Here is a 137,847-nt window from a genome sequence, read left to right on the forward strand (position 1 = left end):
TTTATTAATTTACCAAACATATATGTTAATATGCATCTTTTGATGCATGCTAAACCTTTAGAACATTTATTAATACAAAAGTTGGTATAAAAGAAATGGTCTATCGTATTTTTAAAAGGATGGTACCAAAGACTAATTTCAAAAACATAGATTTGAATTTATTAAAGCGTTATAATACTCTATTTGCAATTCGACATTTAGCAGATGGTGGTATTGATCCAAGATTTAATAGATCTTGTATTGGATTTACAAATTCAAATTTTGGACAATTATTTTTAAATTGGTATGTTACAGAAGATAAATATTTAACTGAAGCAATAATTGAACAAAATCAAGACGATGATGATGATACAAAAAGTAAGTATTTTATTTATTTTATTGCATATAGTAGTACATATTTGATATTTATATTTACTAATCTTTTAATTTAGTTATATCTCCAGTAAACTTTATTTCCAATATTTCTTTAAAAAAAAGAATATCAAAGCAGAAACGTGATAAACTTCTTTTAACTTTGCATAATTTTAAAACTGAATTATTTTTATCTTATGTGAATATAAAGTTTGAGGCGGCACTTATAAACTCTTCAATTAATTGGTACAAATTTGCATCATATATGATTAAAGAAAATGGTATCCTTTTAAAAGTTCACCTACATCTAAGGTTGCTTGCCGAAACCTGTTTGGCCTAATGCTGAAAGGTGAAACCTCTTATATAGTGCCAAAACGCTGAAACACCGAAACTGCAAAATCTGTCAAAATTGTGAAACTGCTGAAACATGCCAAAACCTTTATAATAGGTTTCTCCGTAGTTTCAGTATAGTTGATCATAAGATTTGCATATAATTACGCCAAGTTACACCAATTAATAATATAATTTAGATAATCAAATAATCTACAGATAAAAGATTAAACTTCAATATTTTACCGTCATCTTAGTTCTTTTAAGCTTTATCTAGTGTTAGAATTTTCATTTCTAACTCCTATATTAATATTATGATATTACACGTTTTTGCAGTTTTTTTTAAGGGGCTTATATTCATTAAAGGAAAATGCGTAACATACATTTAATAAACCAAATTCCGTCATCTCCTTTAACACTGAACTAAAGTTTCTTTTACTTTCTTCCGTTTTCTTAATAATAAAATTAATAATAAACTGTTTCAAATGACTGATCACATAGAAGATTCACCCATTAAAAAGAAAAATAGAGGAGGTTGGCCACCTAATAGCATTTGGGAAGATATTAATAAAGGAGAAGCTGTTGGTTCTGGCAAATTTGCTGCCTCCTGCAAGTACTGTAAAAATATATAGTCACGCGATGAAGTTTCAAAGCTTGAAGAGCATCTTTCAAACCATTGTCCAGATACGTCAGCAGCAGTTGTTAGAAGGTATATGACTAAAGTAATGGAATGGCAAGATAAGTCCAAGTCATCCAAAAAAAAAATACTTTGAAAATCAAAGTAATATAGATGATTACCATGATTCAACAGAGCTTAACAAACAAAGATGTACACGAATTAATCGTGCATTAGTTAAATTTTTTATTGTGTGCAGAATTGCGTTTAGAATAGTGAAACATCTCTTTCTCATCAATTTTATAAAAGAGCTTAATACCAGGTACAATACACCAACAAGAGAAGTATTAGTAAATTAACTACTTGAACGTGAATTAGCTTAAGTGAACTTTAAAGTTAATTCTAAGCTTGAAAAGGAAACGAATTTAACGTTAGGTTTGTTAAATTAAATAGGCTATCATATGTGATTTTTATTTAATCTTACTTACTATATAATATTAATTTATAATTTAGCCTTTGATGGTTGGACGTCTGGTACACATTGTTCAATTTGGAACTTCATTGTAATGACTTCGTCACGTAAAAAATATCTTTATCAACTTTTTGATTTGTCTGAAAATTCGCACACTGCAGAATATTTAGTTACGGTAATTGAAAAGGTTATAGAAGGTATTGGAGAAGATCGAATATGTGCTGTAGTTTCTGATAATGCAGCCAATGTTTGTAATGCATGAAAAATTATACATGAGAATCATCCAAAAATTGAGAATGTGTGATGGCTTGCACATTATATCAACTTAATTGCATGCGACATCGTCAAGGAAAAGTTTGGGAAATGTTTATTAAAAAGTGTTAATATTTTGACAACCTTTTTTAGAAGTTCTCATCAGGCTAATGCAAAACTTGCTCAAATAATTAAAGAAAAAAGAATTAGTGGAAGAGGATTAAAATTATATTGCAAGACACACTGGACTACTGCTAGTGAATCCATAAATTCAGTAATAAATTTGGAATCAGCACTAGAAGAAATGGCCAGCGATCACGATAAAGTGCTAACAAATGACAAAATAAAACTGATTATTCAATCAAGAAATTTTTTTTCAAATTTACGAGTTCTTGGATTTGTTCTGGATTCTCTAAGAAAAGCAGTACTTTCATTAGAATCGAGAAGAGCTACACTTGCAGATTATTTCCTGAACTTGGCAAGACTTGCAGCTATATTAAAAAGTTACCCAAATCATTAAATCCTGCATTCTGAAGTCATTGTATCAAAGTAATAAATGAAAGATTTGATGAGTTCGATGATGATAAGTATATTACTTGTTTTTTTATGGATCCCAGATTTAGAAACGCGCCACTTAAAAAATGCGCCCTCATGAGAATTATCAAATGTGCAGCTTCAATCAGAAAAAATTTAGGTTTCAGCCGTTACGAAGCTAAAACTTTATGTAATCAAATACAGAAATATATTAATGAGCAAGAGCCATTTGACTTAGATATCAGTTTTGCTAAAGATAATCCCGTAAATTAGTGGAAATATATTAATACCAAACCAGAACCAGATGTCCTGCTAAAAATTGCAAGTTATCTATTTGCAATATGTCCTAACTCAGCAACTTGTGAATGTGGATTTTCGACTTTAGGATGGCTATTTCATAAACATCGCTTAAATCTTAATGTGGATAAACTAGGACCCCGGACATCACATATATAACTCACATTTGAGTTTTAGCAAATTCAATCAAAATTAGGTTAAACTCATAATTTTAGATAGAGCAAATTAATTGAAAATTAATTAATAGTCATAATTATGAGTTTTAGCAAATTGTGTTGATTTTACAAAGTCATATTTTATATTTGAGCAAATTGATACTTTTTTTTGAATTTAACTTATCCTTTTTTTTTAACTTTTATTAATAATATTTTTAAAAATATTAGTTTTAGGGTCCGGATTATATTTTGGCCAAAATTAAGCATAATGCAGGCCAAAAACTGTCTGATTAGTTTTGCAACATTTTTTTATTTTCAGTTTTTTTGCGATTATCTTGGCATCCAGTGATCTGATTTATGCAGATTTTTTTTTAATTTGTAAAGCTCGATGAGGGCTACAAAATGAAAAAAAGTTCGCATAAATTGGACTACTGGATGCCGAGATAATTACAAAAAACTTGATTTTTTTTTTGAAATTTAGGCCAATTTGCTAAAAAGTTACACTCATATTTTGAGTTTTAGCAAATTAATATAGATTTAAAATGTGATAATTTGATTTTTAGCAAATTAGGTCTATTTTAGCAGGAGCAAAAAGTGCTAAATTCATGCAGATCAGTTATGAGTTATATATGTGATGTCCGGGGTCCTGATAAACTAGAATCCATGTGCAAATTAATTTTGTATTGGAAATCCAATTCAAAAACTGAAATTGGATTTTATGGAATTGATCAAAAAAAGAATACTCGTCTTAGTGATGATGAGATCAATATACGTATTGCAAGTAAGCTTTTGAAAAGATTTGACGATATAATATAATGAAGGAAGTCTTTCTACTTGAGATTAACTACAAGCGGCGAAACAATACCCGAAGACAATTGCCGTATAGTAATCGAAAGTTTATGGATTGATCAATTTGTTAATTTATCGTATGATTCAATTACTAGTGATATTCCAAGAGATATATTGGATAATTCAGATGAAAATAATGCAGAAGATGATGAAGTTAATGATAGTGGTAATAACAAGAGAGCTGGGAAAGGTGACTATGATTATGATATAGATGATGTATTAGGTATGGATGACAGTGATAATAATGATGATAATTATAATGATAATGAAAAATAATAATAATGACATATGGGCTGATCGTGCTCATCTCACTAAATAAGTTTATGTGATGTTGACGAGTTGTACCACCTAAGATCGTGAGTTGTACCACTAGTATACCACCCAAAAATGTGTGATAAAAAAAACTCCCACCAAAAAAGTATTAAAAACGCATGAAAAAAAAAGAAATCTAATAACCGTACAGGACATAACCTTTTCGCTATTAAAATTGCAAGTTCAGATCAGTTTCATTTCAAAATTAACAAAATTACGAAATATTATAAAAAGTAGTCTTATACAAACCTTTATAAATAGTTGCACTTAAAACGAAGTTTAGTCACATTTTATAAAAGAATTGCACCATGGTGAGTTAACAATAATATAATTATTGTTAGATTTTTACTAAATGTCTTATAATTTATATAGGTCGCCAGAGTTTTTTGTCATGATTATCCTAATAATCCTTACATAGATGCCTTATACTCTATCAGAAATATTCATTCAAGATATAAAATAATAGCACTTGGATACTATCCACAAAATATTAAATATATGTAAAAAAGTAGTAGGAGCATCGTTCAATATCAAATTCCAGATGGATACATCATAGAAACGGAAGCTGCAAACAAAGCAATACGTTGTGAAATGAAATACATCTCGGTAAATAAAGTGAGTGATGATCTTAAACTAATAAACGTAATTTGTTATCTGTTATATAACAAAATCATTTATTAATGTGAACAAGGTTTTATACACTATAACATGAAAAGAAAAACAGGCAGAATATTCAATATCTAGTGAACGATCAGCAAGTGGGGCGATAAATGCTTTTTTAAAGGTAAATTTTTAGAAATTAGAAATTATTTAATGTATTATTATGTTTAACTATAATTTCTAAAAATATTAAAAACGTAACATCTATTTTTATAGAGAATTAGCCAAGAAAATTCTAGACTTTCTGGGATACATGTTTTTGGATTAGATATTGAAATATTACATCAAGTATGAACTGGAGAATTAACTATAGCAAAAACTACTAATATTAACAAAAGAAAGCAACCCCTTAGTGAAGTATCAGTATTACAACAAAATAAACGATATGCATCATTTGGGAGAGATGCTCACAAGAAAATCAAACAACTTATTTTATAACATCGGATGATTTCAGAGTCTGAGGAGCCAATTCACTTATGTAATATGGAATTGGAATATGAAGATCATATTATTAATATAAAATATAATCTATTATTAGATCATATAAAATTAGATGCTTATGTGCGTGCCTGTGATGAAGCTTTATTAGGACATGATGGTTACCGAAGGCTTGCTGCTGTAGAAGCATGATTGACACATGAATATCAAGTTGCACAAAGAAGAATAGAAATTACAAAATTAATCAATGAACAAATACCAATCAGAACAATTAATCTTAATAAAGAGGTTAATCAACTTGATGATGATGATGAATATCAAAGCAATCCTGATGGAATTATGGTTGATGAACAAGAAATTGGTAATGGTGTTTATCGATCTATTAGAAATCTTCTTCAAATATTTATTCCTATTTGGAATGAATCAAATCCTCCAATTCTTCAACCAGGAGATACAATTAATTTGAAACTTGGTGAAGATGGTAGAAATGTGGACTGCAAACAGAATCATGTGATGTTAATTATTTGTTTATTAAATGAAAAAGATGAAGTATTAAAACCAGATCATCAGTATAGGTAGTATTAATTTTGTAATTTTTTAGAACATTTATTAAATAATGAGAAATTAGTATTTGCCTTTTTATAGATAAAGAAAAATATGAAACATTAGCTAAAGTTGGAAATCTATTTAAGTATCAGCTCCAAGATCTTCAAAAAAATGGAATTTCTGTTGATGGTATGCATTAGCCAATTGAATTATATTTTTTCTGATGACTGGAAATTTATGTACAATATAATGGGATTAAATGCACTAAATGCAAAATATTTTTGCCTATATTGTGATTGTGAAGCAACATCAGGAAATTTTATAGCGCGAAAAATTGCGTAAGTTTACGATTTTGTAAGTTTACGAAAGTTTATGGCATAATATTTCGAAAAATTTCAAAATATTACGTAAGTTTACAATTTCGTAAGATTTATGTGATATTACGGTTAAAATATTACGTGAGTTTTCAATATCGTAAGATTTACGCAATATTACGGTCAAAATATTCTGCAAATTTACGAAACTGTAAACCTGCGTAATATTACAGTTGAAATATTTCGAAAATTTACGAAACTGTAAACCTGCGTAATATTACGGTTGAAATATTTCGAAAATTTACGAAACTGTAAACCTGCGTAATATTACGGTTAAAATATTTCGAAAATTTACGAAACTGTAAACCTGCGTAATATTACGGTTGAAATATTTTGAAAATTTACGAAACTGTAAACCTGCGTAATATTACGGTTAAAATATTTTGAAAATTTACGAAACTGTAAACCTGCGTAATATTACGGTTGAAATATTTCGAAAATTTACGAAACTGTAAACCTGCGTAATATTACGGTTAAAATATTTCGAAAATTTACGAAACTGTAAACCTGCGTAATATTACGGTCAAAATATTCTGCAAATTTACGAAACTGTAAACCTGCGTAATATTACGGTTGAAATATTTCGAAAATTTACGAAACTGTAAACCTGCGTAATATTACGGTTGAAATATTTCGAAAATTTACGAGATTGTAAACTGCATATGCAGTAGAACGTATACAAGGGGCATGTGATACTATTGAATAATCAAAAATAATATAAACACCTTTTCTTTTATATAAACACCTTTTTTTTTAAGTTTGGGAAAGCAAATTTATTTTTATTTACGAATTTTTTATTATTTACAATTTTTATGTTAAAAATTAAAGTAAATTCTAATTTTTATTATAACTTAATAAAAAAAATACACATTTGATACTTGTTCGCTACTATTTTATAAAATAGTACCCAGGCTGTACGGCGTGGACGTCAGTATCAGTCACAGCCCAAAAAACGTGAGTCTCCAGCCGATATTTGGTACGGACTGGGCCTAGCTACTCACTTAATAAATAATAAAAAAATAAAAATAATTATCTTCTTCTACGATACGTAGGTAAGTTTCTCCTTGCCCTACGATCATCACGCGTGACTAAAATTGATCAAATTTATCAAATTTAAAACATGAACGTAAATATTAATTATAAATTTTATTATAGTATAATTACCCGGCCTCTCCCAAAATCTCGTTCTAAATTCGCGATAATATCTTGCGCCGGTACGCGTCCACAGCCGCCGCCCAGGGTTACCATTACGATAAAGGACATAGTTCTAAATATCAAAATCAGTTTGAATATTCGGTAAATACATTTAATTTATATGAATGTAATGTTATTTATTTACTTACATGGTAATCCCTGACGAGGTTCCTCCACTTTTGGCTGCACTGTTACCCGGAAACCTCGTTCGAAATATTCTATTTATTCTGATTCAATTAAATGGATTGGTTAATTTGAATTTAAATTCTTTCTTAAAGAAATTATAGATATTAGTCATATGAACCTATTGGCAACAGAGTCCCAAAAATCTTGGCGGCTTCTACCATTAATATTGTGGTAGGCGCGGTTTCTGTCTCGGCGTATGTCAACAAGTTCGTCCATCATAGCCCAGTTCCAATAGACGTTATAGTGGGAACGACGACGTGTGTGGCGAGGCATTATTAGTAATTTGATTTTGGGATGAGTAAAAATTTGAAAGAAAGTCGTAAAATGTCACTTTAAATAAAATTTGAACAATACCTCTTTGGTTTGATTTTATTTCTCGTTTCAATTAAAATTTAATTTATTAGACTTTTCATCATTAAACATATTAATTAAATCTCATGCGGATATGGATTATCTAAATATAAATATCATGATTCTAAATATAAATATAAATCACTTAATTTATTTTAATTTTTTTTTAAAAAAAAAATCTTAGTTTGATTTCAATTAAAAATAATTAAAAATCATGTACATGATTTCAATTAAAAATAATTAAAAATCATGTACATGTTTTGGTTATTTAAATATAAATATCAATATATTATATTTAAAAATAAACCAATTTATTATTAGCACATTCTATTGAATTTTAAAAAAATCAATTTTTTTTTTAAAAAAAAAATCATCAATATATCATATTTAAAAATAAAACAATTATATTCTGATTAAATATTTTGCGTACATTTCTTAAAAAAATCATAAAAAAAAATCTTGTACGTCGTACATGCAATTACTAAATATCATCCCCTTGTGATAAATAAAAAATTACGCAACACAAATTCAACACAAACTCAACACAAATTTAACAAATTTAACGAAATTTGGCCAAAATTAATAATTTTTTACCAGAATTATCAACACAAATTGAACACAAATTGAACACAAATTTCAGTCACGATTTATTTATTTCACACCCGTGTTGTTAATAATTAAATAAATAAATCTGCATTTTATTTATGATATGGGAAACGTGACCATAAATTCTTTAAGGATATAATTTTATTAAAATAAATCAAAACTCCTATATCAAGTGACTAAAAAATATATTTATTTACGAAATATTCATTTTGTTTATCAAATCGGGGTACTATGTGAACGACACCATGTATAGACTCTATAGCTACAAAGTTATATAATTCTATCAATTTTAAGTGAGGACATCCATATAAATATGGGTTCCTTTTAGATTTAAAATCGTACCATTGAATTAATGCGAGATTTAGCGGTGGGTCTGTTAATACTTCTGCTAACAATAAGGCCTATAATAATAAATATTTATTAATACTTTATAATAAATTATTACATAAATTGGAAAAATACCTGTCCATAACAAAGTCCTTTGTCTGATATATAATCATTTGATTCTTCAGAATCCATTGAAATAGCTATGTCGCTAAACCATACTTTATTATGATACCTGTTTGTGGCATGCATTATGGCACCATTTTCCAGTATTACCGATCCGTATATGTTTATTCGGGTTTCACCAATAATTGTGAACCCATCAAGTAAATCTAGATATGAATCCAGACAACTTATAAATCTAGCAAAACCGGTCTGCATTTTATTGTCTACGGAATCTTTTTTTTCATTAAAAAATGTATTTGCATCTTGTAAAGAGAAATCAAAGAGTCTTGCAGAAAATTTACAAGTGCGAGGTGTTTTTGCCGGATTCACTGAATGTTGAGACATTCTAATAGATATTGCTTGACGTTTTATCTATTAATTTAATTTCCATCTTAAGTTATATAATAAATATATACAATAAATAAATTTCCAAATACTTACAGTTCGTAAAAGCTGAGGTTCGACATCTTTTTTATTGCTAATTCGGTAGGGTATTTTAACGAAATATTTGTGGAGACTTTCGTAAGTTTCTGTGGTATAGCCATTTATTGCGCCATAAGATCGTATTGAGTCAATAATGTGATAAACCCATGAATGCAATTTAGGCAACTTCAAATTGGAAGGAGAAACAAATTTAAAAGCCTTGACAAACATCCGCGCCCATCTACGTATTGCATCCTAAAATTTAAATGTTAATTTAATTTATTTAATTTAAATTTTCGATTTTACTAAAATTTTAATACATACATTAAATTTCTCCAAGTCACTTTCACTAAATTCTTCATATCTACTTAAAATATACATTTCATTCCAATATTCGTACAATTTCACAAGATCATCATTATTTACAAAATTATCTACTTCGTTATTATTTTCATCATATAAATTATCAATAACAAATATCATGACTTTCATCAAACTTCGATATTCATTAGCAGTTAATCTTGCAATTGACTGCAGTCCATTGGAAAAAATTTTAATGGCGGGAAACCGTGGAATTGCTGCTAGACGGCGATCTACTTCTTCAACTAATTTATTACCATTAACATGTTGCAATTTTAAGATATCGCACGTGAAGATAATTTGATAACGAAATAAACCCAAATCTAAATGATGCATTCTGTCAGGAACAGTAGCCAAGTAGATATTTATATTCCTTGATAATATAAATATTTATAATTAATATATATATATGTTATTATAATTATTTCTACTTTTGCATACTTACGGCAAATCCCAAAAAAAATTAGGTACAGATTCTATGCAAACAGATTTTTGTGTATCATTTTCAAAATATTTACGCATTTCATCATGAGTTCTTAGTATTACATCATTAACCGATAAGTTTATATTTGCAAGATTGTCCCTTTTAATTAAACAGGAGTGACATGGAAGGCTTGAATTGGAGGATTTATAAACTAAACAAAAACTTGCGGCTTCTGGCCAATCTGCAATAATAGTTGAAACTCTAGGATAAAACCAGGTATTTTCATTATTTATAAAAAGGTCTATACCATCTTTTAATAAAATAATTGGTTCTAGTAAATGACGTAAAGATTTATGAAAGGTATCACGAACCAGATCTTTATTTGCAGCTTCTAAAATTGGTAAATATCCCAAAAGTTGCTTTGCATCCTGTTTATTACGACGCCATATTGGGATATTGCCTAATGAAATATATATTGGATGCAATTGACTTTTTCCTAATGTATCTGTAGTTGTTGCATCTGAATATAAAATAATTGATAATAATTTGGAACCAGTAGGTAAGGATTCTTGCGTAGTTTTCCACCATTTTCCAGTGTTTTGTTCACTGTAAATACTTTCTCTATTATACTATAAAATAATATAAATAAATTAAAATAAATATTATTTAAATTATTGAATTAACTAATATTTACTATTTACCTCATAGTTTTCGTAAGATAGCGCAAAATTTTGTGTTATGTCAGGAACAGTTAAGATATTTTTGATGCACTGTATTAAGTTTTGATAATAAAGAAAATAATCTTTATCCTTATGTTTTGTTATAAGAACTTTACTAAATTCTAAATTAGAAAACTTCATATTATTCATAAATGCTCGTCCCTGTTCAATATTTTTTGGTAATGGTGATTCTGTAAGATTTGAATGTTTATTAAAAAAACGTATTATTTCATTACCACCTTTATTGTTTATTTTATATTTCGTTACTAATAACATTAGATCTTTATAAGCATCATTAGGAAATTCTGTGCAAGTTTTGGTATTGAGATTTTTGGGTTCTTCAAAAATTTCAGGCTCTTCAGATGAATCTAATATATTTTCAAAGTTACTATCTTCAAGGCTCATCTCTGATATTGCACTTCCAATACTGTCAAATGACATATTTTGTACATTATTATCATCATCCACCTAAAATTATAAACCAAAATGAGTTAGTATAATTTGAGCTTTTTCTTTAAAAAGAATAATCTGGAATAACATAATTACCTCAACTTTATCATTTTCATATTCACTACTTAGATTACTTCGTATCCATTTCACTGCTATATTTTTCACTATCATTATTATCATCATCATCTTCTACTTCTACTTCTACATTTTTTAAGCATTTTTGGGCGTGTTGAGTATATGCAAAGCGTTGACTGAATATTCGCATACAAAGGGGGCATTTGAAACTCATATTACTAAATTAACGCGTCAAATTTGATGAAAAGTATCAATTCACTATTTAATTTATATGAGATTATGTGTGCTAATAAAATTATATTGCAAATTCATTGTAAAAATTTAATGAATTAATTGAATGGATTACAATTGATTGAGTTATTTGAATAGACACGACTACGCAAATTTACGCATTAATGAATGGAACTGGCTGTAAGAATCTGGTGGCTAATATCGCGGAATCATTCGCAATTTTACGCATTATAGCAAAATTTAAAATATGCGAAACACTCAGCAATTTTGCTGTCGGGAACTTGCCGAGTTCGTGGGTTGGCAAATCTAAAAATAAATGTAACAAGTCTATGATGTACCATATAAATATTGTTTATTATTTTATTTACTATTTCAATTTGCCGGCAACCTGCCAAGTGAATCTGACAGCAAAAGTGCTGAGTGTTTCGCATATTTTGAATTTGCTGTAACGGGCTGTAAGAATTCGGATGGCTTATTCAATCGGCTAATCATCTGATAATCAGCCGCAAATTTATTGGCTTAACACGGCAAATCACTTTTACAATAATGGACGGATGATCAGCCACAAATTTATGCGATAATCAGGTTATAAGCGCTCAAGATCACTATCAATCTGATCAGCCAAATGAGTTCACTGGCTGCAACTTTTTTTTCCATGCATAAAAGCTCCCCAACATGCGTAACATGTTATTTTTTTATAAATTGGATTTGATTAATATTTCGATTGTACTATGTGCTTTTACGAGAGTTTTTTTTTAAAGTTCTCTTATGAAAGTGTTACAATATTTTTTCGTAATATCACGATGCAAAATTTTTGCATTAGTACATTCATTTTTCGTAATATTTCGCATTAGTTCATCCATTTTTCGCAATATTTCGCAAGTTTTTTTTCTTTTTTAGTATAGAATGGCGGAAATTACCTTATGACAGCTTGCCTCCTTTTTCTGAATTTCTGATTCATGTATTTCCCCCTTTTTCCTCATCCTTTTCGAATTTTCTAGTTCACCTTTTTCTCATATATTTCCTCTTTTTTCTCATATATTTCCTCCTTTTTTCTCATATTTTCGTTTCAAATTTATTATCATAATGGCTACAAAGCGTGGCGAGAAACGAAGAATTGACGATAATGAAAGATTTTCAAAACGTAGTACTGAGGGTAGCGAAGCTGAGAAGCGAGTGAGAATATCCGATGATAGTGTTGATGGTATATATGACATAATATGTATCATATTCTTTATAAAAGAAATTATATAATATATAGTTAAATTATATTTTATTGTTAAAGTTAATAAAAAAACAATAGAAAAACTATTAAGAACCAATTCGCAGATAATTTCTAAGCTTGAAGTTCTTATCACCGGACAAAAAAATCTCGAAACCCGTCTCTCGAGCATAGAAAAAAAGCTCAACGATAATAACAAAAATAATAATAATACAATAGATCCGGAGTATGTAAAGGTAATAAAGATGAATATTATTTAATGTAAACCTGAAATGCTAACCTCGTTTGATTAGGGGAGCTCGTTAAGAAGGTGTCGAAAATTTTATTTGAAAATTTTGTTTATCCTTCGCAAGACGAGTACAAACTCGCTACCAAAAAATATTTAAAAGACGAAAATCCGGAATTTATGCGCCAGTTCAAAAAAAATCAATGGATTATTTTTTTCGAAAAAAAAATTGCCCCGACTGTAAGTTAAAGCAATTATGAATTTTATTAAATTTCATACTAACATTTTTTTTTAATAGTTAGTACAACAACATAGAAGCATACGAGGGATGTTCGCGTCTAGAGTTAAAGACGTTATGTATTCTGTTTTCGAAGCGACTGGGCATAAATTACCGTCTATTAACACTCAGGCTAGTCCGTCAAAGATTCAGGAATGGAAGAGTAAGGCGGAGGTGAAAAGATGTTACAACAACCTATTTAAAAAGGTTAAAGATGGGGGGCAACCTACGACATATATGTCGCTGATAATTGATAAGTTGCGAAAAGAAAATAAAAATCCCTCAAAAACACAAATAGCGTATGCGATTAGCATATGTGAAACGTACTTAAATCCTAATAATCAAAACATTCAAATGAGCGAAAGTATAATGAAGTCGAAGATAATCAACAACTTAGTAAGTTTTTAATTTACAATTTGCAAAATGTGAATTATTTGAATTACAGTTTATTTATTTATTTATTGATTTTTAGCAAAAGTTGGAAAATAGGGATAAATTTACACATTCGGACGATGATTCTCATGATGGTAATGATGTAGACGATGGTGGTGATAGAGCAGCTGACGATAGAGCAAGTGCGGCTGATGATGGTGTGACTAACGATGGTAGGCCTAACGACGCGGTGCGTTAACGACGATGCGACGCCAACGACGGCGCGGCCAACGATTAGCTACAAGGCCAACGATGGCATAGCTGACGATGATATACTTTCTATTGACTCTTATAACACGGAGGAGGAAGGTCGGTATGTAAATAGTTTATTAGAGAATTATGGGTTGCATAAAAAATAAATATTATTTTTTATATATATCACACGTAATAGCATTTTTTTTACCATAATTAATATAGTTTTAATAAATAAAATGGTTATTAATTCTTAACAACACGGGTGTGACATAAATAAATCGTGGCTGAAATTTGTGTTCAATTTGTGTTCAATTTGTGTTGATAATTCTGGTAAAAATTTGTTAATTTTGGCCAAATTTCGTTAAATTTGTTAAATTTGTGTTGAATTTGTGTTGATAATTTTTAATTTATCACGAGGGGATAATATTTAGTAATTGTGCATATACAATTTCTGTGATTTTTTAAAATGCGGATTTCCGTAATTTTACGATATCGTATTTTCTGGCCAATCAAATTAGGCTGATCCTTGCATGTGATTTAATCATTTAATCATTTAATCACGCACGCGTTTTTGTCTTATTTATTTTTGTTTCTTATTTCTTTATTCTTTTGTTCAATATTTTTAATTTTTTTGTCTCTTCTTTCTATTATTTCTTTAATTATATACAATATATTTACATATATTTCATAATTTATTGCTTTGCAGGTATAGAAATATTTGTTTATTAATACTAATTATTTTCATTTTTTTTTACCTCTTTGTTATTTTGTATCGTAATACTAACAATAATATCCATGTTTCCTTTATTCCTTTTTACTTGTACTTTAATACTAACGATACTAACAATACTAACAACATGTTTATTTTTTCCTTTCTCTTTATTTCTTTATTCTTTTGTTCAATTACTTTGCAGGTATAGAAATATTTATTTATTAATACTAATTATTTTAATATTAACGCGTTTTTTTTTACCTCTTTGTTACTTTATGTCGTAATACTAACAATACTATCTACGTTTCCTTTATTTCTTTTTACTTGTACTTTAATACTAACGATAATATCCATGTTTCTTTTACTCCTTTTACTGTTTCTTTAACTCTTTTTACCTTAATACTAACAATAATAACAATATTTCTTTTATCTTTATATCTAATATTAACGTTACTATAGCTGTTTCTCTTCTTTTTACGTCTAATAATATTGTTACTCTACTCTTTCTTTTTTTTACTTTTATGTATTCTGTATATATTAATAAATACTTGTAATTTTTTATGATTATATCTAATAAAACATACATTATATAAACTTATAGTACAGAAAATGAAGTATTATTTATCGAAATATTTTGAAATATTACGAAATATTAAGTTGTGTAAAATCACAGAATATTACGAATCGTCAAATTATGGAACATTACGCATCATAGAATTTCGAAATATTTTAAAAAGTTGCGAAGTATTACGCAGTAAAATTACGGAATATTACAAATCGTAAAATTACGAAGCCTTGCATACAGTAATATTTCGAAATATTTTAAAAAGTTACAAAATATTACGCTTACGCAAACTTGCGGCGGGTCTGAAAACTTACGAAATATTATGTAAAATTACGAAATATTGCGAACCGCAAAATTACGGAATATTACAAATCGTAAAATTACGAAGCTTTGCATATCGTAATATTTCGAAATATTTTAAAAAGTTACAAAATATTACGCTTACGCAAACTTGCGGCGGGTCTGGAAGCTTACGAAATATTATGATGTGTAAACTTGCGCAACTTTTCGCACTATATAATTTCCTGATGAAGTAATCATTGAAATGTAGATTTATGTTGGCCAATTAATAAAAATATAAAGTGTAAGTGTAAACTTATTAAAAATAATTTATGTTAAATTAATTATAAACATTATTTTAAATTAATAGGTCAAAAAAAACCACCTTTATTTCCTGCTATTAAGCAAGAAAATTACATTTCAGACGAATTACATCTATTATTACGTATTTCAGATGTGTTAATGGAATGTTTTTTAATGATTTATTCAAAAAAAAGGAATTTGAACGAGAAATTAAAAATCAAATAGAACAAACCATGAAGTCAATTAAAGTTCATTTTGAATTTTTTAAATCAAGATCAAATAGTGGCAAGTGGAACTGGACTTCATTAATGGGGCCTAACAAGAAAAAGGTTTTGCAATATTTTCCTATTGTTAATTTTATTTCAGGAAAACGCAGTGAAAAAATTCAAAAACTATAGTGTGATTTTTATGATTTATACTTAGTTTTGAGAAGTCCTAATCTAACATATTCAGAAATTGATAATTTCGAAAATAAAGCAAAGCAATGGATTAAATTGTTTTGTCAGCCAAGTCAGGGGCAAATGAACTCAGCATCACAAATATTGGGTTTATATAGAAAAGAGGATGTTACCTCTTATATGCATACTTTTTCCTAACACATTCCAGAATTTTTGTGAAATTTAAAGGAAAAAAATATGTGATTGCGGGTTTTTTCTACTTCAAGCATTGAAAAAAAAACCATAATCAGGTATATCACTTTTATTTTTTTTTTAAACCATTTTGTTTGACTAATTACGTTATCTCTATTTTTATCTATAAATTTTAGGTTAGACTATTTTTTTGTGGAACAACTATGGGTGGCGGAACTAGAGGAAAACCTGTAGTAATGATATTATGGAGTTTGAAAATCGTCAGTTATATTATTTAATAAATAATACGCTGCAAGAAATTCTGATGCGACATATTGATGCAGGGGATAAAGAAAACAAAGACTAAAAGTGGAATTTACTTACTCTGATTCATATCTTGAAGTGACCAAGGTAAAATGTAACGGAATTTCTTCTTAACAGGCTGTTTTAAATTGTTGGATAAAGATGATGTATCTTCTTGAAATATTGAAAATTGTGAATTTGGTATAGGTGTTTGGTTTATGTTACTAAATAAAAAAATTATAAATAAATGTAAATTTTTTAAAAAAAAATAATAAACTCATTACTTTTCTTGAAATTCTCCAGAGTTCGTAATAAAATTACATATCATTCTTTCTAATGTGAACTTTCTATTATTTTCTAATAATACCGTCTGGCTCCATATAAATTTAACTTGATACGTATTTTCATAATCTTCAAGTAAAACATAACCTTTAGTATTAGTTAAAGGATTTTGTCAGAAACTCTACTGATCATAGTGAAGTATTTGCTTAAGTCTGTTTTCTCCTGTTAACCCCAAAATAACATTGATATTTATGTTTAACAGAACTGTATTTGAACTTTTCTTCATCTTTAAATAGATATACAAATATGTTTTCTGGAAATGTTTCGATTGAAAAGCATTTTTTCCCAATGGCATATTGAGAAAAACCTAGTTTTTTTTAATAAGAACTATAAAGGAGTTAATGTATTGAGATATTTGTTTCGAAGTAAGACGAGGAAGAGAATAGATTATTTTATTGTGCGAATGTTTATTTCTTTCGTGAACGAAAAATTTTTGATAAGTTGTAAAAGCTTTAAAACGAAGCTTACAGCAAATAGACAACGAGTTTTCCATCAGGACGCAAAAAACTACTGTACAATGATTACTGAATAAATATCGTATAGTACATGCAATAATAACATTGTTGATCTGTGTAACAAAATTGAGGAGGAGTCAAATTGGCCCATATGAGAAATAATTACAATAGTTAATCCAATGAGAATTAATTCTAATATCATGTGATTTAAATAATGATACTATTTAGGAAATAAATGATGTAATTATGCAGGGCAAAATATTTGCAGTTAACATATAATTATGCAGGCAATTGTAATTTTATATTATATTTTATAACATTGCAATTTAATTAAGGAATAAGGATAAGCATATTTTATTAGAATCAATAAGTTTTAAGGATTTTGTTAATTAAATTTATTACATTAAATCAATAAATTTTAAGAACTGCGTTACAAAAAAAAATTTAGAACTGCGTTAATTAAATTTATTACATTAGAATCAAAACTGTGTTTATTTTGTTATAAATACTTTAATTATGTAAAATGTTATTATGTTCATCAGTTCATGTTTTAAACATTATAATAAATTTTAAAATTAGTATAAATATTATGAAATTTGAAGTATATAGGATTTTTTTTTCGCAATTCAAAACCAAATTGTATTTTAATTTTCAAATTATATTTAATTTTCAAGTTACGAAAAAATCATAAAAATAAAAAATGGCAGCATTAGTACCTTTTGTTTCACCGCTACACCAGCATTCCAATGAACGATTAATGCTGCGAGGCAATTAATCGCAGAGCGAAGAAATTTGCATCAGCAATTCGAAAGAATTGCAAACCGTCACCATGTAAATGCATGGACAATAATAGCAAATAGGGTGTTCACTGCAACCAGATTTGCAGTGACACCCAGGCAATGCTCTACAAAATGGAATGTCCTCAAACGAGGTTATGAAAACCTAGAGTTCTGATTAGTTTAGTTCGGTACAGTTTTTGCCAAAACTGAAACTGAACTGAATTGATCAATAACGGTATTGCTAATTACAAAAACTGATCGGTTTTAGTAATCATAAATACTGTTACCGCAGTAATTACCGAAAACCGAACTGATTTACCGATTTATTATCGGTTCAGTTTTAAAAACGTTTTGCAACGTTTTTATTAAATTATCAAAAAAAAAACGTTGCAAAATGTTTTTTTAAATTAAATTAACAAATAAAAAATGTTTTGCAACATTTTCTATTAAGAATGTTGTGAAACATTTTTTTAAATAAATGATCAGTGTAAGGCTATAAAAATTTTATTTTCTGAGTCTTGCGTTATCCAACTAACACTTCATTAAATAATATTATAAATACCCTTTGCGCTCAAAATCTTTATAGCTATATGTGGTCTGACAATAGAACCTTACTCACGGTTCTTTTTTGTGGGTTTAGTACTTTCTGATTATCTTAAAATGAATGCTTCAAAAAACACCAGCTTACTTTATTTTATTACAAAAATTTTTATTATCATTTATTAGTAGTTTAGCAACATATGTACTATATATCCCTATAAGAAATCTGTATATGGAATGGATACGTTTTGTATACATTTTATGTACGTTTCTATAGATTCTGTATACAAATTCCGTATATTTAATAAGAAATTCATTTTTGAACATTTTTTTAAAAAACTAACGTATACGAAATGTATACAGAAAAAATTAATAATGCGGAATGTATATGGAATTTTTAAACTTAATATTTTAGAAAATAATTTTACAATCATTCCGTATCATATCACGTGATCACGTGATTGTTTATTATGATACGTTTTTTTGTTTTTTATATAAACCCTTAACAATTACTTTGATCTTCCTTTTTGTCTTCAGTTTACTTTCTTTTGTCTTTTGTTATTTTGTTTTTTTTTTTATTTTAAAAAATTTTTCTTTCTTCTTTCTTCGTCACCTCCCTTTAAAAAGAGATTTTTTTTTTGTCACTCTCCTTTAAAAAAAATTTTTTTTTTCATCACTCCTTTAAAAAATTTTTTTTCATTACTTTTCTTTTTAAAAAAAAATTTTTTTCGTCACTCCTTTAAAAAAATTTTTTTTGACTTTATCCTTTTATTTCCCACTCACCACCCTTTCCTTTTTTTTTTAAAAAAAAATTTCTTTCTATTCTTTATAAGAAATTTTTTATTTTTCTAACTTTGACATCCTCCCTTTTTTTTAAAAAAAATTTTTTTAACTTTCCTAACTTCATCACCCATCTTTTTAAAGAAAAATATTTTTTTGATTTGTTCTTTTATTCCCCACTCACTACCCTTTCTTTTTTATATTATCTCTTTTTTTTCATAGGCCAACAGATTTTTTTTGAAAGTTTCTTTTTTCTTTTTTTTGTAAATTAGTTTGGGAGTCCTTTTCTTTTTGTAGGATGGTACAGGATTTTTTTCTTTTTTAGGTCAGTTCAAATTTTCTTTTTTCTTTGTAAGTTTGGTTCAGATTCTGGATTTTTTCTTGTAAGTTGTTTTGGTTTCTTTTCATCAGACGTTTTATGATTCTTTTCTTTTATGTAGGTCAGACATTTTAGAGTTCTTTTTCTTTTTTGTAAGAATACTGACCCTTGGTGACTTGGACGATTGCAGATACTATATGAGGGTGTTTTGGTTTCTTTTTAGGTTTTTTGACTCTGAATAAACCTGAACATATTATAGATAATTTAGGTTGCAATAGGTGGTTTTAATAAGGAAGGGAATTTTAATAATGTATTTAATATATTTGTATTTGTTTAATTTTTAATTTATATTTAATTTAATAAAGTAGAATTAAATTTATGTAAATACAACTATAATAAACTGTAATATAATGGTAAATTCAGTAACCAAATCGTATAAATTTCATGATAAAATCAGTGATCAAATCATGTAAATTCCATACGAATCCCGTGTAAATTCCGTATCCAAACCATATTTTTAGTGATACGGAATTGTGCATTTTTCCGTATCCTTTCATGATACGTTATTTCTAAGGAAAAAAAATCGTATAAAAACTTTATAAAAACGTATCCGATTTTTTTATAGGGTATACGTACAGTATATAAAATACTACAAGGTAATAAAGCAAATTGTTAAAATTAAATTAAAAATAAGAAGTTCTGTTCCCACCAATACAAAAAAAAACAAAAAAAAGAATAAAAGAGAAACCCTCAAAACTCCTACTTGTCAACTTTCTCATTACTTATGTTGGAAACGTTTCTCATTAAATAAATATAAAAAAAACCCTTTCTTTTCCCTTTTCTTTACAACATGCATGCAGGAGTCAAGTTAGCACTGTGTAAGTCTAATTCATCTTGGCCAACATTTCCTACAAAATAGAAGCAAACAGAAACGTTAAAAATGCTTCTTATTAAATAAATCTACTCATTCCCTTCCCATTATGGCATTATCTGTAAGTCCAGTCTTAAAAAACAATTCTAAATAGCGTTCATAATGTTTCTATAAAAAAGTTAGAAAAAGAACGTTAGCAGCATTCTCAAAGTCAGTTCTACTTCAAACTTAAAAAATTAGAAGCAAAAATGGAACTTACCAAATTTTCATTATACATTTGAGTATTATGAAATTTGCCGTGCACCTTATTTAAAATTTTTTTCATTTTTTGTGGTTTATTTGAGGTAACGTTATTAATATCATGATCTACATAGATAGATTTCCACCCATTAAGGCCATTATTACTTGATTGGCCGATCTACACCTAATTACGATAGTAAACAAATTTTTTTTTAAAAAAAAATATTCTTTTTTTTTTGATTCTTGGAAATAGAGATGGGTAAGTGTCTCTAAAAATTTTTTTGTTTTTTATGTAAGAACATTTATTAACATTCTTTTATTACTTTTTTTTATAGATTTCAGCCGGAACTTAGAAATGGAGACGGTGAGTATTTTTAAAGGTGAAAGCGAGTTTTTTGGGGGGTTTCTTATATAAGAACGTTTATTAACGTTCTTTTACTTTTTTCCTTTTACAGATTTCGGCCTGAGAACTTGAAAATGAGGATCAGTAAGTGTTTTTAAAGGGGAAAGCAGGAGGAGATTTTTTTGTTTTTTTTTTATGTAAAAACGTTTATTAACGTTCTTTACTTCTTTTTTTTGTAGATTTTAGCCTGCAACTCAGAAATGGAGACCGGTGAGTATTTGGAGAGTAAAGAGTTTTTTTTGTTTTCTTTATGTAAGAACGTTTATTAACGTTCTTTTATTTCTATTTTTTTGTAGATTTCGGCCCAGAACTCAGAAATGGAAACCAGTGAGTAATTTAAAAAAAGGAAGTGGTGGGTTTTTTTTATTTTATTTATGCAAGAATATTTATTAATGTTCTTTTACTTCCTTTTTTTGTAGATTTTAGCCTGTAACTCGAAAATGGAGACCGGTGAGTATTTAGGAAAGTAGGAGGGTTTTTTTGTTTTTCTTTATGTAAGAACGTTTATTAACGTTCCTTTACTTCTTTTTTTTGTAGATTTTAGCCTGAAACTTGGAAATGGAGACCGGTGAGTATTTCTAAAAGGGGAAGTAGGTTTTTTATATTTCTTCATGTAAGAATGTTTATTAATGTTTTTTTACTAATTTTCACTGGTCAGAATAGTCCATTTTGGCAAAATTTTAAATTGTTGAATGTTGGACAAAATTCGGTCTGACCTTAGCCGATCAGTACCAAAAAAATCGGCAACTAATTTTATGGATGATTTGCACTGTAACGCCTGCCACTTGCAATTAGAAATTGGCAAAGTTTCAGAATTAGTTGAAAAAAATCGGCTGTACATATCAATAAAATTTGAACCTGCCATGCAAATGAAATTCATCATAAACAATCGACTATTCGTCTAAAAATTGATATTAATTTAAATTGCCAATTTGCAAAAATAAATAAAATCGATCATAATAATTTTGACGAAATTTAGAAAATTTAAGTTTTAAAACAGCGATTTTATTTCGATTGATTTACCAATTATTTTAATTAAATCAATTAATTCGCAAATATTTCCTACAAAAATAGTAAAAATTTCCTACGAAAATAATACTAAAATAATACAAAAATAATAAAAATTTTCTACAACAATAATACAACAATAATACAAATATAATACAAAAATAATATTAAAATAATACTAAAATACTAAAATAATACTAAAATAATAAAAATTTCCTATAAAAATAATACTAAAATAATACGAAAATAATGAAAATAATATGAAAATAATACTAAAATAATAAAAATTTCCTATGAAAATAATACTAAAATAATACGAAAATAACAAAAATAATACGAAATAATTTTTTTTTTTTTTTTTTTATGTTTTAGGAGACATCAGCATAGCCGGTTCACCAGAGCTACATGGAGAAAGCACTACAACTAAAGTTGCAGAAATGCACTCCTACTGTTGAGCGACAGCTAACCAAGCACCTACTCTAATTATTTAGAAGTAACCAGATGTACATCCCCCCCCCTACCCCTATATACTACACTGGGAAGACGAGCCAAGTTTATACCCACACAAGAATGGATCGTAGTGTAGCAGGATTTCTGACACAGTTATACTACCCACTAGCGCCCATCAGAAGTAAGCAACCACCCACATACGGCAGATATAATGGAGCAGACATCTAGAAGTCCTTCCACGATGGTTAGCTTAGAGGTACTGCAATACTAAGACTACTAATATGGCCTCATTCAAAGCCCACTACAGGCCGCGATTACCATACCAGCCCACCATAGTTGTAAATCCCCCAGTAGTAATAGTAGTGACTACCAGGACAGTAAGCTGCTAAGGGTACTGGGATCACCCCTTTATTATAAGTAACCAACCCAGTTACTCAGGGATCACCTACCAGTACGTCAAATTCACTGAGAAATCGAACCTTACCTTAGAACCTTATATACCTGTGAGCCTACGAACGTCTCCAATCAGCCTAAACCTATTAGAAGGTAAACTACTGCTAAGACATTGCACTTGAGACTTTACCATCTATAAAGACCATCTAGCGTAGTAAACTCTCACAGTAAAGTTTACCACACCCTTAGTGGTATCGTAGAGTGACCACCAAGACAAGAGCTCACCCAGATGGTATGCAAGCAGTGACCATCTAAACAGGACAATAGGCTTCCCAATGGCCTCATAGGGAACGCTAGGAAGACATCATGACCTTTTGTTGAAATATGCCGCTAACTGGTACATACTAATTCACCATGATGCAGTCCAGCCTACACTAATCTCTGTACCTTCACACTATTGGTAGTAGTGTCTGCAGTAAAATTCTTTTAATTTCCGTGATCGGCGGAATTGAACCTGCGACCTCACCATACTCAGGCTTCACGAGGGGACTCACAGACTAACCAATGAGCCAAGGGTGATCAACCCTCTAATAATATGAAATAATACTAAAATAATACTTAAATAATAAAAATTTCCTATAAAAATAAAAAAATTCAATCCACAATTCCACAAAAAAACCCATAATTTTCAAAAAAAAATCCAAAAAAACTGACGAATTCACAATCTTTAAATTTGAAAAAAAGTTAGTATAACAAAAACTCAAAACAAAAATTAAAGTACAAATTTATACCATTTGTCTGTTTCATCTTCCATTTCTGGCAATTCTTCCACTCCAATTGGTTCCAATTCTTTCACTCCCATTGGTTCTGATTCTTCTGTTGGTTCTAATTCTTCTATTCCCGTTGGTTCTGAATCTTTTATCACCTCTATTTCGTCCATCTCCACCGACACTTCCACATCTTCCGCCATTATTAGATTCTTCATCATTTGAATTGGCATTTCTGGCTCAAAAAAGTCGGTATCAGCCAGCGTATTCTGCTCTACGTAGGTCCAATTTGGAGCACCTCATGGATGAAGACGATATTATATATCTCATCATCCTAATTTCGCGTTTGTATCAGTTGTGCAGATTGAAGAGAGAAAGCGTGTTGGTCCAAGATATTTCGTAATAAATCTATTAACTATTATTAGAAAAAAAATCAATCCTATTACGAAAAAAATAAAACAAATAAAAAATAAAAAATAAAAATACGACAAATAAGTTATTGGACCTCTTCAGATCTTCAAGACGGATTATAAACATTGATATGTCTTTTACCTTCTGGTTGCTCCTCATCCAATTCAGAATACTCTGGAGAGTAATATCGGTTGTCGCTTAAAACATTCAAAAGTTCTTTTCGATCATAATTCTCCAGTTTTTCGTCATTTTTATCAAAAAGCGATTTTGCGCCTTTAACTCGACGTGCTTTTTTCTATATTTAAAGTTTTGACGAATGATGAGATTTTTTTTTTGAAATAATAAAGAAATTATTTACCTCATTTAACCGATTGTTTTGATGTAGACGACAATTATCTTTGTCTAAAGTGCTGCGTTATTTATATAACAAACGCACTCTGCGATGTTTATGTAAAGCGGTAAGCCAAGACTTGACTTGCCTGTATCGTAAGTATACCTTGGCTTCATCGTTTCAATTAGTCGAGGTATAATCTGTCGAAGAATTTCATTATTCGACTCACTGCTAAACTTTTCATCGTATATTAATTCTAGTTCAATCAGAAAAGTTTTTAAAATCGTCTTCATTTCAGCCTAAATTGAATAAAATATCAGTTTAGCGAGCGTTAAAAGTATACATTGAAAGAGGATTTTTGGATAAACCCTAGCTTCTTTTTCATCTACTTCCATTTCATCTCCAGAATCGCACACCGTATTTTTTCCTTTCCTACGCTTTGTTAGTCATTGATCCTCTTCAAATTTGATATCTTGAAGGTCAGATGAACATCAGTGACGTAAGCCGTTATTTTCCTGGTTAAGTATATTGTTATACGATTGTAATTGGCCGACATCTAGCCATAGGTCACGCAACTCGCTATTTGCATTATCAAGTTGCTGATTTAATTTATCGATTCTTCCCGTAAGTAGGCATTTTCTTCTCAGAGATCAACCATTTCTAAAAAAATGTTAAAGTCGACCAGAACTCTAAAATGAATACAAAAATCAATTGTAGCTCACCATTTACATCTCTAGTCCAATTACTCCTATAGGTTTTGGTACGAATAATCAGCGTTAATTCTCTATGGTTAACATTACTCCTATAATAAGGTTCGGTGCGTGTTGGCGTTAATTCCCTATGATGGATATTACTCCTATGAGGTTCGGTACGTGTAAATAGAGTTAGTTCTCTTTGTATAGTTACATTACGAATTGGTGGTACTATCCTGCTTTGTTAGTACAAGCTGGATGGTACTACTAAACGAAATGGCCCATTATCTTCTGAAGTTTCTGGTATCAACGTTTACTTTTGAGTTCTGGTAGAGCCGGAAGCTGCAGATTTTTGCTGTTTTGTCACTTGCTTTTGGGTTCTGGTAAAGCCGAAAGCTGCAGATTCTTATTGTTTCGATGTTTGCTTTTGGGTTTTAGTAGAGCTGAAAGCTGCAGATTCTTGTTGTTTTGACGTTTGCTTTTGAGTTCTGGTAGAGCCGAAAGCTGCGGATTCTTGCTGTTTTCATCACTTGCTTTTAAGTTCTAGTAGTGCCAGAAGTAAGGTTGCTTGTTTAAACCTCTTCAAAATCCTACGATTAGTTTCGTCAAAATTTTACTATAGATTTATTATAGTTTCAGCAGAGTTTCGGCAGTTTTGGCATTTATAATAAGTTTCGGCAGTTTCGTCTTTCTCCAAAGTTTCGCCAGTTTTTTAATATAACTTTAATATAGTTTCGGCAGAATTTCGCTTTTCGGCGAAACGCCATTTTGCTTCAGCCCCTAGGTTTCGGCAAGCAACTTTAGCCGGAAGCTGCGGATTCTTGTTATTTCAACGTTTGCTTTTGGGTTTTGGTAGAGCCAGAAGCTGCAGATTCTTGTTGTTTTGACGCTTGCTTTTGGGTTCTGGTAGAGCCAGAAGCTGCAGATTCTTGTTGTTTCGATGCTTGCTTTTGGGTTCTAGTAGAGCCAGAAGCTATGGATTCCTGTTGTTTCAATATTTGCTTTTAGGTTTTGATAGAGCCGGAAGCTGCAGATTCTTGTTGTTTTGATATCGACGTTTATTTGGAAGAATCGGAACTTGCAGATTCCTGTGCTGAAGTTTGTTTGTGAGACTCTTGACGATTTTTTTTGACACTTTTTTTTCCAGATCGTTTTATTCTTTATAGTAGATTTTAATAAACAGAAGAATAGTAAAATTAGTAAATAAAGTAGAACTTTCTTTCAAAATGATGAAAAATATTGTTCGATTTATATAAAAGTTACGTTTGACGATCAATATAAAAATGTATTGCAAGTTTTATAAAAATTACGAGAATTGTTTATTGAAAAAATAAAATTATTTTTGCGAAAAAAATTCGATTGATGGAGCTTTATAAGCAGATTTTATAAAAATTACGAGAATCATTTATCGAAAAAATAAAATTATTTTTGTGAAAAAAATTCAATTGATGGAGCTTTATAAAATTCAAAATTCAAAATAAGCTTCCTGGGAAAAAGTTTATTTGATAAAAATAAAACCGAAATTTGATTTAAAAGTTAATTAATTGTTAAAAAAAGTTTAATCGAAATTAGACTTTTATTACTTTTATCAAATCAATTACTAACGGATCAAATTTAACCGAAATTTTTAAATTAAAAAAATTCTCATGATTGAAAATTTAATTAATCAAAATCTTGAAATTAAACTTTTATCAAATCAATTACTAACGGATCAAATTTAACCGAAATTTTCAAATTAAAAAAAATTTCATAATTGAAAATTTAATTAATCGAAATCTCAAAATTAAACTTTTATTAAATCAATTACTAACGGATCAAATTTAACTGAAATTTTCAAATTAAAAAAATTTCATGATTGAAAATTTAATTAATCAAAATCTCAAAATTAAACTTTTATTAAATCAATTACTAACGGATCAAATTTAACTGAAATTTTCAAATTAAAAAAAAAAATTTCATAAAATTTTAATTTTAAGAGAAAAATTGACTTCATTTGTCAAAATTTCATTAAATTTTAAAGTACATATTAATTATAACCAATTCTTTGTCAAATTTTATAAAACATGACTAGAAGAAGATCGATTAATCAAATTATGAATTCAGAAAGGATAGCAAACCGACTATCTTCTAGAAGGTTTAGCAAAAAAAGAACCAAAGTCCCTTGTTATTGTGACAAATATAATGGAAAACTGGTTATATTACGAACCAAAATGCTTTATAAAGCGGCGGAAAATACAACTGACTCGAATCTTAATAGTAGTTTGGCAGGACCGGAAAAACTATATATAAAGGTCACTGGAAAAAAATCAGAAAATCATATGAATGCGAACCATCTTATGATTGGTCAATTGGCTATTTATTCACATGTTTCCGCTCCAAAAACAGAAAAAGGAAAGATCTTCACTCAAATTTTCTTATTCTTGCGAACCAACACGTGACTTTTATTAATTATTTTTACAGTGACCTTTTTGAAAATTAAATATGGGTTCGAACCAAGAAAACCGGTGACCTTTATTAGTAGTTTTCCCGGTCCTAGTTTGGCTTCATTGTTACTAATTAATCAAGAAGAAGATTCGACAATAACTTCGTTAGAAGAAAATCTGATAAATAAAGATATTTTGATATCTCCATTAAATGAAGAAATTTCGGTAATTACTCCTTTTGAAGAAGATTTGACAACAATTTCATTAAATGAAAAAGATAATTCAACAACTCCAGAATACAATGAAAACGAATATATTTTTTTACCTCGAAACTGTACAAGAAGCTACGCAAATCGCCCACAAATTATGCTCGAACATTCAGGAACAGAAAATTTGAGCAATTCTGATTATGAACAACATACTGATACTTCTTCTTCTTCTGATGGCAATGAGTCAGATGATGAAACTTTTGCCGATACTTTTGAAAATTATTCACCGCCAGATTTTAAATCATATCAAGAGGAAGAAAAAATGACAATCAATGATAAATTTTCATGGATTTTATTGTGGATAATGACCTTTCGAAAAAGGTTCAATCTCCCTGAAACAGCAATTGAATCTCAACTAAAATTCATGAAAATAGTGTTAAAAAAAATTGGCGGAGACATTTACGATAGCTTTTCTGACTCTCTATATCTGGTAAGAATTCAACTTGACCTGAAAGATCATTTCCATAGTTTCGTGCCATGTCCAAAATGTCATAAATTATATAATAAGACAGACATGGACGAAATTCAAAAAAATAACAGTATTGGTATCATAAGATGCAGTCACGTCGAATTTCCAAATTCGGTGTCTCAAAAGACGAAATCGTGTTAAACGGTCTTGGCTGAGAGAGAGGTTAAAAAGCCAGAATTAATATATCCGTTTGTACCAATTCATCAACAATTGGAAGTTCTATATCGTCGGCCTCACTTTGAACGGTTACTTCGACATTGGTCAAATTGTCGATGATTCGATAACATACTGACCGATATATATGACGATCAAATCTGGAAAACATTCAGAGAAACTGACAATGAAAATTCAGCCAAATTTTTCTGACCAGAAGTAACCGATTCACATCTAGGACTAATGATAAACCTTGATTGGTTTCAGCCCTACGATAGTACATTTTATAGTATCAGAGTAATTTACGCAGCTATCTGTAATTTATCCCGTGATATTTGGTTCAAGCGCGAAAATTTGCTGGTTCTCAGTCTACTACCAGGACCAAACGAAGTAAGCTTGCACAAGATTAATCATTATATTGCGCCTATTGTCAATGAATTAGAGTTACTATGAAGTGGAATAATTTTAAATCGAACATTTGAATGCCAAAATGGGAAAAATATTTGTGCAGCTTTAGTACTAATTTCATGTGATATTCCTGCTGCTTAGAAAATATGCAGGCATATTTTAGCTTTGGTTTTTTGCCATCAGTATATAAAACGAGCAAATTATGAAGACTACCAATATAATTTTGCAGGTATGGAAGATATGGAGAATTGGTTTATTACTTGCGATTCGACCGAACATCGTTGGAATGCTCTTGCATGGCGAAGTTGCAATTCCACCAATTCAAGAAAGAATTTCGTTAATGAAAAAGGGGTTAGATGGTCAGAGTTACTTCGATTGCCGTACTTTGACCCATTTCGTTTTATTATTATAGATCCAATACACTGCTTATTCTTAGGAATTGCGAGGTGGATAATGAAGAGGATTTGGATCGACGAGGGTGTTTTAACTCTGAACGATCTAAAGAAGATTCAAGAAAAAATGAATCAATTCAAAGTACCGGCTGATTTGGGATGAATTCCCAGAAATATTGAGTGCAGAGAAGGGTTTTTGAACTATACAGCCGATCAGTGGCGAATTTTCTTTATGATCTACGTAACTACCTCATTGTGGGAATATTTACCGTCAAAAGATCAAAAAATTTTGACATATTTTGTTAGAGTTTGTTCTATTTTAGTAAGCCGAATTTTAGAAATTAAATTAATGGAAGAAGCCCATGAGAGGCTAATTAAAATAATTAAGCTTAGGCCACTCCAATTTAATAGTTTGTTTAACGTACCCCATCCCCCTCATTTTTGAAAATTTTTTAAAAATAAACAAACATATGTTATATCACGTGACTTATAATAACATCACCGATCTGTATAATATTTAAAAGAATTTCTTTCCAGTATAATTGAATCTACCAAAGAAAATGGTATAATTAATAAAAGTAATATATGTAAACTTATTAATTGCATTATCTGTAATAAATTAAAATGTATTTTTAGTAAAAATGCATTGAGTGATAAAGAAAAAACTATGTTTATTTTTAAATGTTTACTTAATTTGACCCCCTCCTCCCCTTCAATTTTTATATAAAGTTAGGACGTTAAACAAACTATTAAATTGGAGCAGCCTTATTGAAGTACACTATGGAAGAGTAAAAATTACGCTTAATCTTCACCTTTCGCTCCATTTGTGCGATTGTTCAAATGATTTTGGTCCATTATATGCATTTTGGTGTTTTTCATTTGAACGTATGAATGGAATACTTGGTAAGATATTCTTTTTTTTTACTTTTTTACTTTTTTACTTTATTCGGACATTGTTAGTCTTATTTTTAATAATTTTTAAGGCTCGTTGCCAACAAGTAATAGACAAATTGAACCAGAAATAATGCGTCAGATAATGAATGATAATCGAATTGGAGATATCATTAGTTCTGACATTCAAACGAAAGGTTTAGAATTGCTTGAAGATTGACCCACAACTGGTTCAATATTGGCTGCGGACTAATTTTCTTCAGATGAACTAGAGCGGTTTTGGCTAAATGCTAAAAACATATAGGAATCGACTATTACTGGATTCGAGCCGTTTCCTGGAGAAATGCTGAAGCCTAGTTCTGAAGCAATAATGACCGAATCAATGCTTGAACTGATGGTTGCTTTTTATAATGCTACTTATATTGAAACGTACAAGTTTCGCAAACTAGCAGATGAAATTATCCAAGATTCTATAATAATTCGAGTAAAGATAAATCAATTTGGAAGATGCTGAATTGGTTCCGAAGTATTTAGTTCCGCAATGTCAGTTCAACATACAAAAAGCTCGTATGTCCTAGCCAAGTTTATAACTAGTGATGGGGAAGTCAACAGTTATCCTGGACAAATTCAATACTTCTTCAAACATACAGTCAACTTGCCAAATGGACAAATAAAACATAATTTGGCATATATTCGTTGGTATCGACCAGCTAGTACGAGTGAAAGTCGATATTATTTTCATATTGATGATGAAGACGAGAGCTGTAACGTCGAGTTGTGGAAATCTGAATTTTATGATGAAAGCTGCGACTGTATTATTCCTGTACAGAATATCCTTTGTCGATTTATACCATCAAAATATCAAATTTCTACTCGGAGTAATGCTATTGAATATTTGGCGATTAATCCAATTAATCGCAAACTCCAAATTCGTTAATAATTAAGTGTTTTGATAAAAATCGGCTGAATTATTTTTTTTATTTTTTTAAAACATTTTTATAATTACTTGACGAGAGACATGTTTATTAGACGAAATTTTATTTTTACGAAAAGATTCTTTTGTAGTATTTTTATTATAATTACTTGACGAAAGACAAGTCAAAATTCATTTACAATAAAATTTTCGTTAATGATTATGCACTGAATATAAATAAACAATGTAAATAAAGTATAAAATTCGAATTAAAAAATAATGTTTTTACCATATAGCAAAATTGTGTCGATTTATGTAATCAATCGGTAAAATTTACTGAACAACCTTAAAGAAACAAGTTTTCGTATAACAATCGGTATAAGTCGATTTTTCACCAAAAGACTGAATGAGTTTTCATTTAACAATCAGTATTAGTCGATTTGTGATTAATTTTACTGATTTTTGTTATTGGTCAAAAAATGTGACAAATCATATGACCAATCGGCAAAATTTATGCCAAAAGCTCTTAACAGTCGAAAGTTTTGATTTTGACCAGTGTTTTTTTGTAGATTTTAGCCCAGAATTCAGAAATAGAAACCAGTAGGCAGTGGTGAGTATTTTTAAAGGGAGGAAGCGGATTTTTAATTTTTCTTTATGTAAGAATATTTATTAACGTTCTTTTACTTTTTTTTGTAGGTCTAATCCAATTTTAATTAATACTAATAAAAAATGGCTTTAATATATTAAACCCGTCATAATTATTGTTAACCAAATGACTTGTTAAATGTTAAATAAACTATTTATTAAAATACATTATGTTAGTAAAAATAATGTGGAGAAGTATATAAATTGAACGTTTTGCAACGTTTTTAGTAAATTATCAAAAAAAAACTTGCAAAACTTATCAAAAAAAAAGTGAAAAGTTCGGCAAATCAGTTCGGTAAATTTACCGAAATGATCAGTAAAATTTACTGAAACTGACCAGTAAAATCTACCGAAATGATCAGTAAAATTTACTGAAACTGATACTGAAAGTATCAGTTCGGTAATTCAGTTCGGTAAATTGCAAAACTGATACCAAAACCGAAATTACCAAAACTGATCGGTAAATTTACTAAAAGGTTTAGTTTAGTAAATCAGAATACCGAAACTGTTTCAATACCAAAACCGATCGGTTTAGTTCAGTAATTATCGAAACCGATCAGAGCCCTAATAATGCTGAAGTCCAAAGCTGAAATCCCTAAAAAAAGAAGAAAAAAGAATACTAGTAGTATTCCTGAAACCTAAAAAAAAAGCAAAAGAGAAAATACTTACAATGCCAACTGAAAGTCCAAAGCTAAAATCCTTAAAAATGAAAAAAAAGGAAAAAAAATGTAACATTAGCAGAAATATATATATGCATTAGCAGTGCACAAAATTCGGTAACGTGTCCCATATGACATGTTGCAGGTGCAATAAAAAATAAAACCCATTGTAAATGTAGCAATTTCATGTAATGTATTTTTTTAAAACTTTGCAATATTACATACAATAAAAATATGATATTTTGATGCAAATAATGCTTTATTTTTCCGAAATAGAGTACAATATAATGAAATAAATGAAATATATGATATGCTTTTAAAGGTCATTTCTTTTTGCTATTTATCAAATTTCTGAAATAAAATATCCACCCACTTAATCCTTTTCTATTTTCAAAACTTTCTTTATCACTTTCACCTGTATAAACCATATAAAAGATTTTAACAAATTTTTGTAAAAGAACGAGAATTAATTTTGGATCTATATTGTATTATTCTGAAGCAAACTTTGCAACGTACCAAACTTTGGCCATATGATGATAGTGATTTCATTGCACCACAGAATATTAAGAATGGGAAATCTAGATCATGGGTATCTGTAAACCTGAATGTAAAAAATTGATCTATGTCAAATTGAACAGTTGTGATAAAAAGATTAAGTAGTAAGATTATAAAGATTATAAGTGTTTTGATAATGATATTGTAATAAAATATAAGAGTACAGTCAACTCTCCATAAATGCACCCCCCTTGGGACTAGGTATAAGTGTGCATTTAGAGAGGGTGTGCATTTATAGAATTATCACGTGATTTAATTATATAATGATTTTAATGAATACTATATTTATTTATTATTATTAAGAAATCTAAAAATCAATACAAAAATAAACCTATCTAAAATATTTATTTATAGTAGTTTGCTGCATTAAATTAATTTGTTCTCTTTTAATAAATTTCTCAATTTTATCCATTAATTTCATATAACCACTTGCATTATTCTCTTGTTGAATTAAAAATGTGTGTACAGTTTTTAAGCTTTTCAATGCTTCGTTAATGCAAATAGTTTCTACTTCGGTACTATCATCTACTTCATCTGGATGATCTGCATCTGACCCACTTTTAAATAATCTTGCAATCTCTGAAATAATTTGATCTTCTGGAATTAAATAAACTATATTTTCATCAGGAATAGTTAAAAATTCCTTTACTTGCATTCTGTTACGAAGATTAAGAGCTTCAATTGCTTTACCAAGCTCATCATCGATGCCATCTTTATAACATCAGGAAATTTGTTTAGGCATAATTTAGTGTAATATTTCAAAGGTGGTGTAAAATTTCAAAATATTACACAAAAACGTAATATTACAAAAGTTTATGCTCTTAAATTTAAATAATTATAGTAATTTAAAAATATCTTGCTATCTACTGATCCAATCAAGACGATCTATAGCTCATTGGAATCAGCTCATCAAGACGAATCGAATGGTGGTAAAATCGCATCTTTATGTTTGATAAATGGCTTTCTATTAATTTAAAACTTTATTGTATACTATAGAGCGTTTTATCAACTGTGGAAATGTGATTTTACTACCATTCGATTTGTTTTGATGAGCTGATTCCAATGAGCTATAGATCGTCTTGATTGGATCAGTAGATAGCGAGATATTTTTAAATTACTATAATTATTTAAATTTAAGAGTGTAAACTTTTGTAATATTACGTTTTTAGTGTAATATTTCAAAATTTTACACCACCTTCGAAATATTACACTAAATTACGTCTAAACAAATTTTCTGATGAAATGTCATCCAAAAAAAAAGTATTGGGAAGAATTTCAGTATGATTCCAACAATTTTGAATAGTATCGGCTGAAATTTCATCCCAACTTCGAATAATGTACTGGATTGCTTGTAAAACATTCATTTTTAAATCTTGTACAAGCTGGCCCGCTTCAACTTGCTTTAACATCCACCTAAAATAAAAAAAGTTTAATAATTGATTTATGAAAATAATAAAATAATAAATTAAAAATTTATAATAACCTAATATGATAATGCCTATAATGCTTTTTAAAAGCCATAATTATTTCAGCATCCATTTGTTGAAGTTTTGATGTTGTGTTAGGAGGTAAAAAATAAACATCAACATATAAAAGTGTTAGATTTTTTAGCTTATGACTTGAACAATTATCAAGTAGCAATAAAACACGCTGCCTCCATATTTTTGGCCAACTTGACGATCAAATTCCTGAAGCCACTTTTGAAAAATAGTCGTCAGCATCCAAGCTTTACTGTTGCTTTGGTAAGTCATTGGTAAATTGTTAATATTAACATTTTTAAAGCATCGTGGTTTTGCAAATTTACCAATTACTAAAGGATTCAACTTATGAGATCCATTAGCATTTCAACATAATGCAATAGAAAGGTGTTCCTTATTTTTTTTACATCCTGAAAGGCGTTTTGAAGCTAACATTCGATCTGGTTCTAATCTAAAAAATTATATAAATTAGTGTGAAATAAAAGAATGCATTTTATAAATTTTAAAGTAATATATACCGATAAAAAAGCCCAGTTTCGTCCATATTATAAATTCATTCAAGAGGGTATTCTGCACATTTATTTCGTAATAATGGTAAAGCTTCAGCAATAGCATTATCATCAGCAGAATCTGCTTCTCCTTGAAGCTTTATTTGACGAATATTATTTTGATCTTTAAACTTTCGAAGCCAGCTAGAAGAAAATTGTAATGTTCCTTCAGGGACATTTAATTCATCAGCTAATTGTTTTGCCTTTTCAACTAGTATGCCATCACTTAAAAATTGTTCTATGCTGATAAGTTAATACAAATTCCTTGAGGGCAAGCTCAAGTTCCGGAACAACAACAGCTTTATGACGTTTTGCTTCTGGATTAATAACTTCTACAGCAAGTCATTTATCTTTACTTTGTAAAATTCTTGTAATTGTAGATTCGTCAACTCTAACTCCCCACTTTTTTTCAATCCAATCTACATATTGAGACCGAGTCTTTTTGTTATCACGAGCATAAAGACAAAACTCATATTTTTGAAGATTCGTCAAGGAAACTTTTTTTTTTTTGGCATATTATTGCTAAAAAAAGTTAGCAGTTAATCAAATTACGCGTACTGCGTTATACATGCCACCCAAATTATTTTGAACTGCCATAATTATAAGTAAAATCCCAAATTCAATTATGACATCCCAAATTATTTTGGCACTTTACATAGTAAATTATATATAAACCGAATGAATTATGGCATCCCAAATTATAATTATGGCATCCCAAAATAATTTGGGCAGCATGTATATACTGCGTGTACTGCGCATTATTATATAGTTTTAATTTGATCAACAGTACATGTTTATTTAACTCAAGTTTAGCAATTTTTATCGTTACAAATGAGTAAATAAAGGTTTTTCCAATGATTGAAATTTCGGAATTTGCTCATCAAGTTATACAAAAATCACGTAAGTGCATTTATAGAAAATTTTATTACATGTCCGGACTGAGAAAATTATTGCACATGTAAAATATAGAGGGTATACATTTAGCATTAAGTTCCCAGCTTGAGACCGAACAAAAGGGTGCATTTATAGAGGGTGTGCATTTATGGAGAGTACATTTATGAAGAGTTGACTGTATCACTAATAATTCTCAGTAGAAAATTAATAATGATGGTAAACAATGTAAAAGTTTCTTAAAGATACATGACAAATACAAAAGGTAAAACAAGTAAAATACACGAAAAGTTTACTACAAAAAAAAACTAACAAACAAATCATACAAAAACACAATACTTCAGATAATACAATCTAAATTCTCTGTTAGATCTACTCAGGTGTTAACAACTTTATTCAAAAGAAAATATTGCCTTATATATATTTACATTTTCACATATGACAGTTTGAACTTATCAATGTTATCCTATTAAGCTATTATACAATCAATCAATTGTCCTTTTCTTATCACAATTATCTGTAAAAACCTTTCTATTGCTATTTCGTATAAGTTCCATGTGTTTATATGATTCATCAACTATGTAAATTTCAAGAAACTTCTCTGGCTAAACTAATAAAGCAATTTTCTAAGGTTATAAATATTAAACTGATACTTTATAATTGAATACTTATGAGTCAAAAGCAATAATAATACTAAAAGTGGTTAATTAATGTAAGTAACTAAATAAAATTAAAATATACTAGTCTACTAGCCGTTAAACCCGTTGCTTTGCAATGTCAGATAAACATACATGTGATCGGTACGATGGTTAAATGTTATACGCGATTTTATACAGTCTTTTGGGTGCACAGGTATAAATTTGTAGTCTAAACGTTACAGATACACAGGTATAAATTGTAGTCTAAACGTTATGGGAACACAGATATAAATATGTAATCTAAACGTGACTGTCACACAGGAAAACAATTATTATATAGTAGATAGATAGATAGATTATAAGAAATGTAATAAACTCAGCCATAGGATTTCTGCGCACTACATCATGTGACTTGTTCGATTTCCATGGGTAACCCTAACAATAATCTTTAATTAATTCTATCTTAAGAAAAAGTTTGGTAACACTATCCATATGTAAAGATCAACCTGGCACACATTTCAGAATGCTATACTAGTTATGGTAAACATTAATTTGGTAATACAACACTCACAATTAGTAATTTATCTTACATTCCCATGAAAAAAGAAAATTCATGTATGATATTATGGCACGCCGGACTGGACAGATGTTTAAACGTAAAAGCTAAATCATTTGACGTTTAAGGTTAACTGCGAAATTCAAATGATTTGCTGTACCGACAATTTGTTTGACTTTATAGTTAAATTCTTTGCCAATACTGTCAAACAGTTTGGCGATATGAAAATAATTTTTCATATTTGGTTAAAATTCAAATGGTGCAATTTAAGTAATAATTTTCTTTTTAAAAGTCTCGTGAAATCCTATTTCCTTTATAGGAAATTTGTTTATAGATTTGCAAATACTTTGGAATTAATGGCAAATGCTTTGGGAATTAATGACAAATGCTTTGGAATTAATGACAAATGGTTTATATTTAACGCCAAATGTTTTGTACTCCAAAGTCAAATGATATGGTGTTAACGTCAAATGATTTAGCTTTTACGTTAAACATCTGTCCAGCCTGGCGTGCCATATGAAATAGGCAAGTAGCCTAGAACATAAGTCATTACATTTCCATACTTAGTCAAATACAACCCCGTATGACCAAAAAATTTGCGTAACTGTTAATTCACTTTTTTTAATAAATACCCTCGGAGAATCAAAATTCTAATGAGAAATGATTAATCATTTTTTTTGAACACTAATCATTTTTTTTGTGTACTGATTCATTTTTTTGTGTACTGATCATATTACCACAGAGTCTATTTTATTATTAATCATGATGAATTCGGAAAGGTTTTTACAAGTATATATATATCCTCAAAATTTCTCTCACACTAAAAAACTCCTAAAAATTCTTTTTTTTACGGAATTATCTCCCAAACGAAATGGTGGTGTCAATAAATTGTTTACTCCTAGGAAAGACTTCTTTTCATAATACTTTTGCGGTTAATCTTGTTAATGATAGCGACATTTGTGGTTCTTTGGTCAATATTAATAATTTAAAGATTTCAGACCTCAAGTATCTAATCTATAATGAGATTAATCATGATATTAAGTTTAATTATCAGGACATTGACCTTTGGAAGGTTGACATCACTGAAAATGAGGGAAACAAGCTTAAACATGTTACTACCGAAGATGATATTAAAAAAAAGCTTGGAGGCAAGAAGTTGGTACCCATCCACTCAGTTAAGAAACATTTTTTGGAACAATTGCTTGTAGATGAGAACATTCACGTCATCGTACAATTGCCCGCTGCTGCTGGTAAGTGTCTCCTAATACTTTACCTCTCGAATAAGAAATTTGCAGTAACAAGATATTGAGTTTGGCTAGATACATTTTTTTTCATATCAAATAATAATTTTGTTTTTTCTTAAAAGTTATCATAGAATCTTTTTCTATGGTCATGGAAAAGATATTAGAAAACGTTGCTAGATCAAGTGATAGAACACCTGGTTTCTCTAGTAGTATACCTCTAAAGGAACGAAATATGGAATCAGCAATAAAATCAATCTCCAAAAATTTCAAACAATCTTTTATACGCCACAAACTGTTGCAAAACAAACCCTTCAATTTCTTGTCTGTTGTGGAGCTCCTGGTATTGGTAGGTCATTTTTATAAAGTATTGACATTTAATGCTTGTAATTCATCAAATTAATACTAATTGTAAACTAGGTAAAACTCGCTATGGACTTGAATTGTTTAACCATTTAAAAAACAATTCAGAAAAGGTTTTAGTAGATCTACACTCTCAGCCTGTTCCCGATCCTGATTTTTTATCAATTTACTTGATTTTGGACAAGATGTGGAGCTGGATTGCTATGATAACAATTTGACTGCTGATTCTGCAATTGCTTTACGTATTGCTTATAAATTCTTTGTTGTTGATGAATCGTATCAAATGCAATTTAATGTTTTCCGTCAAAAAATTTACGACCATTTCAAAGTGAATAGCACAATTGAATCTTTAACGAAATTTGAGTCAACCATAAATCTTAACAATGTAATTCAGAGCATTTGTATGTCTCGTCAATTAAACGATAATCGAACTCTAGTTATTCTCCTCCATATTGATGAAATTCAAATAATGTTCAATTATGAAAAATATTGGATGAGAAAGGGATTTACCAAGCGGTTATTACACAGGTTGGCCCTATATATGTTGGATAATAAAACTTTTATCCAAACATTTCTATCTGGGACAGCATTACAGGATGTTGTCAAGTTGAAGGAACCAACAAGCTATAATTTTAGCTATATTAATTGTCCTCTTCTCTCAATGGGTGCTTGTATAGAAATTGTAAATTATTTCGCAGTTAGAGAAAATGTTACAAATTACCAGTGGACTCTTGATCGATCATTTATTAAAATTCTAGATGATGCCCGTGGTCTTCCACGTGCAATCGAATATATTCTTGAGGAAATTTTGGAGAGAAACTTGTTTAAGAATCATAAGAATCATCCCTGGAATCTAACCGGTTTCTTCATCAAAATTGCGACGAGGTTAGACTTTAGGTATGTTAATACAAAATAAAAATACTCGTCAATTATTAATCCTTTCAGTCACTTGTATTAATCACATTTTTTTTTATTGCTCAGCTACAATATAACGACATTTGTTAAAGAACATAAAGATCTTGCCCTTACTTTGCTTAAAAATTGTTTGAAAAGTGATTCTATCGAAAGGACACATAAAGTGTTGAAAAGTGATGATAATTCACTAACTTATGGTGAACTAGAAAGAGATAAACACATTATCCTGGAAGATGTAGATGGAAAACTTTTTATTGCTATGCCAGTATATTTCATTCATTTATACAACACCACACTTAATCTCGCTGATGTTATTCTTTCAGAAACGCTCATTTCAAATCAGCGTAGTATGGAATGGCAACATTGGGAAACCTTCGTTGCACATTTTGAGATGTTTAAAGTTAATCTTCTTTTTGCATCAGGAAAGACGACTGCGAAACTTAATGAAATTTATCCTGGTGCATTTGGAAACGAGAAAACTTTGTCACTAAAATTCAAACTTAAAAATCTAAAAGGTATTGCGTACCTAGAGCACCAGTTTCCGAGTAAATATGAAGGTTTACGCTGCAGAAATACCAAAGTATCTCACACCTGGAAGGATAACATTGTATTTAAAAATGCTGCTTCATCTGAATTTGGTGATTCAATTCTTCGATATGTAAGTGAAGATAGTAATGGGTATTTTTTATGTTTACAATGTAAGTGGATATGGGGAAAAGATTTTCAGATTCCGTTGAAATTGCCTGATTTCGTAGGTGAGCATAGAAAAAATTTAGCTACCTTAGAGAAGTGTGATTCTGAAGAGATTAAGAAGGAAAAGATTATTACTGTATTATTCACGACAAGAGCGATTGATCCTGAATTGACCTACGACTTCAGTTCTGCTATTCCTGATAATATTCTTCTTGTTTGCAGAGACAATTTTCATCAACACTTTGGTAGGTTGTTCGCCTCCCGAGTTGATTTTGAATTATTGTCCGTCAACGCAAACTACACATGTCCAGATATCCTAACAAAAATCTTTAGTACAGAAATAAAAGATTCACCAGAGGCTTTGATGCTTAAACGACCATTTCACTCACCTGAGGATTTCAAAGATAGAGTAGCTTTCAATGATGGAGTAACTTTTGACAGTGATGAGGGAATTAAGGCGAAGATTTGCAGGCTCTCATATGTTCCATTTCAAAAACATCAAGTTTCGCAAATTCAAGAGCTACCTGCGTTTGAGCGCAGGGTTTTCCCGAGACTCGCGAATGAAGAAAGAATAAATTATCGTAATCTAGGATGACTCTAGTTATGATAAATTCACAAATTTTATTATTTGTTGTCACTGAAAGCAACGTTATATTCATTAAATATGATTCCATATTGATAATTAAAATATTGTAATAAAGTAACATACGTTATTATTTTTGCGGTAATTAGAATTCCTGTATTGTATGTTTGTCTATGTATGTGCATGCTTGCTTTTTTCGAATAATGTATTGTGTGATCAGACGTTCATACTTGCTTTCCATAAATATATATAAGAACCGCAAAAGTATCGGACTTGACCCTCCGGTCAATTATGCATGTTTATGCATAACAAAAAATTGTATTTCTTGACCCGAAATGTGATAATCGATAATGTGATAAAACAAAAAAATAAATTAATTGAACAAACTTTCAACAAATTTTAATTTCACAATTTTGACATTTTTGGCATGAAAGTATTTAAAATTATGGTTAGACTTTTTATAATGAAAGGCTATGTATACAATTTTTTAATTATAGAATATAATATTTACAACGAAACATAATTATATACTTTTTTTTACATTTATATAAATCAGCACCAACTAATCTAAGAGAAATTAGATTTTTTGATGAATTTAATGTTTCTTTGGAAGTCTTGAAAGAATTCTTTGAAAAATGGAAAGGTCGTCCTACACTTTCTATACTTACATCTAATTCTATTTATGAAGGAGAAGATAAAAGTAAGTTACAAGATTACTAAAAATGCTCTTGAGAAAATGTGTTGTTATCAGAAAAGTTGTTATCAGAAGCTTGATTAAATAAGAATAAGAATTGGATAACTCAATATGATTATTGTAGGAAAATTGAAAATTGACCGAGATCATTTGGAATTAGGGATGCCAAAAGTTCGGTTATGACCGATCATAACCGGTTTTTACCGGTTCGGTTACGGTTCGGTTCCAGTCTAAAACCGACCGGTTAACCGACGGTTTTATATATAAAAAAACCGATCAAAAAACCGATACTGCTAATTGATTATTAAATGACGATATATTACAAATTTGATACATATGATATTAAATAACTTGTTTTTATTATTCTGCGGAAATTATATAAGCTGTAAATCACTGCACCATTACTAAAATTAGTTTATTGGCTTATTTTCATATGCAAATGTTTTTTTGTAAAGTGCGCTTAAAAAAAAAAAAAATTTATTAAAATATTTTTATTCTTTTTTTAACAAATCATCAAAGTATCTATTTATTAATTTTTTTTGCCTAAATAATTGATTTTAAAATTAATGGATAATTTTGATGTTGACTCAAACTATACTTCAGAAGATGAGAGTGAATATTCTTTTGGGAGTTCCTCTCAACACTCAGCGTATAGTTTAGAAATGCACAGAAATGATATGATTTTAGATGATGATAATACAAATCAGCAGGAACTTGATGATGAGGAAAATGAAGATGATGAAAACCAAAGTAATAGAACGCCATCTGATGTATGGGAGCATATAGATAAAGTAACAGATCCAGAAAAACCTAAATGTAAGATTTGTAATAAATTTTTTTCAGCAAAAAGTTCTACAACAACATTGCGAAATCACATTAAAAAATATCACAAACATATTCATAGAGAAGCCAACCAAACAACTCTTAAATTTAAGGGCAACATTACTTCCTTTTATGATAAAGAAAAAAATGCTGAATTCGTTAAACTTCTTATTAAATGGATAGTAATTGACATGCTACCATTTTCTCTTGTTGATAGTGTTTATTTCAATGAATTTATACAAAAATTAAATCCAAAATTTAGATGTCCAGGTCGTACTACATTAAAAAATGAAATAATGTCTGAATTTAAATCTAGGCGTGAACATATTGTTGATTTTGTTAAAGATATTCCAGGTCGTTGCTCAATTACAACTGATATATGGTCAAGTATTAAAAATGAAGCATTTATTGGAGTTACAATTCATTTTATTACTAATGAATGGAAGTTGAAGCATTTTACACTTGAAGTTTTGCGAATAACTGGTTCTCATACTGGAAATGCAATTTATGAAATTCTCAATAAACTTTTAGTAGATTTTGATCTCAAACAAAAAATTATATCCATTACTACTGATAATGGAAGTAATATGGTTGTGGCTTGTAGATTGTTAAAAAATGATTTTGACATTCAAACACCTGCATTAGATTTTATTCATTCTCGTTGTATATGTCATATATTAAATCTTGCAGTAAATGCAGGATTAAAACATGTAGAAAATTTAATTAAGAAGTTAAGAAAAATAGTAAAACGTGTTAGGAGAACCCAATTATATCTTGAGGAATTAGAAAGATTAGCAATTGCTGCTAATCATACATTTAAGCATCCAATTTTGGATGTTAAAACCAGATGGAATTCTGTATTCCTTATGGCTGAACGTGCATTAATTCTTAAGGATGACTTATTAATAATAAAATCTCGACATCAACCACTTCAGGATATTTGGCTTAATGAAAGGGAATGGGAAAAAATTGAAGTAAGTGTTAATTTTTATAATAATTATTAAATTATTATTTTATATTTAATTATTAATTACAAGTTTTAATTTTAGCATCTGGTTAATTTATTATCACAATTTCATATTGCTACAGCCGAACTTTCCACACAAACATATCCAACAATAGCATATGCAAGAGTAGTACTTTTAGGTTTACTTGTTGATCTTAATGAAAATAGAGGTCATAACTATTCTCTTAGTGAAGTTCTTTTGGCAATCCGTAATAAAATTCAAGAATATTGGGCTCACATTGATAAAATGACTCATGTTCCAGCATTTTTTGACCCAAGGTACAAAACAATTGCATACAAAAACTTGGAAATCAATGAGATTCTTGAACCCATTCGTAATAATTTTCCAGATTCAGCTTTAAGTAATTTGCCATCTAATAATAATGCATCTATATTTGTTCAACGTTTATCATCTGTACGTCAACAAAGAAATTCAAATACTGATGAATTGTTAAAATACTGGGAATCAGCAGATGCAAGTTTTGATATAGAACCATTATCATGGTGGCATGCTCATTCAACAGAATACCCTATATTATCAAAAATGGCCCAGAGTTATTTATCTGTACAAGCTTCTTCAGTACCTGTGAACAATTATTTTCTTTGGCTGGTAATGTGGTAAGTAAAAAAAGAAATAGGTTGGATGAGGATACAACTAGGGCATGTTTGTGTTTAAGAAGTTGGATGATTGAAGGAATTGAATAACTTAAATATTTTAATTTAGTATAATGAATTTAAATATATTAATTATATATAAGGAGTTTCAATATTTTCCAGCAAAAATTTACTAAATTTAAACATTATTAGCATTATTCATTTATTAACATTTATTAGTATTTTTTTTATTGGTTTATTGACAATTATTTAGTTATTTTTTTTTGTAAAAATCATTAATAAAAAACTTTTAATAAGTTTAATGATATTGTTTATTAACGAATTATTAATAAATCAATAAAATTTAAAATTCGGTTTTGTACCAGTTTTACGGTTCGGTTTTACCGGTCGGTTATGCGGTCAGTTCAGTTTTGGTTGAAAACCGCGGTTTTAAAACTGAAACCGAACCGAACCGACCGTTGGCATCCCTATTTGGAATCGAAGGATAGACCAATTGATCTTGAGAAATATTGAAAGAGATATAATTACTATTAGGAATCGCATTAGTTGAAGAGAATGTAGATTGTGAATAAATTGAAGTAGGGAGCAAAGTATTGATGTTTGTATAATAAGGAATATTATAAAGAGTAGGTTGAAGAGTTGGTTGTGAATTAAAAGATGGATTCAAATCAAAATTGATGTTGTACGAAGCAGGTAAATTAACATTAGGTACAGATGGTCCCAAATTATTTTCATTATTCTTGTTATTCCGTTATCCTTAGCATTTTCCTGCAATTAAGATATTAGTGAAACAGTAGATTGGTTTTTATAATTTAAAAAATAATGATTACCTTATATGAACGAATTTGTCTTCTAATTCGTTTTGTTTTTCTATGCTGAGTTGAAAAGGCTTCCTTATTTTCCTTATCTTCTTGTAAAATAGAATTACATAAAATTCGTCGTGGTTTTGCAGAAGGTTTCGGCGGAGCTCCAATAGCATTAAAATCACGCTTATTGTTTAATTCTGAACAAAAAGGATCTCTATTTAATTTCAATGGTTTATTATCTGGCCAAATTTTTTATAATAATTATTTTATATTTAAATATAAATAAAATATCATGAAAAGAAATGAATAATTATACCTTGAAGTTCAAATAATCTTAAAATTTTATTATAAGCCACATGAGTATCTCCTTCATAAATTAACTAGTTTTTATTTTCTGCAGAAATAACGCATTTCTTATTCTTAAATAATCATAAAGATTTTCTGCATTTAATGATTCTTTATATATTCTTGCTGCATGACAGTGCTTACCACATCCCAAAAAGATCCATTCCAAATACTGTATAATCTAGGCATATTAAGCATTCTCCACTAAAAATATTTGTTAAATAATATCCTTCTAGTTCAGGAACTACACTATAATGATTCTTTGCAAACTTTTGATAAAGTGGATATAACTTTTCAATAATATTATCATCCATTTTCACAAAACTTCCAACGTATGATGATTCTAATACATTTAATTGATTATGTTTTTTTACATAAAAATAATTGTTGTTATTTGATGATTTTACGTATCCCATTAAGAAATAGAGTCACCCAAATTAAGTTATTTTAACTTGTCTGAAGAAATATGTTTTGATTGGTTTTCTTGTATGATAGTATTGATATAGTCAAATTAAATAAATGCTAATTAATAAATTTAAAATTAATTATAATTTATTTATTTGCTCAGCATCAAATAAAGTACTTAAACCAGCTTCAAAACTTGTTTCTCCGAACCTTTCAGTAATATTTGCTCTATTTAATTTTAGTCCATATAATCTTTCAATAAATTTACAACAGTTTTAATTCTGCTATGATTTGTTTCAATTGATTGATTCATTCTCTATGTGAAGTTATTAGTTGTCATTAAATTATCCTGTAAAGTTTGAGGAAATCTTCCAGTATCGAAAAAACCAAGTATCCACTCATCACTAATCCAATTATTATAATATCATTTATAATTTTTTGTTTTACATTATTAGCCAAATCTAAAGAATTTACAAATTTCTTATATTCAATAGTTAATTCTTCACATTGTTTAATACTTCTAGCCAAGGTTCTTGTGCCACTAATAAAGTCAATCTTAAAGTTTTTTTAGTAAAAATATTAAATTATTTGATTAAAAATTAATAGATTTATTTATTAGAATATGTATATTTAAAAATTGGTTAATATTTCATTTCTTCTTATCTGAATCACAAATTAATTTAAAAATCTAATTATTAAATAATATTATATACAGTTTTAAAATATTGAATTATTATTATAATAAAATTTTGAAAAATTCTTATATAAATAAAATTTTAGATTTAAAACTATTTTAAATAATCTTAATAAAAAGTATTTCTATTTAATATCTATTTAAAATATACTTAATTTTTTATTTTATGCTTAAACTAAAAGTTAAATTTACACTTAAATTATATTTAATTTATATTTGAATTATATTTAATTTTTTTTTATTTCAGTATATTTTTAATATATTTTAAGTATAAAATATAATTCAAATATATTTTAAATATATTTTAATAAAAATACTTTTTATAGGGATAAAAGTTTTTGTAATTATTATTATAATTGCTAATAACTTTAAAAATTAAATAAAAATAAGCAAATTAATTTTCTAATTTAAAAATGAGTATATTTAATTTGAATTATAATAATTTTAGCCAGAATTATAAAAAGTTTTAAGTGTAAAAAAATGTATTTATATTTTACAAAATATAGTAATTAATAAAAATCAATAATTTTATTATTAATAATTTATAAATTATTTTGATACAACTAATTTCTTTTATAATTATACCTCTTGAGACCGTCCAATAGTGTAATTATAATAAAGTATACTTATTAATGAAATTATATTTAGTATTCTTATATAAATAAATATAATTATATATATATATATTTGTCATAATGTAAAATATACTTAAAATTATTTATTTGTTAAAGATATTATAAAAATTTTGAAAAATAAAAACTTTTTCTACCACTGAATTTAAAGTGCAGACTATATACTGTATTTTTCCAATATTAAGCACTCCTTTTTGCAGGGATTTTGTGTGAAAAGTTTAGGGGAGTGCTTAATTTCAACAGTTTAGAAAAATGCCTTTTAAACGTCTTTAAATTAATTTAAAATTCGTTTAAAAAAATTTTGCAAAAAAAAGTTTCAATAGTTAAATTCTTTTATTTGTAAATATATTTTTCAATAATAATGTAATCTTGTAATTTTTGTTTTTTTCAATAATATAATAAAATCAATAAGTAGTCGGAGAGGTGCTTATTTTCAGTTTATGCTTGATATCGTGCAAAGTAAGGGGGGTGCTTAATTTCGGAAAATGCTTAATATTGGAAAAATACGGTACTTTATTGGTATTTCATTAAAGACTTTTTCTATTTGTACACTAGTATGCAAAACACGGATCACGTGTTTATCATACTTTCTGGTGATCTACATAAAAATTTCCTTTTTTGGAATTTTGTGTAATGAATTTTCATTTTTACTGAGAAGCAAAATTGCCCTTTTTTTGGATGTGTAACATTACTCCAGTTTCCAAAAATGGAAATTCAGGTAAATTTTGGCTGGAATTATAAATTTGGCCGAAATTATAGGGTGCGACATATAATATGTGACAATTAAGGGGTTTCTTACTGAAAAAAATCTAAGTCCCTAGAATGAATAATAAAAATGGAAAACTAGAAGGGTGTGACATGGGTGACAAATTAAAGTCACGTGAGCACACTAGTGTATTTTAAGAAATTTTCTTTATTAAATTATATAATTTATATATTTATACAAAAGTGTAATTATATTTATAGTTAATAAAATAATTATAAAAAAAATATTTTATATATATAAAAAAATTGGGACTAAAAATATATATTCTAAAAAAAAAAAAGTTTTTATATAAAAGATTTTTGTTTATAAAGAAGGGTTAACTGTAATATTTTTTTTAAAAATAAATAAAATAAATATAATTTTAATTAAAGAATTAAATAAAAAATATAAAATTTTAAATATTTTTAATAAATTTTTATTTTTCATTAATAATTTATAAATTTTATAAGAAATTTTAATTATAGTTGTATTGGTAAGACTAGCAGTAAATATCATTAAGTATATATGCTGTTCAAAGTATTTTAGGATGTCATAATTATAATTTGAGATGTTATAATTCATTTAGTTCATATATAATTTGTTATGTAAAATGCCAAAATAATATGGGATGCCATAATTGAATTTGGGATTTTACTTATAATTATAGCAGCCTAAAATAATTTAGATAATATATATATTATTAAGTATAGACTAAATTCTAACAGTAAATACTAAATATTATATAATAATTAAAATTCTATATATTTTAAAAAAATGCTAAAATATACAAATTAATTATTTTATATAATTAGGGCTTCGATTGGTTTCGGTATCAGAACGGTTTTGGTATTCTGATTTACTGAACCAAACCTTTTGGTAAATTTACTGATCAGTTTCAGTAACTTTAGTTTTGGTATCGGTTTTGCGATTTACCAAACTGATTTACCGAACTGATATTTTCAGTATCAGTTTCAGTAAATTTTACTGATCATTTTGGTAAATTTACTGAACTGATTTGCTGAACATTTCGTGACATTGATAAAAAATGTCGTGAAATGTTTTTTTTGACAATTTAATAAAAATGTTGCGAAACGTTTTTATTAGTTAATTTATTTAAAAAAAAATGTTTCGCAACATTTTTTTTTGATAATTTAATAAAAACATTGCGAAACATTTTTATTTGTTAATTTGATTAAAAAAACATTTTACAACGTTTTTTTTCAATAATTTAATAAAAACGTTGCAAAACGTTTTTATTAGTTAATTTAATTAAAAAAAAACGTTTTTGCACGTTTTTTTAATAAAAAACATTGCGAAAACGTTAAAAACTGAACTGATAATGAATCGGTAAATCAGTTCAGTTTTCGGTATTTACCAGTCAGTTTCAGTATTGATGATTACTGAAACTGATTAGTTTCAGTAATTAATAATACTGATACCAATCAATTCAGTTCAGTTTCGGTTTTGGCAAAAACTATACTGAACTGAACCGATCAGAGCCCTATATATAATATAAAGATTTTTAGTATTATAAAATTTTTATATATTATAAAATTGTTTTATATTAGTTTATATATTTTATTATTAACTCAATTATATTAACTCAATTATAATAATTTATTTATGAATATATGAGAGAACTTTTTTTGACGATTACTATGACCACTTTTTTCGCAGAATAAAAAATTTTACTTTTTATTATTTTTTAGCGTAAAATGTCTTAAGTGAGAAAATACAATATTAGATTTGACCTGGAAAAGGTCACCCAATGTTTTATTTTTGAAAAGAGTTATCTTGGAACACTCAGTACTGTCCTTTAGAATATAAAAAATACTAATCCAACTGATATTCTTGAATATCACTGGTAAAAAAATGATTTATCCTACACATATCTTACACATATTGGGTACTCAAAATGTAGAAAATCATACACAAATAATACACATATCATACACATATTGGGTACTAATATATATATCATACATATATCAGGTACCTGATAGGTATACTATATATATAAGTACCCGATATGTATATGATATGTGTATTATTTATGTATGATTTTCTACATTTTGAGTACCCGATATATGTAAGATATGTGTAGGATATGTGTAGGATAGACCATTTTTTTACCAGTGTATGTCAAACTTATTTTACCTGCCGATGAATACAACAGTATAGTATGGAAGACTTTGTTAAGAACCACAAACTGTCTTTTAAAGAACTTGGTCTCAAGTCTGATTTACAACTGTCTACTTGCTATATATTCTCACTGACTTTACCGACGAGTTCATAGCTTACATTAAAGAACATGTAAAGTATACTTTTCAAGAGCAAGTGGTGCAGTTAGAGTCAATAACAATGACCAATGATATGCTAGTATCATTACAGGCACAGCCAATGGAAACAGAAATTTTTGAAAATGTTGAACGCCAATCAATGAATGTAGAACATGATGATCAAAATATTAAACACCAATCAGAGGACGTAATACCTGAATTTTCAACAAAAAACTCTATTAAGAGTTCCACAAAATTGAACGCTAAAGCCATACCTTATACCCAAAAGGAAAAGGATGAACTGTTACATTTGCAGAAATAGTCTCTAGGAATTTAGATGTAGGCAGCAACTGTGACACCTCCTAACTCCACCTGATAATAGGGCAAGAATTAATGTGATCAAGCGTACAGCATCAGATAGCAAGGCTCAGCTGGCTAAGAAGAAACAACAATGTGCTCCTCCAAAAGAAATACAATCAGTAATGACTGGATATGATCCAGTACTCAAGGATAATGTTCGGAAAATTACTTTATATGATATCCTTCCACCTGGGCTCAGCTCGAAATTCTCTAGCATCTTGAGAAATAGGGTTACATGATCACTTTCAAGACTAAACGTTAGAAGAAATATTTAACAGTCACTGTCTCAATTGATTTCAACGAGTGGGCTATGAACCTATGAAATCAAGGAGTCTGGACTACTTCTTTAGGAGGCCTTTCTGTTTAATGGTATCATACTAACTGGAATCTTTAACAAAGAAAGGAACGAGAATGATTTCAGGCTATAATGAAAGATTTACCTAAAAATATCACTACTTCAATGCTTTATCCCTCAAATCCTACCCAATCACCTTTATCCCATTTGGAATGCAAAACTTTCAAGATAGTTCAGGAGAAAAGTACCTGCAAGATCATCATGTATTACAAAAATTGGGTAGATTTGGAAAAAATCATGAATACTAAGCTGAACTTGCAAGAATATGAAGGTGTTTGGACTAGGTACTTCTTGCCTCAACTATCTAAAAGTCGTAATCGATCACTAAAAAGTGACCGTAATCAAAAGCAGAATCAAGATTTGGCTGACAAGGTTGGATCAAAGACTACAAATAACAAGAATTAGAAGAGCAATCCTACCAGAAAAGAATTCAGAAACTATAGGAAACTGAAGAAAGGCTTAGATGGTGACGAAACTGGCAAACTTACACTATTAGTAGAAATCAGGTCGCTACTAAGAAGACTGGAACATTGACAGAATGACAATACCTTTCTTGAAGACTATGCAGGGCGAATGGAACACTATAGTAGAACTTCGTATTTGTAGAATACTAATTTTTATTTTATTAGTTCACCTTTTTTTAAATTTTTTTTTTTACCCTGACTTTTTTGTTATTGCCCTTTTATTTCTTTTTGTGTTTGAGTTTGGGTTTCATCTGCAGTAGCAGTAAGTCCTTCAAGACACTCATAATGTAGACTGGAAGGATGGACTCCATCTAAGAAAGGACACCTTCAAGGTGGCACTTACTCCCTAGCCTAAGTCCTTCACTGACAGTGCACACATGGTTGCTTTGCCAAAGTTAGTGGGTGGTGTAATTCTTGCAGTAAATTAGGATTTCAATTAGTTATACGTATATTGTATTAGCTCGTCTTTTATAAATCTTAATAAAGAATTATATATGCTGCAGCAAAAAAAAAAAATAATAATAATTTATTTATTAAAATAATTCTAATATATATAAAATTTTTTTTTTAATAATAAAATTATAATAATAATATTATATAATTTTTTTTTATATTTATAGTTAATATAAAATATTTTATATTTTACATAAATTTATATTTTATCAATCTAAAAAAATTCTAAATTATATAAAATTATAACTTTACTAAATTATACTACTAATACTTAATACTATAATATATAATAATAATATTAATTTCCTGTCACACTAAGTGTCATTCATGATCACCTTCATACTAATTTTTAAAAATTGCAAGTGTTTAGCTGAGTTTATAAATGATCAGAAATCTTTGTTTAGTTATTTTCCAGCTTTATATAGATAGCCAGGAAATTACTAATTCTGGTTAAGTTTAAAATAGTTAATATTTAATGAATGACATGTTCTAGAGGATGAACATTAGGGATTTTATCTCTTTAGGAAAAAAATCCTATTATTTCCAACTTCCCATGAAATAAATAATACATATTTTTTCAAAAACTATAGTCTAAACTAAATAAATTATATTGTTTAATATACTTAAAATAATTAGAAAATTTATATATATTGCAAATATTTTTAGTTTTATAATATAAGATAATTAATATGCTTACTGGATATATCTATTAGATGAATGTGATGATTTTAAAGAAATGGTTTATATATAAAATTCTATTTTTAATAAAGTTACTGCTTTTATGAAAGTAATAAAAAAAAAGATAATTAGTTAATTGGAATCATATTAGTTTTTTTTTTTTGAATATAAAGAATTTGTTTTATCAAGATTTAACAAGAAGATATATATGCAAAGTGATACAGAATTTATATTTTAAAAAATATATAAAATATATCAATTCTTGTTAATACAATATACTTCCGATATTAAGCACCGTAATGCTGGCCAGAAACAGCATAACATAATCCAAAATTTTTATAATTCTGGCCAGGGCTACTTATTTTCGGGAGTGCTTAATATCGGAAGTAAGCATCCTTAACGTACAGCGGGATGAACGTACGAACTGGCCCGAGTTTATAGCGTTAACGTTAACTCCGGCCAGTTCGTACGTTAATATCGTACACCCCCACTGAACACTAACTGTTAAGGAACCCCATCGGGAATTATACGGTAATTAAAAATGAAATTCTATTGCACTTTTAAAGTATTAAATCTGGATATTTTGGATAAAATATTATGCTAATTTAAACCTTGCTGACCTTGCACAAATTGAGAATTTACGTTATTTGTACAAGAAACGCCGATATTATTTCATATTTCACAATTGCAAAACTCGTTCTATAACTACCAATTTTAATTCTTTGTCCAAATTTCATTAAATATCATTTTATCAATGAGATATCCCTTAAATTGACGTAAACAAATATTATTCTTTAAAAAATCTTGATGTATCATAATTAGTCAGCATTATAACTACTAATACCGAGCAAATTTTTTGCGGGGCCCGGTTCAGTATATATCCCGAGCCGGTGCAGAGTAGATAGAATAATCGAGTACAATATTTATCCGCTAATAAATTATTATATTGTTTTTGTTTCCTAATTTTGGTAATTTGTACAATATCACTAATGTAATTATAAAATTTGGGCAAATTGGCAAAATTCTGAATCTAACCTAACGTATATACAGTATTTGATGCATTTTATTACAAATTTCTTATTTACACGTTCCTCTCTCTCTTTTCTGGTGTAAAATTTCATCATGAGCTTAAATTGTCATTGTTATAGATGTAATATCGTTGACTATTCAGCAAACGCTTACTTTTCATTAAATAATGAAGACGAACAAAATCTTATTTTACAAATTTGTGTAGGAATTCTTAAAGCTATTCAAGATGAGAAGTTCTCTATAGATATTTCTTATAATGGAAGTTCATTGACACACAAACAAATTAATAACATTACTCAAGTTGAAAATTGTATCGATAGAGAATTTAATCAACTTTTTAGAAGTAATAAACTACATAAAAAAATAAATAAACTTCCGATCAGTATTTGGAGAATCGAATTTGAATGGACCGATAATGACTTCTTAATCAAGCGGCTTTTAAAAATTTTAAGAGAATGGTTTAATCCTTTTACTAATTATCTTCAAAAGATAGATAATCAAAAGAGAAATAAATTGGTATCAGATCATTCAAATGACGGAAAATTAAAACAATATCTTATGAATAATTTAAAAAATCATTTTCCGGGATTTGAATACATAATAGAATATTCTTGGAAATCATGCGATAATAATAATTGTTATGGAGATTTTATTTTCGCTTCAGATTCTGGCATTTTCATTGTAATTAAAGCTAAATGGTTAAATGTGAGGCGTGGACCTAATGTAAGAAAGTCAAGAATTTCTAGTAATAAAGAAGATAAAATTCAAGTTTCAGAATATAAAAGTAAAGTTTCAGAAGAATTTAATGGAAAATTTATCATAGTTCTTGGAGTAATATTTACGAATAATCTTGATGAAAATAATGTTATACTTAAATTTGTTGATGATGATGGAATGATTGCAAAACATTTTAAAGAAGTTTATGGATTTTCTTATCCAAAGACAAAATATGAATCATATGATGAATGTCAGATTTTTTTACAAAATCGTGATAATTTCGAAGATTCTTCTCATAATTATCAAACAGCGGCTTCAACCAGACAAGGTAAGTTTTGTATATCCCTATCCTTGTTTCAAAAATGGAGATTAATAAATATGCAACTGTTTTTTTTAGTTGATGATCCATCTTATGGGTCTGTCGCCACACGTGCACTTTCTGGTATTGCTGCAATTGTGGCAGCTGGTTATATGTTTTACCAAACATTCATAAAAAAAAGTGATGGTAAATAAATCTTATAGTGTTCGAGTAACATAATTTATTTCAAATGATGTATGTTAAAAAATAAAATAATAAAATAATATTGAAGTTCTTTACTTATAAGTTATAATATCACAATTATTAGATGATTGGTAAAGATTTGCCCACGTAGTGGTCAAATCAGTATGCTAGAATTGGTTATTAATGGTATATTTATCAACGCAACGATATTATCGTGTGACCCATTGCATAGACTTTAGCTTAATTATAGCTTAATTATAGATTTATTAACAATTATATTTAATATACGGAGCACGATAATTTATGATAATCTCGTGAATGAATGAATATAACTTGTTTACAACAAGTTCTTGAACGCCCACAAAATTTTTTTCATCGTATTTTATTATCCCTTCCTAATTAAAAATGGTACAGCGCTACAGCCAGTGTAACAGTAAATACACTATATTATGCATCAGTAGGTAACTTTTCGCTTTTTATATTACAATATGAATAAAATTTATGATGTTAACGATAATTTACAAAGAAAATCTATTCTAAAAATCTGTTCTCAAATTTTATCTATTCCTTTTGCTCAAATAAATTCCTCTATACCTTTGGAGGATGATGGATATTTTAATGAAAACGATGATAGAATATGTCAGGAAGTTTTTCAGAAGAATAACGTTAGAGTTGTAAACCGTTATATTTTAAACGATGTACAAAATCGACTTTATACTCGACAACTTTACATTGAATATGATAAAGATACATTGAAAAATATTATCCCAATTTGTAAAAGTTGGTTCACACCTCTTATTAGTGATTTGAAGAAAATAGACAAAGAAAAAAGAAATGAATGGACTCAAAACCATGATATAAATAATTCAGCAGAAGGATTAAAAAGTTTATTAATCAATAGTCCCATTACGACTATTCCTGGTTTTAATTATCTCATTGATATTCATTGGGACAATGAAGATCGTAAAAATAGTTTAATATTTGGATCAGATTATGGAATTTATTTAACAGTTGAAACTCAATGGCTTAACATGAATCATGGTCAACGTGCAAAAAGACTTAGAGATGATGCTAGAATTGATGTTAAAGAACGAGCACGAAGACTTAAAGAGTTTGCAATTGCGAAATATGGAAATGTTGCGATTAAGATAATTGGTGCTTCTTATACGAATGACAATGAAAATGAAAAACTTCAATTTGTAGATAATCAAGATAAAGAGATTGCGAGAATTATCGGACATTTGTATCACGGAGGTAAAAATGTTCATTTAGGTATTTCGGGTTTTATTTTCTTGATAAAACTAATATTTGAAATTCTTCATTCATTTAGGTATATTTATTATTATATTTGTTGTATTATGTATGTTGTTGTATTTTTACGCCATTTCAAATATGAAATAAAAATGAATTGCTTCCAATTCCTAAATTTCCTTAATTAAAGTAGATTGATAATGTACATATCTATCTATTAAATAACAATCAAAATCATCTTCAATAAATAGCGGCACTGAATTTTTTAGCCGAGAATTAATTTTTATTTTATTGTTTTTCATTCTTATATATATATATATTATATATATATATTGTCAAGTTAAAATAATAAGTAATTCAAGATCTTTCTTTTTTTTCAATAGTACTGGGCTACCGGCAAGAGCTTTATCCCGTTTTTGTAATTCATTAGTATTATGCACAGAAAGATGCCAAATCCACACGTACTTTTTTCAGGATTCTCTAATATCCATTTTGAATTTTATTAAAACAGTTAAAATTTTAATTGGAGGGTAAATGAGAGAAAAATAAACCTGTCTGATAATTAAATATAATGGCCTATAACATAATCATTGTAAATTCAGTTTGCATCAAAGCAGAACTTATCTTAAATTACATATCTTTTTATAACGAAAAGATTTTGCAATTTACAAACGTCTTTAATAATTTGAAAATATTCAGCTCACTTTTAATCATCAGTTTATGATTACAAATTTTCATATTACCCTATATTTCCGAAATCAAGCACCAGAGATTGAGCATTATTCTGGAAAGATTTTGGCCTACATTATACTGATACGCTATTATAGTCATGCAAACATGCTTTTAAAGATTTTTTTTCGATAATTAACCTGCCTTTTATATTATAAGCAAAGTTGCTTCCCAAGTTGAATTACATTTATTTTAAAAATTGTATAAATTTCTGATTCAAATCGATGATTATATCTTTTATTAAAAAAAATTAGATTCATAATGAATTTAAAATATCATCAAAAAAGATTTTGTTTTATTACATCTTTTTTTGTTCCGCTTCGCCAAAAAAAATATAAATATAAGCACAGCTTCTATAGGGTCTTAGGCCGGGCCCAGTGTAGTGTTGGGCAATTGGACAATTTGATGTTTTGGACACTTGTCCAAAACCAAAACCTTTTTCCATTGGACAGACCACATGACAGTAAAATTAATTTGGGCCAGATTTATAACTAATTTTCAGTTAATTTAAAATTTAACAGTACAGGCTTTGCATACAAATTGGCGCCCGCTTCAGCTTTTTCTAAAACTATTACATAAGTAGAAAGTATATGCCTTGGTCAGCCTCCAGTTTTATGTGGCATGAATAAAGAAAAGAAGGTGTGAATGTAAAAATGTAAAGTGTAAAATAAGAAATGGTCAAAACGTATTAACTTTATATTCGGGTTGATCAGATTTCCCAAATTTGGGTTTTGGACAATTTTGGACAGTCCAAAATTGTCCAATTCAAAAAACCAATTGGACAAGTCCAAAACCCACCACTGTAATAAATTTACAGACAGACTATCTGTCAGTCTGTTAGACTCTCAGAGTTTGTTGGCCTGTGAAAGAGGAAAATTTATACAATTATAATAAACAACCCTTCCCAGAAAATTCTCATATAGGTAAGGCTACACTCGATCTCTCAAATTGCCATAATGTGTTATTGAACTGCCATTATACCACCATTTCCATTCAGTTTTTTTTTTGCATATAGGGCAGATTCGAGCAAAGTGACTATCATCTGTTCTTTTGAATCATCTACTAGTAAATTAATAACTTCCTTTTCTTATAAAGAGGAAGGAGCTCTAGACATTTTCAAAATTTGAGATTTGGGTGGTGCCGTGGTGGTACTTACCTGGGATGTGAATAGTACGAGATGTGACCAATATACTCATCTTTACATCAGGTAATTTTTCGAACTAGAAGAATTGAAAATATTTAACTCAGTTTTCGAAGTCACATGACTGATCGAGGGAACGGTTTCAATATCTCGAAACTATTGAATTTTAAAAAAATAGCTTATTAGTAAGTGAAATTTTTAATTTAATAATACTATTATCATAGATCAATTGAACTGAATTGATATGAGAATTTTAAGTTGTAGTTAATACTACAGTTTGGTTTTGACTTGGTTAAACTGATGGAATTGATAAGTTGATGGGGTTAAGTCAATAGAAATTACTGTAATAGTAATAACTCCATAGTTTAACTTAATAGTTCAAATTGACATGCATATGACATTGATTTCGATTTAGAAAGCATTAACAATACTATAATCTTATCAGATATATCGTATACTTCTAATTATTTTGCAAATATACTGGCCAAATTAGCGTAATTCTAATAAGATATGTTTAATGCTTAATTTCATATTGCAGATAGTATATAAAAATGGAAAAATGAAAGTGGGTAAATTTGAAAAGTGTTCAAAAAATCTCATATATTGATTCGAATTTTTAAAGATAACGATTGAAAATGAAAATAATCACACAAATAATTACCTATGCCTATGAAACATCTATGAATTTTTGTGAGTGAAACATTAAATGAAACGAATTAGTTTTTTTTTGTAAAATGTTCTATATAAATCCTTTCTAAAAACGATAACAACTATATACATATATTAATTATAATAATTATTATTACTTTTTACACATATCATAAAATATCATAACCTTATATATTCATAAAAAAAAAATGAAGAGGAAACGAAAAAGTTTGAATATAACATATTCGTCGAATTAGATTTTTCCTTTTGCGAAAAATTTCAGGTCGTCATTATGACGAAAAATATTAATTAATTCAGGAAAATACAAGTGCCTGCTCGTATAAAAAGCTTGGGGATGGATTTTTTGTTGTCGAAATTTATTTCGTTCTAAATCTGAGAATTTTTTCTCTTCCGCAATATCAAATTGGTCAGATAGTTCGGATGGATCTGGGTCATCACAAATAGCAGTTACCCAACTTCCTAATAACTCATATAATTTAGATGCAGTGGGACGCTTTGAAGGATCAGGATGCCAACATTGTGTCATTAATTGAATATAAACTTTTGGAGTTCCATCAATAATTTCAGGGCGAAGACCAAAGCAAATTTCACTAGCTAATCTGAGATCGTGCGGTCTATCGCACCATGGACGAGAACCTGCAGAAAGAGTCCACATGATAATTCCGAAACTATAAATATCTGAAGCCTTCGTTGGTGGATTTCCCTTCAAGATTTCGGGAGCAACATAAGGAAGAACTCCAAATATTTCATTGGTATCTCTTTTATCAATTGGACCATGTAATCCTACATCTGCAATACGTGTATCGACCGAGTCTGGTTCATTTTCAACCAATAAATTACCTCCATGAAGATGGCCATGAATTAATCCACATTCGTGAATATTTTCAACACCACCAGATATCCCCCAAAGCATATCTACAATATCTCTCCAACACAGCATTCCTTGTGCTTCATCAAGATATGAATGCAAATCTCCATTCTCATAATATCTCATGACGAACATGTAATTCGAGGTAGGATCCTTTGTAATGCCAAAACAATCTGCAACACTTCCACTTTGTAGACATCGATGATATTTATAAAGCTAAAAAAAAATTTATGTAAATTAAAAATTCAGTGATAATAAAACACTAAAACACTTTAGAAATTATAACTTACTTGTTTAAAATATTCTTCGCTAATATTTTGCGAATTGTTAAGTCTTTTAAGAGCAACTTTTATAGGTCCATTACGTGTCCATTGTTCAGCATCTTCATCCCACACCCATCTAGGACCTTCCATCCAAACTGCTGAATAAATAGTGCTAAATGCGCCTCCTTTATTTGTGTTTTCTATGAGATCGAATTGGTCGAAATTAACATATTCCAAGTAATCCACACTTTCACTCGCGTGCAACTGTGTGTGTTTAATAAAATTATCCATATTAATATTTCCACTCGTCCAGTTTTTAAAATTATCTTTCAGAGCATTAATTTCACAATCTTTACACCATCCAACGCTACTTCGTTCCTTCCTACAATCTAAACATTTTCCAAAGTCAATATTCGACTTTGTTTTTGACTCATTCTCAATAAAATCCATATAATCTAGATCCCCATTTTGTCGAGAAGACATATTTGACATTCTATAAAAAAAAAAATTTGGTAAGTTACACAAGCCATTAAAAAATTGATTTATAAACAAATGGTTTGTTTGTATATTCAATTCACGTCCGCTTCACACTCATATGTATATTTATAGTGAAATATTACTCCTGAGAGGATCTACAGATCTATCTGTCCATCTTATGATCTGCATGACCATATGAGTCTATGTTTATTGTAGTTATTGGGTGGAATATTATATCATCCGAGATTGCTTTGCATCTCAGCCCTTACCAAATAACTAAAATATACAGTGTACATCGGTGTGTCACCAAATATCACGTGGTGCTGCGAGAGCGGCAAAAGTACAGACTTGACTTAATATCGTATTAAATATATGAGGGGTTAAGTCAATCACATTTACGTTTTGCACGGAAGTTATTTCCATCACGCAAGATGAAAATACAAACAAACCAATTTTATTTCTTAAACACAACCTTATCGGAAATTAAATGGAAAAACTTACAATTAACAAAAATGTTTAGTTTTTTTTTTTAATGGGAGAGGACAGAGGAGTTCAGCTCTGAGCTTAATGGATAATTTTTAGCTACTTTTATATGTTTTTTAAGCCTTCACGGTTAGTGACACATGCAAGTTTAATTAAAATTAATCACGCTGTTGTTTTGTTGATCACACGTGCGTAACAAAGATCGATAAATTTCTTCTAAATTTTGTTCCAAAATTTGTCTCTTTAACTTTCCAAAAAAAAAGAAAAAATTTACGTTTAAATAATAGTGGTAATGGTATAAGAAATACTTTTGCTGCTTTCAATGTTTTCAATAAAAAAAAAAATTATCAAAAATTTTTTTTTTAAGTTGTAGACTATTAAAACGAAATCTGTAGGATTTAAAATCATATATTAATATGATCAGCATCCGTGATAGTGCATTTCATATGAGTGAACCATTCTAGCGAAGGTTGTAATGGGATAAGTGCTTAAAAATTGTTATGTGCAGGAATCTTCAAACTGTCAAAAAATCATCACCATAGAATTAACTACTTTTTTTAAACAGGTATATAAATTGTATTATTTTGTGTTACTAACTTTAAAATAAAGCTATCAACTATCACGCGATTACGTCAAAAAATTCTCATGAAATTCACGTGAACTTAACTAATTGGTTATATGAATGAACGAATGATATTTTTAAATTGGCACATGCAAAGAAACAAAAATTCTTTTTTCGATATTCATTCTAATTAATTAAATGCAAGAGTTTATTGGTGAAAGAATCATTGTAATAAAATTTAGAACGATAAACAAGATTAATTAACATGTTATAATTGAAAAATTAGATTAGATGATTTTTTGTTTCATGAATGAATACGAAGGTAACTATTTCTGACAAATATTACATTAAAATTAACGTCATGTCGCGTAATAGAAATTAAGTGATTGGTAAAATATATAATAAATATTTTTCATTCATACTTTGAATAAATAGGTCAAATAGTTGACCTGTTTATCGTTTCGAATATTTTCGACCTATTAATAGAATCTTTCAAATAATAAACTTTTGTGAAAATTATCTGAGGACAGCATTTCAACGGAAGAGAATCTTTAATTAGAATCACGATACCGCATATATTGGACAAATTTGATTCATTCTCTTTAAATGCTAGACTTAATAAAACTCGGTCTTCACATTTTCATACTGAAAACAACGAAATCTGTATTAGATAATCTGTAAAATTATTTAAGGAATACTTAAACTTTAATAAAAAACATTTGAATCTTTATTTTCATATGACATCAGGCCGAAATAGTCGGAAGATCCGAGCCTTGTTTAACTTATTTATCCGAAGTGTAATCATTAACACATTCTTAATTAATAATTGAATTACATAAAAAGTAATGTCTGAACCCTAGAAAAAAACACGTACTCGTACATGGAAAATTGTATTCATTACATGAAACAATTATCTTATTATCTTCATTTACAAACACGTTCATTAAATCCTATAATATATTATAGGGCACGCGGATTATCCATTTTAATCTCATGTAAATAAATATTCAAAATAGAGAATTCGTTGTGAAATTAGTGATTATAAATTTGGATCACATTTTGAACAACGAGATCTCAAACATCTCTTGATATTTTGATACAAGCTTCATATGTTCTTATGTTAGACAGATGTGCTGTTAATTATAATAAAAAAAGCGGACATTTACGCGAATTTATTAAAAATTATTAAAACAATAAATTTATTTATATTTAATAATTACGTGATTTTTTAAAAAAAAAACGTATGATGTCATGCATTATCAATCTTTTATACAGACATATCAGATGCAAGTAAATATTATTAATGCTTTTAATGAAATACCGTAAAGCCCTTCATAAAGCTAAAACAAAATATATGCGTTGTTCCATAAAAATATAAATCGATAAAATTAATCTTATATTTTTATCCAAATTAATTTGTATATGTGTTACTATTTATGGTTATAATGACCTTCCAAAAAAAGTTACACCATAAGAACAAAGAAAAAAATTATTTCTTTGTCTAATAAAGAATTTAAATATGTAATTAATTTATCAGTAATTAATTATTCATCATTTGACCTACCCATTTCGTTTAACAACACTATAATTAAATTCGAGATTATTCTGATTTCAGCATGTAATTTATAGATGTATCATTCAATTAGATAATATTAAATGAGTAAAAAACCAACAATAATAATCAGCTTAATTGTTTTATTTATGGTAAGTTATAATTGGAAATCAAAGGAATTTTCTTTTGAATTTTTTGATTCTTTTTTTTCTATATTTGAAAGTCAAATATCAATTGGTATATTATTAATACACCATTCACGTATTGTACATTTTGATTTTGATTCAGCCACATAAGCCGTATGAATAAACAGGCCGGTTAAATAAATTAGCCGTATATTTAATCAAATTAATACTTTTTTGAATAAATGAATTGTTTTAAAAATTTTCTTACAAATGTTTGGCGCAAAAACGCTATATCAACAGGTGGAATTGCATGACACGAAAATTTGCTTACGTGTACTATACTATATATTATCGAAATCAATAGAATTAATTAATCGATGTGAACGGAAGCAAAGATTTAACAAAGGCTAATAATCGAAATTTACTTTTCTATTTGTCTATTGCAAAAAAATAAAATAAAATTACACAACATGACTCTAGCGCATTCGGTTGGTGCAATTTATCACTGTAACCACGGGACATTTGTGTCACAATTCGAGACGTATGTATACTGTATATATATTCTGATTTAGTGAAATTACATCATTGAAGCTATTATCAGTAAATTTGCTAAATAGTCACAAAAAAAATACATATTGACGTATTGGTGTCGCAAATAATTTTCGCATCCGTAAAGGGCTCTTGATAGTTTCACTTCCATCCCGATTTTTAAAATTTCTTTGCAAGTTTATTATATAATAATTTTAAATATTAATATTTACTATTTTTTTGAACAATATTTATTAAGCAGAGAATAATCATTTAAAAAATAATAATAATATGTATATAATTATGCTGTCAAAAAATGTCAACAATCAAAATTTTGACACCATTATACTTCGATGTATCTCGATGTAACGATTGTAACGTTATATTATTATTAGGTTTCACAAAATAAACCATACTGTACATATTCGATAATTAGTATGCAGCTATGCAACATAAAAGTTTTTGTCGCTCTTGTCAATTTATTACAATTAAAGAACTAGTTTTTTTAATTCAAGTTTCATCAAGAAATCCTTCATATTTTTTTTAAATTCATATATAGCAAAAGTGTCCTATTTTCTGCGGCACAATCACTATAAATAAATAGATCGACATTAATTAAAATACTAATGCATAAAATAATTAAAAAATCGGAGTTATTATGAATTCTGTTTGTTAATTATAAATTAATTTTTTTGGAAGTTCATTGAACATGTAAACATTATAAATAGTCCATATAAGCCTCACAAGACATGTAAACCCTGTCAAGAGGCAACACTATGATTTTAATGCAAAACAAAAAATCATTTATTTTTCTCCACATTTTATTATTGACTTTTTAGAATATTATATCGTATTTTGTCATTTTATATCTCGCATTATACTTTGTGTTACAATGCAAAAGTATTCTCCTGCTGCGATTACATATATTTCATTAAATATTATAAATTTGTCTTTGTCAACATTCATTATTATTAAATTATGTATATCACCTAATTATTTCACAAAATATACTCAGTTCCAATTATTTATAGCATCGTGGGGATATACGATAGGATGTTTACTAACTATAATAAAATATGGCGATGACATCATCAATAAATCGTTCGAGACTCATCAAATTTCTATTTGTGTGATTCAACAGATGATTTCTCTATTCTTCTTTTATCCTTTACATATATTCCCTGTCATATTAGGATTTTATATTTGGAACACAATTGAAAATCAAAACATAAAAATAGAAAAAAAGTTTTTTTGGCCATTTTCAATTCTTATTTGGTGTTTTACAATTTGCTATAATGTATTTTCGTTAGCTGACGGATACCAAAAAGACATCCGTGTTACACCCTTGCTTTGTAAACCTCCGAATTCTAACCTACATAAAATAATTTACCTAATAATAATTTCCCCACTATTTTGCATAGCATTAATATTTATTTGTAAGAATTTTCTTGTTTATTTATTTATTTAATAATTCTTTATATTCTAACTAAATTTGACAAACAACTCTTTTTTTTTTACCAAATATAGACTTCACTGCAATAATATTATGGAAACGTTGGCAGCAATATTCGATAAGGAAAAATAGATGGAATGCACTTAGATTAGGCCATGTGCTTTGTCTATTCATCTGTGACGTTATTTACACGATTTTACTTGGTACATCTTTATTATCAAGAATTATGTCTCAATATATAAAAAAATCGGAAAACCCCGAAGTAAACAAAATTGTTATTGAAGATTTCGTTCAACCTTTCATGTACGAATTTTATTTAATCTTAATAATTCTCTTAGTTATTTTTCTCAGATCCAGTAAATTAACAATTTTCCTTGCATTTTTTTTTTATAAACTACATACAGAGGAATTATATTATTTTTAATATTCGTCAAAAAGGATTCTCCGACAGTTCTGTTACCTTGTTTTTATTATGATAGTCCTAAAAAATTATTGATTCAATCGGAATATAGAGATGATAATTTCTTATATGCAAGATCTTCAATTATTTCTTCTTCCAGCGAAATCAATCAAATATCAATTACAGTACAACAAGTTACAACAATTACGTCACATACCACACTAGAAATATCATCTATGGACACAACAAATAAAAACACAAATGAAATTAGAGGAATTGAATGAAACATCTTTCATAAATATAAATATTTTAATTTAGTGATTATATTACATTATTGTCAAATTTTCATATCGTATTATTGTAAATATTTACATAAAGTCATATACATATTATTAATTATTTGAATTTTTCTAAATTAATTTCGTTTCATAATTAAAATTTTAAAATTCAATATCAAATGTTTCAACACTTAAAAAAATTCTATTTAGAACGTTATCAATCTCATATTCAAATATACTTTTTCGTACAAGAATATTGTTGCTTGTTTAATTATAATTAAAAATTAATTAACCAAGACATCCACCTGGTAATGGTTCCGTTCCGATTGGTATTTGGTTTAAGTAATATGATAATAAACATTGCAAAGCGCCAAAAAGATTAAACAAAGACAGAGACGCATGTTAGAATTGCACATAAGGTATTGATAATACATTTTTAGGTTAGTAGTTCTTTCAAATTTTTTTAATGACCATATATGTTTTATTATTCCCTTGATGTGGTATAACAATAGATATATGGGGTTATGCATGTGAAAAAAAACTACCCAAATGGAGATCACAATATTTTGACATAGTTCAAGCAATATTTTGGTAAATATCAATCACGAAGTTCCTGTAAATTTCCCGATTCGTTCAGATCTATTTTGGAATTTGAACCAATAATTATTTGTACATGTGCAATTGTGCATGAATGAACGACAAAGAAGCGTATAAAATTAACATTTTTCCATCCACGTGATCTTAATTAATTGGTTCTCTCCGTTCTCTAATGTCACACACTTTTACAATTCTTAATGCCGGCTGAATGTCATAATTCTGGCCAAGGGGGGAATTACATGACACGCATAGAATCTCATGATGAATTCAGCCTGCATTATGATGATTTTGGCCGGAATTATATTAAATCATATGATCAGTTTTACGTAAAAATTTTTGAATTAATTGTCCCAAGAATTTTTTAATAAAAACATATAAATATATATACAACAATTAATTCTTTGGGACACGTCTAATTAAATGTTATCCTGGACACGGATATCTAGTTGATCAGTGATCACTATATAAAATAAAGACTTTTGTGTATTTGTGTATTTGTCAGCTTGACGAAACTTTTTTTTTCTTCTTCCTGACTCTCTTGATTTGGAGGGAATATCACTAATTGTAATGTAACTATAAATATTAGTAAAAACCGAACATGAATGTATTAAGATGTATTATAATAATAAATTGTAACTATTTAATTAAACTATAACTACTATAGCTAATAATACTGGTTACATGGTTTATAAACGGCAAAAAATACTATATACTAGATGCCCATTATTGGCCAGGTGGTAATATTAATTATTCATCATAACAAAAATTGGAATAATTTTTCTTTGATTACATAAGAACATTCAATTATGTGGATTTTATTGAAGTCTAATTAAATCTTTGATAATTTCAAATAAATTGCTCCTAAAAATAATATATATTAATGGATATTTTAAACAAAAGCATTATTTTCTAAATTATTTAGATCGAAATTTTATTGTACAAAATTTAAATAAAGCTTTGGTGTTGCAACATTATGGAATCATAAAAAATCAACTTTGAATTACATGCTGCCTTGATTTTGCGAAACCTAATAATAATGGTGCCAAAAATTTGATTGTTGACATTTCTTTGACAGCGTAATTACATGTATATACGTACTATTTATTACTAAATTTTCTCTGTTTAATAAAGATAGATTGATCAGCAAAATGGCAAATATTAATTTTTAAAATAAACTCTTAGAAATTTTTAAATCGTTATAGAAGAGATTTTTGTGAAATTAATGAAATATTTATTATATTTACCAATCACTTTAATTTCTATTATGCGACATGACGTTAGTTTTAATGCAATAGTTGTCAAAAAAGTTATCTCCGTATTTATTCATGAAAAAAAAAGTTATCCCCGTAAAATCACCTAATTTTTTTAATTATAACATGCTAATTAATCTTGTTTATCGTTCCTTTCGCAAATAAACATTTGCATTTAATTAATTAAAATAAAGAATTTTTTTTCTTTGCATGTGTAAGTTCACGTGAACTTCATAAGAATCTTTTGACGTAAGTTTAAAGTTAGTAACACGAAATAATACAACTTAAAAAAAAATTTCATGATAATTTAGCATTATACCATCACCATTATTAATCGTGAATTTTTTTTCTTTTTTATTTTGGGAACAAGTAAAACGCGTGATTAGAGGTTACAATAAACCGGTTTAGAACCGGGTATCGTTTAAAACCAACCGGATAAAGATTTACGACTAGAAATATTAATAAGTTTTATTCATAAATATTTCCAAGTTTATATTACCAACCAATTAGTTAAGTTCACGTGAACTTCATAACGTAAGTTGATAGATTATTTTAAAGTTAGTAACACAAAAATAATACAATTTATATAATTTTTAAGCACTTACCCTATTGAAATGCATGCTGATCATATTAATATATGATTTAAATCCTACAAATGTCGTTTTAATAGTTCACAACTTAAAAAAAATTTCGATAATGTTTTTTATTGAAAACAACAAAAGTATTTATATACCATTACCATTACCACTATTATTTAAACGACAACCTTCGGAACAAAATTTAGAAATTTTATCGATCTTTGTTACTCCCGTGTGATCAACAAAACAACAGTGTGATTGATTTAATTAAACTTGCATGTGTCACTTAACCATGAAAAGGCTTAAAAAACATATAAAAGTAGCTAAAAATTATCCATTAAGCTCAGAGCTGAACTCCTCTATCCTCTCCTATTAAAAAAAAAAAATTAAACATTTTTGTTAATTGTAAGTTTTTCCGATAAAATCAAACAAGTTTGTGTTTAAGAAATTAAAAATGGTTGGTTTGTATTTTCATTTTGCGTAATGGAATCACTTCACGCGCAAAGCGTAATTGATTTGACCTCATATATTTAAACGATATATGTAGGTTAAGTCCGTACTTTTGCTGCTCTCGCCAAAACGTTATAGCTAATTCCACTCCACGTGTTGATATTTACTGGTGACACACTATAGTTATTGGGTAAGGGCTGAGATCCTTTCCCATTTCCTTTCCCTTCGTCCCTTTCCTTCATATTTCCAACATGAATGCCACTTTCCATATAAAAAAAATTTTGAAACTTAATTTTTTTTGCTTCGCGTCGTGATAATTCCAAAATATTGATCTACCATCTAATGATCTACATGATTTTTAAGTTCAATATACAGTAAATATACAATAAGAGTGTGAAGTTGTTTGGCGGACGCAAATTGATTATTAACACAAACAAATTTTTTAGAGTATACTTGAGTAACTTACTAAATTATTTTTTGTTTTTAGAATATTTAAACATGTCTTCTCGACAAGATGAGGATCCAGATTATATGGATTTTATTGAGAATGAGTCAAAGACAAAGTCGAATATTGACTTTGGAAAATGTTTAGATTGTGGGAAGGAACGAAGTAGCGTTGGATGGTGTAAAGATTGTGAAATTAATGCTCTAAAAGATAATTTTAAAAACTGGACGAGTGGAAATATTAATATGGATAATTTTATTAAACACACACAGTTGCACGCGAATGAATGTGTGGATTACTTGGAATATGTTAATTTCGACCAATTTGATCTCATGGAAGACACAAATAAAGGAGGCGCATTTAGCACAATTTTTTCAGCAGTTTGGATGGAAGGTCCTAGATGGGTATGGGATGAAGAAGCTGAAAAATGGACACGTAATGGACCTGTAAAAGTTGCTCTTAAGAGACTTAACAATTCACAAAATATTAGTGAAGAATATTTTAAACAAGTAATATATAGTTTTAAAGTGTTTTATTTATCATTGAATATTTGAATTTTATGAGTTTATTTTAATTTACATAATTTTTTATAGCTTTATGAATCTCATCGAAGCTTACAAAGCGGAAATACTGCAGATTGTTATGGAATTACAAAGGATCCTACCTCGAATTACATGTTCGTTATGAGATATTATGAGAATGGAGATTTGCATTCATATCTTGATAAAGTACAAGGAATGCTGTATTGGAGAGATATTGTAGATATGCTTTGGGGGATATCGGGTGGGATTGAAAATATTCACGAAAATGGATTAATTCATGGGTATCTTCATGGAGGTAATTTATTGGTTGAAAATGAACTAGGCTCAGTCAATGATATATGTATCGCGGATGTAGGATTACATGGTCCAATCGATAAAAAAGATACTAATAAAATATATGGAGTTCTTCCTTATGTTGCTCCTGAAGTCTTGAACGGAAATCTACCAACGATGGCTTCGGATATTTATAGTTTTGGAATTATTATGTGGACTCTTTCTGCGAGTACTCGTCCATGGTGCGATAGACCGCATGATCTCAGATTAGCTAGTGAAATTTGCTTTGGTCTTCGCCCTGAAATTATTGATGGAACTCCAAAAGTTTATATTCAATTAATGACACAATGTTGGCATCCTGATCCTACAAAACGTCCTACTGCATCTAAATTGTCTGAATTATTAGGAAGTTGGACAATTGCTACTTGTGATGACCCAGAACCATCTGAATTATCTGACCAATTTAATATTGCTGAAGAGAAAAAATTCTCAGATTTAGAGCAAAATAAATTTCAACAACAAAAAATCCATCCCCAAGCTTTTTATACGAGCAGACTCTTGTATTTTCCTGAATTAATTAACATTTCGTCATAATGACGATCTGAAATTCCTTGCAAAAAGAAAAATCTAATTCGATTATATTCAAACTTTTTCGTTTCCTTCTTTATGAATATATAATGTTATGATAAAAATTTTATTTTATGATATAATATATAAAAAGATTATAATATGTATATAGATTATTACCGTTTCAAAAAGGATTATAGAATATTTTCGTTTCTTTTAATGTTTCACTCATAAAAATATTCATAGATGTTCATTAATTATAGGTAATTCGTAGGACTTCAATCGTATCTTTAAAATTTGAATCAATATATGAGATTTTTTAAACCCACGTTATTTTTTAAGCTTTATTCTATTTATTTTAATATTTTTTTTTTTAATATAAAAAAATTTCATTAAGCCAACTTTTTCTATTTTTTTAATTATAACCTCAAGATGTAACTTATGAATAAAAGATAAGTTAAATTTAAATATTTAAATATACTGTATGTAAATTTTCGTGAAGAATCATATTACTTAATGAATAAAAAGAATAATTTTAGCAAATCTAAAATTTCTTTTTTTTCAATAAGTTAACCAATATTAATTTTATTTTTTTTTTTAACGTACACATTAACCTTATATAAATTACAAAATAAATATTAATTTTAGAGAATATCAAAATATTACCACTGGTGATTATCACCAGTCTAATTTTTTGAATTTATAAGATTAATATTAAATTTAAAAAGCTGTTTCTCAGATAATTTTATAATTTTTAGAAAAATGCCAAAATTTTGATTTTACTTTTTAAGTTTTTTTTGACAAAAATTTCAAAATCTTGTTATAGTTAACATTAAATCAATATTTGTTAATATATTTATTGATTAGTTTTTTTTAACTTTAGCCAAAATTATAAACCAGTATTTAAGATTACTGGTAGTGATAATTACTACTGGTTGTATTAGCATAAAATATAAATTACCATATATCATGTGTCATAGCATTCCTATATATCTTTATAGAAAAAAATATTCAGATGTAATAGAAAATATACTAAATTTTAAATAACTCAAAGATGAGCTATTTCAAAATCTGGTATGTTTTCTGTTTATACAGTCAACTCTTGTTATAACGAACCCTAGGTTCCAGACCCCAACTTTGCTATAAGGCTATAGTGAAGATTTTAAGAGATTTGATTGGTTAATTCGTTATAGCAAGGGGAAATTTATTATAGTTGTCTGAAAAATTCGCTATATCAAGGGTTCGCTATATTAAGGTTTGACTGTACTTAGATATTTTCTGTATATACAGTATCTAGATGTTTTTTGTATATACTATATATACATACTTAAATATTTTGGTTATATTTATACATTTTCTGGATTTTTTTTTTATAGAAATATATAATACTTCTTAAAAAAAGAAGTCATATTTTTATTATTTAAATAATCCAACAAATAACTTAAGTATGACATGTAACAATACTTTAATTATTTTATAAGTTTTAAACATCTTTATTAATAATAAAATTTGTATAATAAAGGAGTATAAGGCTAAACCTTTGAAATTTGCAAGATGTGACTTGCAGTATATAGTACATATTATAATACAATACTATTTTATATATAAATAGATACTGTATTTATTAAATTTAAAAATTTTTTATTTATTAAATTAATTATAAAATGTTATTACTGAAAGCATTTTAATAATTATTAAATTTTAATAAACATTTATATACTGTATAATAATTTTATAATATCTAGTTAGTAAATTTTTATTATTTAATATATATTTATATTATATAAAATATTTCAAATTTATTAATTATATTTATATAAATTAATAAATTAATAATTATTATATATTTTATCAGTTAGTTTCTGTTGCTTTACTTTTAATTTTTAGTAATAATTTTTTTATATAATACTGAAAATCTATACTTAAAAATCTAATTATAATACTTATTACCATTTTCAATTTAATTAAAACTGCAACTTGTCAATTAATTATAATAAAAAGACTAAAAATTTATAATTTTGTGAAACTGTACTAATAAAGTATTATATTTCACATATGAATATATAAAATATTTTGATTGAAAAATTACAAAAAAAACTCTTTTCTGTAAATCTCACATCCAAATCATTTCCCAAAAATAATTTTGCAAAAGAGTGATTTTATCACTGAACTACATAAGAAACACACATTTTTGCTTGCAAAAATAGAACTTTTGACTTTTAATCTACAATATTCAGAAAAACCTGGGGTTTTTTAAGGAAATATTGGCTTTTTTTTTTGTTTTGCTAATTGTAGTAATAGTATTAGACTAACTACATCTAGTTACTGAACAGAAGGGCTTAGGTCACTTATACGGACGAGTTAACCAAAGAAATACATCAAAACATACATATTAACAATAGTTAATAATAACTTTCACAACTTTTAGTATACAAATTTTTCAACTTTCCTTCATTTTTCGTGCTGGATTAACCCAAAATGATTGACATGAAAAAGAGATTATCCATCAATATTACACATCTAGGGTTAAAAACCCAAATAGATGACTGGTGCAAATGTATTATACAGTACTCACAAAGGCACGTCATACACCTTACTGGACTTTAACTCTTTAAAGAAAAATAACACGCAGTTTATACAAGTATTTACTAATAATAAAAGGATTATAGAGAGATATAAATCTCCATCCCGGGATCACCTCAGTAAAACCTAGTTCGTGATTATGAAATTAGTAGTGACAGGAAAATGCAAATATTAAATTTCGTATATTCAAATATCTAACTGCGGTAATGTTAGTATTATTATTATCTAAAGGGACAAGAACTAAATACTTTAATAGAATTAGATTTTTATTACTGGAAAAATATCAATCAATCTATTTGTAATCGGTTATCATCTGAATTGCCCAGAAATAATGAAACAACCACCTATATACGTTTTTCAGTTAAACAGTCTACCTGATATTTTGGATTTCATTTGCCATATAATATATGTTTGCAGTTATGTGCTATAGTTTTATCAAGAGACAGAAAAGTATGTGGGAGACATAAAAAGGAGGCTATAGAAAAACTACCTAAGGTTCCGTTAGAGAAAGCAATTTTTAAAGAAAAAACTCATTAGTTAATGAAACAGATTTTTTCAGCTTAAAGTGGAATTAGTTATATGAAACAACTAGCCTTTGAAGGCAGAAAATCATATGAACGTCCTAGTTCTAAGTGTAAGAAACTGGTAAAATACTGAGTGATCTACTGATATTATCATAAAACAGACTTAACTCTTGATACTAAAAAAGCAGAGTTACTCGCACTGGTCGAAATAGTCCAAATCAGCTAAAAATCGGATGTCCAATTTTAGGCTGAATTTGGTGATAAAGATGGCCGAATTATCAATTCAAAAAAAGTTCCGATTGGCAGGCCGATCAATGCCGATCAGAATGTCAGAATTGTATCTGAATTGTTTAGTAATTTTTGATCTGAATTGTTTAAAAAACATTTTCCGATCAAGATAAATTTTGTCTGAATTATAGCAATTTTAGTTTGAATTTTATCTGAATTACGGCAAATTTAGATTGAATGTAGATAATTTTAGTTTGAATTTTGTCTGAATTATGGCAAATTTTAGATGATTTTTTTCGAATTTTGTCTGAATTTTAGATTGAATGTAGATGATTTTTCCAAATTTAGTTTTAATTTTATTCAATTTTATTAGACATTTTAAATTACATTGTTATTAAAAATTACATTTAATATATATTCTTTAATTAATATGTCTACCTTTCTAATCTAAAACACACCTATGCTATATTAATACCTATAATAAATCATTCTAAACTCGCTATTTTTAACCTAGTAAAGAATAAAAAACAAAAAGAATTAATAAAAAATTAAGCAAAAAACTCACCAACAATTTACATTTCGAAACTCACCTTTAAATTACTTCTATAGCTCCTATACCGAAATCTTGCGTGCCAAATATTCGCCATATTTTCATTAATATATCCAAATATACTCTCGTTAATAGACACGAAGGCTGGTCGCCTAAAAAAAGAGTAAAATGAAACGTTAGTAAAAAACGCTTCGTTAAATGAATTAATTGAAAGTAATAACTAGTAAAAAATATTCCTCACCAAACTTCCGATGAGTTGTCCAAATATCGAAGAACTGGCTGTTTATAAATAGAAAAAAAATGATACATTAGAAACGTTTCATTAAGAAAATTATTTATTCAAAAAAACTCTATTCGGTGTTCTGAATAAAAAAAAAACAAGAAAAATGAACGTTATCTAACGTTCATTATAAAAAAAATTAAAATATTCGAAGTTTTACCTTCGAAATTCTATCTGAAAGAACCGAAAACCTACAAAAAACCAAATGAAATGTTAGTAACGTTTCGTATTAAATAAAAACAATATTTTCGAAGTTACCTTCAAATAGAGTCCGGAACCCGTATCTTCCTTCGCGTTCTGGACTTACAAAAAAATAAGAACGAATATTAGTCAAATAAACACAAATAAACAAAAAAAAAACTTTTTTTCAAAGTTTCACCTTCAAAATACCGCCCAGGAAGCCGAAAACCTAAAAAAAAGAAAACCGAAATGTTGGTCAACGTTTCGTTCAAATAAAATAACAAAAAAAAAATTAGAATTTCGAAGAGGTACCTTCAAAATTCTATCCAGATATCCGAAAACCCTAAAAAAAAAGAAAATCGAAACGTTAGTCAACGTTTCGTTCAAATAAAAAAAGAAAAATGCAGAATTTCGAAGAAATACCTTCGAAATTCCATCCAGACATACGAAAACCAGAAAGCTAAAAACCTAAAATAAAAGAAAATCGAAACGTTAGTCAACGTTTCGTTCAAATAAAAAAAGAATAAAAAATTGGAATTTTGAAGAGTACCTTCGAAATTCCATCCAGATATACGGAAACCAGAGAGCAAAACCTAAAAAAAAAGAAAATAATCGAAACGTTAGTCAACGTTTCGCTAAAATAAAACAAAAAAAAATAAATATCTATGATTGAAGTCACCTTCGAAATGGAGTCTGAACCCATACCTTTGGCGTTCTGGACCTACAAAAAAATAAGAAAAATGAACGTTAGAGAACGTTCGTTAAAAAAAAAGATTTTTTTTTTCTGAAGTTTACCTTCAAAATGGGACCATTCTGTACCTATAAAAACAAGAAAATGAACGTTAGCTAATGTTTGTTAAATAAAACTAAAAAAAAAATTCAAAGGTTTATACCTTCAAAATGGAGTTCAGCGGCGTCCTGGGCCTGCAAAGAAAAAAAATAACGTTAGTTACCTAACGTTCCGCATTAAATAAAATAAAAATTCTTCGGGGCTTTACCCTCCTTCCAAGTCTCCAGAAGGTTCCTAAAAGTGAAAAGAAATTGGAATGTTTAATAGTAATAGTATCTACTAACATTCATAACTTAAAAAAAAAAACTTCTCTCTTTATTTACCTTCTGAGAAGTTTTATCAATTACGAAGCGTCTTGAGAGTCTACAATAAAAAAAAAGAAAGTGAAACGTTAATAAATGTATACTAACGTTCCAATTTAAAAAATAATCCCTTCTCTCTAATACCTTCTAAGTGCCGTTTCGTTAGTTCTGAGGTTGTCCTAAATGAATTTTTCCACCATCCGCATGAGGATCAGAATGTGAAATGGTGTCTGGAAGGTCCCTACAAAATAAAAAAAGATTGGAATTTTTTTTTATAAAAAAAAGATGGATATCCGATGATCCATCTGATCAATAAAAAAAGAGCTGGTTTTCGGAAATACCGGCATATCAATCTATCGTTAAAAATTAGGCGTTTTTTTTGCATTTATTAAAATATTTTGCAGAAAAAACATTCCGGTATTTTGCCGATTGCTCCAATTGCTTGTTCATACAATTTCCTTTTTCATTTTGAATAATTTTTTACTCGCTTAACTCCAAACCTCCTCCATTTGAATTAGCTGATTTGAAAGCTAAAGAGAAACAATTCTGATCTAATAATAAATAAGGAAAAATATCATTAAATTGAAATGCCAGAAATAAAAAAAATTATTATTACCGGCATACCAATATCCATCCACAAAATGGGTCATTAAATCAGAACATTAGAACCTGCAAATAATAAAAAAAGATATTTTTTTGATACCAGCATACCGATATCATGTACAAATAAAGAATATTTTTATTAAATCGGAATGCCGGAACCTACAAATGATATAAAAAAATAAAAAAAAATATTTTTTTATTATTTTCATTTCATTACAGTAAATCAGAATGCTTGGAATAAAAAAAACTTTTGTTTTCTTCAACACCAGCATACTGATATTTATTAAATCGGAAAAAATTGAGATTCTTTTATCAATTCCCAATTTGAACCATAGAGCAATAAAAGAGAAATATTTTGTTTTAAGAAAAAAAAAGGTTAAAAGGTTTAATATTTATCCAAAAGAAGCAAAAAAAAAGTAATCTTGAAGCTAAAATTATACTTTTAATACAATACGCGTCGCGTCTTATTATAATTGATCAGCAAATAGTAATTATTATAATAGTTTAATTTTGATTGATACCCAATTGAAATATGAGCAAATTTCTAATAAATCAAAGTAAGAAAGTACAATTCAATCATAAATAACATATATCAAATAATATGAAAAGATTCGACCATAAATCATTCAATGTCAAATATATCTTATTTCAACTAGTATGCCACAAATCGGAAGTGCCAATTTGTAATTTTAGCCAATATTGAGCAAATTTTAGGCTGATTTGCCATTTTTTTTTTTGATTTTAACTAGCCTCAATCAGCCGTCAATCAAATATGATGAATTTTTATCAAATTTTTATCAAATTTTTATTGAATTATCAATTTTCCATAAATCTGAAGTACATATTTGAATATTGGGCAAATTTTAGGTTGATTTGCGCATTTTGTCTGATTTTTTTTTTGATTTCAACTAGCATCAATCAGCCATCAATCAAATATGATGATTTTTTGCCAAATTTTTATTAAATTTTTATTGAATTGTCAATTTTCCATAAATCTGAAGTACAGTCGGGTCCGAAAGTGACGCCCGATTTTGTACGGTGTTACGATACACAAAATTTACATTATTTATACCCCTTTTTTTTATTTTTAAATGTTTTCTCACAATTTCATAACCTAATAAACGCGTTGCAAAGTTAAAAAAATAATGTCACATAGAACTGAGTTAACTTCTCAAGATAAAGGAAAAATACTAGCATATATGGAGAATTTTAACCCTGCACAAATAGCAAGAAAAATGGGTCGTGACCCCACCACAATAAGAAGAATTATTGACAGATACAAGAAGACAGGGAAAACTGAAAATTTACTTAGATCGGGGTGTCCACCTGCTCTCAATAATAATGAGAAAAATGCACTCATAAACAAAGTTACACAAGATCGACGCGAACCTTTACATGAAGTCATTAATACATTAGATTTAAATTGCAGCCTTACAACTGCTAAAAGAGCATTACATAGTGTTGAAATTTATTCCCATGTTGCTGCAAAAAAACCCTTTATCTCAGAAAAGCATGCATTAGCTCGTATTAGTTGGTGTGAGAAATATAAAGAAAAAACAGCTTATGATTGGGCACAAGTTATTTTCTCAGATGAATCAAGTGTTGAGATTGGCAAGCAGTCACGACAAATAAGAGTTTGGAGACACACAGGGGAAAGGTTTAACACTGAATGCTTGACACCTATCTTTAAAAGTGGTCGAAAATCAGTCGTGGTTTGGGGATGTTTTGCAGGAGGGATAAAAGGGCCATTAATTTTTTGTGATGAAAATAAAGAAGGAAATGAAAAAATCAATTCAAATACTTACATTAGAATCCTAAATTCATATCTGTATCCATTTCAGCATACAGTTCATGAGTTAACAGGAAGGGCTGCAATTTTTCAACAGGATAATGCACCCATACATACCGCGAAAATAACCAAGGATTGGTTGAAGAAGAATAAAATTGTGGTTATTGATTGGCCGGCAAATTCTCCCGATCTAAATCCAATAGAAAACATCTGGAAGCAGTTAACGGACAATATCCAGAGTTGTAAAGTCTTTCCAAGAACTGTGGATGAACTTAAAGTTGCACTAAGTGAAGAATGGGAAAATTTGGATTGCTCCATTTTTGAAGAGGTTGTTGCTTCAATGCCACAAAGAATAAATGCAATACTAGAAGCAAGGGGAGGGCCAACACATTATTAACCATTTTTAGTAATTATTTTTTATGTGAATTTTAATGAAAATCAATAAAGTTTTGCCATTTTTGGCATTAATTTTAAATCGGGCGTCACTTTCGGACGTGACTGTACATATTTGAATATTGGGTAAATTTTAGGTTGATTTGTCATTTTGTCTGATTTTTTTTTTGATTTCAACCAGTATCAATCAGCCGTCAACCAAATATAATGATTTTTTGCCAAATTTTTATTGAATTTTTATTAAATTTTTATTGAATTGTCAATTTTCCATAAATTTGAAGTACATATTTGAATATTGGGCAAATTTTAGGTTGATTTGTCATTTTGTCCGATTTTTTTTTTGATTTCAACCAGCATCAATCAGCCGTCAACCAAATATAATGATTTTTTGCCAAATTTTTATTGAATTTTTATTGAATTTTTATTGAATTGTCAATATTCCATAAATCGGAAGTATATATTTGAATATTGGGCAAATTTTAGGTTGATTTGCTATTTGTCTGATTTTTTTTTTATTTCAACTAGCATCAATCAGCCGTCAATCAAATATGATGATTTTTTGCTGAATTTTTATTAAATTGTCCGATTGGCATCAATCAGATGTGTCGATTTGTAATGTCAGTTGATTTTGGTCTGATTTTTTGCTGATTTTCCATATGTCCAATTTTTTTGATTTCGACCAGTGTCACTAAGAGGAGAATCAGAGAATTGAAAAGTAATATAGAAAAATGGAGGTTTCTTAATATTGATGAGGTGAGAATTCATTCCCAGCTATCACATCATATCTGGAAATTTACAGCAGCCATCATGACAAAACAGTATATTAAGTTAAGTGATCTTACACTTCTATATAGTAAAGTGAATAGTCATAATGCTTATAATGAACTAACTGAAGATATCTTTCTCAATCATACATTCGATGAAGATAACTTTGCATTGATACGTGCTTTTAAAAAAGATAGTACTCTTTCAAAAAAGAAGATTGCAACAAAGGAAGACTATAATATGATACATCATATCTTTACTAAATGTAATTTATCAGTTGCAAAATTGCAGAAGCTATGGATCATAGATATAAATGTAGCAGATATGATATCATTTATGATATGAATTTAATAGATCAATGGTATAATGAATTATTACAAGCGATAGAAAGGCGCAAGGAAGTTAACACCAATCTAGATGTGATAAACGTAATGGTCGTAAATAGTGTATAATTTATAATTAAAAGTTTACTTTTAAAGTGTGTTTGGTGCGATAAATTTTATTTTATTTTTATCTTTTAGATACACAAGACTACAATAAATTACCGGATTTCTTTAAAAATGCTTGGTAATTTTCATATTGCATGAAAGTTTATAAATTTCTGATGAAATCGTTCAAATTTTTATTTATTTGAAAGCTAGTCTATTGTAGATTTTAAATTTTAAATAAAAAAAGGATATTTTATAGTATGGAAAAAAATTGTCTAATTGTTAATTATGACAGCCTTTTTTAGAATTATTTTGTATATTTATTTACATAGATAGGTTTTAGAATGTCAATTATATAACATTTTTAATTACATTTTTAATAACTACAACTGATTAGCTTTCAAATAAAAAAAAAATTATTAAAATCTATTGAAAATTGACAGACTTTTGTATATCTAGAAAAATGCCAATTTTACTGAAAATTACTAATAAACTTGAAAAATAATAGTAAAATATAGTAAAATAGGCATTTTTTAAGATATATACAAGTCTGTCAAATTTTAACAGATTATAATAATTATTTTTTTATTTGAAAGATAATCAATTGTAATTGTTAAAAATGCAAATAAAAATGGTTGACATATTTGAAATTTTAAAAGTTATCTATGTGCAAATAAATATATAAAATAACCTTAAAAAGTTATCATATTTTATAATCAGATAATTTTTTTTATATCTTATAAACATTTTTTTTTTATTTAAGATATAAAATCTACGAAGGATTATCTTTCAAATAAAAAAAAAATTGAGTGATTTCATCAAAAACTTATGTATTTTTATGCAATGTGAAAATTACTAAGCATTTTTAAAGAAATCTGGTAATTTATTGTAGGCTTGTATAGAACTAACCTTATATTTTTTCTTTTCATCATTCTATATCTGACAGTATTTATGTGTAGCTAACATTAGTTAGAAAGAAAAATATGGTTTACATAAAGGTGGTTATTGGTCAAATTTTTAGGTCTATCACCTTTGACCTCAAGGTAACAGGTCAGTCTTTTCCTTCTGAAAAGGCAGTATATTGATAATGTTTAAATTTATTTAAAATACTTTATTTTATTTTACTTTTGTAAATATATTGTATTACTTTAACATTATTATCAATAAACATGATCGCACCTTTACATAGAAAAAAAAAAAAAAAAAAAAATATTTTGATTGATAAATTATGCCAAACTACTTTTATATTACTTTTATAATCTTTTTTATTTTGTAATGTTTTAATAGAAAATTATTAGTAATTCAACTCTAAGCATAATGGAAATTATATAATAGCAAAAACTGTAACTTTACACTAAATATTTTTATTTAACTGAAGTATTTAACTGAAAATACTTATTAATAATAATAAAGCTTTTGCCAGTATTTTAAATTGTATAGTTTAACATTATTTTAAAAGGTAAACTAAATTTTATTATTATATTGACTATACTGTATAATATTAGCAAATAATTTTTTTTTTTTTTTTTTTAAACTTTTATTATAGATGCGATCATATTCTATTATAATCACGCTTACTTACATATATAAAACTTACAGAATATAAGATAAAAAAAAATACATATAAGAATTAAGCATTATGAAACAAGACTACTTTTCAAAAAGAACAAGTCGACCTGTCACCTAAACGATCATATCATTGTTAAAAACCATGATGCGACCTCAAATTCAAAGGTGACTGTCATAATCTACCTAAAAATTTGCCCAATGACCGCTTCGATGGAATGCCAAATCATTCCATTTATTCCAATTACTTTCTAACATCTTACAGCCAACATTTTTAACACCCACTTCAGTGCGATTACTATGTGACTTAGCTTTTTTATCTTTATCGCTAATACCGCATCGCTTTTCTTTCTTTACTACACGTTATAAATAACGTGCATGTATGATTCTTTCTTTATTAAAAAAGCTGTATGTACATACTATCGAATACAGAATGATGAAATAAATGAAAACATTTTCTAAATAATTCGATAAAACTACTGGGAAAGTCTATATATTTTTCTTTCAAATAAAATTTGCCATATGTAAATATAATCAAATATGGAATGATGTGAAACTAAAAATAAATTCGATAGACAAACTGTCTATATATTTTTCTTTCTAACCAAATAGCCTTATGTAAATATTATCAGATAAGGAATGATCTAAAATCCTAAAATAATTATTCATTTTTTCCCTTTTGATAATTTGTTTCTTAATAATTAGCCATCCCACAAAAGAAAATAGAAAAACAAAACAAGAATAACTAATCATATACTTATGTCCCCTTAATACAACATATCTTGCTCTAATTTACGAGCTTTAATTGCACACTGATTAACCATGTAGTTATGAGTAACCCCATGTCCACGCCTTGCTCTTCTAATCTCATTACAATATGTCGTTAAAAGACTTTTATCTCTAATACTATTCAAACCCCGATGAAATTCTGACCTTGTAATAGGTTCTCGTCTATTGAGTATTTCTTGCCAAGGAGTGACATTATCCTGTCCACTAATTTCCATTTTCTGAAGGTCCGTAACAATATTATCTATTGTAACACTTTAACCAGCATTACTCGGCTGTTCTGCTAATAACTTAGCATCATTTCATTCAAAAAAAGCGTCTTTTTTCTTTCTTAATTCAAAAAAATGCTTTTCGTTAAAAGAATGATTCATAAAAATATCATCTATTAACATTTTGTATCCAACTTTACTCGTAACTTGATCTACCAGAAACTCTATTTCTTTTTCTGATATGTACTGTTTCTTAAGGATATCACCTCTACGTTTCAACTTATGTTTGGAAATGAGTACCTTTGATTCAATTCCATTATTTGTAACCTACCATTTATTCTTATTACTCTTGAGGTTGTTTTTAAACCTCTTTTTATACTTCTCTTGTTCTTTTGGCGTCTTAAATTGCTTGTTTATCCGTAAATTTGAATACGTAACTGCATATTTACGTGCTCCACCATCCATTGAAACTTTTTTTGTATAAGACACGCCTAAGGTTGCTTGCCGAAACCTACATCAGGAAATTTGTTTAGGCGTAATTTAGTGTAATATTTCGAAGGTGGTGTAAAATTTCGAAATATTACACTAAAAACGTAATATTACAAAAGTTTACGCTCTTAAATTTGAATAATTATAGTAATTTAAGAATATCTCGCTATCTACTGATCCAATCAAGACGATCTATAGCTCATTAGAATCAGCTCATCAAGACGGATCGAATGGTAGTAAATTCACATTTCTACAGTTGATAGAACGCTCTATAGTATGCAGTAAAGTTTTAAATTAATAGAAAGTCATCTATCAAACGTAAAGATACGATTTTACTACCATTCGATTCGTCTTGATGAGCTGATTCCAATGAGCTATAGATCGTCTTAATTGGATTAGTAGATAGCGAGATATTCTTAAATTACTATAATTATTCAAATTTAAGAGCGTAAACTTTTGTAATATTACGTTTTTAGTGTAATATTTCGAAATTTTACACCACCTTCGAAATATTACACTAAATTACGCCTAAACAAATTTCCTGATGTAGGGTTTAGGCAAGATGGCGTTTCGCCGAAAAGTGAAATTCTGCCGAAACTATATTAAAGTTATATTAAAAAACTGGCAAAACTTTGGAGAAAGGCGAAACTGCCGAAACTTATTATAAATGCTGAAACTGCCGAAACTCTGCCAAAACTATAATAAATCTATAGTAAAATTTTGACGAAACTAATCGTAGGATTTTGAAGAGGTTTAGACAAGCAACCTTAGACACGCCTATGCGTTTACTTATTACTTGTTTAACTTTACTAAAATTCTTAAACACATTTTGCGGCGGAGGTGTAGAAGTCACTATCACCTTTGAACGACAATTTTGACAAACTTTTCTATTTCTTGACATTACGTAAGCACAGACGTTACTACAAAACGAGCATGGGATATAGAACCCCAAATACCATATTCGTTTACCATGATTAAATTTAATATAAGTTGTAGTTTGCCTGTTCTTTTCTTGTTTCATCAATCTATTTTCAATAACTACAAGTTTATCCAATAATAATTGACGTATTCTTAAAAAATACTTGTTTCTAGTTTCTATGTCAATAAGTAACCCACAAAATACACTTGTCAAGTATTTTGAAATCCTGTATTTAGTATTCATCATAGGCCGATCTGAATTAATCAAATAAGGCTTATCATATTTCTTTATTATATGTCTATTGTTGGTAACAATCGTCAACATATCTTTCTCTTTTTGTAAAGAATCCACATGCAAAAGGATATAGGACTTTTCTTTTCTGGTGGAATATATCGTATCAGCCCCCGTATACCGTTTCACTTTTTCTGGATGGGAAAAAGTATAGCCGATAAAAATTTCTTTATTCGGCATCTTTATCTGATTGGTGCGCCGTATTTATGCCTTCTTTTGAAAAATTTCGCAAGAAAACAAAACTTTTATGTCTTTAAAGGACTATTAAGCCCTTGTGAATTTGTTCGAACTGAAAAGAGTGATAATAAAAAGTGTGTTGTTTAAACTAAGGAACACTTTTGTCTTAATACTGAAGTGCTATTTTTCTAGTAATTTAACGAGAAAAAAGCGTAATATTTCTTGTGTGAAAAATGGACGTGAACGGTACAGGAAAGAGTTTTTTTTAAACTTCATAATATTAGCAAATAATATTAAGGTGTTATTAGATATTACCTAATATCACTTTAATATAAAAGCTTATCCTTCTTCCTTTAAGTAAAATATATTATATATATAGTTCCTTATATAGTATTGTATATAACCTAAAATCTTTAGTTATCCTCCTTTCTTTAAAATATTAGGTAATATTTGATAGTACCCTAATCACTGATTCTTATTATTATTTACTTTATTATAGATTTTATTGGATAAATAAAATATTATTTAAATATTTATAATTATAGATAAATACATTGGATAAGATTACAATTAGAAAAAGATTTTTTTTTTTAAAGTAAAAAAATTATTTTTTCATATTTAAATTTCAAATATTTAAAAGAAGAAATTTTATTACTATACTTTTTATAATTTTACAATAATCAGAAAATTTTACCAATCATTTAAAAGTAATAATTACTAAAAAGTTATTCAATTAAATTACAGATAATTAGAATATTACAATGTTTATATAATTATGATGATTTTTTTCAAAAAAAGTTAAAATCTTAATATTCTGTAATTCAAATAATTTTTTAATTTAGTATTGATTAACATATGATATTTATAAGTATTTTTGGTATTATATGTATAATATTTATTTATCCTATATTTACTAATAGATATATCAGTAATATTAGTACAGTCAACTCTTGTTATAACGAACCCTAGGTTCCAGACCCCAACTTCGCTATAAGGCTATAGTGAAGATTTTAAGAGATTTGATTGGTTAATTCGTTATAGTAAGGGGAAATTTATTATAGTTATCTGAAAAATTCGCTATATTAAGGGTTTGCTATATCAAGGTTTGACTGTATTTATTGAATTATCAAGAATTAAAAATCTTAATAGTTCTATAGTATGAATTAAAGTATTTATAGTAGTAAGATATTTTCATTTACTTCTTTATATGTATAAATACCTTAAATACTTTTGTGATCTGTTACTTCCATTATAGCATCTTATAGCATCTTTCAGCATATCAGCATCCTGAAGAATTTGCATAACAGTTTTACAACTAGAGTAATTCATTAAAATGCTAGGTAGAAGATCTATTTTTACTGATTTTCCAATGTTTTTTATAAAATTTCCTATTCTATTAACTCCACAGTATATTTTCCTATACTAAATACCACTTTCATGCTAAAATGAGTTAACTTGTAAGTAAAAATTTTCAGGAGTATCACTAGATCATTTTGAAAGATATTTATTAATATTTGTAATTACTTTTAAATCTAAAGAAAGATAAATATCCTTTGCTGAACCTCCTTTAATTTCACGTTAATTATTTTTGCTGTGATACTGGCAAAAAAATTAAATTACCATTAGGTGAAAAATGAATTGATCAACATGAAGTTCTTAATGTTCTCCATCTTGATATGCAAAATTAGTTGCAATTCAAAAAAATACATGGTATAAAAGACTCTCATAAGTGTTTGAATTAAAAAATTCATCAGCAAGAATTTTTTGAATTTGTTGTGCAGTTAGTGCCATTGATTCTTCTTTTTTGCCAAATCTATTTTTTTGCAGATATTTCATTTTACTATTTAATACAGTTTATAATAAATCTGGAAATTCATATTTGTTATATAAATTAATAATTCTATGAATTGGAGAAATTTTTACCAAATAATGATTAATAGTATTAACAGCTTGTTTTATTGATTTTGCTTTATATTTGCCAGAATTTTTCTTTTTTAATATTTGAGAATATATTCACAGACTTGCTTTTCAATTAGTTTGGAATCTGTGATTTGTTCAAGTAGTATAATATAATTGTATTCCTTGTGAAATTCTTCAAACTGAATAATCCAATTTTGATTTGACTTTCAGTATTTGTAACTTTAGCATTACAGTCAAACCTTGATATAGCAAACCCTTAATATAGCGAATTTTTCAAACAACTATAATAAATTTCCCCTTACTATAACGAATTAACTAATCAAATCTCTTAAAATCTTCACTATAGCCTTATAACAAAGTTGGGATCTGGAACCTAGGGTTCGTTATAACAAGAGTTGACTGTACTTAGTCTTCTGATAATAAAAATCAAGTTTTTCTTTAAGAGATGAAGTTGAATTTGAATATTTTGGAAAAAAAGAATCAACCTGAAATGGAGTAGAAGCTGTGATTTCTAAATTTTTTGCACTAGTAAATACAGATTTAAAAACTTGGAATTCTTGCAGCTTTTTCTAGGCATTTTTAATAATGAATAAATTTTTAAGGGCAAGTTTAGATGTGACATGTTTTTAAATAAAATAAGCTTTTTATAATAAAAATGTAATAAAATAAGCTTTTTATAAATTATTTTTATCACAGGACATTAGTCTCCAGAGGATAAACAGTTATTTTATGGGAATATCCATGAATATCATTAGGCTGTTAAAACTTAATTGTTTGTTTAACATCCAGACCTTTTGAAAAAATTAAGGGGGAAGGGGGCTTAAGTTAAACAAACTAAATAAATAAACATAGGAAAATTTGAAAATTTCAGAAGGGATTATTTATCATTATATGTTTATTAGCTTTTAAATTTTTTCAAAAATAGAGGAGGTATTTAATAATATATATTTATTAGATCTCAAATTTTTAAAAAAATAGAGGGGGTGGTGGACGTTAAACAAATAATCAAGTTGGAACGGCCTTATCTATCTTCTATATATTAAAAAACACTGCAATCACGTGGGCATTATGTTTAGATTAACCATATAAATAAGTCATTTGAATTGTGTAACCCTACTCCTATTCGTCGCCAATATTACACAAGACCAAAAAAGGAAATTTTATTTCTGGCGAAAAACTGAAATTTTGAGTTACGCAGGATTCCATAAAAGGAAATTGTCGGTTACACAAATTTCCAAAAAAGGAAATTTTGTCTTCTGTTACTTTTCAGAGAAATTAAAAAAAATTGTGTTGCTCAAATTTCCAAAAAAGGAAATTCTTTGCAGATCTTTTAATTCTGGCCGGAATTACATATTAACTGTTGTCGTAGACAACAGGTGAACACTAGTATATATTGAAAATTAATGATATCCACGGATTCACATAAAATAATTATTAGTGCTATACTTTCTTTGATTGTATTATAGTTTTACTTGCTGCCTGCTTGACATAAAATAAATAAATAAAATAAATAAAATTTGATTAGTTTCAGTTAAATCGAAAAAATTAAACAAGTAATTTTGTTTTTTGAGACAAATACTACAGTATTAAACTACAAATCAGATTTTTAAATAAATATTTAAATAAAAAGTTGTAAGCATTTTAAAATTTTTAATTTAAATGACAATCAATCAGTAAACTTCAATTAGTAGTCCGTATATATATCATAGGATCCAGTATTAATACAATGTTAAGAGGAAAGCACCTGGACTGATAAGCTGCATGGACTTCATCTACTTCTACAACAGATAGTGTAGTGTAGTTGAAAATAGCCCCATTAAGTTGTTTAATTTTGAAAGAAGTGCCTTCTATAGGATGCTGAATGTAATGACGCAGAATTGACTCAATCCAAAACCCACCATTATACCCATAAGTTATATAAGTAATGATAAAAACTAAATTAAATTCTATAAAATTAATAAAAAATTATAAAATCTATATAAAAGAAAAAATGAAAAGTATAAAAAAGTCCACTCCACAGGAAATCCATTTTATCTCAAACTGTAGCTTGTGAAATTCATCAATTATAAAAAGATTTGACTATAAAAGTTTTTATTATGGGTACAGTGGTTCGAAATATAGTACAGTAAAGTTAATTAGCAAATGGTTAGATAGCAAAGAAAATATTAGCAGTTTAGATAATAATACTGAAGGAACTGCGGGCCATTTTTAATTTCATTTTTACTTAGCCGGCCTTTTCTCAATTACTTTCCGATTGATTGTTCTAGAAAAAGTAATGCGATGGTCAGTTGATACATTTGTGAAACACAATGCATTCATATAGATTGTTTAATCATACTTTTTCAATTTCCCACATCAATTCAAAAAAAAAAATCCTTTCAAAAAATATAATCGAAATGCCTATTCAACTCATTGGGTTTCTAGGAGGTTATACTCATGAAGTGTCCATTACTCTCGAAGAATTAGGATTACCTTATGATTTCAGTGAAACGACATTTAAAGTTCTCGGAACTCCAGAGTTCTTGGCCAGTAATCATCCCTTGTAAATACATTTTTTTTCTTTCTTAAAAATATTATCATATAATTTAACTTATTTATGTTTCTTTTTTTACAGTGCAAGAGTTCCCGTTCTCATCGATGACGGATTCAAAGTTTATGAAACTGAAGCAATAACTCGTTATCTGGTGAAAAAATATCAAGGAAAGAAAAATTCCACCGTTCTTATTCCTACTGATGAGAAAAAAGCCGCCTTGGTAGATCAGTTTATTTCAGTAGGAAACTCATATTATATCCCAATTCTATCTAAATTAGTCGATGAAGAATTAGTCGTAGAATTGAAAGGTTTAACTAAAAATCCTGAAATTATTAAAGAGGCACTTGGAGAAATTGACAACACTTTAACTGTTTATGAGAAATTATTAGAGGGTAAAGAATATCTTGCTGGTGAATTTTCTTTGGCTGATATTCTTCATGTTCCTTTTACTCAACTTGCTATTATGTGTGGTCATGATTTTTGGAATGATCCCAAACGTCCTAACGTTGCTAGATGGTGGAAAAATATTAGCGAACGTCCATGTTGCAAGAAAATTGGCGCTGAAATCGGTATACCTAAAGTGTAAATAAATTTTTTTTTTCAAAAAGATCTTAAGTTTTTTTTATAGTTATTCTTTGACTACTATGTATTAAATTTTATTATGAATAAATAAATTATACATTAGAATATCTTTCTTACAGCCAACTAATCTAGAATTAGTAAAGTTTTTTTTATCGGAATATCATATCGGAAACATTCAAATAATTATCATAGCAAACAAGGTTGGACTTAATTTTGATTATTTAGCCGTTGAAGAAGAAGCGCATATATATCTACTTTTTTTTCTAAGATTCGATTTGCATTTATTTTTGCGTGTCATGTCTCCAGTTCGCGCTACTATCATATCTATAAAACAATATCCAGGTATGGATATTTTTTCCGGAAATCAATATTTCGCATATAGGATTTGGGGATGTCTAATCCTGAAGTCATCTTTATTGGCAAGGGAGATTAACATAGTGACGAAATGCTGTAATTGCTAGTGAAAATCCGGGGAATGTTTTCTCCCGCGAAATTTACAAGTGATATAACAACGGGGTGAATGAATCGTGCTGAAAAGAAGTATTTGCAAAGCAAGCATAGTCAATATGTCGGGTATGGATCAAACTTCATCTGGACCCTCTCAACCAAAAAAATCAAGAAAAAAGAAACATTAGTACGTTTCTTTAATATCAAAAAAAATATTCTCCCCCTCTATTCCTTACATTCTAAGTCCGGGTTTGTCTAAATAATCCGGCAACCTAAAGAAAAAAAGAATTGAAGAAATATTAGTACGTTTCTTCAATATATTAAAAATTTCCCTTTCCGGCTCCCGTTTTACGCACTCACATTCCGATTTCCAAGTCCGGGTTCGTCTAAATAGTCTGGCAACCTAAAGAAAAAAAGAATTTGTCAATGTATTAAAAAAATAAAACTTTCCCTCCCGCTTCCCGCTAACCTACATTTCATTTTTCAAGTCCGGGTTCGTCTAAGAGCTCGTCCTAAAGAAAAAAAATGGAAAGGAACGTTAGTAAAATAATAAATAAGAACTTACCTTTTGCCAATTCGCGTTTTTTAAATAAAAAGTATAAAAAAAATGGCTTTAAAAAACAATCTTTTAACCGTTTTTTTTTTAAAAAGAAATTTATCAACGATCAGTCATATGACCGATATCGAACTGATCAGAATCTGCAAATCGCAGATTACCGGAAAAAAAATTCTGCAATGTCGGCCTTCTTTAATTGCTTTAATTGCTAACATTTCAACAGAAGGTGATAGTATGTTTGTTTGACAAGTGTTTTATGAAAATGTTGACGCGTATTTAAATAATTAACGCGTATTTTATGGCGAATTTAGCGCGAAATTTTGTTCTTCTCAGTTAAAAAATGAATGAACTATTATTACAATATGTAGTCTTTATAATTAATAGATAAAGAATAGAAAGGAAAAAATGGGTTTGGTCTTTATATTACTACGCAATCAAAAGCCTGGAAGACCTCCTCTGTATCACCGAAGGGAAACCACGAAATATTAAGATTGGATATGCGCAAGTGAGCCCACTATCCACATTTTCGCTTTCTAACAAATTAGAGACATTAATGATGGTTTATTTCTTAGAATCTGGCGCAACTTGAAAGTGCGTTCCAAACAAATAAGAAAAAACGAACTGCGGATCGAACGACTATTTCGACTATATCTATGGTATTGTGACCACAGGTGTGGAGTGGCATTTTATCATATAAACTCCTGATAGTATATACTCTACGAGCGGAAGCGAATGCCAAATTAATCTCACGAAATCTGCCGTTAAAGAAAATTCCGAATTACTTAGAAACAATGTGAAAAGGGTAATTGGTATAATTGTTGGGTTGTTGAAGGATCGTGTTAGTGTAGATAGTTCTCCGGCTAGCAAGAGGGCTAGAATCAAAAAATTATCAAAAAATAATAGGCGCTGTCCCAAACTATGTATTTATTTTTTCGCTTGTAATAAAAAATTTTTCTTGGCAATTTCGGCGAACTCGGTTCGCCAAAAATCACGTGTTTTATTTTATTTGAATGTTTGCATATAGTGTGTGAAGGGTCTTTTCGAAATGGAATCTGAGATTGACTTACTTAGACAGGAGAACGCCAGACTTGTGGCCAAGATCACTGGGCTTGAGTCCGAGAAGGCTGAGCTTTTAAAGCAGGTTGCGGAAGAGAAAGCCAAGCATGAAGCTGAGAATACTGAGCTCAGGAGTAGAATCGAGGAGTTAGAGAAGGGTAGGACAGATACTACTGATGCAATTGCCGAGCTTAAGGCCGAAGTAGTGAAATTAAGGGACGACAATGAAAGAAGTGACGGGGAAATGGTTTCAGGAAATGAGCAGAAAACTATAGATGGGTTAGAGACTCAAAGTTCTGCTTCCCTGAATACTATTTATTATTCTGGCTTCGAATGTATAGAATGTGGGTGTGAGTGATCATAAATCATCGGAGGAAAAAGAGACAGACGCTTTCTTGAACAAAGTGGATAAGGATAGGATTAGTGAAAGATTAGGCAAAGGAATAGGGAGAAAAAACTTCTGCGAAAAAACGAATAGGGCTTAATTCAAGAAATTAATTCATCCATGAAAGAAAAACATGCTCCGCACCTCTCGACTGTGACTGAAATTTCAGCGAACCAAGTTCGCCCAAATAGTGAGACTTCATTAGAGAGAAATGAAGAGTGAGCGGTCCTCCCTGATATTATTAGTCTATATGAAACTGCGTGCGATGCAGAGAAGAAAGCAATCGACCAATAGAGAAGAAACTTTGCGTTGGTGTTTCTATGCTAGAGAATTCAAGAGAATGTATAAAGATTTTATGGTCAGCAATAAAGTTGGGGAAAAGAAAGCGAAAGGTCAGGTATATGATTTTATTATCAAACAGCTTCCCGATACCAAACGCAAAACTTTATGTAGGCAAACACAGAAAGCTTTAAGAATTGACGATTTATTCGAAAAAATAGGAATGGACAAGCTTCAATACATAAAAACATATAGTGCGGATACTATTTCAAAATTTTCTAATTCTCAGATTCTAACTATTATAGATCAACTTCATCGAAAAACCCAATACGGAATTCACTGATAATCCTGTGGATGAAAAACAAGATGACGAGGTCCCAGAGAGACCCGATCAGAATAATGTATTGGAAGTCTTGTTTCCAAAGGAATGAAGACAGACGATTCGGATGATGATGGATATAATGGATACGGTGGATATGATGAATATGGTGGCCTACTGTACATAAATACTTTACTGTATATAATTATACCAATTTTAAGTATCTTTCTCATTTATCAATAAAAAATTCATTTTATTAACCTGTATATAATAAGTAAATAATATATGTACATTTATTTTAAATTTATTAATACATATTGGAACTAGTAGACACTAAAAAACTTAATTCCAACCATTCGGTGACACACTATATACTCTATACTCTACAGTCTACACCGAAAAAAAAAACTACTGGCTAGTTAATCGAAAAACAAAGTCAGTATTTTGAGAGTTCCTGGACCCAAACCTTAAACCTTACGCAATTCTTTGTTTTGCATAAATGTTTAATCAATCTAAAAAAACTTGGCTTGTTTTTTTGTGAATGTAGTTGCCACAATAACTATTGTGTGCGATACTTGTGTAACCGCTTTTAAATCTATCACGCTGAGGAAATTTTGTGCAATAAACTACGTTATTATTGTGTGCGATATATCAGATATGTGTAACCGCTTTTAATCTATCACGCTGACTCTATAAAAAATGTTTGTCCGATAAATATTCGGAATGGGGTCAATTTTCCGAACACTTGCACGCTATTATACAATATTTGTTACAATTTAATACGAGATGCGGAGATTGAGAATTTTTAACCACATAAAAAACGTACAATATCATGAATAAATGTCAAGTAAATGTTCGGAACGGGGTTGATTTTCCGAACAAAAAACTGTTATAGGGTGAGGATTGAGGAAATTTTGTATTCGCAATTCTTTGTTTTGCATAAATGTTTACATTATATTAATAAACCTAAAAAAACTTGGCTTTCTAACAAGTTTTTTGTGAATGTAGTTGTCACAATAACTACTGTGTTCGATATATGTGTAACCGCTTTTAATCTATCACGCTAAGGAAAATTTTTTATTCGCAATTCTTTGTTTTGCAATAACTACTACGTTATTATTGTGTGCGATATATCGGATATGTGTAACCGCTTTTAATCTATCATGCTGACTCTATAAAAAATGTTTGTCCAATAAATATTCGGAATGGGTTCAATTTTCCGGACACACGCTATTATACAATATTTGTTACAATTTAATACAAGATGCGGAGATTGAGAATTTTTAACCACATAAAAAACGTACAATATCATGATAAATGTCCAATAAATGTCAAGTAAATGTTTGGAATGGGTCAATTTTCTGAACAAAAAACTGAACAATGTTTGGACAATATTTTTTATAAGGTGAGGAAAATTTTGTATTCACAATTATTAGTTTTGCATAAATGTTTACAGTATATTAATAAACCTAAAAAAACTTGGCTTTCTAACAAGTTTTTTTGTGAATGTAGTTGCCACAATAACTATTGTGTGCGATATATGTGTAATTGCTTTTAAATCTATCACGCCGAGGAAAATTTTTTATTCGCAATTCTCTGTTTTGCAATAACTACGTTATTATTGTGTGCGATATATCTTAATCTATCACGCTTAAGAAAATTTTATATTTGTTTTGCATAAATGTTTCCATTACATTAATAAACCTAAAAAAACTTGGCTTTCTAACAAGTTTTTTTGTGAATGTAGTTGCCACAATTAAAGATATTAGCTGTAATTCAAAAAAGTGTTGTAATACAAAATTTTTATATGCCGTAATTAATTAAGGCTATAAAAATCTTATAGCCGTAATTCAAAATTTTTTAAAAAATAATTAAGACTAACATCTTTAGCCACAATAACTATTGTGTGCGATATATGTGTAACCGCTTTTAAATCTACCACGCTGAGGAAAGTTTTGTATTTGTTTTGCAATAATTACGTTATTATTGTGTTAGATATATCAGATAAGTATTACTTATCTTCTGGCTAATTAGGAATAAGTAAAATTTTACTATTCCAATTAGCCAGGAAATAATTGATTTATTCCCTGCCATTTATATAGTTTAGACTATTTTAGACTATTTTAGACTATTTTAATCTATTGTGTAATATCAATAAATATAAATACCCTATTTGTAATCATTTTTTACATTTTTTTCCTCTCCTTTTTAATTTCAAAATAAAATGTCTAGTTTCAAAAAAGCCTCCGAATTATTAAATTCAAGTAATGATACTGTCACTATAAATGAATTAAAAGGAAGATTAACTCATTTAGAAAATAATCAACTTTCTGAAATACACAAATCATTATCAAAATCGTCTAATAAAGAAACATTTGATCGTCCTTGTATAGAAACTTTACAAAAGTATGTCTCTTCCACAAAACCAAAAAATACCAATAAAAATACACGTTTATAGGTTTCTAGATTTGAAAGCTTTGTAAATGACACTTAACCAAACATAGATTTAATAACCCTTTATGACAAAAAGGCCATTATTGCAATGTTGTTATGTGAATTTATTATAGTTATTCAAACAAAAGATAAAAAGAAATACAAAGCAAACTCACTGTATAATGGTATATGTGCTATAAATCCGTTTTATCAGGAAATGTTTAAAGATAGAGAACCATTCAATATACATGAGGATTTTAAATTTAGAATAGTGCGTGATACATTACATACAAGAATGATAGAGTTGGAAGAAATCAATAATAGTGAATATAATGGAGCTGATCCTCTTACTGATGAAGAAATGGTAAAAATCTTTAAACAATTTGATATATCAAGTAATTCACCAGATGGATTATTAAGAAGAGTCTTTTTATGGGTAGGATGTTGTACAGCATGTAGAGGAGGATCATATCATAGTATTATGGCTAGCCATTTTAAAAAACGTGATGATAGAGAAGGGAAGATATTATCACTAAACAAATTCTAATCAACAACCTGTTCATATTATTCTACCAGATGAACCAGGAACATATGGAGCATGTCATGACATTAGAAAATACTTGAGTTTACGGCCTAATAATAATGCAGAAGAAACTTTTTTCTTCGTATTAATAAAGATATTGAAGGTATAATTTTATATGATTTCTTTCTCTACAATATTTTTAACACAAACTAATAAATTTAAATATATTATTTAGAAAATTGGTATTTTACTTTTCATTTAGGTCGAGATAAATTATCTGGAATGTATTTGTAATATTACGGGTATTGACTGCATAAACAGAAGAATTGTAAATCATTCATTACGAAAACGTACTGCACAAAAGTTAAATGACGAAGGATTGGATTCACAAGCTATAATGAATGTAACATTGCACCGGTCCATTGCAGAATTAAATGCGTTAGTATATATTATAATATAATATTTAATTTTTTTATTTTGTCATTAAAATTCATTTATTTTATAGATATCAAACACAAAATGAAAAGCAAAAATTGGACATCGCAAAGTTAACACTTCCAGGCATTTCAAAGGTATCTAATTAATTCTTTATTATAAATTATCATTATAATTATTGATTTTTTTACACTTTAATTATAAAAGGATATTTCAATGCAAGAAAATTTGGAAAAATCTGCCAAAAATCTAAATACGGAACAAAGAATTGAAAATTTATCATCTCAGAAAGAGACTAAAACAGAACCATTCACTGAAATTCAAAATATCACAATTTTTTTATTTAAAGTAAGGATGACGCCGCAAATAGGCAATTGCGGAATAATTGCGATTTGCGGTATTGCGGAACATTGTGGATTTTGAAGTCTAAATATCTGCAAATCCGCAATTCACAATTGTTCGCAATTCCGCAAATATTTTGCAATTCTGCAAATGATCTAAAGTACCGCAATTCAATTGCAGTACAATTGCGGTACTTTACGAAATTGCGGAACATTTGCGGATTTGCGGATTTGCCAATTATAGTCCGCCAGTCTGACACAGATTATCAGATGAATTGCGTAGTACAAATCATCTGATGATCTCTTTTTCTTTTTTATTGAAGTTTCCGGACAAAAATTATGACTGAACTTTTTAAAATGGAGTCATGTAGATAAGAAAAAACCGGACAGCAAGTTGTTTTTTTTAATAAATTTTTTTTTTTTTGATTTTGTAGAGTTGCCGGACGAAAAGTATGGCTGGACTTTTGAAATTGAGGTAAGAGAAAAACTGGGAAGGATTTTTGTTATTTTTTTTTTAATTTATTTTTTTTTTCATTTTTGTAGTGTTGCCGGATGAAAAGCTCAAGATAAGGGAAGACCGGGAAGGGTTTTCATTATTTTTTTAATAACTAATTTATTTTTTTTTGTTTTTGTTGAGTTGCCAGGAAGAAAAGCATGACCGGACTTTTGAAATTAAGGTAAGGAAGGACCAGGAAGGGTTTTTGTTGCTTTTTTTTTTAATATTTTTAAACTAATTTATTTTTTTTTCATTTTTGTAGAGTTGCCAAACGAAAAGCACGACCAAACTTCTGGAATTGAGGTAAGGGAGGACCGGGAAGGGATTTTGTTACTTTTTTTTAATAATTTTCACTAATTTATTTTTTTTTTCGTTTTTGTAGAGTTGCCAGATGAAAAGTATGACCAGAATTCTGGATTGAGGTAAGGGAGGACCGGAAAATTTTCGTTATTTTTTTTTGATAAATTTAATTAATTTATTTTTTTTTCTTTTCGTAGGGTTTTAATAATTAAAGACACGACCAGAATTTTGAAATTGAGGTAAGGGAGAGCTGAAGGAAAAGATGTTTGTTGCTAATTTTCTTTAAAAAGAAACGTCACTAACATTTCTTTTCTTTTTATAGGGTTGCTGGATGAAAATATATATAGCAGGGAGACTTATTTTAAAAATGGACAAAATTGTCCAGAATTTTTTCTAAGAAACGGCACAGTTATGCAATTTAGAAAAATATCGGTCTATGCTTAAGACGAATGATAAACAAACAAACAAATAAATAAATAAATTTATTATATTGATTTAAAAAACATTTTTATTTATTTATCGTTATAAACGTTTAAAAAATAATTTATTATTTAAAAACATTAGCCAATCAGAATTGTGAAATTGCAGATTACTAACCGCAATTTGACTCCAAAATCCGCAATATTGCGGATTTGAAAAATCATTTGAGGGCCCATCCTTAATTTAAAGCGTAAAGATGATTTAATTGATAATTTTCGTCTTAAGTTTGTTAAATGTAGTAATTTTACTATTAACATTACAAAATAAATAATTTGTCTAGTTATCTAGAGTAAATATGTACTAGAAACGCATAAATAAATATATATAAATTGATCATCCAGTAGGTATAAGTACAATCGGATAACTGTATAAATGGTGCTGATCAGGGATATGTTTTAATCTATCACGCCGAGGAAAATTTTGTATTTGATTTGCATAAATGTTTACATTATATTAATCAACCTAAAAAAACTTGGCTTTCTAACAAGTTTTTTTGCGAATATAGTTGCCACAATAACTATTGTGTGCTAATTGAATCATGCTGAGGAAAACACCGATCTATCACACTTTAGTCACTTTACGATAATGCAGAAAAATGCTATAAGAAAATTACGTTATGTAAGAATGGTAGAATAATTTTCCTTTTTATATAATTTCAGCCAGAAATTATACCTTTAATATTATTATCATGCTATTTCATTTAAATTTTTTATTATTATAAACTAATTTAGCAATAATTACGATTTTGTATCAAATAAAGGTAAACGGAATAGCATATGCAATTTGTTACGGAATATACGTAAAGAAATAACCAGTTGTTGAACTGATTTTAAATTATTGATAAATCTAAAAAAGATAATGTAATAGTGAAATGTTCCCATGTACGCGAGGTACCAACAAAAAATGATTATCTGTTATCATATGTAAGAGATATATGCTGAAAATGCAAAAAAAGAAAGAACAGTATTGTTTAAAAATATATATATATGGTGCATAACATCTAAAGACATCAAATAAAATTAGTGATTTTAAAATGTTAACTACTTAATAAAATTTTATGATAATTGAAAATATAAACCGATAATATTATACTTTAAGTTCTTCTCTTTCGAATTATCAGATTATTTTTTCCATAACTGTCATATTTCAGGAGCTATTAAGATTTAAAGTTGATGTATTTTCATATTAATTTATATAATTTTATATGTAAATGGGAAAAATTTGGAATTTTTAATCACGTGAAAATGATTTTAACCAATCATATTAATTTAATTTATAATACATAAAATGATCAATATCTTTATTACCAAATTTAGTAATAATCTAACTTTATTTAGTAATGATCTAACTATATTTAGTAATGATCGGCATAAAAATAAATTTCGGACTATTGATGCCTTTAGGTGTTATGCACCATACACACGAATTTTCCCCAAGGTCCAAACACAGAATTTTTCATTTCAGACAAAATTCGTTGACCTCGAAAGTGAAATTATTATAAAACTCTTTGCTTAATTTAAAACATGTCTACAGGTATTTATGAAATGAAAGTTGTATAAATAAATAAATAATGATTTGAAAAATAAAGTATTGAATACTACTATACTTTTAGTCGAAAACGCGTTACTTCAGTTAGAATCTAAAAGAAATCTCTGGGATAAACACTCTTTCCTTGCGGACCTTTTTAGGGATCATAGCCAGACATTCTGTAAAATTGTTAATAAACTGGTAAAACGTTATCTAATTCTATTATATCATTTATTTATTTTTACTTGGAAAGTTGAGATTGAAAAAAAACTTTTTATTATTAGGATGATCATCTTATCTATGTTTCAGAACATCAAGTGATCTATCAAGATTGGATAAACTGGAACAACGAATCATAAACTCAATTATCGGAGATGATTTGTTGTCTCCACAAATTGCAGTGATCAATAATTGCCAAGATTTTGTCGACAAGTTTGTTGTAAAACTTCATAGCCATTTGAAAATAGCAGGAATTAATATTGGGAACGCTTTACCAATTACTGTTGATCTTAAAAGTATCGATGAACTGGATAAGATCATCAAGTTGTTGATTGGATTATATCCTAAGCTACATATTCTATATATTGATAGAAATGTGGGTACCATTTTAATTGCAAGATATTTTTTTTTTTACAAAAGTTTTAAGTTTTATTAATTTTTTTTTTTATCTTTAGAATTCAATTGTAATGTTTCTTAGTTCAGATAGAAGTATTTCCGATGATGTTCTTGAATTTTTTGAAAAATGTTATCCTGATACAAATTCAAAGACATTGAAGGCATTGACCTGGCGGATAAAAGTTTGTATAACACATTTCAAAGAAATTGTTAATTGATTTTACATTAATTGACATTCATTTTTGTTCTTTTTTTTTTCATTTGATAGGATGATTTATATCATTCCTATGGTGGTGTTGGCCATCGACATGGATCAAGTTTAAAAGAAGTTATAGAACTTATCAAAGCCATTCCTGGCAAACCATTCTCTTTACCAGCTGTTTCTGGTGATAAATCAAGTTATAAAGTAATAGAATTAGATGGAAGGTGGATCAAAAAAAGAAAGCCTGAGGATGAACCTAAATTCAAACAAATAACTATCACTAAAATTGAAATTACCGAATATTATAAAGAGTTGGTTTTTAAAAAGCTTCAAATGAATGCGATCATTGATGATGTTAACAACATTAAATATTCTCAAAAGAGCGATAGTTCATTACCCTTATATGATATAATCATTAATGAACAACTTCAACTTAAAAAAATCGAACTAGGCAAAACGTTCGAAGAATCTATTGAATGTCGTACTGGAAAAAACATCGGATTAGATTTGTTAATTTAGGAGACCGTATTTGTTATGGTTTACTTGGAAACCTTTTTTAATTGTTACCATGATGAATGGAAAGATGTTTATGAAAGAGCAAAAAAATGGATTGATGGTAAACTCGGTCTTTTCAAACAATTCGATCAATTAAAAGTTACTTGTATGGATTACTTGATCGAACTTGGTATAGAATTTAATAAAAAGCCAATGTTCATTCACACGTTTGAAATAAAAGATGATGAAATTGAACCTGTTTATAAAAGTTTAAAAGATCAAAACGATCTCAATCGCTTACTCGAATCTGTGTCAGAAAAAGATAGAATTGTTAGTGTCGCTTCTGGAAAATTTAAAATAACGTTTGATGATAAAACCATTGAAGCTCTTAAGTATTATATTGATGCTTTAGGCGCAAGACGTTTTGATAAAGAGGTTTTGGTCTCTTTTTTTGCTATCGTCTTTTTGGATACTTTTTTAAAAGATGATAATAAATCTAAATCTAAACGGGAATCAGCAAGAAATAAGATTCATAATAAGGTGCAAAATACTGAATTAGCAGAAAGTTTAACCAGAGCCTGTGAACAATATTTAAGGAAACAGGTTTACGACTTTTTTATGGAAAATGATTTAATGATAGTTTTTTAAATTTATATCGTATTTTATACTTTTATTTCTATACTTTTCTAAATTATTATTTAGCGAATCTTTGATATTATGTAACTGATAACATTTAAATAAATTCAAATTTATAACCTATTTTTTTAAATGCTATTTTTCTTGGTAAAATTCGTTCAGAACTAATAACATAAATAACAAATCCTCCGAGAATACTAATTCCATGATTACCAGAAACCTGGTTAGCAGTCACGTGTTCGACGCCCAATATTTTTGAATTCGTATCTATCTTGTGACGACATTTTTTACAAAAATCAGTCTCGAAATAGTTTGGAATAAATTAATCGAGACATTTGTGCAATGTATCTGCGAGTATACAATGATTGACTAAATCATTTCTTAAGATGTTAAAAATATTTTATTTTGTTTCGTATTTATTTTATTTTATTTTATTTTATTTGAAGTGCTAACAACCAAAAATTTGCTAATGTATTTTGGTCTTGTAGGACATTACATAATATTAATTTATTAACAATAAATTGTAGAAATTTAATTATAAAATACAGTACATTACAAATACATTATCTAATGTTCCTCTTGTTATAATTGGATAGCCACGGATTTTTAAGCGATCAATGTACTAAATTTCCATTGACATAGCGCCCCTGGTGATACAACTATAACAAGGTGGGAACCTGATTTGGACAATGGTATCAATCAAGTCGGAGCTAATTCTTCCCTACAAAAACAAGTTAAAAGCCATTTTTTTAAAGGTTTCCCATGCATCCAGATTCACCTAAAAAAGAAAGTGTTGAAATGTTAACGGACGTTTTGTTAAAATAATAAGTTGACTCAAAGAAAAACCCACTCACCAAATTCTTATGCGTCTAAAGAAATCCGAAGAAACAACCATCTAAAAAAAGGGATGAATGAAACATTAGGAAACATTTTATTAAGAGAAATGAATTAAATGATTTCTCACTGAGATCCCATGACTCTAGTGTCCGTACTATCATAATATCAAATGATCTTACAAAGGTACTATACTGTATACAGGACGCTTGTCTTTAATTCAATCAACTCAGCTTAAATCAACCTTCATATAATCAATCCTATGATAGTACCTCATAGATCTGCCTAAAAAAAAATGAAATATTAATAACCGTTTTGTTAAAGAAACAAAGAAAAACTTACTGAATTCATGTACAAAAAGCCAAAGAACTAACTGTCTATTAAAGAAAGAGAACAAACTGTCAGTTAATGTAAATTAGAAGTCGGAGTAAAGAAGAAAAAGTAATAATTTGCACTTACCAAAATTTCACGTCCAAAGAAACCTAAAGAACCGCCTAGCTAAAAAAATGTAAAATGTTAATAATACTCATTTAAAGAAGGATAAAATAAATAAAAAAATTGCACATACTGAAATCTTGCGTCAAAAAATTTTTTTTAAAAAGGAAGTTTTGATAGTTTGATCGAAACTTTTAAAGGTTTTGATCAAATCGAAACTTTTTATTTTTTTTTTTAAGAGTTTTATTAAAACTTTTTTAACAATTATTTTTTTTATAATTATCGTTAAGCCCTGTGAAACGATCTGTGCAGCCAGTGTGCAGCAGTGATCGGACTCAGCGCACAAAAAGTTTTTAGAAAAATTGAAAAATACTGAAATCTGCAGTAAAATGTCCGAAATCATTCAAGATTTAAAAATTCACGTTGTCGATCCTATTCATGGAATATATGTGATCGACAACGTGCATGCAGCGGGTCAAGATGTGGTGATGATCACGTGTAAAGTTCAACTATTAAGGTCATCAAATAAATAGTTTCTTAGTAGATTTCTTTAGTGATTTTTTTAATAACGGGCAGGGCGACTTCTTCTGGCTCCTCTAGAGAGGTTGGGCACTATCTTTAATCTAGGATTTATTAGACTAGTAGTTTATGTTTGTCCTTATGTATTGTTAAGCTCCAGTCGTGTCTATATCTTAAAAATAAAAAAATTTCTTTAGTGATTTCTTCATGTGATCCCTTAGTCCAACGCGTCCAATTTAACTATAAAATAAAATAAAAATTCCTTAGCCCAATATAATGGCTAATTACTTTGACGAAACCGAAGTTGAGCCTGGGATATTTTTCAATACCATAAAATTGGATTAGCACTTACAAAGAGGAACCCGAAAAGCTTACTTATAACAAGTCCTCTGACAAACTCTTCAAAACTCTCCGTGATATTGTTGATAAAAGTTCAGATGACACGATGACAAGATAATTAGAAAAGCTCACGCTCTTTTGTCAACTAGCAAAGGTAAGAATAATTATATTATATTTTGCGGGTGCGGGCGCTGCTTCAGGATAAGAGTCTCCATATGAACTTTTTCATCACAACAAGGAGGTGCAGCTGTTCGGTGTTCCTCTGATGGACTGTTCGTCCGTTGTGTCGCAGCTACGAGCGAATGGAGATTCTAAATAGCCATTTGATTATCTACGACTAGGAAGTGCAGCTGTTCGGTGCTCCTTCGATGAACTGTTCGTTTGTCGTAGCCTGCTGCAGCCCAGAGCTTTAGCTTTAGTGAGATACAGAAAGATCAGGAAGACTTTCCGAACTAATGGCCTTCTTTTTTTGTGATTTTAGAACCAACGTAAAAGTGGTAACGATATAGACAAACTGTCTGTGGCTCATTGTCGAAAACGAGACGCGTATTCTTTGGATAGAACAGAAAAGACGGATTTGGAACTTCATAAGGTAAAACTTCAATATTAACTGTATAGATACGGAACTGACTACAATTGTATTTGTAATAGTATAGATTAATGGTGTTATTCAAGCTGTAACGCACGTCCAGTGCTACGCTGATGCTCTGAGTGATGGTGTAATTGCAAACCTGGAACTTGCATCCGAACCCATAACATCAGCGAGAAGAGTAAGATGTTATTTATGTTTTTTTTACACCTTTTGTTCTGCATCTATAAATTGTACATTACTAACGAATGAATGTGAATTTCAAGAATGAAAGAAAACGACCAGCCGAGGAATCTTTTACAACCATCACTCCTCCTCCCAACCTTCACAGTCACACTCCTCCTCCCCTCCAAGTTATAACTACATGTATAATTCTTATAATGAAGAATAGACCGAAGTTGAGGATACATCAATTGAGGCCTCTCCAGTAATTTTTTTTTCGTTTTATTTGTCGTATGATTTGCATAAGCTCGTTTCTAATTTGTATTGCTCTTTAAAGTCAAACGATCGTTATGAATCTGATGTAAGGATTACACGTGAGGTCGACAATAGTCCTTTTATAGCACAGACAGGGGAAGATTCAACGAAATACAAGGTTAGTGTTAATCGATGATAACATAATCTTTCAAAAACATTGCCACAATTTTGGCATTGACTAATTTGGTTCATATTACTCAAGTTTGTCTTGTCATGGAGTCACGCGATTGATAAAGTTGTCATAAATAATGTATCTGAAAATGACGTAAGCATTGAGAAATATTGTTTTGTGGTATTTTTATCCTGATATATTCTGATCCTGTCCTCTTTTTGTATAGTGGGTAACACAAAATGGACACAACATCTCTACCGATTTTCGTAATTTTCAGTTAAAGTCGATTGAAAAATTGAAAACTAATCCGACTTTATCATATGCAAAAGAAATTAGTTTGATATTGTAAGTATTTTTCTATGCAAGACTACGGAATTTTGATTAAACTTTATATATACTATTTACAGGTGCCTATCGTCGATTATGTACTGTGAATTTAAACCAGAATACCTTGAATGTTCTGAAAAGACATGGAGCGAAGTTCACTAACTCCGAAGGGGTTGCCAGAGTTGCTGATCTTGTATAATCGAATACAGCAGGGTAAGTACCTTCGTTGATATTATTATAAGCAATCAGCAAACACATCAGTTTGTTTATTTGTATTTTTTAGTTTTTGAGTGAAAAAATTACTCAATACAAAAGTGGCGCAGCAACTGGTCGAAAGGGAATTCATTATTAACGGACGAAGATGAAGACATTTTTGATTGTGTCCAGATTGTTTCGAGAAATTTGTAAGTTCTAAATTTAATAAAAAATATTTGTTAATGGTATTATTAACTCTCATTTTCTTCCTTGCAGTTTTACCTATTTATCCTCGGAGAGTTACATTGAGGACAAGAAATTAGACGAAGATACGTTTATTCATCGATACTGTCATCGAGCTTTCATTAGTTTGGTAAGTCTTATGCGATCACTACAGTATACTAGATATATAAATAATGATTACATTTCATTATTGAAATAAAGAGCTAATAGCGAATCTGAAAGCTCCAAGGAGAGACGATTATTAGATGGGCATAGACATGGTAGAAAGCCAGATTTCCGGATCCTCTCAAAAATCGACGATATTGATAGGGAATTTATATTTGGTGAGATTAAGCCACCACATTGCCCTGACACCGTAAATAAAAGTGTAATTAAATTAGCAGAATTCATGAAAGGGTCTTTATACCTTATAATTAATATTTACGGTTATGTGGCTGGTCTAGAAATGTACGGTATATTAATTTGTGGTAAGTACAGTACCACTATTATAACTTTGCTGATGCTTGATTGCCAAGCTAATTAGATATAAAACAAATAATAGGAAGTGAGATTAAAATCTTTAGCATCTATTTGGCATATGAAGGTCTTTACCGTTTTAATCTATTATCGAAAGTATTGCTTCCAACGGAAAACGCGAATTTTTTAAACATAATCACCTCTATATTAGTTATTGATAAGAACCTTACTTCATGATCTTCAAAAAAGTCGCTTCGCAATGTAATCTCATTGTTTTTATTTACGTAAGAGAGGGTAAGATCTACTATTTGTACTATAAATTCATCATCATCAACTCAATCATCAAATCTCCCTCACCCATATTATCGAAAGTCAAATTCTTCACCTAAGAAAATACGTGTGCCGATAGTCAGAGCTTAGTTAGGTGGTGCATAAAAATTCATATGTTGGGACGATTAAATAGTATTGTGATAGTCTATATTCATTAATATTGATTATATGTATGCACTGTTTTCATATTTAAAAAAAATGTTACAATGCGAAATATCAATTACCTTAATTATTTTTTGTTGCAACCTTATATGTGAACACTGAACATGGATGAGTATGTGCATCGTTTATATGCCAATTTTTTTATACATAATCGTTTTATTGTACAAACAGTACGAACATCAAATGTGTACATTTAACCCATGTAAAAGTGATTGGCGTGAACAATTGTTCACGCGCACATGATTTTATGTATACAGCATCGGAAAAATGAATACGTGTATATGTTAAAAGGTTAGCAAGAAAACGGCTCAGGAACTCGATTGGTGATCTGTAACTCATCTCATGCCACAAATTGATGTAAATTCGAGATATAAATTCCCGATATGCTTGTAATCAAATAAAAATGAATATGATGTCTTATTATAATATACTTGCTATAAATTGCTAAAAACACTATAAATCTATGAAATTACTATAAAATGTTATAAACTATTTATAATCGTAAAAATGGTTAAAACTAATTACTATTCTGGCTTAAATCCTGTAGTAGTGCAGGCATTAAACAATCTGCAATATAGGTAGGTATAGTGGTGAAAAACCAGAAATGTGGTGTTCTCATGTTCATTATCCATTTAAGAAACTTCTTGAAAATAACCTAAAACACTTTTCTAAGAATGGATTTATTCAAATGATTGAAAGATCATATAAAGATGGGGATTTAAAGCTGAGAGACACTCATTTCATATTTATTGTACTGTATATGACTTCTTGGTAATTATCTGTAAAAATACCATTGAATGTGCTAACAATCATCTAAAGAAATGTATTACTAAATCATCTAAAAAGAATCTTACATATTCTGATTTTATATGAAAGAATATGAAAAAAGGAGGAAATGTATCATTACTCAGTTCTGATGAAGTTGATGAGATTTTTATGAATTATTCTTTATATCCATAGCGTAATTATTATAAATATACACACGTCAAATAACCAAAAACAGGCAAAAAAAATGGCTAGAATTGCAGAAACTATTCGCAAATTTATATAAACTATTTAGTATAGGTTAATTCGCAAATAGCCAAAAACAGCCAAGAATAGCCAAGAATAGCCAAGAATAGCCACTGCTTTTCGTGCCATTTTTTTTGCCGATTTTTAGCATTTCGACCTGTGATAATATGGCGAATAATGAAAATTGCTTATTTCATATTAGTGCAAAAGCTATCCAACAGGCTTGGAGAGCTTTTAAGTTGAGAAGTAAATAAAGTAAATTCCAAATGAAGAAAAGCTATAGAAAAAGAAAATAGTAATATTTAAAAAAACAAGTAAGTTTTTTAATTTTATTTTATTTTTTATTATTTTTAGAATTTATCTAATTATTATCAGGGGTGATGATCACCAGTAACTGAAATTATGTCAATTGACCAGCATTAAAAAATATAGTGCCAGTAAAAATTGATAATTCTGGCCAACTGGTGATGATCACCTCCAGTAATTTGAAGTAAAAACCTTATTTTTATTTATATATAATTAACTTAATTATGTATCATTTCTAGAATTTGAATCAATACTTTACAATATGTAACTTATGCAAATTCAAATGTTTACGATAATTTAGAAAATCCAAAAAAATGTTAATAAGATATATGTGGATGTGAAATCCAATAGTGACTTAAATAATCAAAATGAAATAATATAAAATAGATTGAAGTAAAAGTATACATATTGCTATATAGTAATTAGCAACTTTATAGAACCCACCTACTATTAAGATATATTACTGGTAAAAATTTTATTTTCATATAAAACCTTACTTTAGTAAAAAGGAAAAAAATCATAATCAAAGAATTTTATATATAAACTTTACTTTAAATTATAGGATGACTTATTTTAATAGTAGATGAAGTTTTAACTTTATTCAATAATTAATATATTGTAGGATGCAATAAGCTAAGCAATCTATACTTTATCTAAAAAAGTTAAATAGTCATGATGTATTATTTGATGCAAGACAAGATAAATTTAGCAAAATTAAGAAAAATGAATGGAAATGTTATTAAATTTAATATTTTTTTATAAATAATTTATATATATATATATAATATATTATGATTTTTAATAGGTTCAATAATTTTCTTAACAAGCAAAAAATAACATTATATAACATATTAAAAAAGCCATTCATGTAAAATTTGTAAAACTTGTAAAACTAAAAGCTGAAAATCATCAAATTATATATAATAAAGGGCAAAACTTCAGAATTCTGAAGTAATATGTAAATGTTATAAAAAATTAAATCAATCTATCAATTATTCAATCCAAATAATGATTTACAATATACTTATTTAAATTCAATTATTGATCATATCTTTATTAATCAAAATATAGAAAAGAATTCAATTGCTTTTGAAATAGCAGTTGCTGTAAATTACTTAGATTCAATAAAGGGTATTAATATAGTTTCAAGTAAAATTATTAGGCAAATGAACTACTTTTTAAAAAAAATGCAGGTTGTTAAATATGAAGAATTAATTAGTTTATATTTGATATCTAATTATTAAATGTATTATAACTACATATGTATGTAAAATCCACTTACTAGAAATAGTGAAATCCTAGATTTTAGATCAAAAACCTGGTTTTAGAATCTAGTTTGCAAATCTTTAAGTCTAAATTTTAAATCAAAAGTGGACTAGATTCTAAAAAATCCTAACTAATAAAGTATTAATATATATTACATCAGGAAATTTTATAGTGCAAAAAATTGTGTAAGTTTACGATTTTGTAAGTTTATGAAAGTTTATGGCATAATATTTCGAAAATTTCAAAATATTACGTAAGTTTACAATTTCGTAAGATTTATGTGATATTACGGTTAAAATATTACACAAGTTTTCAATATCATAAGATTTACGCAATATTACGGTCAAAATATTTCAAAAATTTACGAAACTGTAAACCTGCGTAATATTATGGTTAAAATATTTCAAAAATTTACAAAACTGTAAATCTGCGTAATATTACAGTTAAAATATTTCAAAAATTTACAAGACTGTAAACCTGCGTAATATTACGGTTAAAATATTTCAAAAATTTACGAGACTGTAAACCTGCGTAATATTACAGTTAAAATATTTTGAAAATTTACGAGACTGTAAACTTGCGTAATATTACGATTAAAATATTTCAAAAATTTACGAGACTGTAAACCTGCGTAATATTACGGTTAAAATATTTCAAAAATTTACGAGATTGTAAACCTGCGTAATATTACTATTCGATCGTTAAAGCTGCGTATGCAGTAGAATATATACAAGGGGCATGTGATACTATTGAATAATCAAAAATAATATAAACACCTTTTCTTTTATATAAACACCTTTTTTTTAAAGTTTGGGAAAGCAAATTTATTTTTATTTACGAATTTTTTATTATTTACAATTTTTATGTTAAAAATTAAAGTAAATTCTAATTTTTATTATAACTTAATAAAAAAATACATATTTGATACTTGTTCGCTACTATTTTATAAAATAGTACCCAGGCTGTATGACGTGGACGTCAGTATCAGTCATAGTCCAAAAAAAATGTGAGTCTCCAGTCGATATTTGGTACGAACTGGGTCTAGCTACTCACTTAATAAATAATAAAAAAATAAAAATAATTATCTTCTTCTACGATACGTAGGTAAGTTTCTCCTTGCCCTACGATTATCACGCGTGACTAAAATTAATCAAATTTATCAAATTTAAAACATGAACGTAAATATTAATTATAAATTTTATTATAGTATAATTACCCGGCCTCTCCCAAAATTTCGTTCTAAATTCGCGATAATATCTTTGGCCGGTATGCATTCACAGCCGCCGCTCAGGGTTACCATTACGATAAAGGACATAGTTCTAAATATCAAAATCAGTTTGAATATTTAATAAATATATTTAATTTATATGAATGTAATTTTATTTATTTACTTACATGGTAATCCCTGACGAGGTTCCTCCACTTTTGGCTGCACTGTTGCCCAGAAATCCTCGTTCGAAATATTCTATTTATTCTGATTCAATTAAATGGATTGGTTAATTTGAATTTAAATTCTTTCTTAAAGAAATTATAGATATTAGTCATATGAACCTATTGGCAACAGAGTCCTAAAAATCATGGCGGCTTTTACCATTAATATTGTAGTAGGCGCAGTTTCTGTCTTAGCGTATGTCAACAAGTTCATCTATCATAGCCCAGTTTCAATGGACGTTATAATGGGAACGACGTGAACGTATGTGGCAAGGCATTATTAGATTAGATTTGATTTTATAATTTGATTTTGGGATGAGTAAAAATTTGAAAGAAAGTCGTAAAATGTCACTTTAAATAAAATTTGAACAATACCTCTTTGGTTTGATTTTATTTTTTGTTTCAATTAAAATTTAATTTATTAGACTTTTTATCATTAAACATATTAATTAAATCTCATACGGATATGGATTATCTAAATATAAATATGATTAAATCAAAAAATAAAAAAAATCTTAGTTTGATTTCAATTAAAAATAATTGAAAATCATGTACATGTTTAATTGTTTTAAATATAAATATCAATATATATATCATATTTAAAAATAAAACAATTTATTATTAGCACATTCTATTGAATTTTAAATATTTCGTATACATTTCTTAAAAAAATTAATTTTTTTTTAATCAATTTAATTTAATTAAAAATAATTGAAAATCATGAATTATTTTAAATATAAATATCAATATATCACATTTAAAAATAAACCAATTTATTATTAGCACATTTTATTGAATTTTAAAAAAATCAATTTTTTTTTTTAAAAAAAAAATCATCAATATATCATATTTAAAAATAAAACAATTATATTCTGATTAAATATTTTGTGTACATTTCTTAAAAAAATCATAAAAAAAATCTTGTACATTATACATGCAATTACTAAATATCATCCTCTTGTGATAAATAAAAAATTACACAACACAAATTCAACACAAATTCAACACAAATTCAACACAAATTTAACAAATTTAACAAATTTAACAAAATTTGGCCAAAATTAATAATTTTTTACTAGAATTATCAACACAAATTGAACACAAATTGAACACAAATTTCAGTCACGATTTATTTATATCACACCTGCTATATGATGTACATGATTTTTTAAAATACAGATTTCCATAATTTTACGATAACGTATTTTCTGGCCAATCAAAATTAGACTGATCCTTGTATGTGATTTAATCATTTAATCATGCATGCGTTTTTTGTCTTATTTATTTTTATCTCTTATTTCTTTATTCTTTTGTTCAATATTTTTAATTTTTTGTCTCTTCTTTCTATTATTTCTTTAATTATATACAATATATTTACATATATTTCATAATTTATTGCTTTGCAGATATAGAAATATTTGTTTATTAATACTAATTATTTTAATATTAATGCGTTTTTTTACCTTTTTGTTATTTTGTATCATAATACTAACAATAATATCCATTTTTCCTTTATTCCTTTTTACTTGTACTTTAAGGGGAGAGTGTAATCACGTGACTTTTGATTGACTATCATGGCACAAAATTTTTTTTGTGCTATTCAGAACGTCCATGTCTAATAAAACATTTGTAAATTACTAAATATTAAAAAAAATATATTATTTTCTTACCTTTTGGAACCTGAAAGTTCACCAGGTATAGTTTTTATTTAGACTTAAATATTATATTTTGGAGAAAATATCAAAGAAGTTCCAAAAAGGTTGCGAATCGCTTAGTGAAAGTTTAGAATCTCTCTACTGGAAAACATAATATTATTTTTTTAACAAAAAGCATTTTATCATTAATTAATTTAATATATTTGTATTCTATATGTATGTTTTCACATGTCTTTACAAAAATAATAATAAAATAATACATAATTATTCAAACTAAAGTACTTTTGTTTTTGGGCTTCATATTTTAAATTTTTGCGCCATTGATAGTCTTATTATAAATCACATGACTACACGTTCCCCTTAATACTAACAATACTAACGATACTAACAACATGTTTATTTTTTCCTTTTTTTATTCTTTTGTTCAATTACTTTGCAGGTATAGAAATATTTATTTATTAATACTAATTATTTTAATATTAACGTGTTTTTTTTTACCTCTTTGTTACTTTATGTTGTAATACTAACAATACTATCTACATTTTCTTTATTCCTTTTTACTTGTACTTTAATACTAACGATAATATCCATATTTCTTTTACTCCTTTACTGTTTCTTTAACTCTTTTTACCTTAATACTAACAATAATAACAATATTTCTTTTATCTTTATATCTAATACTAACGTTACTATAGCTGTTTCTCTTCTTTTTACGTCTAATAATATTGTTACTCTTTACTCTTTCTTTTTTTTACTTTTATGTATTCTGTATATATTAATAAATACTTGTAATTTTTTATAGTTTAATAAAATTATATCTAATAAAACATACATTATATAAACTTATAGTACAGAAAATGAAGTATTATTTATCAAAATATTTTGAAATATTACAAAATATTAAGTTGTGTAAAATCACAGAATATTACGAATCGTCAAATTATGAAGCATTACGCATCATAGAATTTCGAAATATTTTAAAAAGTTGCGAAGTATTATGCAGTAAAATTACGGAATATTATAAATCGTAAAATTACGAAGCCTTGCATATAGTAATATTTCAAAATATTTTAAAAAGTTACAAAATATTACGCTTATGCAAACTTGCGGCAGGTCTGAAAACTTACAAAATATTATGTAAAATTACGAAATATTGCGAACCGCAAAATTACAGAATATTACAAATCGTAAAATTACGAAGCTTTGCATATCGTAATATTTCAAAATATTTTAAAAAGTTACAAAATATTACACTTACGTAAACTTGCGGTGGGTCTGAAAGCTTACGAAATATTATGATGTGTAAACTTGCGCAACTTTTCGCACTATATAATTTTCTGATGTAAATAGAAATCAAATATTAAATATACAAGTCATAAAAGAATAATATAAAATTATATTATATTTAAATTATATACTAGAGTTTGGAACTGGTTTTATTTTTAAAAACTGAATTTAAAATGAATGCAACTGGTTCAATCCATTTCAAACTGATTTCACAAAATCTGATTGAAACTGAATAATTAAATTGTATATATTTGATAATTCTAGCCAAAATTAAATGTGATCGGCATAAATCTGGCCAAGTTATAATTTCAGCCAGAATTACAACCCTTGTATAATACAATATGAAATTGTGTGAGACACAATTATCTATAATAAAATTTTGTGTAATATAACTTATCTGGCAGCTAAACTATTTAATTATAATTACGTAATTTTAATTTCGTAATTCAGGCTAGTACTATAAAGTTTCAATATCAAACCAGGTTGAAAATCTGGTTGCATCTGTTTTAAATGCAAACCAGTTTTCAAAATATAAATTCAGGTCAAACTGAATTGTCAAAAAATCAGTTAGAACTAATTTTTAAACCAGTTGGTACAACCGGTTCTAAACTCTATTATATATTACAGTCAGACCTCCATAATTGCACATCCTTTGGCATAATTTTCAAAATAGTGCATTTATAGAAGTAAAATAATTAGAGATCATATAAGCTTGAGACTGAATCAGAGAGTGTATTTAGAGAGGGTATATATAGTGGATGCAATTATAAAAAGTGCAATTATAGAGGTCTGACTGTATATAGTAAAGTTTTTCATGAACCAGCTCACAAACTAAAAATATATTAACTTGTAAGTCTATTATAAACTAACTTGTGAGAAATCTTACTGTATAATTTGCTAAAAACTTACTATAAATTGATTTTAATTAATAATAAAATTATGTAAAAAAGTGAATTGCAATATTGCAATTTATATTTTTATATTAAAATCATATAAAAAGGTGAATTACAATACCACAATTTACTTTTTATATAGAATCAATATAAAAAAGTAAATTGCAAATTTGCAATATCACAACTCACTTTTTTTTATATAAAATCAATATAAAAAAGTGAATCACAATATCACAACTCACTTTTTTATATAAAATCAATATAAAATAGTGAATTCCAATATTGCAATTCATTTTTTTTATATTTAGTTATCACTAAATCTATAAAATTTATAAATAATTTAGTTTAGAATCAGGTTCTAGAATTAGGTTCAGGACTAGTCCTAACAGGACCTGATCACAGGTCCATTCAATAGAATTTATAAGTTTCAAAATCAGGACTGGATTAGGATCGACTTAATCATTCCTACCACTTATTTACAATAAAAGTTACCATAAAAAATTAGCCTTTTACTAATGATTTTTACCTTATTTTTTCTTAAATTTTATTGATTAATTAGCTAAAAAAGAAAAAAAATCATACTAATATAATATAAAAATTTTCTTTTATAGTAAGATCTGCAAAGAATTTTATATGATTTTTATCTTAGGTCTGGAATGACCTATCTTATAAGGATTCTATATATGTAATAATAATTATATTGCATTAAAAAAGTAATTAAAAATTTAAATACATTTTTTATTGTTAAAATAAATATATTATAAATATTTTATTTAAAATACTTAGATCATATAAATACTTTTTATTTCCAAATGCATACATTTACTAAATACAAGTTGCATTATTTAAACGTATTTAATAAGTACTTAATCTAAATATTACTAAAATATTTAGCAAATATTTAATAAATACTATTGTGATGATATATTTAAGTAGCCTGTTAATTAATCAACTACATTTGGTAATAAGAAACATAAAGTTGAAGTAATACACTTATAATCTTAACATTCTATACTTTCCATATATATCTAATTTTTGTATTTTATAAGATTTAAAGAAAAATAAGTTTGTTTTTTTAAAGAAAATTGTAAAAAGAAACTTAAGATTTTCTTTTTTACTTTGCATAAAATTTTTTCCAGTCAAAATACTTCTGTAATTTTATCAATTAAAGTTTTTAATACTTTAATAATAAATTATCTTTGAATTAGACATTTAATAATTTTAATAGTAATTATATTCCAATTATAGGTAATCTATCAGAGATTAATTAAAATTAGATCTATTGATCTATATATATATAAGTTCTTATAACTTATTTTATTGTGTGAAAATCAGAATAATGAGATTAGATCTGTATTTTCAATATAATCAACAAATAAAAAAATTGAACAATTGGAAAGAATTTATTAAAAATTGGTTATCAGAATGTATTGCTTATTACAATTTTCAGGAAACTAAATTTGCAGATTCATTTTTATTTACTAATTTATTCATCTTTATCCAAAATAAACAATTAATAATAATTAGCTATAAAAAATTGATAAATAGATATCAGCCAATTATATTAACAAAGAGGCTTATAAAGGAAAAATATAATAAATGCAAAAATATTAAATCTTATATTTTTTTTTTTATTACTAATACTAAAAAATACCTAAATGAAATTTATAAAGAAAATGAAATCATGATAATAATAGAAAAATAAAAATAATTTATTTGAAAGTTTCTTAATGCTCAGAATTAAAACTCTGAATAGTTCAGTTTAGTTTCATTTTTTAGTTCTTTTTTAATTGGTCAGAATCTGTTTTGCATAATAACTCACCATCTAGTAATTGTAGAAATCTAATCAATAGTTCATTGGAATTGTCTTATTGAAACAGTTTAAATAGTATTAAAATTATCTTTTTAGTATCAATAGATAGTGAGTTATTTTTAGAAAATACTAAAAATTTTAATCAGAATTTTATAAAAAAAAACATTTCTAACATTTTTTTATATTTTTATAAGTATTTTCAAAACTTCTTTAAAAAAAACTTTTTTAATGTTTTTTTTTATATTTAATTGTAAGAATATCAGATTCAATATGAATACTGAATTCTAAAAATAAGTTTCAAATTTTTGAAACTTTAATAAAAAAACGTTAATTTTTAATGTTTTTTTTTTATTATTTTTGTAAAAATATCAGTTCAGGACCCCAGATATCTAATATAAAGGTCATAATGGACTTTTGGCCAAAAACACCTTTTTTTGCTGAAATTCAAAAAATCGTTTTTTGTAAATATCTTAGCATCTAATGATTCAATTTTAATGAACTTTTTGTTATTTTGTAGCCCTCATTTAGCTCTACAATTTAAAAAAAGTTCATTAAAATTGGACCACTGGATGCTAAAATATTTACAAAAAATGATTTTTTGAGCTCCTGAAAAATGGGCCAATTTGCCAAAAATGTGACTTGGATCCCGATCTGCCAACTCTTTCTTGTAGATCTTTGGTCAAAAATTTCGCGGAAGAAATTTTTACTCTTCGTATTAACACATCTCTTATTTTACTATTAAAATGCCTCCCAAAGGTAACAAAAAAGCTGGCAATAACCCTAACGGGGGACCTGCCAAGCGTCAAGACAAACGAAACAAAAATAAAGACTCTGGCTCTGATGTTTCAAACTCCGATAATGAACAAACAAACAATAAAAACAACCCTTCCAAACGTATCCGTACGCTCCCAGAAAATCCTATGGAAGAAGACTACGTTGCCGACTCAGCGGCTGACGCTGGAGGTAGCAATACTACTCCTCCTCAACAAAATAATGCTGACAATTTTTTGTCTCCTCCTCCCAAAGATACTACTGCGCCTTCTGCGCCTAGTTCTGTCACGTCTGGTACTGATGCGTCCATGCATGCTCCAAAAGACAATGCAACTTCCCCCTTAGATGCGTCTCCTAATAAGGATATTATGGATACCAATGATACTTCTCCTCTTCCCCTTGACACGCCCACTATTTCCATTTTTAGGCGTGATTTTCAGGCTGCTGCGGCACCTAACACCTCCCCTGATTTTGTCAAAAAATATCCTACCAATCGGGCTATGATTGATGCTGTCAATAATCTCCTTTTAGAAACTTATCACTCTTACACTGGCCGTGCTCGCATGTCCAGTTCTGGTGACCTCAAAAGATTAGTCATTCATTTTAATTCAACCACTGAACGAGATGCCTGCCTTTCCCTCCGACATGATGATCTTGCCGATCTCAAATTTTTTCTACATGACCTTCAGCAACTCCGAACTGATGAAGACCTCCGGGCTATTCAAGTTACTGACATTCCTTTTTTTATCAAAAAAGATGATGTTATTGCTCTTTTCAAAAAGTATGGTAACATACAATCCTGTCGCCTTCATACACGTACCAATGCCAAAGTCCAACAAGCTCGTATCGTTTATGATGATGCTTCCTCCATCCAACATTTTTTGGATAAACAATGGGCGATCTACTGTTATTCCACTTGTTTACGCATTACGCCATGCTCTCTCACCCTCAAACAAAAGAAATCACGACGTGAATTCGTCGCTGTTTTATCTCAGCTCCCCCCTAACACAAAAGATGTGCATTTGGCACCTTTGGTACGAGCAATTGGCGCTATGGCCGTTAATATCCCCTTATCTCTTAATTTCTACAAACCTAAACGATGGGCTTACATCACTTTTAAGTCACAACAAATGATGGACACCGCCATGGAACAATCAATCGCCCTGCAAGGCCATAGGTTCCAATAGGAACTCCCAGAGAATACAAATAAACTTTGTCATAGATGCGGCAAACTCGGCTGCGCTCCTACTGCATGTCCATTGAACAACTCTTGAGGTCGCTCACGCACTCGTAATCCTGTTGCACACTTAAAAGAACGCTTCAATATTGGCCAAACTAATAATAATAACTCTTCTGCTAATCGCAGTAGACAACGCTCCCGTTCTCAATCCAAAGATCGTTCTAATTCCTGACAACATAATCATTCAGCTAATAATGCTGGACGGAACTATAATACTACCAATACTATCTTTTCACCCAATTCTTCTAAATAGAGTTCCGAATGGGTCAGGTCAGGTCAGGTTAATTGATAAACCTGACCTGAAATTTTTTTTCAGGTCAGGTCAGGTCAGGTTATATCAGGTTATCTGTTTGACCTGACCTGAACTGAAACCTGAAGATTTTCAGGATTTTTATTAAAATATCAATAAAATGGTATAAAACATTTTTTTTGAAAATATTGCGATTTACTTTTTCATATTAAAATCATATAAAAAGGTGAATCGCAATACTGCAATTCACTTTTTTTATATAGAATTAATATAAAAAAAGTGAGTTGCGGTATTGCGATTCACTTTTTTATATAGATTCTATATAAAAAAAAGTGAGTTGCGGTATTGCGATTCACTTTTTTTATATAGAATTAATATAAAAAAGTGAATCGCAATATCGCAACTCACTTTTATTATATAAAATCAATATAAAAAAGTGAATCGCAATACCGCAACTCACTTTTATTATATAGAATCTATATAAAAAAGTGAATCGCAATACCGCAACTCACTTTTATTATATAAAATCAATATAAAAAAGTGAATCGCAATACCGCAACTCACTTTTTTTATATAGAATCTATATAAAAAAGTGAATCGCAATACTGCAACTCACTTTTATTATATAAAATCAATATAAAAAAGTGAATCGCAATACTGCAACTCACTTTTATTATATAGTAGAATCAATAATTTCAGGTCAACAGGTCAATCAGGTCAGGTCAATCTTCATACCTGACCTGAATTTTTTTTAAAAATCTCATACCTGACCTGAATTTCAGGTCAGGTCAGGTCAGGTTACCTGAATTTGGCTGACCTGTTCGGAGCTCTACTTTTAAATCCACTAATTCTACTCAATCTACTCAACGGCCTCGATCTAATGAGCGTAAAGGCAAAGACCGTTCAGTTTCCTTTATTTTCCACTTTCCAACGCAATAGTACCTCTATTTCCAACTCATCTGGTCATAAACTTCCCTTGGTGGATCCTAATTGTTCCCAAATTCAAGAGATCCTTTCGGTGCTCAAAAGCCTTCAAGAAGATATGGCTAGGACCCCGGATATCTAATATAAAGGTCATAATGGACTTTTGGCCAAAAACACCCCTTTTTACTGAAACTCAAAAAATCGTTTTTTGTAAATATCTCAGCATCCAGTGATTCAATTTTAATGAACTTTTTTTTATTTTGTAGCCCTCATTTAGCTCTACAATTTAAAAAAAAGTTCATCAAAATTGGACCACTGGATGCCGAGATATTTACAAAAAACGATTTTTTGTTCCCCTGAAAAATGGGCCAATCTGCTGAAAGTGTGACTTATGACCTGTTTTGGAGATATCTGGGGTCCTATATGGCTAGTGTACGTGCTAGAATTCATGCTCTTGAATTAGCTGATCAGAGAATGTCTCAGCTGGAACTTCGTGTTTTTGGACATATGCAAGACGATGTTCTCCCACCTGATTCCAATGATTCTTCACATATGCTTGTTGACAACCACCAATGCACCCCCCTTATATAACACAATCCAACCCGCCCACTTCGAACAGACCTCCTTCCGACCCGGTTCTCCCTCCTCCAACGGTTCCTGTTTCCCATTCCACCATTTCCTCCTCCCCCATCCCCAAAACTGCTGATGAAGTTACTATTAATAAAGAACATGCTGAAATTTATTCCTTTCAACGATCTTTAGATAACAAATTCGATCACTTATCCGGTTCTATTGAAAGATTTATTAGCTCCATTTCTGGTGGCTCTTCCTCGGACTTAGTCAATAAGACTTCGTCTGATTAATTTGTTATCCTCCCCTTTCACCCCGTAGTTCTTATCATAGTGTAATAATGATGGACAATAATATAGATTATGATACCTTTGTGCGAAATCCCCCCAACCCCGTTGATTTTAGTGATATTTTTAATGATCCTATATCTGATACATTATTTTCTCCCTCTTTCTCTACTTTCCCCATTCCCAATTCTTTTAACATTTCTTCTTTTAATGTTAATGGTCTTAAAACTCCTGGTCAAGGTTCCTTTAAAATGGACCAAATTTCTTCTTTCTTTTTACAAAATCACATTTTCTTTGGCGGTATCGTTGATACACACCTATCGCCTAAACAAATGAAATTTTTGTCTAAACGAGTTTGTGATTATACTTTTTTTCATTCTGATTTGGATTCCACCAAACACGGCCGCTCTTCTGGTGGTGTTTCTTTATTCATACATAACTCTTTAGCCACTCATGTTCAATTTTATCAATCCCATTCCTCCCGTATTCTTTCTGTAGACTTGTTTTTTAAAGGCAATGTTAAATTGCGTATATTTGTCGTCTACATTCCCCTACAAATGATCTTGTTCTTCGTTACGAAGTCATTGATCAATTAATTTCTTTAATTTCCCAAACTTCTTCACAAAATTTTCACCATGCTATTTGCGGTGATTTTAATATGAATCTGGAGAAATATTACCCTATTTTTTTGCATCAACCTCAGGTTGCTGCTAAACGAATTCACAAACTATTCCATTATTTGCTTTCTCATAATTATGAGGATTGCACCCCCCTTAACCTATCCGGTACCTTAGGTACTTATCACCATTTGGACACTATTACCCGTATTGACTTTGTTTGGTCTTGTCCACTTCTTCGCCAATATATGTTAACAGCTTCTATTTTTGATGCTCATGATTTACACATTTCTGACCACAACCCTATTATTACATATTTTAATGCTTCATTATTATCAGATGCTATTAAATCTGCACGAGCTCGTCAACTTGGTCGTAATACTTAACGTGTTTTCAAATATGATTCCATTTCTACTGATCAGTGGACTGCTTTTGCTGATAATTTGGATAAATTATGTCCAATTGATCCAATTATTTTTGACGCTTGGCCTCTCAATCAGAAATGTGAATATCTTCATTCTAGGATTATCAAAGCTGCTAATTCCACATTGCCTTCAGTTACTGTGGGCAATACTTATATTCCAAAGAAGCCTAAAGACTTGGAAAGTTTATGCCAGTCTTATAGATTTTTGTCTAAAGTGGCTAAAACTATCCGTTCCCTTCATAAGACCCCTATCTCATACTCTATGCATTATGAAACTAAGTGGTCTTCATATTATATACGTCTTAATAATATTTTATCCCTTTATCAACAAATTTTTGTTACGCCTATTATTTTTCCAGGACCCCGGATATCTCCAAAACAGGTCATAAGTCACACTTTCGGCAGATTGGCCCATTTTTCAGGGGCTCAAAAAATCGTTTTTTGTAAATATCTCGGCATCCAGTGGTCCAATTTTGATGAACTTTTTTTAAATTGTAGAGCTAAATGAGGGCTACAAAATAAAAAAAAGTTCATTAAAATTGAATTACTGGATGCTGAGATATTTACAAAAAACGATTTTTTGAGTTTCAGCAAAAAGGGGTGTTTTTGGCCAAAAGTCCATTATGACCTTTATATTAGATATCCGGGGTCCTATTTTTCCTCCCTTTCTTCGAGATGCAAGAATTGATGATTTTGCCAAGTTACTTCAAACTCTAGAAAATATGACTTTGCTTTTGCGAAGTCTTCTTTTGCTTAAAGAAAAAGAATTTCAAGCCTCTTCTATTCAGGCTAAAATTGATGCTCGAAATGATAACTTCACCAATGATATTTCCACTTTTATTGAGTCTGCTTTGTCACGAACCAGACGACGAATAGTTCTTGACCGTGTTTTTATTGATCATCCAACACACCCTACTTTATTAACTTCTCCAGATGCTATTGATCAAGAAGTTATTGATCATTTTCAAAATTTTGTTCCAATTACTTCTACTCCTCCTTCTTCCATACAGGATTTGCCTGAACGATGGTCTAATGCTTATATACCACTTGCTGATGTTTCTCCAGCTATTTTTGATTCACTAATGGATCCTCCTACCCTTGATGAATGGTACTCCACAATTTCATCCATGCTTAACGATAAAGCCCCAGGTCCTTCTATGATCTCGTACGAGATGTTAAAACACCTAGGCCCTTCTGCTTCTACCTTGCTTTTCAACTTAATTTGTGCTTGCTTATTAGAAGCAAATATCCCTGATTTATGGAGACAAGCTACTGTTTTTCCTATTCTTAAACCGCATGAATGAAAATGTTAACTTAAAAATACACGTCCTATCACTTTATTGGAGGTGATTCGTAAGGCTTTGGTTAAACTTTTTTATAATCGTCTCGCTCCTTTGCTTGCCTCTCACCATGTTCTCCAAGGCGGTAATTTTGCAGGTTTACCTGGAGGGTCCTGCCGTGATCCTATTATTACTCTGGAATCCATCATCCATGATTCAGTAGTTACTAAACAACCCTTATGGATTCTTTCTCAAGACATTTCAAAAGCATTTGATTCTGTGGATTTATCTATGTTGCGTTTTGCTCTTCAACGTTTACGTTTGCCTTAAAATGCAATTCAATTCTTACTCTCTTTATTTATGTTACGTTCTAATCGTGTCATTACTGCACATGCCCTACTCCACCATATAGAGTTAGAATTGGAATAGACCAAGGTGAAGTTATCTCTCCGCTTTTATGGGTTATTTATTTAGACCCTTTACTTACAACTCTCAGAAATAAAAAGAAAGACCCTTATCGTTTGGTCTCTCCATTGGCTCCCTATACTGTTTCATCAAATTCTCGTTCTCCAGATGTTTTAGAAATTAATAATTTGGTGTTCATGGATGATTCTACTTTACTCTCTTCTTCTAAAGAAGGAATGGAACATATGTTGTCTATTACTGAAGAATTTTATTGTTTAAACAATACCTCAGCCAATCATAACAAATATGTTTTAGCCACTAATGCAGTCGCTGCTTCTCGAGATTTGTCTCCTATAGCCTTTAATTTGTCGATTTCATCGCTCAATTCCACGCCCAACATTATTGTTACTCCTATCCCTATGTCCTCATCTTTCCAGTTTTTAGGAGTTTGGTTTAATATTAACGGCTCTAGGAACTTTATCCGACAACAACTTAAACGAGAATATAATTCTTTTTCTGCAATTCTTCGCCCTGCGAAACTGACTGTTCAACAAGTGGTGTATCTTTATAATACTGTTTTGATTCTGAAATTGGACTATCGAATGCAAGTTACACATTTATCTGAGGCTGAATGCTCCACTATTACCTCTTCAGTTCGTGCCTTAGTTAAACACAAGGCCAAATTATCACGCTCTGTTCCTAATGTGGTGTTATATTTAACACATTCTTTGGGTTTGATCAATTTATTTTCATTTCAACAACAAAGTCATTTTACTAATTTATTTTTGTTAGCAAATTCTTCTTCTGTTTTTATGAAATCATTATTTAATTATAGGTTGCGATTTATTCAATTTTATTGTTTAATTCCTATTTCTCCCTTGATGGTTTTGGATTGGACTTGTTGGTCTTCTCTTATAATTTTTAAACAAGATTATATCGCTAATACTCTAGCTTCATTGCTCTCAACTCCCTTTCGCTTGTCACGCGCTAATCTATCATCTGTGCTTGATTTAACCTACCCCAATGGCCATATTCCTATTATATTTATCAATGTCTTTCTTTGGATGTATTTAAAGCCAATTTAACAAGACTTCGAAAACGTGGCCTTTTCTACCTTTCGCAACTTTTGACACCTCAAGGAACACATTTGCTCTCTTGGTCTGTCATATATGCTAATTCTGTTCAAAAGCGTGGTAATGCCCGTCTTTCCATGTGGTACAAAAATCTCTCTACTAATATCACGATTCCAGATAAACCTGGTTTGTTAAAAGATCGATTCCTGACTGAACAACAACCTGTGAGCCTGATTGCAAAAGAACTTGCTCCTTGCATTCCTCCTTCTGGTTATAAGAAGAATTGGATTGTTACGCTAAATGATAATGGCCTTCCCTTATTCAACAAACAGATTCAGATCCAACCCAAACACTCCACTTGTACTATTGTACATTGGACTTCAGATTGTTTATCTCGTCCGAGCGATTTAATTACTCTACGACCTTGTCCTGGCTGCAACTTAAATATAAATAAATCTTCCTATTCAAAGAAATCAGTTGCTACTGGTTTTGTTTCCTGCTCTTATTCGGCCTCTCTTCGTCAGTCATGGATTTTACCTATGAAGAAATCATCCATTTTGAATCACACTTCCAGCTTGACTGCTACGGTGTCGTGGGCAGAAATCATGGACTTTGTTACCGCATCTTGTAATCCTTTAGGTTGCTCGATGCTTGCTGCTGATATTCCCCATACCTCCTTTGATATTATTGATGAGGCTTTGCCTACTCCACATTTACTTACGGCTGGCGATGTTGCTGTTTCATCATCGGTCATGCTTTCTCGAGACTCTCAATATACCTTTTACACTGATGGTTCTCTTATCAATTTAGGAACGTGTGATGTTTCTATGGGATGGGGCTGGGTTCAAATTGTCAAGGATTCTGGTTTTCTTAATTCTATTGCCACTTATAAGCAGGGTATTATTCGTAATTGGCCTTCCTCTTCTCGAGCCGAAGCTGCTGCTATTTATGCAGCTTTATCAGCTTCTCCTGCCAACTCTGTAGTTCACATTTATACAGACTCACAGTCTTCCATCGAGGGTTTGAAACATTGTTTCTTATCTGATTATTCAAATTCTCGTCTTTATTATAAGACTACCAATTTTGAACTTTGGGCCATTATTCAACAACTGATTGTGGATAAACAACTTTCAGTTTTACCTTTTAAGGTTAAAGCTCACTCTAATTTTTATTGGAATGACTTCGCTGACTCTCTTGCCAATACTGCCCATACATCTGACGATGCTATTCTTATCTCCCATCTCGATCTTGCTGCAGTTGATGACTATATTATGACTTATGATGACGTAGTCTGTGAATCTAACCCAAGACATCTGTTTAAACAATATCATCAGATGTTGTATATGAAAGATCTTTTAGCCCTTTCTCGTTTCTATTTTATTTCTCTTTTAACAGATCCATCCTGATACGTGGTTGATTGGGCTCTTACTTGGCATACGTTAATAATGTTCCAACCCAAATTTGATAATTCCTTCACTAAGGAGAATGTCTCTAGACATCATACGTTGAAATTTCAACTTTTTCTGGAAGACTTACCTACTTTGGAATCACTGAAAAGGACACGACCTGATTTATACGTAGAGATTCTAACCTGTCGTTCTTGTGAAGATCACTTAGAAGATTTTATGCACTTATTTTTATGCAAAAAGCGCCGCGTTAAATTATATCAAATTTTAACGTCATATCTCCACCACCTTACCCAAAAAATCAAAGAAGCGGGTGATAATGCCAATTGTGATTACTCTTCTTCAATTAATAGAGTTACTTCCCTTCCTTGCTGAACTTTTTCGTCTAACAACTGGTCTTCCTATAGTCTTGTCCGTGCTTGTTTGCCTACCGCCTTTCTGGAAGTTTTTGAAAACTTAGGTATTCCTCACCTCACTACTATGAATGTGGTCGCCGCCATACATAATAATTTTATCAACAAGTTCCGTAAACGAATTTGGAATCCGTGTTCGTATGATAAAGGATTATGGGAACATACGATGAACATTTCTTCAAACTTAAACAATCTCCAAGGCCTAAAGGTTTGCCCAAATCTTTTTATTTACCTTACTCGTCTTTACCATCTCCGACCCATGTTGATTCACGTGACTCCAGAACCGATTGGTTAAAAAACTCGATGCAATATGGATTATCTTGGTTTAATCACATTTCGGGTTTTATGGGTCATCTAACGGTGCTACTTAATAACCGCTTTTGCAGGATGGAGTGTCAATTTTAATAGTGGGCGCGTCATTCATTATTTTGTTAGCATAGTTGCTTCTACTTTGGTTGGAATATATCAAGGGGGAAGATCTAGGAAGTGTTAGTATTAGCGAATTTTCTTTTGAACTTTCTTTTAATTTTAATTTCTTTCTAGGAGACTATATAGTTTTGTTTTTAGTTAGTTTTTATTTTATTTTCTTTTTCTTATACAGATGGTGCCCAAAATTATCCGGCCACTTTATTTTGCCAAAATTATGCTGATCATCACGTGTTATTATGATGTAAATAAACAATAATTTTGTATTTATAATCACAATGAACAATCCTCTGCGCCATATTTCTTCTGGAACTTTCCGGAAAAATGAAACCACTTACCCCACACTGGTAAAAAAATGATTTATCCTACACATATCTTACACATATTGGGTACTCAAAATGTAGAAAATCATACACAAATAATACACATATCATACACATATCGGGTACTAATATATATATCATACATATATCAGGTACATGATAGGTATACTATATATATAAGTACCCGATATGTGTATGATATGTGTATTATTTGTGTATGATTTTCTACATTTTGAGTACCCGATATATGTAAGATATGTGTAGGATATGTATAGGATAGACCATTTTTTTACCAGTGCCAAAAACTCGTGGTGCAATTGTTTACGGTCACAATTGTAGACATTCAAGTCGCACAATTGCCAAACAACTGGGATGTGGGAAAACAACAGTTAATGACATACTTAAACGCCTTCATGAAACTCACTCTTTAACACCAAAAAAACAAACTGGGCGTCCACCACTTCTTAACTCACCAGCTCAACAAAAACTTAAGTCCTTCATTAAAGAAAACAATGAAAATCGTCAACTTTGTTCAAAAAAAATTGCGACCACTTGGACAGTTCAAATAAAGCAACCTATTTCTCGTAATACTATACGCCGAAACCTTAAGAAAGTTGGACTTACAGCCTGTGTTCCTCGTCGTAAACCTGCAATGACAGAAGCATATTGTCAGGCTTGGCTTGAGTGGGCTTATGAACATGAAAATTGGACAGAAAGAAAATGGAAAAGAGTCCTATTTTCAGATGAAAGCACCTTTACTCAATTTCAACAGGGTCGGCAGGGGATGGTATGGCGTAAACCTGGGAAGGAGTTAAATCCTGATTGTATTTCAGTTACTGTAAAACACAGTCCTAGCAAAATGTTTTGGGGGTGTTTTTCCTGAAGCGGCCTTGGGCCAATTGTTTTATTAAATGGTTCAGTTACTGGCCAAACGCATGCTCAAGTTATTAATGATTTTGTTGTACCTACCTTGCACACACATTTTCCACAGGGTAATGGAATCTTTCAGGAGGATAATGCTGCGCCATACCGTTCAAGAGTTGCAACGGCCACACGTGAAAATGCTGGGATTGTGACTCTTGACTGGCCAGCTCAGTCACCAGATATTAATCCTATAGAAAATATTTGGGCTGAAATGAAGATGATGATTCGACGTCGTTCACCACCACCATCTAGCATTAGTGTGCTTATGGAGTATGTTACAGATGCATGGAACGACATTTCTCCTGAATATTATAGAAAACTGATCAAAAGTATGCCTCGGATGGTTGATGCAGTTATTTCCGCAAATGGAAAAGAATCAATTATTAAATTTTTGTAAAATTCAATAAAGGAAGGCATAATAAATATGTTAAACTTAAATTTTTATTTTCATCATATTTAACATATATAAGTTTTTCAAATTTGAAAAGTGGCCAGATAATTTTGGGCACCATCTGTATGTAATTTTGTAAAGTTTGATAAATAATTAATAAAGATAAAGGCTACTATGCCATGTTTGCCCAAAAATGTGACTTCTTCTGATTATAAGAAGAATTGGATTGTCACGATGAATGAATGATGATGGCTTTTCTTTATTTGGAAAACAGATCCAGATCCAACCCAAACGCTCCACATGTACTATTGTACATTGGATTTCAGACTGCTTATCTCGTCCGAGCAATTTGATTACTCTACAACCTTGTCCTGGCTGCAATTTAAATATAAATAAATCTTCCTATTCAAAGAAATCAGTTGCTACTGGTTCTGTTTCTTACTCCTGTTCGGCCTCTCTTTGTCAGTCATGGATCTTACCTATGAAGAAATCATCCATTTTGAATCACACATCCAGTTTGATTGCTACGGTATCGTGGGCGGAAATCATGGACTTTATTACTTCATTTTGTAATCCTTCAGTTTGCTCGATGCCTGCTGCTGATATTCCCCATACTTCCTTTGATACTATTGACAAGGCTTTGCCTACTCCACATTTACTTACGGCTGGCGATGTTGCTACATCATTATCGGTCGTGTTTTCTCCAGACTCTCAATATATCTTTTACACTGATGGTTCTCTTATCAATTTAGGAATGTGTAATGTTTCTATGGGATGGGGCTGGGTTCAAATTGTCAAGGATTCTAGCTTTCTTAATTCTATTGCCACTTATAAGCGGGGTATTATTCGTGATTGGCCTTCCTCTTCACGAGCCGAAGCTGCTGCTATTTATGCAGCTTTATCAGCCTCTCCTGCCAACTCTGTAGTTCATATTTATACAGACTCACAGTCTTCCATCGAGGGTTTGAAACATTGTTTCTTATCTGATTATTCAGATTCTCGTCTTTATTATAAGACTACCAATTTTGAACTTTGGGCCATTATTCAACAACTGATTGTGGATAAACAACTTTCAGTTTACCTTTCAAGGTTAAAGCTCACTCTAATTTTTATTGGAATGACTTCGCTGACTCTCTTGCCAATACTGCCCATACATCTGATGATGCTATTCTTATCTCCCACCTCGACCTTGCTGCAGTTCATGATTATATTATGACTTATGATGACGTAGTTTGTGAATCCAACCCAAGACATCTGTTTAAACAATATCATCAGATGTTGTATATGAAAGACCTTTTAGCTCTTTCTTGCTTCCGTTTTATTTCTCTTTTAACAGATCCATCCTATTACGTGGTTGATTGGGCTCTTACCTGGCACACGTTAATGTTCCAACCTAAATTTGATAATTCCTTCACCAAGGAAAATGTCTCTAGACATCACACATTGAAATTCCAACTCTTTCTGGAAGACTTACCTACTTTAGAATCGCTGAAAAGGACACGACCTGATTTATACATAGAGATTCTTACCTGTCGTTCTTGTGAAGACCACCTAGAAGATTTTATGCATTTATTTTTATGCAAAAAACGTTGCGTCAAATTACACCAAATTCTAACATCATATCTCCACCATCTTACCCAAAAAATTAAAGAAGCGGGTGATAATGTCAATTGCGATTACTCTTCTCTAGTTGATAGAGTTACTTCCCTTCCTTGCTGGACTTTCTCATCTAACAACTGGTCTTCCTATAGTCTTGTCTGTGGCTGTTTGTCTACCGCCTTTCTGGAAGTTTTTGAAAACTTAGGTATTCCTCGCCTCACTGCTATGAATGTGGTTGCTGCCATACATAACAATTTTGTCAACAAATTCTGTAAACGAATTTGGAATCCGCGTTCATATGATAAAGGATTATGGGAACATACGATGAACATTTCTTCAAAACTTAAACAATCTCCAAGGCCTAAAGGTTTGCCCAAATCTTCTTATTTACCTTACCCGTCTTTACCACCTCTGACCTATGTTGATTCACGTGATTCCGGAACCGATTGATTAAAAAACTCGATGCAATATGGATTATCTTGGTTTAATCACATTTCGGGTTTTATGGGTCGTCTAACGGTGCTACTTAATAACTGCTTTTGCAGGATGGAGTGTCGATTTTAATAGTGGGCGCGTCATTCGTTATTTTATTAGCATAGTTGCTTCTACTTTGGTTGGAATATATCAAGGGGGGAGATCTAGGAAGTGTTAGTATTAGCGAATTTTCTTTTGAACTTTCTTTTAATTTTAATTTCTTTCTAGAAGACTATATAGCTTTGTTTTTAGTTAGTTTTTATTTCATTTTCTTATTCTTATATGTAATTTTGTAAAGTTTGATAAATAATTAATAAAGATAAAGGCTACTATGCCTTGTTTGCCCAAAAATGTGACTTATGATTTGTTTTGGAGATATTCAGGGTCCTATCAGTTCTAATGTAAATACCGAATCTCAAAAATAAATTTCAAATTTTTAAACTTTTCAAAATTTTAATAAAAAAATGTTAATTTTAACATTTTTTTATATTTTTATATAGGAAATCAACTTTAATGTGAATACCAATATTTCAAATAAGTTTTGAGATATTTTCAAACTGATATCCTAAAATTAAATAACTTATTTTTAAATATCAATACTGATATAAATTATAATACATGCAAAAATCATTTTACTTACCTTCATGTACAGATTTATCTTTAATAAAAAATACAGTCAACTCCCTTTATAGTCGCTTTCATTATAGTCACATTCTACTATATAGTCACACTACCAGTTAGATGTTCAAAACATTTTATTATTAAAATCTATCCTATATAGTCACAATCTATCTATAGTCACTATCACACCTATTTTTGAAAATCTCATATTAAAAAGTACTGTTTATTATAGTCATAGTTATGTAAAGAATATAATAAATTGCTCAGCATCTAATGATCGTAAAAAGATGCAACACAGCTCATTGGAATCGTCTCATTGAGACGAATCGAATGGTAGTAGTTTAATCTTTCTATGATCACTGGCTGATGAGATATTTAGCAAAATGTCAAAAATCGGCATTTTAATATTTCTTGATTTACGTTTACTGTGCCACTAAACGTTTTGCTTAATTTCACGGCATCTAATGATTGTAAAAATATGATTAATAGCTCTTTAGAATCGCCTAATCGAGACGAATCAAATGGTGGTAAGATCATCTTTCTAGGTATGATAGATCGCGACTTATCTAATAATTTATCATTTTAACATGTTTTTGTATAAGTCACGCTCTATCACACCTAGAAAGATGATCCTACCACCATTTGATTAGTCTCAATTAGACGATTCTAAAGAGCTATTAATCATATTTTTACAATTACTAGATGCCAAGAAATTAAGCAAAACGTTTAGCGGCACAGTAAACGTAAATCAAGAAATATTAAAATACTGATTTTTGACGTTTCACTAAATATCTTATCAGCCAGTGATCATAGAAAGATAAAACTACCACCATTTGATTCATCTCAATGAGACGATTCTAACAAGCTGTGTTGTATCTTCCTACAATTACTGGTTGTTGATTTAACAATATATATATATATTTTTTAATAAAGTATCCCTTAAACAGGACCCCGGACATCACATATATAACTCATAACTGATCTGCATGAATTTAAGTACTTTTTTCTCCTGCTAAAATAGACCTAATTTGCTAAAAATCAAATTATCACATTTCAAATCTATACTAATTTGCTAAAACTCAAAATATGAGTTAATAATCTTTTTTTTATTATCAATAAAAAAATAAATGATTAATATAAATTAAACTGCCAATTTTTATAATTAAAATATGTAGATTATAGATAAAATAATAATTAATAAAAATAATAAATTAAATAAATAATTATTAAAAAATAAAATGTTGCGAAACTAAACGGACGGTTTTTGGCCCGCATTATGCTTAATTTTGGCCGGAATTATACTTAATTTTGGCCAAAATATGACCCGGACCCCGAAACTAATATTTTTAAAAATATTATTTATAAAGTTAAAAACAAAGGATAAGTTAAATTTAAAAAAAAGTACCAATTTGCTCAAATATAAAATATGACTTTGTAAAATCAATACAATTTGCTAAAACTCATAATTATGACTATTAATTAATTTTCAATCAATTTGCTCTTTCTAAAATTATGAGTTTAACCTAATTTTGATTGAATTTGCTAAAACTCAAATGTGAGTTATATATGTGATGTCTGGGATCCTAGTTTTAGCAAATTGTGTTGATTTTACAAAGTCATATTTTATATTTAAGCAAATTGGTACTTTTTTTTGAATTTAACTTATCCTTTTTTTTAACTTTTATTGATAACATTTTTAAAAATATTAATTTCAGAGTTCAGGTTGTATTTTGGCCAAAATTAAGTATAATTTCAGCCAAAATTAAGCATAATGCAGGCCAAAACCCGTCTGATTAGTTTCACAACATTTTTTTTAATAATTATTTATATTGTCAGTCTGGGTGTGTAGTCATTACGTTCCTCCACTTTAGCCTCAAGGTCTCACAATATCTATATCGCCCTTTCATGGCACAGGAATACCTCCAAGATCTGTTACTATCTGTTACTACCATCTGTTACTAAAAATATACTAAAAAACAGATAAAACAAAGAAAAAGAAAGGAAAATATGATAGAATCAGAAGGGAGTAACAGATATAACAGATGTAACATACAGTCATTTCAGAAATATATGAGAGAAACATCTCCAGAAAAAGTTTTATTTTTACCCCAGATTTGTTGCATTCATTACGATCTGTTACTCTTTCAGAATTCCGTTTATTTTCCTATTAGAGATAGTGAGATAGCAAATTATATCAACCAGGTAGGTCAGCAGGTAAGTTTATGTCATTGGTTAGCAAATAGATTACTTTTATGTGCAAGCAAGCAAAGTGACTGAAAGAACGCAGTGACCGAAGAAGCAAAGCAAGTGAGCATAGTAATCTACACCTCTAACATACTCAGGCAAACATACCACTTTGACACGCAATGGTTCCTAGAAGATCTGTAAAAGCGCAGAGAGATAACCAGGTAGGAGTGTAAGAGGGTAGGGCTTTATCCCACTTGAAAAAAAGTATTTGAATAATGGGTAAATCAGTAGTAAAACAGCAACATATATACAGTAGAAAAGTTAGCAACAATCTTCAGCTGCACAGTTTCTAATCTTATAGATATCAACAGGAGGATACTTTTTGAACAATGCAGGAAGTAAAGTCCATTCAGTATCCCTAAACTCGTGGATAACTTTATTGCAGTCTGTCCAATTGATAAATTTAGCAAATATCTATTGCTCAACTATACTTGGTATGCTTGGTGTAGAGACGAATTGTGAAAATGGCATAAAAAAGCTGAACAAGTATATGGCAGAGCGGTAGATGAAAACAAGAAAGCTAAAAAGGCTTACTGGCAAGCATTTGAGATGATAGAAAGAACGTCAACAAAGCTAATAAAGAATGTGAAAAAGCTTACAAAAAAAGATATACCAGCTTTGAAGAAATGATGGTAGTCATAGAACAAGCTATTCTCTGTTGTGGCTTTGTAACAAGAGAATCTAACTGGGGAAAGTACAACTGGACGATATACAACATCCAATTACTTAAGAATGGATTTACTCCTGAAGACATAGGATATCCTAGTGATGATGAAGAATGGTTTTAGAAGGCGATATTAACCTGTCTTCTTCTTTTTTGCCTTCTTTGCTGCAGCTCTCTCATCCTTCTTGTCTAAATATTTAAGAGCACAGTCTAAGCATTTTTGCTTTTTATAAATCATAAGCCCAAGTTTTTTTGCATTCTGCTGCAATGTTACTCTTTCTCTTTTAAGTTTTAACTTTAATCGCATCCTATTCATTTTCATTATGTTCTGTAACTATCCAGTCAGAATCTACAAATGAATTTATTTTCCTCTTACAATTAGAATAAATATCATATATCTTATTAGCATCTTTACCTACAGCAGGAATCCGCTGTTCTTTTCTTATATTAACATAATCCTTACAGGTTTTGCAATAAAGTTTCATCATCTTGAGATTTGAAGTCCAAAATCTTCCCTTTAATTTGTCATAATATGTCATACTTAGAGAATAACTACAAGTACTATAATCTCTCCAGAGTACAAGCACGAATTCTAAAAGGTGAAGAACACTATAACTTATATAAAAAGCCTCTAAAGAAGAAGTTAACAAAATATTCACAAGTAATCATATGGAGACCAAATGCAACACATCAGGCCGATTTTGCAAAAATGCCAGTAGATCCTAAAGGATTTCACTATTTCCTCATAGTGGTAAAAGTTACAGGAAAGCGAGTTGACGTAGAGCTCTTAAAGAATAAGACCGCAAATAGAGTTCTAAATGGATTTGCTAAAATCTATAAAAGAAATTGTCGGTATCAAGCCTTTGACACACCAATTAGAAACAGACTCTGAATTAGAATTCACCAATGATCAGGTACATGATTTTTTCTTGAATAGTTTAGGAGTTATGATGAAGTTTGAAGAACCAGGTAGGCACAAACAGCAATTGTATGCTGAACAAGCAATCCAAGCGATCCAGGAACCTCTCCTCAAACGAATGGCTGCACAGGAGTTGAAGACCAGAATGACATCCGTGGAATGGTCAGAAGATATTCATGATGTAGTAAATAAAATAGACGAATTTTGGCAAAGAAGTCCTCCTGACATTTCAACTGGGTCACCTAAAGTATCAAAGAAGATAGATCTCCTATCTGAAGAAACATATGTCTGCGTCAAGTTAGATGAACTTATTTTAGTACTCGGCACTAAACTTCATAGAAAATTCTATACAGAAGATATAAGATGGAATCCAAATATTTGTGTAATCAAAAAATGATTCTCTTATTTAAGCAACCTCCTACGCATCTTCTTAATGGACCATACAGATGACTAGGTGTATTCAGATATACGTGCATCCAAAAAGAGTTGCAGGTTATCCCAAAAAATGAAAGACCCCACCCAACTCCGTGATAAAAGGACAACTTGAAAGATTTGTACCTGAGCGGATACTCCAACATTGCATTAGAAAATGTCAAGACCAGTATCTAGTCAAGTGAAAGCGATATCCAGATACTAAAGCTACTTGGAAACCTGCTGACTGGTTGGAGGAGAATGTTTCCAACTTAGTCCACAAGTTTTGGGAATAAAAAAAAATAAAAGAATTAAAGGGCCTTATTTTTTGTCTCCTTAGTTTGCGTCAGGAACTATCAGAATAAAAACATTTTTCCCATTGCAGGTAAGAGCAATATGTTCATGTGATTTATGGATATTGTAGTTGTAATACTTCAAACACGTTCGGTTTAATCCAATCTCTCTATGCTTGTAATCACTTAAAATCACGAGGTCCTCAATGATAGCACAATCGGGAGTAAGTTTAATAAATACATCCTTTACCATGCCAAATGTCCTACCTGATCCCAGAGCACCAAATATGTTGTGTGTTATACTCTTGTTAATATCCAACCCTAATTCCTTAGCAGTTTTTCTCTGAATAAAAGACGTATTAGCACAAGTGTTAACTAAGTACTGAATTGCTATCCTATTGACCTTTCCACTCAGTGCTAAAAAATCTTTAGTATTCTTCAAATGAGCTATGTCAATATCCATAGAATTGTCTTCCCTAATATCCTCTTCTTGTTCCTCCTCAGCTAGGCCTTCTGGAATTTCTGTGACTTTTCTAGCAGACAATATCTCCTTCTGAAGAATTTCACAGAGCAATTTTCTAAAGTTTACAGATCTCAATAAGTTCATCAAGTCATTTTTGGCGATGGCTTTTGCAGGTACAGATTTAGCAGTAACCTTCGCAGGAATTTTAATAGGTGTTGCTTTAACTGATTTTTTTGGAGCTGATTTAAGAAGTTTCGAGATACTTACATCCTCATTCAAATCTACTTTTTTTTTGTACTTTAAACAACACAAATCTGAAAATCACTTTTTTCGTCTGGAACAAATTTCAAGTTCTCAAAACTCGCAGTGTTCACATCAATGTCTATAGCATCATTATTAAGATCAAGATTCTTCATTGCTCAGGCTAATTCCAGATCATCACGTTTATTTTTAGCCTTCTAAAGTTTTTTTACGTATATTTTAACCACTTTAGGAATGTGCCAGAAATTACATGATTTAGTGGATGGGTGAAGGGTTAAGTTCTGCAATCAGGTATCACAATATACCTTTTATAGTAATAGTATATCTTTTAGGGAGCTTACACATATTATGTAATTATTATAGGGGGGGAGGGGGGTAGTTAAAATTTTACGTTACACTTATTTAAATCATATGATTTATAAATATTATAATTTGATTGGTTATGAAATCTAACAGGGGGGGGGGGTAAGGTTTATAAGAAAATGAATATTACGTGATATGTGTAACTCCCCTTATAGTAAATAATATATAATTTGTTTATTAAGAAGCTTTTTTGCAATTATTTCACCATTTAAAAGTCCAATTTCAATGAATTTTTTTTTGTTTTATAAAGTATAAAGAAAGCTATAAAATAAAAAAAAGTTTATGCAAATTGAATTATTTGTATAATAAAATAATTGTATTATAATATATATATAATATATAGTAATTTATTTATTAAGAAGTTTTTTTGCAATTAACTTACTATCTAGCCGTTCAATTTTATGGTTTATGATCATTATAATTTTGATGTTGATTATATTTTGAACCAGTTTTTAGAATTTGTTTAGAACCGGTTTGGTTTAATTTTTAAAAGCTATTAAAAATTGGGTTTGACTTATAAATTTTCTTTTTTTTTTATTTACTGTAAAAATATTAGTGTTTTTCTATTCCCAATAAGATTTTTGGCTCATATATTAAAATCTACGAGATTTTGATCAGTTCTAAAAACTGCTTAAAATTACGTAATTGAACTGATCTCATTCCTACTTGTAATTTCTTTTCATGTGAAGTTCACCTTTTAGTCTTCTGGATAAATCCTTTTCCAATAAACACTTCTATTCTATAGATTTAAACCAACTAAGTTTACGTTTCTTAGTATTAATCCCTAATGTTATTCTTAAATCTCTATAATTTAATAATCAATCACCTCCTGAGGAAATCAGTTAATTAATAAAATATATGCTGTGTCTCTAAGGTTGCCTGCCTAAACCTCTCTAAAATTCTATGATTAGTTTCTCCAAAATTTTACTATAGTTTTATTATAGTTTCAGTAAGATTTTGGCAGTTTTGGCATTTATAATAGGTTTTGTCAGATTTCGCTTTTCTCCAGAGTTTTGCCAACTTTTTAATAAGACTTTCATATAGTTTTGGCAAAATTTCACCATTTTGGCATTTCGCCAATTTGCCAAAACCCTCTAGTTTCTCCAACAACCTTACATGTCTCATTAACTGTTAGTTCATTCAATTTTTGAATAATTCATTATGTGTAAAGAAATCAGTTATATGCAATGAATCCTTTTTAATAATATTTTCATCTTGTCCATTACTTCTAAAAGTTAAATTATGATCATACATTGTTGCTAATGTTGCTGCTAAAATGTTATATTTGACTTTAAGATCACATGACTTAATATTCCATTTTGTCATTAGCAATTTAGTTAAGATTATTTCAGATTGTAATTATTTATTACATATTCTTGTAATAATATAATAACAATTATAAATGATATTACATTCAGAATACTACAATGAATAAAAAAAATTTCTGGAGATATGAAAGCAAAATTTAATTTTATATCTACTAATTTTTATAATTCAACAGTCTATTTGGTTTTGGTATTAGATTTACAATATAAAACACAAATCTTTTTTAATAATACAAATGCAGATAAAGTAAAACAAATGCTTTTAAAAAATATATTAGTTATTAAAATATAAAACAGATTCTTTTTACTGATAACAAAAATGAAATTAAATAAAAAAATGTAGAAAATAAAAAAAAGTCATCAGAAATTTTAAATTGTATAATTCAAAAGACAAAAGAATTAGTACTAATTTACAAACATATAATAAAATAGCTGAATATTTAGCAATTCTTATAGAATTTTTATGTATAAATCTGTGTGAATAGTGGAAGCACCATAAATACAATATCCACTACTAGAGAAAATAGCACATGATTATATTTGTATTTCTGCAACTTCAGTTTTTAGTGAACAAGCTTTTTTAAAATTTGGTAAATTAATCAGCAAAAAAAGAAATAGGCTAGATTATTATGTTATTAAGACGTATGAATTTAAATTTGTAGATCAAGTTATTAGATAATTAATTTATTAATATTAATTTTTTTCTATTTGCTTAATAATTTTATTATTTTAACCATAATGTAATAATATACTAATGTAAATAATAATAATAATATATACTAATAAATGAATATTTAGCATTGATAAAAAATAAAAATATAAAATTTAATTTTTTAAAGATTAAAATATATGAAATAATAAAAAATAATAATAAAATTGCCATCAGTTCTATTAATCCCATCAGCTTCATGGTTTGATTTGACTCAAGTTAAACCCATTAGTTCCATTAGTCCTATCAGCTTTGTAGTTTAGTTCAGTTTGGTTTGACTTAGACTTTTTACATTGATAAATTCAATTCAGTTTGACTTGATTTTTTATTAGTTTAACTTGACTTTAGTTTTAAGTTAG

The 137,847-nt window shown here is 28.8% G+C and overlaps 16 protein-coding genes across 16 annotated transcripts; 13 read left to right on the forward strand and 3 right to left on the reverse strand.

Annotated features, from left to right (window-relative positions):
* Window positions 1–12,780: 12,780 nt before the first annotated feature.
* Window positions 12,781–14,050, forward strand: OCT59_028094 (uncharacterized protein; the record flags this gene model as incomplete). The annotated part of the gene is made up of 4 exons (XM_066147076.1): window positions 12,781–12,898; window positions 12,980–13,152; window positions 13,441–13,815; window positions 13,892–14,050. The coding sequence occupies 4 exons, from the start codon at window positions 12,781–12,783 to the stop codon at window positions 14,048–14,050; spliced, it is 825 nt and encodes a 274-aa protein (XP_065993826.1).
* A 10,079-nt stretch (window positions 14,051–24,129) lies between these two features.
* OCT59_028095 (uncharacterized protein) lies at window positions 24,130–24,357 on the reverse strand (the record flags this gene model as incomplete). Its single annotated transcript, XM_066147077.1, has 1 exon — window positions 24,130–24,357. One exon carries the CDS (start codon window positions 24,355–24,357, stop codon window positions 24,130–24,132), a length of 228 nt encoding a protein of 75 aa, XP_065993827.1.
* A 3,264-nt stretch (window positions 24,358–27,621) lies between these two features.
* OCT59_028096 (uncharacterized protein) lies at window positions 27,622–27,996 on the forward strand (the record flags this gene model as incomplete). Its single annotated transcript, XM_066147078.1, has 1 exon — window positions 27,622–27,996. One exon carries the CDS (start codon window positions 27,622–27,624, stop codon window positions 27,994–27,996), a length of 375 nt encoding a protein of 124 aa, XP_065993828.1.
* Window positions 27,997–38,317: 10,321 nt separating this feature from the next.
* OCT59_028097 (uncharacterized protein) lies at window positions 38,318–41,253 on the forward strand (the record flags this gene model as incomplete). Its single annotated transcript, XM_066147079.1, has 4 exons — window positions 38,318–38,696; window positions 38,813–39,073; window positions 39,236–39,947; window positions 40,032–41,253. 4 exons carry the CDS (start codon window positions 38,318–38,320, stop codon window positions 41,251–41,253), a joined length of 2,574 nt encoding a protein of 857 aa, XP_065993829.1.
* A 9,113-nt stretch (window positions 41,254–50,366) lies between these two features.
* OCT59_028098 (uncharacterized protein) lies at window positions 50,367–50,883 on the forward strand (the record flags this gene model as incomplete). Its single annotated transcript, XM_025324079.2, has 2 exons — window positions 50,367–50,587; window positions 50,667–50,883. The coding sequence occupies 2 exons, from the start codon at window positions 50,367–50,369 to the stop codon at window positions 50,881–50,883; spliced, it is 438 nt and encodes a 145-aa protein (XP_025187883.2).
* Window positions 50,884–51,071: 188 nt separating this feature from the next.
* On the forward strand, window positions 51,072–51,404 carry OCT59_028099 (uncharacterized protein; the record flags this gene model as incomplete). Its single annotated transcript, XM_066147081.1, has 1 exon — window positions 51,072–51,404. One exon carries the CDS (start codon window positions 51,072–51,074, stop codon window positions 51,402–51,404), a length of 333 nt encoding a protein of 110 aa, XP_065993830.1.
* A 2,278-nt stretch (window positions 51,405–53,682) lies between these two features.
* On the forward strand, window positions 53,683–54,948 carry OCT59_028100 (uncharacterized protein). Its single transcript, XM_025313145.2, has 2 exons — window positions 53,683–54,668; window positions 54,738–54,948. Exons 1-2 carry the CDS (start codon window positions 53,717–53,719, stop codon window positions 54,851–54,853), a joined length of 1,068 nt encoding a protein of 355 aa, XP_025187884.2. The 5' UTR covers window positions 53,683–53,716; the 3' UTR covers window positions 54,854–54,948.
* Window positions 54,949–55,330: 382 nt separating this feature from the next.
* Window positions 55,331–56,243, forward strand: OCT59_028101 (uncharacterized protein; the record flags this gene model as incomplete). Its single annotated transcript, XM_025313146.2, has 2 exons — window positions 55,331–56,096; window positions 56,173–56,243. 2 exons carry the CDS (start codon window positions 55,331–55,333, stop codon window positions 56,241–56,243), a joined length of 837 nt encoding a protein of 278 aa, XP_025187885.1.
* A 2,621-nt stretch (window positions 56,244–58,864) lies between these two features.
* On the reverse strand, window positions 58,865–60,246 carry OCT59_028102 (uncharacterized protein; the record flags this gene model as incomplete). The annotated part of the gene is made up of 2 exons (XM_025313147.2): window positions 58,865–59,716; window positions 59,791–60,246. The coding sequence occupies 2 exons, from the start codon at window positions 60,244–60,246 to the stop codon at window positions 58,865–58,867; spliced, it is 1,308 nt and encodes a 435-aa protein (XP_025187886.2).
* Window positions 60,247–68,994: 8,748 nt separating this feature from the next.
* OCT59_028103 (uncharacterized protein) lies at window positions 68,995–70,350 on the forward strand (the record flags this gene model as incomplete). Its single annotated transcript, XM_025313148.2, has 2 exons — window positions 68,995–69,450; window positions 69,535–70,350. 2 exons carry the CDS (start codon window positions 68,995–68,997, stop codon window positions 70,348–70,350), a joined length of 1,272 nt encoding a protein of 423 aa, XP_025187889.2.
* A 9,002-nt stretch (window positions 70,351–79,352) lies between these two features.
* Window positions 79,353–79,655, forward strand: OCT59_028104 (uncharacterized protein; the record flags this gene model as incomplete). Its single annotated transcript, XM_025324081.2, has 1 exon — window positions 79,353–79,655. The coding sequence occupies one exon, from the start codon at window positions 79,353–79,355 to the stop codon at window positions 79,653–79,655; it is 303 nt and encodes a 100-aa protein (XP_025187890.2).
* A 2,416-nt stretch (window positions 79,656–82,071) lies between these two features.
* Window positions 82,072–82,308, reverse strand: OCT59_028105 (uncharacterized protein; the record flags this gene model as incomplete). Its single annotated transcript, XM_025331418.2, has 1 exon — window positions 82,072–82,308. The coding sequence occupies one exon, from the start codon at window positions 82,306–82,308 to the stop codon at window positions 82,072–82,074; it is 237 nt and encodes a 78-aa protein (XP_025187891.2).
* A 6,139-nt stretch (window positions 82,309–88,447) lies between these two features.
* Window positions 88,448–89,337, forward strand: OCT59_028106 (uncharacterized protein). Its single transcript, XM_025324082.2, has 2 exons — window positions 88,448–88,637; window positions 88,710–89,337. Exons 1-2 carry the CDS (start codon window positions 88,492–88,494, stop codon window positions 89,212–89,214), a joined length of 651 nt encoding a protein of 216 aa, XP_025187892.1. The 5' UTR covers window positions 88,448–88,491; the 3' UTR covers window positions 89,215–89,337.
* Window positions 89,338–90,710: 1,373 nt separating this feature from the next.
* OCT59_028107 (uncharacterized protein) lies at window positions 90,711–92,364 on the forward strand (the record flags this gene model as incomplete). Its single annotated transcript, XM_066147082.1, has 5 exons — window positions 90,711–90,718; window positions 90,786–90,804; window positions 91,238–91,619; window positions 91,900–92,051; window positions 92,239–92,364. The coding sequence occupies 5 exons, from the start codon at window positions 90,711–90,713 to the stop codon at window positions 92,362–92,364; spliced, it is 687 nt and encodes a 228-aa protein (XP_065993831.1).
* Window positions 92,365–100,267: 7,903 nt separating this feature from the next.
* Window positions 100,268–100,747, forward strand: OCT59_028108 (uncharacterized protein; the record flags this gene model as incomplete). Its single annotated transcript, XM_066147083.1, has 1 exon — window positions 100,268–100,747. The coding sequence occupies one exon, from the start codon at window positions 100,268–100,270 to the stop codon at window positions 100,745–100,747; it is 480 nt and encodes a 159-aa protein (XP_065993832.1).
* A 2,052-nt stretch (window positions 100,748–102,799) lies between these two features.
* Window positions 102,800–105,012, forward strand: OCT59_028109 (uncharacterized protein; the record flags this gene model as incomplete). Its single annotated transcript, XM_066147084.1, has 15 exons — window positions 102,800–102,826; window positions 102,990–103,016; window positions 103,344–103,454; window positions 103,519–103,632; window positions 103,718–103,781; window positions 103,850–103,878; window positions 103,951–104,046; window positions 104,131–104,193; window positions 104,267–104,385; window positions 104,448–104,456; window positions 104,522–104,580; window positions 104,651–104,657; window positions 104,766–104,771; window positions 104,839–104,935; window positions 105,007–105,012. The coding sequence occupies 15 exons, from the start codon at window positions 102,800–102,802 to the stop codon at window positions 105,010–105,012; spliced, it is 834 nt and encodes a 277-aa protein (XP_065993833.1).
* Between the last annotated feature and the right edge of the window lie 32,835 nt (window positions 105,013–137,847).

The sequence above is a fragment of the Rhizophagus irregularis genome, chromosome 8, assembly GCF_026210795.1.
Source record: "Rhizophagus irregularis chromosome 8, complete sequence".
NCBI classification, from domain to species: domain Eukaryota; kingdom Fungi; phylum Glomeromycota; class Glomeromycetes; order Glomerales; family Glomeraceae; genus Rhizophagus; species Rhizophagus irregularis.

Excerpts from the sequence above, each read along its gene's own strand:
- OCT59_028100 (XM_025313145.2), top strand. The coding sequence starts at position 53,717 with ATGAGCTTAAATTGTCATTGTTATAGATGTAATATCGTTGACTATTCA. Across the intron at positions 54,669-54,737 it reads AGCGGCTTCAACCAGACAAG|TTGATGATCCATCTTATGGG; the intron begins GTAAGTTTTGTA and ends TGTTTTTTTTAG.
- OCT59_028106 (XM_025324082.2), top strand. The coding sequence starts at position 88,492 with ATGCCTATTCAACTCATTGGGTTTCTAGGAGGTTATACTCATGAAGTG. Across the intron at positions 88,638-88,709 it reads TTGGCCAGTAATCATCCCTT|TGCAAGAGTTCCCGTTCTCA; the intron begins GTAAATACATTT and ends CTTTTTTTACAG.